The sequence below is a fragment of the Coffea eugenioides genome, chromosome 11, assembly GCF_003713205.1.
Source record: "Coffea eugenioides isolate CCC68of chromosome 11, Ceug_1.0, whole genome shotgun sequence".
NCBI lineage: Eukaryota > Viridiplantae > Streptophyta > Magnoliopsida > Gentianales > Rubiaceae > Coffea > Coffea eugenioides.
The window spans coordinates 51,226,920-51,364,157 of NC_040045.1; the positions used below are offsets into that span (position 1 = coordinate 51,226,920).

At 37.3% G+C, this 137,238-nt stretch overlaps 19 protein-coding genes and 1 pseudogene across 31 annotated transcripts in view; 8 read left to right on the forward strand and 12 right to left on the reverse strand.

The window, feature by feature from the left end:
- The first annotated feature begins 2,258 nt into the window (after positions 1–2,258).
- LOC113753630 (protein CREG1-like) lies at positions 2,259–5,889 on the forward strand. The gene is made up of 6 exons (XM_027297830.1): positions 2,259–2,815; positions 3,890–3,925; positions 4,570–4,771; positions 4,969–5,047; positions 5,196–5,313; positions 5,463–5,889. The coding sequence occupies exons 1-6, from the start codon at positions 2,622–2,624 to the stop codon at positions 5,485–5,487; spliced, it is 654 nt and encodes a 217-aa protein (XP_027153631.1). The 5' UTR covers positions 2,259–2,621; the 3' UTR covers positions 5,488–5,889.
- Positions 5,890–6,246: 357 nt separating this feature from the next.
- LOC113754238 (CRM-domain containing factor CFM2, chloroplastic) lies at positions 6,247–12,874 on the forward strand. Of its 2 annotated transcripts, XM_027298610.1 has the most exons (14): positions 6,247–7,070; positions 7,546–8,077; positions 8,157–8,287; positions 8,417–8,731; positions 8,815–8,971; positions 9,092–9,384; positions 9,591–9,650; positions 9,741–9,797; positions 9,890–9,997; positions 10,749–10,986; positions 11,701–11,831; positions 11,987–12,321; positions 12,449–12,506; positions 12,631–12,874. In XM_027298610.1, exons 1-12 carry the CDS (start codon positions 6,363–6,365, stop codon positions 12,218–12,220), a joined length of 2,964 nt encoding a protein of 987 aa, XP_027154411.1. In that variant the 5' UTR covers positions 6,247–6,362; the 3' UTR covers positions 12,221–12,321; positions 12,449–12,506; positions 12,631–12,874. The 2 variants fall into 2 exon arrangements, with proteins under 2 accessions (XP_027154411.1, XP_027154410.1); XM_027298609.1 differs by having other exon boundaries at positions 12,449–12,874.
- Positions 12,875–21,957: 9,083 nt separating this feature from the next.
- On the forward strand, positions 21,958–25,044 carry LOC113752890 (ferredoxin-thioredoxin reductase catalytic chain, chloroplastic). Its single transcript, XM_027296932.1, has 6 exons — positions 21,958–22,261; positions 22,572–22,684; positions 23,457–23,506; positions 23,641–23,712; positions 24,467–24,527; positions 24,691–25,044. The coding sequence occupies exons 1-6, from the start codon at positions 22,153–22,155 to the stop codon at positions 24,733–24,735; spliced, it is 450 nt and encodes a 149-aa protein (XP_027152733.1). The 5' UTR covers positions 21,958–22,152; the 3' UTR covers positions 24,736–25,044.
- A 515-nt stretch (positions 25,045–25,559) lies between these two features.
- On the forward strand, positions 25,560–30,227 carry LOC113753334 (Usher syndrome type-1G protein-like). 3 transcript variants are annotated; one of them, XM_027297460.1, is made up of 9 exons: positions 25,560–25,696; positions 26,071–26,101; positions 26,479–26,543; positions 26,817–26,941; positions 27,322–27,371; positions 27,465–27,964; positions 28,475–28,552; positions 29,257–29,319; positions 29,908–30,227. In XM_027297460.1, exons 3-9 carry the CDS (start codon positions 26,499–26,501, stop codon positions 29,983–29,985), a joined length of 939 nt encoding a protein of 312 aa, XP_027153261.1. In that variant the 5' UTR covers positions 25,560–25,696; positions 26,071–26,101; positions 26,479–26,498; the 3' UTR covers positions 29,986–30,227. The 3 variants fall into 3 exon arrangements, with proteins under 3 accessions (XP_027153261.1, XP_027153260.1, XP_027153259.1); XM_027297459.1 differs by lacking the exons at positions 25,560–25,696; positions 26,071–26,101 and having other exon boundaries at positions 26,123–26,543; XM_027297458.1 differs by lacking the exons at positions 25,560–25,696; positions 26,071–26,101; positions 26,479–26,543 and adding an exon at positions 26,614–26,693.
- A 178-nt stretch (positions 30,228–30,405) lies between these two features.
- On the reverse strand, positions 30,406–31,407 carry LOC113753335 (zinc finger AN1 domain-containing stress-associated protein 12). Its single transcript, XM_027297461.1, has 2 exons — positions 31,046–31,407; positions 30,406–30,899 (listed from the first exon to the last, which is right to left on the reverse strand). The coding sequence occupies exons 1-2, from the start codon at positions 31,151–31,153 to the stop codon at positions 30,432–30,434; spliced, it is 576 nt and encodes a 191-aa protein (XP_027153262.1). The 5' UTR covers positions 31,154–31,407; the 3' UTR covers positions 30,406–30,431.
- A 3,563-nt stretch (positions 31,408–34,970) lies between these two features.
- LOC113751229 lies at positions 34,971–38,219 on the forward strand (annotated as a pseudogene).
- Positions 38,220–38,382: 163 nt separating this feature from the next.
- On the reverse strand, positions 38,383–39,831 carry LOC113752972 (peroxidase 31-like). The gene has a single exon (XM_027297045.1). The coding sequence runs from the start codon at positions 39,601–39,603 to the stop codon at positions 38,584–38,586; it is 1,020 nt and encodes a 339-aa protein (XP_027152846.1). The 5' UTR covers positions 39,604–39,831; the 3' UTR covers positions 38,383–38,583.
- Positions 39,832–42,750: 2,919 nt separating this feature from the next.
- LOC113753557 (senescence-associated carboxylesterase 101) lies at positions 42,751–45,685 on the reverse strand. 3 transcript variants are annotated; one of them, XM_027297740.1, is made up of 5 exons: positions 45,492–45,685; positions 45,255–45,406; positions 45,037–45,182; positions 43,748–44,329; positions 42,751–43,673 (listed from the first exon to the last, which is right to left on the reverse strand). In XM_027297740.1, exons 1-5 carry the CDS (start codon positions 45,506–45,508, stop codon positions 42,843–42,845), a joined length of 1,728 nt encoding a protein of 575 aa, XP_027153541.1. In that variant the 5' UTR covers positions 45,509–45,685; the 3' UTR covers positions 42,751–42,842. The 3 variants fall into 3 exon arrangements, with proteins under 3 accessions (XP_027153541.1, XP_027153539.1, XP_027153540.1); XM_027297738.1 differs by having other exon boundaries at positions 43,748–44,028; positions 44,185–44,329; positions 45,037–45,406; XM_027297739.1 differs by having other exon boundaries at positions 45,037–45,406.
- Positions 45,686–46,794: 1,109 nt separating this feature from the next.
- On the reverse strand, positions 46,795–61,501 carry LOC113753401 (GPI ethanolamine phosphate transferase 1). 2 transcript variants are annotated; one of them, XM_027297541.1, is made up of 18 exons: positions 61,126–61,501; positions 60,788–60,979; positions 60,522–60,677; positions 59,639–59,932; positions 58,970–59,187; positions 58,794–58,868; positions 58,582–58,648; positions 57,978–58,303; positions 57,223–57,456; positions 56,943–57,130; positions 49,672–49,813; positions 49,469–49,577; positions 48,663–48,765; positions 48,397–48,583; positions 48,157–48,255; positions 48,010–48,068; positions 47,463–47,568; positions 46,795–47,141 (listed from the first exon to the last, which is right to left on the reverse strand). In XM_027297541.1, exons 1-18 carry the CDS (start codon positions 61,361–61,363, stop codon positions 46,977–46,979), a joined length of 2,958 nt encoding a protein of 985 aa, XP_027153342.1. In that variant the 5' UTR covers positions 61,364–61,501; the 3' UTR covers positions 46,795–46,976. The 2 variants fall into 2 exon arrangements, with proteins under 2 accessions (XP_027153342.1, XP_027153343.1); XM_027297542.1 differs by lacking the exon at positions 61,126–61,501 and having other exon boundaries at positions 60,522–60,633; positions 60,788–60,871.
- A 10,392-nt stretch (positions 61,502–71,893) lies between these two features.
- On the reverse strand, positions 71,894–74,236 carry LOC113753159 (gibberellin-regulated protein 14). The gene is made up of 4 exons (XM_027297258.1): positions 73,642–74,236; positions 73,463–73,495; positions 72,468–72,771; positions 71,894–72,358 (listed from the first exon to the last, which is right to left on the reverse strand). Exons 1-4 carry the CDS (start codon positions 73,699–73,701, stop codon positions 72,174–72,176), a joined length of 582 nt encoding a protein of 193 aa, XP_027153059.1. The 5' UTR covers positions 73,702–74,236; the 3' UTR covers positions 71,894–72,173.
- A 5,415-nt stretch (positions 74,237–79,651) lies between these two features.
- LOC113752884 lies at positions 79,652–83,524 on the reverse strand. Of its 3 annotated transcripts, none has more exons than XM_027296924.1 (5): positions 83,109–83,524; positions 82,837–82,890; positions 82,447–82,506; positions 82,012–82,143; positions 79,652–79,935 (listed from the first exon to the last, which is right to left on the reverse strand). In XM_027296924.1, exons 1-4 carry the CDS (start codon positions 83,484–83,486, stop codon positions 82,018–82,020), a joined length of 618 nt encoding a protein of 205 aa, XP_027152725.1. In that variant the 5' UTR covers positions 83,487–83,524; the 3' UTR covers positions 79,652–79,935; positions 82,012–82,017. The 3 variants fall into 3 exon arrangements, with proteins under 3 accessions (XP_027152725.1, XP_027152726.1, XP_027152724.1); XM_027296925.1 differs by lacking the exon at positions 79,652–79,935 and adding an exon at positions 81,272–81,525; XM_027296923.1 differs by lacking the exon at positions 79,652–79,935 and having other exon boundaries at positions 81,698–82,143.
- Positions 83,525–85,164: 1,640 nt separating this feature from the next.
- LOC113751768 lies at positions 85,165–89,943 on the reverse strand. Of its 2 annotated transcripts, none has more exons than XM_027295894.1 (10): positions 89,786–89,943; positions 89,470–89,600; positions 88,709–88,867; positions 88,241–88,300; positions 87,712–87,807; positions 87,122–87,214; positions 86,890–87,033; positions 85,999–86,106; positions 85,518–85,569; positions 85,165–85,431 (listed from the first exon to the last, which is right to left on the reverse strand). In XM_027295894.1, the coding sequence occupies exons 2-10, from the start codon at positions 89,566–89,568 to the stop codon at positions 85,397–85,399; spliced, it is 846 nt and encodes a 281-aa protein (XP_027151695.1). In that variant the 5' UTR covers positions 89,569–89,600; positions 89,786–89,943; the 3' UTR covers positions 85,165–85,396. The 2 variants fall into 2 exon arrangements, with proteins under 2 accessions (XP_027151695.1, XP_027151696.1); XM_027295895.1 differs by having other exon boundaries at positions 89,470–89,680.
- A 6,993-nt stretch (positions 89,944–96,936) lies between these two features.
- LOC113752851 (agamous-like MADS-box protein AGL62) lies at positions 96,937–97,482 on the reverse strand. The gene has a single exon (XM_027296898.1). The coding sequence runs from the start codon at positions 97,480–97,482 to the stop codon at positions 96,937–96,939; it is 546 nt and encodes a 181-aa protein (XP_027152699.1).
- Positions 97,483–100,157: 2,675 nt separating this feature from the next.
- Positions 100,158–102,346, forward strand: LOC113752852 (protein ALTERED XYLOGLUCAN 4-like). The gene is made up of 3 exons (XM_027296899.1): positions 100,158–100,350; positions 100,498–100,781; positions 101,564–102,346. Exons 1-3 carry the CDS (start codon positions 100,158–100,160, stop codon positions 102,344–102,346), a joined length of 1,260 nt encoding a protein of 419 aa, XP_027152700.1.
- Positions 102,347–103,014: 668 nt separating this feature from the next.
- Positions 103,015–107,946, forward strand: LOC113752854 (protein ALTERED XYLOGLUCAN 4-like). The gene is made up of 4 exons (XM_027296900.1): positions 103,015–103,115; positions 103,988–104,055; positions 104,208–104,491; positions 106,613–107,946. Exons 1-4 carry the CDS (start codon positions 103,015–103,017, stop codon positions 107,426–107,428), a joined length of 1,269 nt encoding a protein of 422 aa, XP_027152701.1. The 3' UTR covers positions 107,429–107,946.
- Positions 107,947–108,158: 212 nt separating this feature from the next.
- LOC113754020 lies at positions 108,159–109,700 on the reverse strand. The gene is made up of 2 exons (XM_027298334.1): positions 109,382–109,700; positions 108,159–109,017 (listed from the first exon to the last, which is right to left on the reverse strand). The coding sequence occupies exon 2, from the start codon at positions 108,996–108,998 to the stop codon at positions 108,444–108,446; it is 555 nt and encodes a 184-aa protein (XP_027154135.1). The 5' UTR covers positions 108,999–109,017; positions 109,382–109,700; the 3' UTR covers positions 108,159–108,443.
- A 1,760-nt stretch (positions 109,701–111,460) lies between these two features.
- LOC113753282 (alpha-dioxygenase 1) lies at positions 111,461–116,902 on the reverse strand. Its single transcript, XM_027297396.1, has 10 exons — positions 116,752–116,902; positions 116,243–116,506; positions 115,769–115,918; positions 115,396–115,529; positions 113,918–114,134; positions 113,571–113,716; positions 112,935–113,162; positions 112,518–112,720; positions 112,109–112,352; positions 111,461–111,947 (listed from the first exon to the last, which is right to left on the reverse strand). The coding sequence occupies exons 1-10, from the start codon at positions 116,872–116,874 to the stop codon at positions 111,722–111,724; spliced, it is 1,935 nt and encodes a 644-aa protein (XP_027153197.1). The 5' UTR covers positions 116,875–116,902; the 3' UTR covers positions 111,461–111,721.
- A 4,644-nt stretch (positions 116,903–121,546) lies between these two features.
- On the forward strand, positions 121,547–125,960 carry LOC113753047 (protease Do-like 9). Of its 2 annotated transcripts, none has more exons than XM_027297121.1 (10): positions 121,547–122,269; positions 122,589–122,788; positions 122,899–123,079; positions 123,194–123,385; positions 124,354–124,586; positions 124,713–124,814; positions 124,908–124,958; positions 125,035–125,139; positions 125,340–125,453; positions 125,549–125,960. In XM_027297121.1, exons 1-9 carry the CDS (start codon positions 121,669–121,671, stop codon positions 125,436–125,438), a joined length of 1,764 nt encoding a protein of 587 aa, XP_027152922.1. In that variant the 5' UTR covers positions 121,547–121,668; the 3' UTR covers positions 125,439–125,453; positions 125,549–125,960. The 2 variants fall into 2 exon arrangements, with proteins under 2 accessions (XP_027152922.1, XP_027152923.1); XM_027297122.1 differs by having other exon boundaries at positions 125,340–125,444.
- Positions 125,682–129,512, reverse strand: LOC113753048 (WAT1-related protein At3g28050-like). 3 transcript variants are annotated; one of them, XM_027297124.1, is made up of 8 exons: positions 129,400–129,512; positions 128,810–129,063; positions 128,505–128,579; positions 128,231–128,344; positions 126,735–126,963; positions 126,399–126,557; positions 126,127–126,278; positions 125,682–126,025 (listed from the first exon to the last, which is right to left on the reverse strand). In XM_027297124.1, the coding sequence occupies exons 2-8, from the start codon at positions 129,013–129,015 to the stop codon at positions 125,878–125,880; spliced, it is 1,083 nt and encodes a 360-aa protein (XP_027152925.1). In that variant the 5' UTR covers positions 129,016–129,063; positions 129,400–129,512; the 3' UTR covers positions 125,682–125,877. The 3 variants fall into 3 exon arrangements, with proteins under 3 accessions (XP_027152925.1, XP_027152924.1, XP_027152926.1); XM_027297123.1 differs by lacking the exon at positions 129,400–129,512 and having other exon boundaries at positions 128,810–129,256; XM_027297125.1 differs by lacking the exons at positions 128,231–128,344; positions 129,400–129,512 and having other exon boundaries at positions 128,810–129,252.
- A 7,283-nt stretch (positions 129,513–136,795) lies between these two features.
- The window catches only part of LOC113754377 (DNA repair protein UVH3-like), a 5,472-nt gene continuing 5,029 nt past the window's right edge, over positions 136,796–137,238 (reverse strand). The window contains exon 9 of the mRNA XM_027298777.1: positions 136,796–137,238. This exon is cut by the window's right edge and continues 384 nt beyond it. Coding sequence (XP_027154578.1) covers positions 136,942–137,238 — 297 coding nt within the window. The 3' untranslated portion in view covers positions 136,796–136,941.

Below are 137,238 nucleotides of genomic sequence, written 5' to 3' on the forward strand. Positions count from 1 at the left end.
ATATCATCCAGCAACAAAAATAAAAATAAAAAATACGTATACATCAACTATATCATATGAAAGATAGAATTGCTTTCATATTTTAAAAATACTCACACTGCTTTAAGAAGGAAAAAATCTAAATGGAAAATTTTAATTGGAGCATAGATATTGAGATTTACTTAATCTATATAGTATTCCATTTGAATTGAAGAAAATTATATGCAATATTTCTAAACGTCTTTTATGGATTTGCTTTTTTTTTCTCTTAACAATAATATTTCAAATGCGATACTACAATAAGACACACACAAAAACACTCTATATACATCTCAAATACACTTCCTACAAATACTAAGAAAACAATTGAAAAAACTCACTATCTATTTTTTTTTCCTTTAATGCCTCCTCGCCACCCTCCCACCACTATCATCCCTTCACTTCTTTAACCCTTTTTTTTTTCTCTTCTATCCTACTTCGTCCTTCTCTAACACTACTCTCACCCCCTATTTTCTTCCCCCTTTCTCCTTCTCTCTCCCGCCTTTTGCTCCTCCCATTCGTTTCCCTATGTTCTTGTCCACTCTTTCCTCATTTTCCTTCCTCATCATTTCTTTCTTTTATATCCCACATTTCTTTGCGACAAAAGGAGAAATGGTATGAGGGAAAAGAGAAGAAATAAGGGGAGAGGAGGAAGGAGGGGATATAGAAGATAGGAAAAGAGAGAGGAGAGGTGGAAAAGGAAAATGAAATAAGGAGAAGGGAAGGGGTTTTACTCGGGAGGGGTTTAGATAGAGGGTATGAGGCGTTATGGTAGGAAGGATGAAAGAAATTTTTTAAAACACCTAAATAAAAGTTTTAAAATTTAAAATTACTCTCAAAATATATCTAGAGTGAAAGTTTTTAATATACAAAATTATAGTAAAAAATTTCAAGAAACACCCTTAAATATATTTAATCTATACAAACCCTAATACATACTAGACTTGGGGTTTGTTCAATTAATAAATGGCTATAACTTGGTATTATGAGGAATTTATTATAAGTGAATCAAAGAATAGATTTATTAAATAAAACTTTTTTTTTATTTTCTATCCAGTCACAAGTACTCAAAACAAACAAAATCATTTAAGTGAGATAAGCTGTTGTAACTGCTAATCCTATTCTTATAAAAGGTGAACTTTTAACTGCCATTCCGGTAAATCTATATTTATATCAAATTTACCATTTTACTTCACATTATATTTACTACCCTTGTATTTAGATAATTTGTTGATTTAACTTAACTTTGTCATATTAACCAATGCTCATTAGCTGATAAAAATAAAATATTTTGTTGTAACAAAATCAATAAAAAGTAAAAAAAGTGTTTGGATAGAAGATTATTTGGGGAAAAATTTATTTAGAATAGCATTGTACCATTTTTGTGTGATGTGATGTGATTACATGAGACAAAAAAGTTATTGAAAACTATGTTTATGATACAAATACAATAATATGTGAATTTTTTTTCCAAATTACAGTATCATATCTGTTTGGATTAATTATTTTTGAGGATATTTTTGAAATATTTTACTGTAACAGTGTATATGAAAAACTTTTACTATAAATATTTTTTGAAATATTTAATATATTGTATGAATGAAATATTTTTTGAATTGTTTTTGTTTGTATATTATTGTAGTATTGTATTTGAAAAACTTGTTTTTGAAAAATAGATCAATCCAAGAGAAGAATTGTGTGTCAAATGAGTGGGTTTGTTTGGACAGCTGATTATTTTCTCAAATATATTTGCTTACATCATCATTACAATTTTCAATACATATTTTTATCTTCCCAATTATTTTTTTTATCTCACATACATCACATCACAAAAAGTGCTACAGTAAAAATATGTCAAATAACTTACAATCCAAAACAAAATGAGTACTAATTTACTGCAAGTAGCATAAGGAGATGGGTGCTGCACTACTTAGAAACAAAGAGCAAAAAGATTCTCGACAAATGAGCATCTTATCAATCAAGAGATTAAATCTCTTGACCTACATTTAATTTAGGATTTTTTGAAATTTCACTAGCGGGTAAGTAGTTACCCGTCTGGACCAGTGGCGATTCAGCCACCCCCTCCCTAGTGTAGAGTAAATTAGGAGTGAGTGTAGCATAAAATCTAATTCATCCCTTTTCTTAGTATAGAGTAAAGTAGGAGCGGGTGCAGCGTGAAAAAAAAGAAAAAGAAAAAGACAAAGGGAACATCTTATCCAAAAGTCTTCTTCTATCATTGCACCACCAGTTGGATAGGAATCAAAACAGCACCCACCCCCGAGTCCGCGCCCATTCCCTCTTTGATTGATCATTGATGGTGCCACCATCTCTTTTGATACTCGTGAAAAAAGATGTAGAATCCGAAAGATGAAAAAGAAATAAGTGTTTGTTTTCGTTTTAATGGGATAAATTAAATTAAATAGAGGAATTATTGGCATAGTAATTGATAATTGCTGTGCCTGTCTCCATACGGCAGCTATAATAACCACATATATACGGGGCCATGTACAAAATTCCATCGTCATTCAATCGTCTCCTTTGGTAATTACTGGCGTTGCTTTTCAGTTTATTTTTGCCCTTTTCCCCTTGAAAGTTAAATAGGAATGAAGGGAGTAAAAAGAGGGGTCAATGCCCATGGAGTGGTGCTGCTCTTGGTGGTGGTTGTATTGCTTCAGAAAGCCGTACTGGGACGGCCTCTGCAACTGCAACAACTCACAGCGGTAACCAGGCCCAGCCCGAAGGACACTGCTGCTTTCGCTCGTTGGTTGGTCTGCCAGAGCTCCTGGGGTGTTCTAAGGTCTAATATCTATTATATCTATCAATCTGTCTTAGTTAACGAATGCGTCCTTCAAATTTTGCTGCCTGGAACTTTTTTCGGATGTGGTTGCAATTCCCATCTCCCATTCCTCAGAAGTCGTTATGATGTTTTTTTTTTTTTTTTTTGGGGGGATTTGCACATCCCTATGGGGATTATGCTAGTTATTTTCAGTTTATTTTAATTTTGACCTTTTGAAGATGCTTTGTATTGTTTTGACTGATTCAACTCACATCAGACTTGAATAATTTGGGTGTCACTAATTTTACAATTATAGGGTAACATAAACGAAAGGCTCCTTTTAATTCCAAAATGCTTCGGGAATTGTATGTTAGTACTTGGGAAATTTTCATGTAATTGCCGACAATTTGTAAAAGCTTCAAATTGCCAGGGCTCACATCTTATGTGTTTTTGCTTCTATTGATTGTAAGAGGTGAAGATTTAAGACTGTTTTAACTTACTTCTCAACCGGCAGGAGTCACAGCAGGCCATTGTTTACTTCATCATATGCAATAAATGCTACCTTACCAAGAACTGGCTGGGTCAGGAAGGATCACTTTAAACAGCGTTTTAGCTGAAAATTCTTCACATATACGTAAACTGTAGAGGTAATGCAAGTATCTGAACATTACATTATCACCTTTTGAGGAGAGCAAAAGATTGAAAAGGAAAGCCTTGTGATCAAGACACGAACACCCCCTCATAGTATAGTAAAAATCGTGGAGAACATTTTTGATGGAGAAAAAAGTTGTATTTCCTGTTAAGCATCGATTGCTGTTACTTACGTGAGTTCCAATGCAAAGGTCAAATTGGTGGGACAACTATCTGGATGAAGCTTGCAAAGATGTCAAGAACATTGGTTTACTAGTATAAATTTGAAATGATGATAAAGAAACTGAACCAAATAGTTTTTCGTTGTTTAATATACGTGTTTACCCGTTTGAAGGTTTCATGTTAGGCAAGTCGTAACTCCTCTTTCATTACTGTTGATCTTAAATATTGTCTAAACAGACGTTGAAGATGATCTTATCTTACTCCCTCCTATTTTTTTTGCAGTACCATAGCCAGTGATTTGGGAGGAGCACCTTTTGGGTATGATCTGTCGTATAATATTGCTTTCTTCCTCCTTATTTGGGCGACTGTGTACAAGTAATTTGTTGCAAGAAATTGTGATATTTTGTACAGAAGAAATTTTGAGGCGAAAGAAATCTCTGATCTGATCTAGTGATGATTGTGGTAGGTTAAACCTGATGCTTCGTTATGTCATCTGAGGATTGTCATGAATAGACGAGAATCTGCTTTTACACGTGGAAACTTCTTCACTTTGATTGTCACTTTTATGAGATTATCTGGAGTTTAAAATACTATGCTCAAAATTGACTTGTACTTTCCCAACTTCTTGTTGAGATTAGACTTATTGTTTAAAGACTTTTCTAAGGGTTGCAACTCTTCTATTAGCCTGGAAGGAAGTGTGTGTTTGCTGTGTCCTGATTGAGTTGAGTTGGTCGCATCGTCTAACCTGAGTAAACTTCTGGTTGGCACAATGCACAACATTGTGCAATTTGCTCATGTACTGAAATGCGCTTTAACAGAGCTTTAAAAGCTTGGTTTCAACTTCTTGTTTTCTTTTCAGATACAAGTTATTATTGGTCTCCTGATACTCAAATTTATTTTATTTTAGTTCTTTTTCTGTTTTTCCTTGTGGTCATAAATTGACTTGTCTGTATTGTCCACAGAAATGTGGTCTCATTTAGTGATGGGCAACCAGACAAAGGAAGTGGCATCCCATATTTCTATTTGACGACACTTGATCCAACAGCACGTTATGCCTTGAAAGACCAAAGATCTTCCTTCACAATTAGTGAACATCCCATCGGGACTTGTGGTACCAAGGACCCTGAAAATCCTTCTTGTGCAAAAATTACACTTGTAGGGAAGGTAATAGCTCAATTAACTGAAAATTTTGAACTTATTAGACCTGGTGGCTTTACTAATTTCTAGGAGGCCTTTCTCACTTGAATTTACAATATGGCTGTGTTATCTGCTGTGCTGTTGTATTGTAATGCCTTTCTCACTTGTATGACATTACTCGTTCAGTTTCATCCTGACTTAACCTTTGCGTTTGTGGTGTGTAGTTGACATTACTTGACGGAAATTCCAAGGAAGCTGAGCTTGCTCAAACTGCGCTGTTCACTAAGCACCCTGAAATGAAAGGCAAGCTTGTTTTTTCTTTATAAATGTTTGAAACAACGTTGTCCTTGTACTTTACTTAGTTTGGCCTTGAAAATCTTTATCCTGCTGCTGTATTGCTTTTGTTCGTGAGAACTACCTGCAAATTGTGTTTTAATTGAATGGTATGCAGGCTGGCCTAAGGGTCATAATTTCCAGTTCTTCGAGCTGGAAATTTATGATATATTTATGATCAATTGGTTCGGCGGCCCTAAACCTCTCACTGTGGAGCAATATTTGCAAGCTGACATGTGAGTGTTTGATCATAAATATGATTGCCTTCAAGTGCTTCCATCTTGCAAAAGAAATCCTTTATATGAAATAGTTCCCATAGGATATGAGAGCGAGTGATTGTCTTCTTTATCAGTCGATTTTGAGCAGGGATTTCTTGCATTTGCAGGAATAAAGTCACGTTCAGTTTCTGATGAGTAGTTATCTGCTTAATAATGGCCTGATCCAATCAGTTTGGTTGTGCTGAAAGCGTTCTTCAGTTTCTGGGTGGATCTTCTGTACACCGTTCCCAATTCATTTGTAAATGTGTTTCGTACGATCATGTAAATTAACAATGTGCATCTGCCCATTGTCTTGGAAAAAAGAATGAATATCAGAGGATAGAAATGCAAGGAAGAATTGCATTTTTAGTGTTGATGGATGGCAATATTGCATGCACAAAAGCAAAAATAAGAGAACCCTGAGATTGTAATTATCCCATTAAATTGTACCCTGAGATTGTTGGTAACCTGGGACTGTGAAAAATACTAGAAAATGGGAATGTGGGAATTCAAAAGTTTGCCGCTATTAAAGCAACCTTATTTAGTTATTATTCAGTCGTATAAAACAACTTTTCATAATTGCTAGAAAATTTTGAGTCGTGACGTTTCCTGATTATTTTATCATATTTAAACTGATTTTTCGAGTTTTGGTGTTTGCTGTTGTCAAACAACTGCTCTTTCTAATTGTATCTCTTTTTAAATCTTAATCCATACCACCGCGTATGTGTATGTTTATTCGAGTGATAATGGGAAGAATTTTAATTATAGATATGAACATGATAAATAACACACATATTTTGTACAAAAAAAATTTGAAAATCTGGCGGAGACAGTCGGAGAGGAGATATAGAAAACGCCTGAAAATGAAATATTCAACCGGATAATATACAGAGACCTTAAAAAATTATTGCTGTAGAGCAAAGGTACGGATTTCTGTCCTGCAATGGCAATGGCCGGTGAGCCGATAAAAAGCTTATTGCATTCCAACCTCAAGAATTCGTTAACGGCTTAGTATCCTGCTACGCCAAATGGCCCTTTGTACAGGCAACCACCAGTTCTACTTACTTCCCCCCGCCAAATCCAGACCCCTCCTTAACCCCTTTCTACCTTCCTCCTTCACCTTCCCAAACCCACCTACCACGTACGGCGTCTCTCCTCCCAAACCGCTCTTCTGCCGAGCCGCCGCCACTGCCACCGGCGACACTGAAACTCTACCCCAATCCGCCATCCAAAGGATTGCCGAAAAGCTTCGCGGCCTCGGCTACGTCGAAGATGATAAGGATGAGAACAAAGATGAAGATAAGCTTCCAAAGAATGGGCCCTCCCCGGGCGAAATCTTTGTTCCGTTGCCTTCCCAGTTGCCGAAGTACCGGGTCGGGCACACTCTTGACCCGAGTTGGAGCACGCCCCAGAACCCAGTCCCCTTACCCGGCTCGGGGAATGCGATTCAGAAGTATCACGAGTTGAGGAGGGGCGTGATTAAGGAGAGGATTGAGGAGAGGAAGAAAAGGGAGACAGTGCCCACCTTGGCGGAGCTCAATTTGCCGGAGGAGGAGCTGAGGAGGCTGAGGACACTTGGTATTCGGTTGCAGAAGAAGTTGAAGGTTGGGAAGGCCGGGATCACGGAAGGGATTGTGAATGGGATTCACGAGAGGTGGAGGAGGTATGAGGTGGTCAAGATCAGGTGTGAGGATATCTGTAGGATGAATATGAAGAGGACTCATGAGTTGTTAGAGGTAAGATCTCATTGTTAATGTCCTTTTTTTTTCCCAATTCTACAATTGTGTGTTGATTGTAGTTACATTCGCATATCTTGCTTCCAATGTAAAAACTTTGTTTGAAGATCAAGTTTAAGTAGAGCTGCTAGTTACGCTTGAAGTTGTTTCTCAAACCACTTTGTGAAAAACAGCTGCTAGTTATATTTGAACCCTTCCAACGACATATTGTAAGGCAAATTTGTCCAGTAATATTTGGGTTTTAATGAGATTTACATGTCCTATTACGTGCCCATTATTAGTTTGCATTTACTATGGCTTGACTTCATGGTATGTGCTGAAGTATATTTAACTGCAAATGGTCTTTTTTAACAGTTATTGGTACTTACTATCAGAAGTCCATAATTCACTTCAATTTTGTTTCTTCCTCTGCAATGTTACGTAATCTGACCTGTTTTCCTTCTTTTGGGTGTGGTGTGGTGATTTGGATTACCAGATGAAGACTGGAGGCTTAGTAGTTTGGAGATCTGGAACTAACATAGTGCTATACAGAGGAGCTGATTACAAGTACCCTTATTTCTTTTCTGATGATAATACAGCAAATGGCTCTTTGCGTGAAGAAGCTTCAGTTGATTTTCGGATGGATTACAGAGAGGATAATGAAAAGAAGGCTTCTTCATCTGGTGGGAATGCCCTGAGATCTTCTGTACCTAAGTCACTCGGCAAAGTATCTCATCCACCTCTAATACAAGGTGTAGGAACTCCAAATAGAGTACGATTCCAACTGCCTGGTGAGGCACAACTTGCTGAAGAGGCTGATCGCCTGTTAGAAGGACTTGGTCCCCGGTTTACTGATTGGTGGGGGTATGAACCTTTACCTGTTGATGCTGATTTTTTACCAGCAGCAGTTCCTGGATATAGGAGACCATTTCGTCTGCTTCCTTATGGAGTGAAACCTATATTAACAAATGATGAAATGACAATTTTACGGAGACTTGGTCGGCCTTTACCATGCCATTTTGCCCTAGGTGAGTGATTTGTGAATTGGGAAGCATTGCATAGTTACTAGTCAAAGTTTATTACTTATACCAATTTCCTTTGTTTCAGGCAGAAATAGAAAACTTCAGGGCTTGGCTGCTGCAATTATTAAGCTATGGGAGAAATGTGAAATTGCCAAAATTGCTGTTAAAAGAGGAGTCCAGAACACCAACAGTGAATTGATGGCTGAGGAACTAAAGGTCTGCTAGATGGGTTTAAGAGATCTTCTGTCGTTCCTGTCTAGGCTCTGTTTTATCAGGGGACTAACATGTAACTGCCAGTAACTCTTCTGCACTGACATATATTTACTTGAAACTATACTCTTGCAGAACCTAACTGGGGGAACCTTGCTTTCAAGAGATAAGGAATTCATTGTCCTGTACAGAGGAAAGGATTTCTTGCCAGCTGCAGTCTCTTTAGCAATTGAAAAGCGGAGGAACTATGGGCTTGATGGTGAAGAAAAGGGAGCAGACAAAAGTTTTACTACAGTGAGCTCAAAAGACCAAAGGCTGGGGACCTCAGAAAATTGTAATGGAGATGAAAATAATGGTAAAGAGGACCAGAAACTTGAACTTGCCTCCAAGCGAAGGCATCGAAGCTCAACAGAAGCAGCAATTGAGAGAACTACTGCCAAATTATCCGAGGCATGTTATGTAATACTACCTCAAAATCTGTTCCAGTCACTTGTCTATTTTCCCAAACATGTTAATCATTTACAGCCTTACAGGCACTAGTGAAGAAAGACATGGCAGAGAAGCTTCTTGTAGAGCTGGAGAAGGAAGAGACCACCCAAGAGCCAGAAGTTGATAAAGAAGGTATTACAGAAGAAGAACGATATATGCTGAGAAAAATTGGCTTGAGAATGAGACCTTTCCTGCTTCTGGGTAAGTGCTAAAGGAAGTGCTTGCTTACTACCCCCTATGATGAAGAATGACATTGGCACGCCAAAAGTGTGTGTTTCTGGCCTCATGTCATCCTTGTAAATTTCTCTCTTTCATGCTCAGGAAGACGAGGAGTATTTGATGGAACAATCGAAAATATGCATCTTCACTGGAAATACAGAGAATTAGTGAAGATTATAACCGGGGGAAGAAGTATTGAGGAGGTCACTGCAAGAGCACGAACACTGGAGGCAGAAAGTGGCGGAATTTTAGTAGCAGTTGAACGGGTTAGCAAAGGTTTTGCTATCATTGTATATCGTGGAAAGAACTACAGTCGCCCTGCTTGTTTGAGGCCTCGCTCGCTTCTAAGCAAAAGAGAAGCAATGAAACGTTCTTTAGAGGCACAACGTCGTGAGGTCAAGTTTGTGTTTATCCCCTGGTTTTCATTTCATCCATTTGTATATGTAGTGAGACAAAGCACGAAACTATTCCAAATTATCCTTCCTTTAATTTTCTATGGTGGTACAGGACACTGTTAACTCACAGCTTTTTTGTTATCAAGTATTTTGATTATGAGTATTTGCTCGTTGTGCCTCACATATTCTCTTTGCATGAATTGCAGTCTCTCAAATTACATGTTTTGAAGCTTACACAGAATATAGATCGGTTGAAGCTTCAATTGGTGGGTTATCTTATTTCAGAGCCTTAATTTGTTTTCTGCAGCTAATAGACTGTATTCTGGTGGAAATTACATATCATTCATTTGATCCAGGCCAAAGAAAAGGGTACAAACAAGACGGACTTGGCTGAAGAATTAAAACTCAAATTGGTGAATTTCCTTTCAGATCTCATTATACTGTTCTTCCGTGGCAAGATTATTTCAAAATCTGGGCTAATATATGCAGTTTAATCATGATCCAGGACAAAGAGCAGGAGCCAGACAAGTTCCATTCATCAAAAAATAAAATGTCCCTTGCTAGTCCTGAACTCTCTTCCCAATCATTGTCAACGAGCCATTATAATGAACAGGTAAAAAGGATCCCTTTCTTTTTTGAGTTTTGGAATGAGCTATATATTTTTTGTCATCATCCAAGGCCATGCTAATCCAGTGTGTGTCAACCTCATGCTCATCTATCTAATGGATTGTTTCACTGGCTTTGGAATCTGAAATTGTTGTATGACAAATATAAAACACTTACTTTAGGTAAAGGACTTATATGAGAATTCATGCTGCATTAAACTAGAGAGGCTAAATTAAAAAAAAAAAAAAAAAAAAAAAACCTTTTCTCCAGAAGGTTCAGCATATTTAATGGTTACAGCAATTTCAGTGCAGCTTAATTTGTACTGCTGCCAAGTCAGTCAATTTCAGTGTCATGCACCCAGGATGTGTGAAGTGTAGGCCATATGGTTGTTAATTACGTTTCTTTTTAATATAAAATATTTCCTAGTGCACAATAATTTTTTTCCCTTCATCATTTTAGTTTCTTTTCATAACCAGAACTATAGGATTGAATCGCTGAACAAACTCTCTGCATACTGTTTCACATGGAATTTATGAGTGATGACTTTGAAAACATTGCTATGAGTTTGATAATGCAGATGCAGAACCTTTATCTAAATGAAATGGGGGAAAAGGTACAAGTAAAGAAGCTAAAGATCTTTTGAATTCGTGGAAATGTGCCACCCTCATCTTCTCCTGATTCCCTTTTCTGTCAATAAATCGAGTCGAGTTGTACAAGCCTAATTAATCTTCTATGAATGTTTTTTTCTTTTATCTTAGACACTTGGTGTGACACGCACTTCCGCCATTGGTACTATGGAGGCTAGACTTGGTGGCACCAAAGCTATGCAGTCCCCTGCTGATTCCATGAAAACTGAGCTGGATTCATCAGTTCATGTAGTTAAGGAAAGTGGCTGCAATGCAATACCTGTTAGAGCTAAAAGCCTCTCCAATAGAGACAGGCTACTTTTGCGGAAACAAGCGCTGATGATGAAAAAGCATCATGTGTTTGCCATAGGTAATACGAATATATTTTGTATCTTTCTTGATTTAATATTCTGCTATAAACCCCTATTTCAAGAGGAATGTTGTTTTACATGTTGGATGAGACAAATTTGGCCCTTTTCCAGCCACCAAACATGTGGATTTCTGATATAGTTCCTTTTGTTGAGAAACTTTGTTGTATGTTAGTTGCGGGATATTTGTTGTCTCTGTGGATCACATTCTGTCATTTTGTCATTGGCCGTGGTTCTGGGACTCCTATAGTTCGGTTCCTTATGTTGTGAAACTTTGTTGCACGTTGGTTGTTTGGACATTTTTTTGTCTCTGTGGATTACACTCTGCCATTTTTGTGATTGACTGTAGTTTCTGGACACTCAAGTTTGGTTTCTGGCTACTCTAGAACACACGTGTTCAGAATATGAATCTCGTAATGTAGCATTATGTGGATAACTAGTTTTTCATCAGTGTAAGAGTCCAGCATATGGTATTCTGAAAAGCTGTAGACCAATAAAGAATTGGAAAATAGTATATTGAAATTGTAAATGCTCATGAATACACTGCCAAACTGTTCTAAATAATTCTTGAGGCAATTTTCTTTCTAAACGACGCAATAGATACACAGAAGTGGCAGTCTTTTATATTTTTATTGAGATTGAAGGTTTCTTTTTAACTGTTTTCACCTGTTTGGCTGGGTAACATAAAGTATTTTACAAATGGTCTTATTTCTTAGGGAAGAGCAACAAGGTTAGTGGACTTGCTGAAGCAATCAAGGTCCGCTTCCAAAAGTACCCTCTTGCTATAGTGAATGTAAAGGGCAGAGCCAAAGGGACTTCTGTCCAGGAGGTGGTCTTCAAGCTGGAGGTTTGTGATTGAAATCCGTTTTAAGTATCTGCTGCAATGAACTTTGAGATAAATTTAACTTTAGAAATTTACAGAAATCATTTCTGATGTTTGCTAATATTTGCTTTGATTAAATCGTTGTTTTGAGACTGTTTTAACTCCTGTTAACCTCACAGCAAGCCACTGGGGCTGTGCTGGTGTCTCAAGAACCAAGTAAAGTCATACTGTATAGGGGTTGGGGAGCAGGAGAGCCAACAACTACCCATGGTAGCCGGGAAAGTACTACAGATTCGAGATACTTTTCAGGCAGAGAGGGTAGGACTCCGCATGCTATACCTCACGATCTTATGTCAGCGATCAGGCTTGAATGTGGTTTGCAGCCTTACAACGAGAAAGAATCCCCTTCTTAGGCTACATCTCTCGTTGATTTTTGTAGCTTAGTTGGAATGCATCGGTTTTGACACGCATTTGATCTGGCAACCGGGCTTTCTGCACTAATTGCAAAATCTCGGTATTACTCTTCAACTTGACACTTGCAGACCATAGAATTCGGTACTTAAAAAGAGTTCCTGAGTTATATATGACTATATATACGGTATTGGTGAGTCTTGTTTACTGTGATTGAAACATTACTGCAGGCTATGGAGGCGTCCTGTTAAACCTGAATATGAAGCAGACATGCAGAGCCCTCTTTCGGTGGGAATCTCAACTAATCTGAACTTTATTTGACCGTGGCTTTTCTTATTGTTATTCAGCAGTAGCCACGGAATTTGCTAAAACGATAAAATAATATAGGAAGCCCTCTCTGACTCTCGCTCAGGTTGGCAGTCGGAACAATGGGAAGGTAGCCATGCTCCTGCCACTTCCAACTTGAACACTGGAAGACTTTTTGTTCTTGGGGTCCCAACTCCATAGCGGAAGGGAAAACCTGATGGCATTCTATGATGTTGATTCAGGTTTAAGGTTCAGTTTCTGTAAAATTCAGGTTGTAATTAAATTTTATCTATTTGATTTTGCAATGGGTGTGAAGTCATTATTTTTAAAATAAAAAATAAAAAATATATTAGACGAAATATAGGGAGTGTTTGGATACCAAAATTATTCCAAATAATATTTCGCTTGCATCACAAATATATTTTCTAACCTACCTTTTTATATTTTCAATCACATTTTTATCTTACATACATTATATCACAAAAAGTGTTACAGTAATTATTCCAAATAATATTTCAAATAATACACTATTCAAACTATCTCATAATAAGTACGTTGATGGACCCTTGGTACGGCCCAACGTGAACTTTCCCCTCCACAGGTTGACGTGCGTGCAGCGTGCTGCACATGCTTGCATAATCTTCTGAAAATTTGTCCCCACGAGTCGACTTATCTAAAATAAACTGAACAAAAAAAAAAGAAAAAAGAAAAAAAGAAATACGGAGTGCCGCGTGCCTCACGGCACCAGTTTGCAAAGCTTCCCGTTTTAGCTGTCAGTTCAGTTGGTATCGAACGCAGCGCCCTTCGCTTCATCAAAATTTTCTATGCTCTCAGTCACTTTTCTTTTATTTTTCCCCTACTCCCTCATTTTTCTTTTGGGAAAATTAGGTTTGTCTTGGTCTGGGGATTCCATTTGTAGATTATGTGCTGTATGAAATAGCCATATTGATATAAATGACATAAGAGAAGTGATAATGAATGATTTACCATGATAGATAAAAAAAAAAAAAAAACTACTGTCATATGACGTATGTTGCATGTACTTCATGATCCATGAGTGAACACAGCGACCAAGAAGAAATTAGGTTTGGCCTGGGATTCCCTTATGCTAGGACCAAGACGGCGTCTCATTATTTTTATTTTCTCTCCACTTCTTCTACGAGGTCCCATAATGGCACAAAAAGAAATATAGGGTTATAACCTTGAAGAAAGTAAGAGACTGCTTGAATTGCATTTTTAGTAGTTTTTGTAATAATAAAAATAAAAAATCACCGTTATATTTTTTTAAATGTGATGAAGCAAAAAAAAAAATGTTGAGAGAATGCCTTTTAAAAAAAATTCAACATTTTTTCCTGAAAATTACAATCCAAACAAGGGAAGTTAATTCAAAAATGGTTGAAGATTCCTTTGCCTGATTGAGTAAAATATTAGTCCTAGAAAGAAAAAGGTCATCCTCTTTGCCGGAATTGTTGTGTTACACGGGGGACTAACTTTCCAATTAGGCGCAGAAAACAATTGCGACTCTTTCTAAAGTGGTCAAAGCGATGAGTATCGGCGCCCGGACGGCCTCGTCTTCACTCGTCATCCGGGGCCCTGAATTCAAAGAATTAAATTAACTTAGGAGAAGAAAAAGGGTATGGAATTTGCAGCAGCTTCTCGTCGTGTTGACAAAAAAGGGCACTTTCCAATTGCGCTGTACTCCGTACGAATAGTAGCTTACCATCCATTTCCAGCGTATCTGACTTTCTGGTTTCGATGAAAACAGGAGCTTCAAGCAGGGAATTCCTTTCTTGCTTAATTCATCTATATTGATGTATACGGCCAAATTTTTGTGTGCGATAAGCACGGGTTGCAATGGTGGACTTTGGTGCCTGGTTGAATAAATTCAGAGGGAGCTTAATTAACTTGGGCCCTCCCACCACAAGTCCACTCTCTAATTGCGCCAGTTACGTTGCACGCTTCTCATGACTGGCAAGGACGAGAGCAAGTTGAAAATTGAAACATATCCATGTTGAACCTCGTGTATCTATTTTGCAAGGGCAAATTTTGCAGTAGATAAAGCAATGGCGCTCTATTTTGACCCGTGTCTATTATCAATTCTTTTCTTATACTTTTCCTTTTTACTGTTTAAATACTTTGAAAAGTTTTGACAGATAGAAATGGAAATCATATAGTGTTTGGATATAACTTATTTTGTCAAAAATTTACTTGCTTACAATACAAATACATTTTTAAATGAATAATTTTATCTTTCAAATTACCTATTTTATCTCGCACGACTCACATTAAAAAAAAGTTACAATAATTATTTCAAATGATTTCTTGAATGAAAATTGAAAAACCATCGTTAGGCATAAATAACTTGAATGAAAATCCAACCACTAGGGTTAGCTTAGTGGCCAGAGATCGATTCTTAGAGTCCTTCTCGTTATCCTCTTCACGATTTGAATCTTGTGCCTGACAGTTAGGAATGAAAAAAGGTGAGAGGATAAAAAAATATTAATAATAGACATGAATGAATGAAAATCCTCTAATAGAAGAAAAAGACATTCTCAATTATAAAACTAGAAATCCAAGATTGACACATTTATTTTAGAATCTTGTAATAGGATTGTAACTTTTTGAAATTGTTATTTTTTTTAAAAAAGTAATAAGATTGTAACATTTTGAAGTATGCGTGTATAAAAAATTCAATTAGGTTTCATTCTAATCATCACCATGAGTCAAGACCTTGTTCCTAGGATTATAAGTTGATCTTTTATAAAATAAAAACCATGAATGAATGAAAATCCTCTAATAGAAGAAAAAGACATTCTCAATTATAAAACTAGAAATCCAAGATTGACACATTTGTTTTAGAATCTTGTAATAGGATTGCAACTTTTTTGAAGTTTTTATTTAAAAAATAATAATAAGATTATAACATTTTGAAGTATGCGTGTATAAAAAAATTTAATTAGGTTTCATTCTAATCATCACCATGAGTCAGGACCTTGTTCCTAGGATTATAAGTTGATCTTTTCTAAAATAAAAAAAAAGTCTTATTTTACCGATTGAACCAGCTGCTGTTGACTAACATTACGGGGTTGGAGGGATAATGGAAGGAAAGGACCCCAAGCAGACGGCGGTCACGGGAGTCAGGGATTGTTATTAGTACTAATTAAATGGTTTGTACAAGACTCCAAGAGGTTCGGATGAATGGAAGTAAATATTTGTTTTTTTTGTCGATCGTGAATCCTACTTCTATTTCTACTCCTATTCTATCTAAGAAAAGATTCAATTGGACCTATGAGAGATCGACGAGGACAGAATCACCACTGAATCAGATGAATGTATCATGCACTCGTCTAAATTTTTTAAAAAATCATAATTATAGTAAATTAGTGGGAGGCAAGGTTCGGTGGTGGCCATCAGCCTAAGTCTGATGGTTAATGGAAGTAAATATTTCTTTCCACAAATTCTCTCTCCTTATCAGTGGACACAGGTGCAAATCTCTGAGGGCAAGAAAGAGACTGCACAAAAAAAATACTGGAGGGTTTGCTCTCTCTTTTCTCTTAGCTGAGGTAGTATACTTCTCTTCTTTCAACGCCAGAAACCAAAAGTAATCATCATGTTCTCTGTGGCACCAGTACCACCTTACCGTCTCCAGAGCCATCATCATTGCTCCCACAACTACGCTGAAAAACTCAAACCATCATCATTATCCACACCAACAAAGACGAATATCATGAAAGAGAGAAATAAAAATCACAAACAACGTGGACATCACAGGCTCTTGTTGGCTGAGGATGAAGTTGAAGACCAAAACCTCCTCCTGCTCCATCTGGGAGAAGAAGAAACTCAAGCCCTCGAGGGTCTTCTTCTTTCTTTCACTTTCGACTAATAAAGACTTTGATCAAAGTCAGCTTGCTTCGGGGAATCAAGCATCATGGTCCGATCTCTACTTTGCTAGATCAAGCAAAACTAACTCGCGCCTATATAGCTAGCAAGTTAGCTGGCTATCTTTTCTTTCTTACTACAATTACAACTCCTCCTGCTCCTCCTCCTCCTCCGGGTTGCCTTTGGCTTTGTGGTTTGAACTTAAAAGGTAATGTTAGATCTTGTTAGATAAAAGCGCATACTAGTGGTGCTACTATATTTTATTTGCTTGTGAGTTTGCTTATTAGCCTTTTTTGGAAGTTCAAGAAGACAAGATTGAGCTACGCGGTTTTTTTTTTTTTTTTTTTGGTTTTTGGTGGTTTGGATTTATGAATCTCTCTCGATCACTTGTATTATGTCACTTGGATTTGATTTCTTAAGCTTGCGGACGATTCGTATTGTAGAAAGTGATTCTATGTTATCTTTGATTGTATCTATTTAAATGGTGTCTCATCAAACCAGTTAGTCCTAGCTATTCAAAACCCTCCTCAACAAACATTAAGCCTGGTTCTCACAAGCATTCTTCAAGTTGCGCGCTATAGTTATTTATATAAGTAATTATATATGATCGACAAGATCTGTGATGGACAAGGCACTTATAGGAGAGTACTTTTCTCTTTTTATCTCCTGTTAAGGTTTCGCTTCAACAATTCATTAGGGTTACCAACTTTTGTTTCATCTTTAAGCTTTGTCTTGTGGTTGATCTTTCGCTGATTAATGTTTATTGATTCCACTTGTGCAAATGGACAAGCTGAAATTGGATTAAGATATGACACCACGTAATCAGGCGCTAAAAATGATGATGGCTCTCGCTTTTCTTTTAGTTATTTTTTCTCCCCGCTTGATTTATCACTTCCGAAAGGAAAGTAGGAGATTTGATTTTGATTACATCAACAACCATGCAAGTCGATCTTCATAGTGTTACATGCGGTTTGGAAGCAGTAAACGAATTTTACCTTGGGTATTATGTTTTGGCTGTTTTGTGTCTGGATCATGAATGATGAGTAGGTTATCATGATTCACATTCCCCGTGCTTTTAAGCATGGAATTTTCTGTCGTGCGCTCTTGCTTTCTTTAAGTTAGCTAGTCAGGAAGTTGGTTGATTACCAGGTTCTCAGAACTGAATGATCTCTGTCTTTTCTTCTTCTTAATGTATGCGTTCGGAAAGGCGGTGGACATTAATGATCAATCTATAGATGAATCTCCTTGTGTTAGGATATGATTAGTGCAGTTTTCTTCTCGCTTTCTTTTCTGAGTTCTAACTACTACAGTAGTATTAAGTTGTATTTTTCGTGATATTTGTAGCGTGGGGATCGAGAGAGTGGTGTCTTGCTAGTACTCAAAAAATGTTTGCGTAGGTTTTAATTACTTGCAGTTGCACGATGATTTGTTTGCTTTGATGGCCTATCTACGAGGATAGTAGCCTGTTGAAACTTTTTTTTCCGTGGCCTATTTTAGAATTTTTCATGCGTTTGGATTGCATTTTTCTAAATTTTTTTTTTTACAGAAAAATTAATTTGATATATGTGAAGTAAAAAGGTGATTGAGAAATGTGTTCACGGAAAACGTAGCAACTTTTTTTTTGAAAAATGGCTATCCAAACAAGGCAAAGAAGCTTTCTCCTACAGTACCGACACATCCATATATATATATATATATATATGTATGTGACTAAGCCTCTATTCCAGGCTGATTCCTGATATAACTAGCAACAATGGTTATGTTCTGCTACATTCTAAAGTACAACTGGCAATATATGAGCCGTAACAAGAATAAAACCGCGTCCGTTTAAGCAAATGGCACTGCTCTTTGCGCGCTTAGATGCATGTTTTGATTAGCAATCTATCATCGTTGGGGCGATGGATGAGTCTTAGTAGTGTGCTGGCATGGCCTTCGTCGATCTGCAGCTTATTCAAGGAATGATGGATAGATAGGTTCGGAACTATCAGTTGCACTACTGGCGACTGACGTGAACAACTCTTTTGTCCTTTTCCTGTTCCTGGTGAATGAAAAAAAATTGCCTCCTTCTGTCTTTTGTCCAATGGACCATCATTGTATTAATTAGAACTTAGCCCACGCTTCGTGAGACTCTCTGATTGCACAAATCTTTCAGATATTGACTTCGGCTGTGTTTGTTTGAGATGAGTAGTGAGCACAACAGCATAACTAATGAAGCCAAGTTCAGTAGACTTTTGAGCACAAATGACATTTTATTAACTATGAAGTTTTATTCGGTGGGAGTGCTTGTCAACCCCTGACCCTGCCGCTTGAAAAGTTAAATCGAAGTAAGGTGAATTGAAAGTTGAAACACTTGGGATTCCCATGCGCATTAGCGACGTGTTGATGTTTTACAGTTTTGCTATCATTTCACCCTCTGAAAATTCTCGGGGCATTTTCTGGTTAAAAAAAAAAAAAAGGCAAAAAGGAGGGGAATTGAATGAAGAGAGGACACCTATCATTGATTTAGGCTCGGATGCACTAGACAATAGTACAAAGTACCAACCCACGGAGTCAACGCGTCCCCGATAACCACTTTATTACCCCTTCTGATCAACGGACGTAGAGCTTCACCAAATCAATATCGGTGTGCATTGTTCTGGAAACACAAAAGAAAAAGTAGTTATGAACATATATGTTTTTTAAAAAAAAGATGAATCTTTTTTACATTAGCAATTTATAGGCTGACGAGTCTAAATATATTTCATATCATCGTAATTTAAATTTAAATATTAAATTTTACACGCGTGACATGTAAACACACCGAAAGATTTTTAGATACGTATCACATAATTTATATTTAAATTTAAACGTTAAATTTTTCACATATGGCATTCACCTAGAGTTCTAGACTCATAATTGTATGTACTGACAGTGCATAAAGGATTTACGATTCAAAAAAAAATTCAAAATCATGAACGAATCATCAAATATTTAATTAAGGTCATGGAAAAACCAACCTGATTGTATGTGAAGATGATGATAACATATGCTTACATCATCTGGTCGAGCTCAAGAAAAACCTCGGGACATGTAATTTTTGTGTTCTATGTGTGGGGGAGAGGGAGGGCGCTGTGGAAGAGGTAATTGTTCTACTGCTAGCTACTAATTTCTGCAGAATTTGTAATTTCTTGGTCGTGACCCGAAGGCTCGAGGAGTGGTAGAGGTCCATCATCATCCATGTGGGGAGGAATCGCATGATGCATCGGGAAGAAGAATGAACTGCATGATTAAAAGTTTTTTTTAATTGACACAAGTTAGTATAATTAAATTATTTAATTTACTGTATGAACGTATAAACTCACATTCGTTTTCACTTGAGATCCCTCTTGACTAGAGGTGTCAAATAAAACCATTTAACTAATTTTACCCATACCCGCCCATTAATAATTGAATATGGGTATATTAAATTTTTATATATGGATATAAATGGGTTACCCAATTATACCCATTTATTAAATGGGTATAATTGGGTAACCCATCTAACCCATTTAACCCATTTAACTTACATTCCCAAACCTTTTGTATTTCTCGGGGTGAAAAAGAGCTGGCACCACCTCACCCAACCCCAACTTCCAGACTTTTTATTTGACCGACAATTAACCCCGTCAAATCACCCATTTCCTTCCCTTCATTTCGTCTTTTCTACTTAACCAAATGCTTCTTAACTTTGACAAAAAAAAAAAAAAAAAAGCTTCTTAACCATGGGAAAAAAAAAAGGCTGTCAAAAATTATTTAATTTTTTTCTTTTTTTTATAAAGAAAAGGTATTGAATTTAAAACTTCCTACTCATAATCTCTTCCTATGTTCCAATCAAATCCTCCCTGCCCTGTTCAAAATTATTTGCATTTGGAGTTGGATTGCATGTTTGTTGCTAGTCTAGCATAGATCATTGCGGACTGTTTTTCCTTTGAATTTCAGGGATCAGGTTAGAAACTTGCACCACTTACATTATATGTCCACTTCAACTTTCATCGAAAACAAGTAAGTAATATTATTGAAAGTGTGTCCAAAAAATAAAAATCACAAATACTAGGGGTTCAAAGTTTTGGATTAAATTTTTTTGTTAACTTTCATATTATTTAGTCCAAAATTTTAGATTCTCATTGTTCAATTATTAAATAATATGTAATTTTGCGACATGGCATGCGGATGGAAAAAAAATTGATAATTAGACTTATTTGGCATAATAAGTAAATATTTAAAATTAATGATGGGTGTAAAATGGTATAAATTGATAATTTAGTTTAAAAATGAATTTATATGAGCTTGTAAAAATTTAGAATAAATGGGTTATAAATGGATAATTGGGTTACTCAACTCATTTTTTGACTTACCCATTTATACCCATCTAGTTAAATGGATATAAATGGGTTGACTCACTTATACCCATTACCCATTTTACCCAACCCAAACCCGCCCAAATCACCCATCTTGCCACCTCTACTCTTGACAAACCTTTCATCAAGAGAAAGTGTGTGAGAGAGAGAGAGAGAGAGAGAGATCCACTGACAAGACGCCGACTGCCCATTTTGCTTTGGGGGAAAAAAAACTACTATTCAAGGAAGAGGCAGTTCAGTGGGAAGTCTGCATGGAACTTATTATAATGGAAGGGTCCAACATATGGTCATTTTGGAAGTGGATGGAACACTTTTACCTTTTGTTGGACTGTACAAACACTGTCAACTACTACTACTTCTTCTTCTTATAATCTTCTTAGGTTAGAAGATTTCAAATCCTATAGCGGCAGTGCAGCCTAACCAGAAAATTGAGGCCTTGTTTGTATTGTCACTTTTTGGATAAATTTTTTTTTTTTAAAAACTTTTTGTAAATATTTTTTTTTACAAATTTTTTAAATTATATTTTTTTTATCTCACATACATTACATTATTATTAAAAAGTGATGTACTAGTAATTATTCTCAAAAAACTCTCAAGAAAATGCAACCAAATGGGTCCTAATATATTTATTTGTAAATTTTTTGGAAGACGACCGTCGTAGAAGTAGCAAGTGTGTGGCAAGGGCAGAAACATATGAATTTGTTTTCAATGTTTGATACTTTAATCTTTTTTCCCTCCCCTTTTGGTTGGAGTTAGAGGTTTTTTTAAATATATATATTTTTTAATCTGGGCTCTTTTTAGGCGCTACAAACTTTTCTCACATGCTAAACTAATGTCCGGAGTCCTGACTAGTGGGCTGGGTTTCAAGGACTTTATGAAAGTAGAGACCGGGGACAGCCGCCTGTTCAAATTGTGGGCCTCCGTAAACCCAGATTAAAAGCCACAAACGGCATCATTTGGCCCAAATGTAAAATAGATTCATTTTTAGATATGGTTTCAGGATAGGGAACTTCTTCAATATGGGGGTAGAGAGGGAAAATTAATAACACAGTAGTGGCTCCGTAAGATTGGTGGCCGATATTGCCAACGAGTGGCCCTCACCAAACCACCTTCACCCGCAAATAACCATAAAAAATCTTCTTTGTATTATATAATTAATTATTCTCAGGCGCATCAAATCCACCATACAATACAAAATACTGTCTTCCCTCACAATAACAGCACAATCCTGCTAGTTTTTTCTTCTCCTTCTTCAGATTTATTACTACAACTTCTGTTAACTCATCAAGTGCGATAAACAAAACTAGTGAGAAGGATTTTTTTTTTTTTTTTTTTAAACTAATAGTTGTAACGAATTGGTAGTAGCTTCCACCATGACAACAGCTCTTCAGGCTTCAACCTCCTATGGAGTCGGTTTTGCCGTTTCATCATTCCCTCCGCCTTCAAGGCCGTCTCGTCACCGCACTCTCGTCCTAGCTCAAGGTACTAGTTTAATTAGTATGTCATGTTTCTTTTCTTTTTGTTTTGTGTTTAATTTTTATCCCTAATACTGAAATTCGGAAGGATTAGAGTCAAAATTAATTGCCAAATGCGTTGTCTCTGATTGTAACCTAGTCTTGTAGGTTCCTCAGCCAATGCTCAATCTTCCTTTACCTCCTTTTTTACAAGAATTAAAACATTATTAATTAAATTATCAGGCTAGTCTTGGTAATGGTACTCTTTTTTTTTCTTTTCTTTAATTACTACGTATTACTTATGTAGAGATATTGTTTGTGAAAAATATGTTTGGTAGCGGAACCGACGGAGAAATCTGTGGAAATCATGAGAAAGTTCTCGGAGCAGTATGCTCGTAGGTCCGGAACCTATTTCTGTATGGACAAAGGTGTTACTTCTGTTGTTATCAAGGTATTTTTCCCCCTTCTTTTCTTCCGCTTTTACTATTTCAGCAATTCATGTGCTTCTAAAACGTTATTCTGCCTTCTGCGCGAGTCAATATTCTGCTGAAGAAACTATTATTCTTAACTATACATGTTTAGATGGCTTAATACTTGGGCTGGTTTTGTGGATTCTTTCCATATGTTTTCTAATACTAGATGATAGAAAGGACTATTTGTGTCCTAAGGAGAATCTGCTGCTTTTATCTTGGTAGGTCCTATGTGGAAAAGAGTAAGGAAGGGACACCAATTTGAAATGCCCCTACTGGAAAATTCTGAGCACTGCATGTAGAGAATAGAAATGCATTAAAACACACGCAATATGAGCATATCTATGCATTAAAGCACTGCATGTTATGGATGGATAATTTTTTGTGATTTGAGTTTAAAAAAAAAAAACTAAGAAAAATATGGATTTGTGTTCTGATCACTAGCCTTATCGATGCAATTTTCTTGATGCAGCAAAAGATGTGATCTGTGATTTCATAAGATTAAGGAATTTCATGCATCAGTATGAATGGAATCAAAAGTTAATTTGAAATATTGAGGTGGTGCTAAATTGCTCAAAATGAAATTAAGAGTCTTCCTGTACGTGCACATAAATATACTGACCAGAAAAATCTAACTCCTGGAAGTGGCCTGAAGTAAACCATTTCTCATTTGAATGATCTACTTTAAAGTTATGGCAAATGGCATTTCTCCAGTAACTTTGGTTTGCAAAATTCTTTCTGGACTGTTGCCAGGGATTGGCAGAGCACAGGGATACTTTGGGTGCACCGCTCTGCCCCTGTAGGTAAATAGCCATTCATGAGCTCCTTTTCCTGATGCTTGTTTTGATCTTACTTTCTTATGATCGAAAATGTTAAAAAAGGCATTTGCACCTATGCTTTGTTCCTCTATTCAATCAGTTATGGATTTCAATTCCAGGCATTATGATGATAAAGTTGCAGAGGTGCAACAAGGGTTTTGGAACTGCCCGTGTGTTCCCATGAGAGAGAGGTAAGATATCAGATGTAGGTTGATTCCATTTTTGTGTAACCTGTACTAAATGGTTCTGTTCTTCTGGTAATGTAGTTGCAGATGCATTTTCTTCTTTTGTTGATTAATGGATTTATTTATTTCTCCAATCAGGACTCTGTCAATTTATTGCATTATCTGGTCAAGAATTTTTTGTAACATGACCATAGTTCAAATCGTAAACAAATACAGGAGTGGATGAAGAAAACTGGATAGCAGAATTCGTATATTTTGAACAATGAGATACTGTTTATAATGATTATTGATGGTTCCATGTAAGGTAGTTCAATAGCTGTTTAATTTGAATGAAGATGATGTAGAGCATATGACTTGAAGATTGCAACCATTTAAACAAAGGAAGTTTTTGCAAGTGTTCAAAGTCAATGGAGATGTCACATGTATGTTTTGATAGCTCATGCATGTGTTTTGCAACTGGAAGAGTAGTAGAGCTGTTTTGTTCTGAAGACTGAGTATTTCGTCAATTAGAATTACTATGGTCATGGGTCATTTACGTTCCATTCTTTTTTCTCGAGTATAATATTGGTGTAGCAAAGTGTCCCAAGGATTCAAAAATTTTAAAAGGGGAGGCTAGAGGGGAAGGCTACTCTTTACTGGCCCAACACAATTATTTCCTCAATCTCTTTGCAGTTCCCTGCTGTGTTGTTTCTCCTGTTCTGACTATTCACATTTGTAGTGGTTTTGAGACTCTGCTAAAATTACAAGTTCATGTGGGCAGGAAGGAGTGCCACTGCATGCTTTTCCTCACAGCTGAGAACGATTTTGCTGGGAACGAACAGGTGACTTGAGTTTTTCCTTTTAGACCCTTTTTTTGTGATGGGAATGCTTGGTACTCATGATATTCCATAATGAAGTTTTCTTTCGACTGAAGTTAGTTTGGTAGCTTGGAATTTCATTGTATCCATCTCCTGTATGACATTGTTGAATGTCTTCTCCTTGCAGGCCATATCTCTTGAGGAGATCAGGGAAACAACAGCAAATATGTGATGCTTTAACTCGTCCTGATAACCTGTCTAATGAAAGTTATCCTCTGTATACTTGTTCAAATCAAGAAAGTAGCGTTGTAAAATATTTTTGATGTACCAAAGTTATCACACTTCTCGAAGGTAATGACATATTTGGTTCAGATACGTGGTGGGCCGTAGAGCATATTACTCAGTAATGATGACAGTCCAGACTTGAAAGATTGTAGTGGAGGAATCGAAGTTCTGCAATTTTGGTTAATAAAAATGCAGATTAGGCAACAAGTTTCTCGACGCGTTGCCGGAAGAATGCAAATTCTCAATTAGATTGCAACTGCCATTGAGTTTCCCGTTTCCCTTTTCCCTTCTTTCCTTGTGATTTTTCTAATGGTAGTTTTTCAGTTAAACAAGGCAATTTAGTGCGCTCGTGCGCGCGTATATATATATATATATATATAAAAGATTTCAAACGATTGTTTTAAACATAATCCTGTATGATAGAAAGATGTTGAAACAAATCGTATACAAGTTTATAAATTTCTCTCTTTTATGCAAGTGAGAGATTTTAAATTCGAAACTTTTCACTTATATTTTCTTTTTCAATGTCACTCAATTCATTCTTGCCGTCTACATTCTTAAGAATCTTTTTTAAACGTTATTAATTTCTATTGACAATACAAAACTTTGCTTATTTAGAAAGAAAAATAAAGTTGATATTTAATATTTTCTTTTAAGCTTTACCATAAACATTTTATGAGAATTTCTTGATCCATTTTAATCTAATTTAAATGTTGAAAAATTTGTCAAGCAATTTTTTTCTTTTTACCTTTTCAAATAGATTGTCCAATTTAGCTTTTCAAAGTAAAGAATTGTCCAAATTTTGATAGATACCTGTCTCCGTTTCGGGCCAAGGCTGTTCGTCATTTCCCCTTCCCACCCGCAGAAAAGAAAAATTTGTTGAATATTGCTGCACCTGGAATGGATCGGTGTTTCGTGAATCGAGCCGATCGCGAGCGGCTCGAATACGAGCTCGACTCGAGTTCGTCAATATCGAGCTCGAGCTAATTAAGTCGATTTCGAGCTTGAGCTCGAGCTCAAAAATATTAAGTTCGTTGGCTCGCGAGCTCAATTTTTTTTTTTAATTTTAATAGTAAAATTACATATATATCCTTAATATTTTATTTTTTTTAAAAAAATTATTTTTTATTTTTTAAAAATAAAATAATAATAATTATTTTTTTTTATTTTTTAAGGTCGACTCGAATTTGACTCGAGCTCGAGATCGAGCTTCACAAAATTAACTCGAACTCGGCTCGATTAGCCAAAGCTCGACTCGTGCTCGGCTCGTTTGCACCCCTAGGCCCGACCCATTCATGGACTACGTCTACGTGGTAGGGAGTAGTAAATACTACTAAACAGTACACTTGTAACTGAGTCCACTCCAACCCCACCCCACGCTTTTGGTCTTTACGGTACCTTTCCTGCTGCGGGCGGTACTACACTCAAGACTCTCCGGCAAACATTCCTTAGCCATTTTGTCATTTGCCTTCCCCACCGTTTACAATCTTTTTTACATTTTGCATTCTTCGATGAAACTTTCCGATAGGATGCTGACCTCCACTTTTACTGCTCTTGCCCTCCAGATTGATTACTCCTACTTATTTGTGATCGATTTTATTCATTGACGTAATTCACCCATCTTTTTTTTTTATTATTTAATAATTACTGGGTTAAACTTCCGGCTACTTGAGCTTTGGGTATTGTGAAGGAGGGGAGCAAGATCAAGTTATGGCAAGACCTCAGGTGACCATCACTCTTGGACGCTCTGGTCAAGTAAGCCTTCCTTTATCTTTCTTCCCTTTCCATTTCTTCTTTTTCTGTTCTTTTTTCCCACCATTTCTTTTCGAGGGGTTGGGAAACGTCATGATTCATCCCCATGGTCTTCGATCTCTTTTCCCCTTCCCGCGGCCCCCACGCTATGAGGTCTAATTTCTTGGTACTTGTGTTTGGACCTACAGGTCAACTTCGGAGTCATTATGAATTTCTGAATTAAATGTTTCAACTGTATGTTGTGCTGTGTTTGTGATATTTATGTTTGATTTGCAGAAGGTAGTAAGGAGGACGTCGGATAACTCTGAGGGTTTCCTTAGCGATGCTCCCGCATTATCAGGAACCAAAAGATCTAGGGCCGATGGCAGTGCTCAAGATTCTTTGTTTTACACCAACAAGAGGTTGGTGCTTCCTATCCCAATTTTTTCCTCACCATTTTTCTTCAAAAACTATGCTCAATCTCTGCTGACTGCTCTTTAATTTACAGATCACATAAATACTTTAATTTTTCCTGTTTTTCACATAACACATGAGGGAATCTAACACCTTTCTCTAGCCAGTAAGATATTCTTGCTTAGTATTTTTGGCCCTTCAGAACTCATAATTGAGTTCCTTTAGAAGTGATAAAATGTCACATTCTGTTCGTTGTCCCTTAAATATCAATTTCTTTCTTCTGCTGTATATTTTTCAATCTGTTAGGTTGAAGATTTCTGTGGTCTTTTAGTGGTCGGAACTACTGGTGTCAATTTGATTTTAGTGGGTTTTGATGTCATGCTTTCAGACTCCAGGAGGATATAATTTCAAGAAATTCCGGATACACTGGCTCTGCTGGTAAACTTCATATGTCTTAACTTTTATCAGATTAATATCGCATAGTTTTGGTCTGTATCTTAACTTCTCTTCAACTGAAATTGGTATATGAAGATGTAAGCTTGAGCGGAAATGACTTACGTCTGAAACTATTGCACAAAAGAATGTCCAGGCGAATTGAGGAACAGAAGAAGAAGGAACTACTGGAAAAGATGTCGTGGAATACTCAATCTTCAGAAGGGCCTGAAAGATCTCTTTCGAGAAATATTGCACCATTAAGAAGGGCTGGTGAATCATTGCGGATGGAATCATTGCAAAGTTCTTACAGTTCTTATACTGTGGATGGATTAAGAATTAAAGCCCCGACTAGGAATCCCCAAATGTCTGGAGGCATATCATCCTCAAGGGCTATTGGTGAGGTGCTGCAATCACCAATGCCAGTCTTGGCTTCCAGAGCTGGACGTATGGTGTCTTCTGATCTCTTGGATCCTTTGCAAAAGGGCCCTACATCTATGAGGGTTATGGCTGCAACCACAAGGACCAGTCTGGATCCTAGCAAGCCTTTCAAGGATCTTCCACCAGCAAGTAGCAGTATGCTGAGAAACACTTATGCTGTATGAATTTACCTTCTGCTTTTACTTTATCTTATTCTAGCATATTATTATGGCGGCCAAGAGATTGGTGGCTAACTTAGAAGTGCCTTGATTGACAGTTATCAAATTTGTAGAGGAAAAATTGGTTACGCTTGTGAACTTGGAGATGCTGAAATTAGACCAGTGGACAATAAGACTCATACGCTACCTTCTTGTTAGATAATGCTTAATAAATAGCTTCATTAGTTCATCTTATGATAGACTTTCTTACCATGTTCAGATTACTTTGAGCAACACAGTTACATTTTTTGTTCTTAAATCTGTTTGGAGTACTACATTTTTTCTAAAAAAACTTTTAAGTAGATTTAACATCTGTCGCTGCATTTTCACCATTTAACGTTGCACTTATTATGTATCCAAATACAAGTGTACTATATAGTTTTTTAGCTAATTTTGCCTTTTCCCTGCATTAGTTTCCTTAGTCACTGTTGTCAATGCCCTCTTGATGGTTTTTACCTGTTGTTTGCATAGGATGAACATCTTACTGTCACTAGCTTGTTGCATTCACTTGGTTTGGGCAAGTACGCCATCCTTTTTCAGGCAGAGGAGGTAACTTGATTTATTTAATATACTTCTGTACCATCCACATTTTGGTGATATGTGGGAATTTGAGGGTCTGTTCTTCATGTTTCTTTTCTTTTGCTGAAGATTGAGGATAAAGTGCCATGCTGAGGCAAGGAGTTCTAATAGATCACTTTGTCCTCAATGTTGTCTTTTGAAGATGTCTATCTTGCAAAGATTTGAAAAGTGGCAAGGAAAAATAAATCAAACAATAAATCTTCCAACCATTTGCAAGCATCTGATGGTAAAGTCAATTGATTTTAGTGATCATGTGTGTGTTTTCTTCACCAAGTATTGAGTTTTCCAGGGCACTCAAGTACTTATTGCTAATTTTGAATGATTATTAGTTTGGGCATATGAACCTTAGACATTAGCCCCTGTTATGGGGACATCCATCCACTCTCTCTCTTCACCTCCCCCAACCTAAATGATCACCCAGAAACAAGCAGAATTAGGGGATGAGCTTCATGTATAAGATGTTGATTGTTGCACGAGTTACTTGTGTAAAGAGAGACCAAGATTGTAACCCATGGCATTTGCAAGCTTGTTCATAGAAATCTCTCTTGATTCAACCACCACTTGCTTTACAGTTACTATCACCAATGTGGGTATACTATCACCAATATATTGCTACACATTAAGTCTTGTGCATTGATTCTATCGCTTTAGCGCATGTTTAATTTTCATTGCAGGTGGACATGGCTGCATTGAAGCAGATGGGAGACCGTGACTTGAAGGAATTGGGTATACCAATGGTATTTATACTTTTTTACGCTGGAAACCCTTACTTCCTTGCAACATTAGCTTGATGATGATTGCTAATGTCAATTAAGAAGTGCACCTTAGAGAGGATTACCATTCTTGCTTCAAATTGAAGAGTAAATGAAAAATAATTAAATGAAGAGCAAGATAAGCAGCCCTATAGTTTTGGTAAGGTAAAAATTTTCATGACTGAATGGAGATATCAGATCTCTGCGATTCATTTCGCAAACCAAAGGTTTTGTTTCTAAAGCTGATTGAGATGGATACTGAGTTATTGTGAATTTTGCAGTTGTTACTTCAAGCAACCTTTGAAAATAGAAAACTAGATTCTCATAGACAAAGGTGGCCTTATTGAAGCAGATTATTGTTATGTATATTCACTTTTTTTTTTTAAGGTTTCGCTTTTCTTTTGTCCCATTCGATCTTGATTCTTGAGCAGGTGTACCCTTGGCTTGCTCAACAACAAAATCGGTTATTTTTGTATAGTTGGAACTTGTGTTTAGCATGAACGTGTATTCCATTTTGTGCCTTGCCATCGTCGTCTATAATTAGCTTCCTGACAAGTCTCATTTGCCTTTCAGGGACCAAGGAAGAAAATCCTAATAGCTATGTTGCCCCGAGCTAAACGACCTTCAGCAGGACTACCCTCTGCTGCATGAATGCCACCAGCGATGTAATTCAGGAAATTAAATTCAAAAAATGTGCTACTTTTTATTTCCCCAGTCTACAAATGGAAGTTTCAAAAGCTACAAGGCTACAAAATACGAATGTGCAGTTGTTTGCCCTGTGTATAGCGTTTAACAGTTGGTAAATCTGTATCAAAGCATGAGCAAGGCTCTTGTTCATGCAACCAAATGGAATTTGACCAATGTCTTGTTTATATGTAGGATGCTTCAAAAGATATCAAGCAACAAAGCGTGTTTTTATCTTGATGCATCCTAAAAATCAAGGAGTCAAAAGTAAATCCATTCATTAATGCACCCTAATCTTGGGAGGGGCGGAACTAAAATGGCAAGATGCTTTACTATTTACATGTATAGGAGCTGAATCCTGCAAAATTTTTGACTTTTGTTTTCTTCATCCACTGTTTTTTTTTTTTTTTGGATCAATGAGCTTTGACAGAAGGTGCAGGAGGTGAAGTAGAACCACGAGTTTTATTCCCACAATCCTTTCCGTTTCTTGAAGCCAAAGCAAGCAAGAATTTGCTATTGGCTTCCTTCCCATCCTTGGCCAAAGTTGAAAACGAAGAGATCATGTGCTTGGAGCACGCATGGTCTGCTGGAAATCGATGTTTCAAGCAAACTTTAATCTGGCAGTGCTTGCAGGTGCTGGAGTTGGAGAAGGTCAAAACCTCCTTGCACCGCCTAACTGGGCAGGTGGGCTTCTTCTTCTTTTTGGGGTCACAATCCCGTGATGTCTCGTGTTTCTTCAGTGCAGATTTCTCATCTACACCGTCATACCCGGTGGTCTCAATCGACGTCGAACATATTTCGCAGACCACAACTTTCCGGCTGTTGTGCTCCGATTTGGGGCAGTCGTGGGCCTTGTAGGATCGGTGCTCCGAGCAAAAGACCTGCAAAATCCGAGTTTGAAGTTGAATGTTGATAGGATCATCATTGTATTAATTAGACAGTCAATCAAGTCGCTTGACGCGGTAGAATAAAATTTTAGGAGGATTTTGAACGAAAAGATGATTAAAGAAATTAGTAGTAGAACTACCTTATGGCAGGCACCACATTTAAAGGGGAGAAAATCGAGTTGATGGCAATCAGAGTGTTGGCAGTGCCTCCCTAAATCCGGGAAAGCTTCCGTCCCTCCTCCTTCCATTGAAAATTTTGTTCTTTTTTCTCGCCTGAACTATGGTTTCCTAATCTGTCCAACAGCAGAGCAGGAGGGAAAGAAAAGATGGTGATGATGAAGAGTGATTTTCTTTCTTCCTTGGACTACTAATCGACAATTATACGAAGTATCGATTCTGATCGGAATTCTGGTCGAAGAGATTTGATTGTTGTTCTGATTTCTCTGAAACGGGGAGGAGGGAGCGTTTCTAGTTTATTTTATAGGCTTACGCTTATGGCTTTCTTTCTGTCTGCTAGATGATGGCTTGGGGCATAAGTCTAGTAGATGCATATTTATTTATATATCCGACGTAGCCTCCTAGTCTGCCTTGTGCGTACGCCCTTTTGTCATTCACGCGCTTCTTTGCGCGCTATTTGCCACCGCAGTGGAATTGGGTCGGTGTTTGATTCTTCTTCTAGGATGTTCCATGGGCTTGGCGGCTGTAAAGCCCATTAACAATTCATCGTTATGGCCACCGCAGTGAAATTTGGACTTAGTAGAAGGGAGCACGCGCAGTGGCCTCCAAGTCATCTCTCCGTCAAAGAAAACCATTCGTTAGTTTATCGCTGGAATACCTTCTGGATACCATAGTGATGAGTATCTACCCTACTCGCTCTTAGACGTGTGAATAGAAATATTACCCTTTAGATGATTTTAAGAGTTTAAATGATATGGTAAGAGTTTATTGGGTAATGATGAGTATGGCACTAAAAAAAATGATAGAATTTATCAGTCATGACTGATAAATCTTTTAGATTAGAATGTCGTTTGCTTGATGCTAACGCTCACAACTCACAAGTAACTTAAGGTTCGTTTGGATGGATTTTTTTTTTTTTTTTGAAGTGCTTGTCTAAAATTTATTATAACTCATTATTATTGTTTTAGAAAAATTATTATTGTTATTTGTCTAAAAACACTCATAACACCTGCTCCTTCCCTATATCTCTCTCTACCTTCCCCGCACCGCTACACCCCTTTTTCTTCTCTTCTCTTCTCTTCTACCCCTTATTTCCCGCCACTTCTTCCCCTTGCTAACCCTCTCCTATTTCCTCCAAATTTAGGGAGGGAAAAGGGAGGGACAACGGTAGTAAGTTTAGGGTTGGATGGAGAAGTCTTTCCCTCCTTAGGAAGGTGGTGGGGAAGAGGAAAGGAAGGAGAAAGTTTTGGGACTAATGGTGGGGTGTCTTTTAAGATATACTTTTTTAAGTGTCCTTATACAGCTTTAGAGTGTTTTAGGGCATTTTTACTTAGTTAACGTCTTTTACCTTAAAAAAAAATTGTTTTCTGTAACACCTAAAAATAAGGAGTGCCAAATATATAAACTAAGAAAAACAAAGTGCATAAGCATTTTGTAAATGTGCATTTACCTTCCCACCCCTCTAACGTAAACACATGTGATTTGAGGCACATGGAACCCTTAGTGCCATTTTTATATTTATGTTGAATGTCCTATTTATTTAACTTGTTATATGCTATTTGTTTAAGTTTCTTCTACACTCACTCACGTGATAAGTGAGATTGGCATTGAGTAGTGGCACTACTGATGATCCCAATTCCCAACTGGATCAAGCCTCACAAGTTTTATTTCACTCCATTTCAAGGTAAATATCTATTTGAAAATTTTTTGCACTATATTTTAACTTATTTACATTCTAATCCAACTCATTTATACTCCAAAGCAAACTTGTTTGAAATCAAACTTGTGATGCCACAATGTTGTATGGGAGAGTTCCACCCCCCCCCCCCCCCCCCCCCGCCCAAAAAAAAGAAAAGAAAAGAAAAAACTCCCCTGATTTCCAGACTTCTCATACCAAAACCAATCCAAAAAGAAAATGAGGGAATTTTAGCAGGAACCTATTTTTCCCAAGGTACTATTGAGTAAAGTACTTTCAGGTAAAATCATTCACTTTAGCCTTTGCATTTAAGTTTTTTTTTTTCTCCCTCTTCGAAACAGTATTTAGTCTCTAACTAATGCACGGGCCATCATGCTGGATAGAGTATGTAACCAAGAGAGATCATCACCAATTAAAAGGCATGGAGAGGGCACCAACCCAAAACAGGGCATGTGTTGCATAAAAATGGACAGCAATAACCCAATTGAATCATTTCCTCTCATATGGCTACAACAAACAAAAAGGTAGATGGTGTTGGTGCCAATTTGTTCCTTTCATAAAGTTCAAAGCACTGGTTCTCTCAAATACATATCTGCTACGTCTTTTTCTCGAACCAAAGCTAGAGTAGTGTTGCTGCTTTTAGAACAATTGAATGAATAACTTTCTAGCGATAGCAAAGCACTAGTATTGCGGTACAGAACCATTAGAATAACTGAGGGCCCTTAAATTAATGGAGTACTACATAGTTGTACGTAGCTTAGTAGTATTTGTACGCCATTACTGCTGATGCTACTCTCTATCAAGGAAATATGGGCCCCCTCCCCGGCACCAAACCCACGGGGTCTTTTTGGCAAGCCTGTCAACATTATTGGAGGAGAAGAGAAAGGAAAGACCTTTTTCCCCCCTTTAAAAAACAGTAGTGTAATAGTACAGTTGTTTGATACTACTACTAAGTATTACGTAAATGATTATAGACAGGGGAAGGTGGAAGAGCGAGCTTTACTGAGCAGAGGGACAAAGGGGATAGCTTTGAGAAAAGGGGGCCAGCCTAGAACAAGGCGACGACAGAGGGCGAACCTTAGTTATTAAGGTTTTTGGGGACAAAAAAGAAAGAATACTTAAAAATAATTAAAGAGAGTTGTGCAGTGCTCTTCCATGCTTATATGTTTATTATTCCATTGATGTCACAGCGCTCTCTGTATCGCTTTTTATGTTGGAAGAGTTTTAACCTCAAATTCTTTCTGAGCTTTTCAAGACTAGACTAGAAAGGGGTCGGTTTGATTGGGTAAAAGGTCCCTCGCTAGCCTACACTTCAATTCCACGAAGTCAGTCACAAACTCCCGTGAAAATGACACAGAGTCGTCGATGGAATAAGCAAAAACTCGGGGCGGGGGTGCCACAAAAAACAAAATCCCACTAAGGTTTTGGCTCGTGTCAAAAAAAGCCATCTGTCGGATCCTGCTGTCTGTATTTGTCATGTAATTTTCTTCTTAGAGGCCCCCTGCTAGAGAGTTTTGAGTATTAAAGCCAAACGGGTAAAAGAGTGAATTTAAACCCAAAAAAAAGAAAGAGAAAAGAAAAAAGGACAGGAGGTCAGCAACAAAGATCCTTCCTTGTGACGCAAAGCTTTTAAGGGAAGGGAATGATTAGCACCATCTCACGGTTGAGTGCTGACAATTTGACATTTCCTCGTACTAGTAGTAGTATACTAGTATTTCATAGTAGCCAATTTGATCATAAACATTCGAACCTGGCCAGTCGCCATTCGCTAATGCCCACTCTGGCTTCCTATCCTATCAAGTAGGGGTGTATCAACCAACGCAAGATAGAGAGAGAGAGAGAGAGAGATCCTCCGGAGATCGCTCGTTCATTCTAGCTAGCTCCCTGACCGGAAGAAGAATAGTTATCCCTTCCCTTCACTTCCGCTCCTCACTTTACTCAACTGGCTAGTCTGTTACACTCTGTAGCAATCTGTGCAACGAGAGAGAGAGATTCATCAGCTAGCGGCAGAATATTACCATCATCATGTCCCCAATTGTAGTCAGCACTACAATCCCTCTTTCAAAGTTGATAAGATTACTGCTATCATCATCATCCGCAACACCTACCCGATTTGAAATCTGCCTATCCATCCGTAATATCCCTCACATATGAAAACCTTTTCAGGATCAAAACAACAAAGAAAAAGGGAGATGGGCAGTGGCGCCAAGCAGAAGCAGCTGCCCAAGTGGAAAATCCACTTCGAGAAATCCCCAAAGCAAAAAATCCAACCTCCTCCGGAATTCGTCTGCCCCATCTCCGGCTCCCTCATGGTCGACCCAGTTATTGTCTCCTCCGGCCACTCCTTCGAGCGCAACTGCATCGATGCCTGCAAGTCCCTCAACTTCAGGCCACCCTCCCCGACGGCTCCGTTCCCGATTTCTCCACCTCATCCCTAACCTCGCCCTCAAGTCCGCTATCCTCAGCTGGTGCCATTCTACCCTCTTTACCCTTCCTCCAAACCCTCGATTTCTGCTCCGCTCATAACCTCGTTCGCACCTTATTGCTCGCTTCCCGTTCCCAGCAGAAGCCTAATCATCAATTATCAGTGTTCTCCTCCCAAGAAACCGAGCTGACTCGGACGCCTAGTCAAGTTTCCACCAGCTCCGAGGAATCCGTGACGGCCGCCGCTGTCATCAGCGGGCCCACCACTCCCTCTGCTTTAACCACCCGCCCCTCTTGTTGCTGCTCCTCTTCGTCCTCCTCAGATATCGAGTCCTCGAATCACCCTAGCTCCCTCGAAGAAGACGAGTTCGCGACCAAGCTCAGGAGCTCTCAAGTGTTCGAGCAAGAGGAGGCTCTGCTTTCCCTCCGGAAACTAACCCGGACCCAGGAGGAATCCCGGGTGAATCTCTGCACGGCTCGTCTACTCTCGGCTCTCCGGCCTCTGATCACCTCCAAATACGCTTCTGTTCAGGTGAACTCAGTCGCCGTTGTGGTGAACCTGTCCCTAGAGAATCGAAACAAGGTCAAGATCGTGAGGTCAGGGATTGTCCCCCCCGTGATTGATGTTCTGAGGGGTGGATTCCCGAGTCGCAGGACCACGCTGCCGGTGCCCTCTTCAGTTTGGCGCTTGATGATCAGAACAAGACCGCAATTGGGGTGTTAGGCGGGCTGCCTCCGCTTCTACACGTGCTTCCGGTCCGACTCCGAGCGGACTCGCCATGACTCGGCTTTGGCACTTTTTCATCTTTTTTGGTCCAGAGCAGCATCAGGGAAAAAATAAAGTGGTGGCAAGATCGGCCACATGACGGGGTCGGATCCTCTTGGGTGTGGGCAATTTAGCTGCCAGCGCGAAGGGCGGGGGGCGATGCTGGACGGTGGGGCAGTGGGATATTTTATGGAGATGCTCGAGAGGGAGAATTTTGACTGGGATTCGACTCGAGAGAGCTGCGTGGGGGCACTGTATGGGTTGAGTCACGGGGGGTTAAGGTTTAAGGGATTGGCGAAGGAGGCCAACGCAGAGGAAGTGTTGAAGAAGTTGGAGGAGATGGGAAGCGAGCGGTCAAAGGAGAAGGTGAGGAGGATTTTGGAGGTTCTGAAACAAAAGGATGAGGAGGAAGAGGCAGTGGATTGGGAGGAGTTGCTGAAATCTGACGAGGAGGATGCGAGTTCGGGCAGGGGCAGAGCATCAATCCGGTGACGGGTCCGGTTCTTCTGCGGCGGTTGCAGTGCTGTGAACAGTCCGATTCTCCATGCCATGCCATGCCACTCCATGCCATGCCATGCCATGGTGGTGGATGACTTTCTTGGTAAAGTGTTTTTTTTTTTTTTTTTTTTCTTAAAGAACTAAACCAAACCATGGGAAGGGGGGGAGGGAATGAAAGTGTAATTACGCGTGCGAGCGTTCTCCGGTTCTATTTTTCCTTAAATCTAATTTCTGGTAGTGGAAGAGTGGTGCTAATAAATTAGTAATTATTTGTTTGTGAATAATAAATCAGTTGTTGGAGTTTTCTTTTCGGAAGAGTGGTTAAAGGATTTGGTCATCAATGGCGCTAGGGGTGGCAATTCCTGACACGACCCGAAAACACGACACGAACCTAACACGAAATTAATGGGTTTGGGTTGAGGTTTCGGGAGTTCGGGTCAGAATCGGGTCGAACCCGATGAACCCGAAAAGAAAACAGGTCAATTTCGGGTCAACCCGTGATGACCTGATATGACCCGATGTGACCCGTTTACGAATTAAAACTAATTTAATAAACATAAAAATTATTTTATCTAACTAAACTAAATCATTCTTTTTTTCCAAAGGTATTAATTACTTAATCCTAAATAAATTTATTTAACTTGTGTGAAGTTAAAATTATTATATTTGGACAAATAATATATTATGTTATTTTTTACTTTTATGCTGTTTTAATTTATTTTATATTTGGTTTGGGATAAAACACTTTTATGGTGTTTAATTTATTTTAGATTTGGTTTGAAATTATTTATTTAAATTTTTATTATTTGATGATGTAATTAATTTTGTGAAAATTTGATTTTATTAGAAATTACAGTGATAAATTAATAAATTAAAATAAAGTTTCGGGTCATTTCGGGTCGACCCGCCAACCCGAAAAATTTTCGAGTTCGTGTCAGGTACCCTGACCCGTTTCGGGTTGGCGGGTCGGGTTCGGGTCAGCAGGTTCTTTGTTATACTTAGGCCTCAACCCGACCCGATTGCCACCCCTAAATGGCGCCTCCCAGAGATGGTTGATGATACTAGTACTGTTAAAATTAAGTAAAGTTTGGTTTCATAGTTCATTATTGGCTTCTTCAAAGATTTACTGCGAACCTCACCTCACCTCACCGCCGCCCAATTGTTGGATCTCTTTTGCGTGCAGCATATGATGATGATTGCTAATGCAAACTTTTTACGATTTTTTGTTTTCCGAACCATGGATGTCATTCCAGACTAACAAGGCAATTGGGCTCTTTGATAGGCAGGGTTCATGTCAAAATCGGTAGCTGCAGTTGCAAATTTCTTGGATGGAGCAGTCGAAGAAGTCTTGGTACCACACCCTGGACAAAGTCTCTTCACCACTGGCTTTCCGGTAGGAAACCAGCTTCAATTAAAGGGAAGCATTTTTAAGATGGAGCAGATCTTTTGTAATTGCTCCCATTCCTATAACCAAGAATTCCAGCTTCAATACACGCTCCCTAGTTGACAGAGAACTGAAGTTGCCCCCCCCTTCCCAACATAGGATTCTTTAAATAATAATAATAATCATCAGGTCCAAATTTTATTTTCAACACAGCAACACATACAGATCAATCAATCAATCATTTACCTACCTATCTGTCTGCTCTGCTGCGAATCCCATAAACAGAATAGTACACTACTAATTTGGGTTCTTAACATTTTACTGATATTCAAAAAGCGTACTGTACTTGGTTTGGAGGCTAAAGGGAGGGACGGAGCAGATTTATATATGTCCATAGCAAAGTAAGGAAGTATGGAGCTAAAAGCAAGGAATTATTATTATTATTATATGCATCTGTATTATAGTACTAACACTAATCTTAATGGTGATTTATTTGCACTTGGCTTATGAATGACTAGGACGACTAGTGCTATTACAGGAATTTTTTTTTTTTAATTTCATTTTAAATACTAGTAGTAAATATTTTGTGTATGCATAAATAAATTCTCTCAATTGAAAAATACAAAAAAATGGTAAGGTAAGCAAACAAAGAAAGAAAGAAAGAAGAGCTGAGATCAACCAAAATATTTAAACGTACAGTCCCTCCCTGAATTTTTCACAGTATTGCACTCGATCAGTTGTTGAAAGCATCGCACCTTCGTCTAATCTCACCTTCCCCTCCAGTCTTCACACCATACTCGCTCAGCTTCTGCATTGCCAGACCAAATGCCTTGAAGAATGCATCCTGATCCTTAGCGTACAGCTCCACGTACGGCCTCGTCCTCCCATCCGAGTGCAAGCTTCGGTCCGACGACAAAACCCCCAGCCCCTCCGGCAAGTTCTGGAAGTACTTATTGTCGAACTTGTTCGGGCTCATTACGTCGTTGAACACCGACAACGTCGGATTCTTCTTGTAATCCGCACAAGCATTTCTCAATGCCGCCGCGAACCTCGGGTTGTAGGAGGGATCCGACTCTAAGGCCCTGCTGTAGTTGTAGATGTTTGAGCTGAATTCCTTGCAATGCGAGAATCCTATGGTGTGAGCGCCGGAGAGCGCCACCATTTCTTGGACCGAAAAGCCCCTGGACCCGAATATTTTGATGATTTCAGTCAGGGACATTGTGGGGAGGGGAAGATTTCCTTGGACGGCTGATGCTTTGGAGACTAAACCGTCCCGGCGACCGAGTCTAACCGGGTAGTAAGGGCCGCCGGCCATGGTGACCAGGTTGCGGGTGGCGACGGCCAAGATGTCGGCGCAGGAGACGACGCCGGGGCAGGCGAGCTCGAGGGCGGTCTTGGCGCGGACGACGACGTCGAAGCCGTCGCCAGGGAGGGAGAGGTTAATGTCGGCGTCGCGTTCTGCCTTGTTGAAGGGAGTGGAGGAGATGAGGACGGAGGCGTCGCAGCCTTGGAGGAGGGCGTCGTGGAAGAAGAGGCGGAGGGTGGCGGCGGCGGTGGTGGGGGAGCTGATCTGCTTGTTAGTGGTGGTGTCTTGCATGATCTGCTCAAATCTGGGGCAGCTTTTCTGATAATAGTTGGTGGTGAGCTGCGGGGGCCGAATTTGCCGGTAATGGGATTGGGAGGCTGAGGAAACATCAATGCATATTGAAGACACCAAAACAAAGAATGGTAAAGCAGCAGCTGTTAAAGCCATTGCTATGCGCTACCGCTGCAACCAATTTGGGGGTTTTGTTTGGGGATGCGCCGGGGTGGGGGTGGAGGAGGAGGAAATCTTCTTCTGTCAGAAAGACTCAGAGTGAGTGAGAGAGAGAGAGAGAGAGAATGAAGTTGCTGGCTGTATCTTTCTGTTCTCCCTCCTCTGGACTACGCGACTAGTATCACTTAGTGGGGATTAGATGGTGGAGAGGGAAACCAATAATGCCGCCTCTGAATTTAGAGATGAGATTAAAAGAAAGGAACCAAAAAAAAAAAAAAAAAAAAAGCTGAGAACTTCTTTACTCTTGTAGTACTTATGAGGACTTTGTCACCTTAATTAGTAACGGAGAAGGGTAAATCTAATTAGATTAGGTTAAAAAAAAGGGGAAAAAAAGTTTGTTTACTGCTTTACTCTTGCAAGAGATGCAGGGCAGTGACGATTGTCAATAATGCTAGAATAGCGTAACATTTTCTAAAATAAGTTATAACTGCTTTTTAACTATTTATACATGCTTATAACAAGAGTGTAATATTTTATTAATATTATTTATATGAATTTCATGCATAATAATTATACGTCCGATATAAAGTTTTACAAATATTTCATATAAAGGTATTATTACAAAAATTTAAAAAGTGCCACATCATTAAGTCTTGATTGCGTCATTAAATAACCAATTGGTTCGTTAGTCATTACCAAAACTTCTTGATTGTGGGTGAAAGGTCAAGAATTTAAACCTTTTCTACTATCGGTCACTATTTATGACTTGCCACTTCAGTGACTTCCTTCCATAGGTTAGGTCCCCCTCCCCCTCTATAATGATGGGATAAAGTAGATTATATATATCGTTGTTAAAAAAAAAATTAATTCCTTGTGCGTGCCGCCCCCGGATCCGGTTGGGAGAGGGAGAGGGAGACGCAGGGGAAGAAGTATTAGGTTTTGGGTTGTGGGTTGTGGGGGCTAATGAAGGGAGACTTGGGAACACGCGGCAAATGGTTTAAGCATTAATCACGGGGGCCAGCAATGGGGTGGAGGGGTCCACCAGTGCAGAGTTTGCACTTTGCAGTTTGCACGGTCGTCCCGTCGGTGGTGTTGCATCTGGAATCCTGGATCACGCATCGCATGCTCTTGTTTTCTTCTTTTCTTCCCAATTTTTTTGTTTGTGGATTTCTACGTTAATATTCCAAGCTCTTGTTTAGATTATAATGTTCTAAAGTTTTTGGAGAAAATATATTATAATAATTTGATATATATATATATAAATATATATGAAATAAAAAAATAATTAAAAAATATATTCATAGAAACGTAAAAATTTTTTTGATAGAAAATAACTTTAAGACCTGACGGCGGTCGTGGACGACCTTCATCACTGTTTGCCAGTAAAAGTTCGCGGAAGGCTACTAATAAGGGGCCTCACCAAGTTTCAATTCGAATCGTTTGCCTCAAGTGAAAATAAATAGAATTATAAAATAAATAGATTTAAGGAAGATGCATATTCTTACCCAGGGAAAAAAAACAAAAAGAGGAAGATGCAAATGGGTAAGACTTTGGTGTGGGAAAAAAAAAGAAGAAAAAAATTAAAGAGAAGCCTTCATTTTATCCTCGACTGAGGAGGCCCGTCGTGATCCGAATTAATATCTACGTATTTTTTCCATAGATGAGATATTCTTCCATCTTTCTGGTTTCATGGCTTTAAGCGGACAACTCATACGATGGGATGTGCCAGCATCTGCATAGCATTGGTTGGTCTAATTAAAGATGGAGCTACCGTCAGCTGCTTTGCATAATTGAACAATCACGCAATTGCGCCGTGATTCGTTTGGGCTGTAATTCATGATTGGTGGCTTTTTTGTTTGTTTTTTGGGGTAGGGTGTGGGGTTTAAATTACAGCTGTGAAGTCAAAGCTAGAGGATTGGGATGGAGATGGAGAATGTTAAATGTTTCAAAATTTGTTACAGCAGGACATGGCGAAAGTGCAGCACCATGACCGGATAATACATTAAATGATGATTATGTAAGTCTAATCTGGTGAAAAACAAGTTTTTATGCATTTAGTCAAATCTTCAGTACCGGGTTTGGGCCAATAGAATCTCCGGAACAGGGTGTTTTCGTTTGGATTAGCTGTTTTTGGGGATATTTTTGAAAAACTTTGCTGTAGCAGAGTTTTTAGAGTATATTTTGAAATATTTTTAGAAAATATTTTGAAATTTTTTTTGTTGACACTTTATTATGAGATATTTGGTAAAATTTTAAAAAAATTTAAACTAACTTTTAGATTATCTTTTAGAGTACTTTGTTGTAACTTTTATTGTATTTGAAAAACTAATTTTTGAAAAACACTCCAAAAACAGCCTTGTGGGTCCGCAAGTATTCTTTCCAAATAGTATGTCTTTTATATGGATCGGCCTTAAGTAACTCGCCTTGTGTAGTTTGTATGTGGTATTGCGGCGCGTCGTTCACCAATTATAGCAGGCCAGCTATGGACCTTGATTACCGGGAGACAACCAGTGGGTGCCAGCTATTTATCAGTTCATGGGACAATACTACTGTAACAGTAAAAAAAAGTTAACAAATTCTCTGAGCACTTACTTGTTAATTACGTTAAGAGTTACTGTAGTGTGTAATTATTATTATTCTTTACGTTATAGTGTGTAATTATTTTTTTTAAAAAAATATTAGTAATAGGTATTGATGCATTATGAACATACAAAAAGACAATTCCGAATTCAAACAGAAATCACACATCATGCATTTGAATTTGCTTGTGCTAAAATTTATCACACCTATTAATGCATGAAAGATTTTAATCCGTCACCAAAGTGCATAATTTCGATTTGCAAGATTTTAGTCTAATTTGCGGTCTCCAATATAATTGAACTTGCCAATTACCATTCAAGGAACAACTACTTCTCCAACCGTTCTTATTTTTTTTTTTTTTTAAAAAAAAGGAAAAAAAAGTGCTTAGGTCATTAGTTAATTCTTTTTTTTTTTTTGGGGGTTTTATGTTATTAGTTAATTTTTTTTTTTTTTTTGGGGGTTTCTGCATTGAAAGGGGTGATGGATGGGGTTCAAATCCATGCAGGCATTGGATGCTACAACTAAAAACTGGTCCACATTTCCATTTTGGAATCTCGTGTCTCCTTTCCTGAGATGGTGGCTGCTGTTACCTTTCTATTATTGTATTGAAAAATGACCCAAGCAATTTTTACACATCATTATTATTTTCCGACTCCCTAAGCATAATTTCTATAGCGCTTGTTCTTCATGAAATCCCTCAAGGGAGACTGACATAAAAATCCTCCTATGAGGTCGATGAGTTCAGAATACCCATTCCACCATTGCATGAAGCTGCTCTGCTCCAGGAAAACCTCAACAGACACCGAATAGTTATTTATCAAATCCATGGCATATTGCTCAAATTCAACGAGCCTTTTCCTTGATGTTTCTCTGTCTTTTAGGCTGCTTTGGCCATCCTTCAATGCATTGCAACATAGAGTAGCCTCCTCCACATGAGCCCAAAAGCAAGAATCCTCTGTGAGACTACAAGCCTTGCTCCTTGAGTTTCTATTCCCAGTCCCAGGCTGCTTGTCCTCGTTCAACCATTGTTCCAACAACCTGTAATGTTTGGGTCTTCCTTGAGTTAGATAATCTTTCTTTCCCTCACCGTAGTACTCAGCTATGTCAAGTGGTTCAACCATTCTTCGGTAATTGGTTCCTGCATAAAGCCCACGAGTCCGAAAAGCCCAACCTTCTTTTTGAGGCATTTGCTCTGCTTCATCGACTATGCCTCTCCAGTATCGAGTGAGAATTCTCTTGCGCTTCATGATTTCATGTCTGCTTTTGATTTCATCCCTACTTTTCCAGCGCCAAAGTTTGTAACTATCATAGTATCCTCCCTGCTCAATCGACACCTTCTTGTACCATTCCAGATAAGTCATATCTATTTTTATGTCATTCAGTTTCTTTGTAGGATCAAAGATATTCCTCCTCTGTGTTAGATAATCTTCCGTCCAGCTTGCTACATTTGCTATCAGAGAGGTAGTCATATGGTTGCCCTGGTTTCCCTGCTGTCTTGTTGAGATCAATATCCTTTAAAGAAAAAATGACTTTCATCACGTATTATGGTAAAGTAACTTACCTGTAATCTCTCGACTCCAATAGCTTCCAACTGTATCATAGTTTCTGCTTCAAGAGGGTTTATATTTGATTGATGAAGAGGTGAATATTCCTTGCGTACTGGATTATAGTGTTTTAGACGCTCCAAAATGAGCCCGTAATCTACATTTTGAAGATTCCTTTTCTGGCGTTGCTCTTCTTCGAGTTCTGAGCTCATTGCCAACATCAGTTGCACAACAGATCGAGGTTCCTCGAAACAAGCACTATCTCCATCTCTTTCTGAGCAAAACAAAAACGTACCAACTGGCATGTAGCCAGTTTGGGAAATTGAACTGTTACTAAGATAACCATAGGATGACACAAAGGTGTTGGGAATAGGATCTTGAGGTGAGACTACGTGCAAAAAGCATGAATTCCATGTTGGACGTTCTGATATAGCATTCTGGAAGTTGCGGTCACCTAGAAGTGGCGAGCCAAAGGTGACACAAAGTGGACGTTTGGTGGCCTTGGTGGGAATGTCGCCAAGAAGCCATAAAGTAAAAAGAGATGCAATTGATCCTCCCATGGACTGGCCTGTAATGATTAGTGGACTGGAATTGCCATGCTGCATTCAGAAAGCGCAAAATTAGTTGCTTTCCACAAGAAAGTTTGAGTGATCAGCACTCAAAAAGGTTAAGCACTACCATAGGTAATCCATATGACATTCTCACCATCTTTCACTTTCAGATACAAGAAAAGCAAATGCTGGATTGATCAATGACCATTGTGTGATCTGTCTTGAGATTGAGCAGTAGGGATCAAGTAATAACACTCTTGGATTTAGCCTAATTATACATCACGCCAATTTCTTAACCTCTTACAGGCCGACATGCTCAAGCTCGTGAATGTAAAACACAACATATATGTTGTACGCGCAGAAAGGCCAATGCTCCTAAAAGACCCACCATGGTTGAAGTAAAGTGAAGCCTCGAGTGCAGTTAGAGGTACATTTTGTGTTCTTGATTTTTGAATCCATTTGGGTGGTTTTATTAAGTACAGCATCCCCGGGACTGTGATTCTAGCAGCCATATAATACTTCCAACGACACAATAGAAAATCTTCTTCTAAAGGGTTTCTTGAATCCACCGCGCGATATGGCGGAGTCGATTATTATCCATTTGAAATACTATATGTTAGCTGATAGTAGAAAACAACACTGAAATCGAAGGGTAAATTCCAACTTCATTTAACTGGCAATACAAAATCCTACCCAATTTAGCCGCGATTTTTAAGACATGAATGTGGCGGCTTACATAAAAAGAAGAAATTTACCTTCTCTTTCAGGAGGGAGAGCAAGTGTATATGAGAGCTAAAAAGCGATGCAGCAGCTTTGTGGACGGAGAAGGATGGGTTGACTTTGGTCCGCACGAAGTCAAACATAGAAAAGAAGCCGGCAATTTCATCTGCTGAAACCAAGTCTGTACCTACTCTTTCAAGCTGCTGCACATTTACAGAGGATGGGCAAGCGAAAGCGACGATGGTACCCATACCTGGATGTTCACATTCTTTGTATTCAACAGATAAGGGAAGGTCTGGAACATGGGTGCAGGAACGTTTTTCAAGGTCAGAAATTGCATCCCAGGAACGATGGAGCAGTTCTGAGTTTACCACCAAATTTGCCAATTCCAGTCCACTGCTAAACCTGCAACCGTTAAGATGACAAATTGGAATTGGGATTCCGGCGGGTAATCATACGTTAAGTTGATAGGGAGAGGATCATTGCTTACTTGCATGATTGGCTCATTTTCTAGTTTTGGGGTGGGTGACCGTGACGTGCTTTGTCCGCAACAACTGAGCTTCCAAGTTTGATAATACTACTGTATCATAATAACTAAGAGAGATGGACGATGATAAGAATTAAGAAACAAACTTTCGGTAGGTCGATAAATTAATTACGTACCCCGTAAGATTCTTAAGCAAGAGGTGCCTCCTGGTCTTTCCACTGAAATTTTCCTGCCACGGTTCGGCCGTTTCCTCTCTCGTTTCTGGTGGTGTCGCTGTCTGCTCTGTTTAAACCGCGAAGGATGGGCATTTTCCAACAAGAAATAGGGAAACAACAATAAGAGAATAGAATAAAATAAAAATGCACAGATCAATTCATAGTTGGGAAGGTACTCACTCCCCGAGCAAGTCAAATGATTTTCCCATCGAACGAAAAACTAAAAAGGAAAAAAAAAAAAAAAAAAGAAGAAGAAGAAGGTCAATTGATGGTGTAAACTGCCTACTACACCATCATCTTCCACCGTTCTCCCTGGAAAAGTTTATTCCTCCAAGGTAAGCACACCTGCTCCGGGACCACGAGTCATTTGCAGACATTTATTTTTATAAATCATTCATCAACACAATTCAACCCTTACATCAACAGCCAAAATCATTTATAGAGGTTTTTACAGATTATCCATCAATATAATCCTCGCATCATCAACGACCAAATTCAAACTCGCGGCCTTTACTGTATCCGACAGTTAGTATCCAAATTTATTTCCTGGTTTCAACAGTGCTTAGGTTTAAACAATGGTAGTATACAAGTAAATCCCAAATGCTATCTGATACAAGGACCAAATTCGACCGATACTTTAAAGGTGGACTTTACTCAGACCTCTACTTTCTACGGGTCTTTGGAAAAAAAAAAAGTTAACGCAAAAATAACTAGACAACCAGTCTAACACCAGTTTAAAAGAAAAGAACAGGCCAACGTGATAAGAGCAGCATTAGGAAGGTCCAACTCCCTACTTAATTTTAATAATGAGACATTTGTGCGGAAGCACAAGAACCCGTCAGTCACCCAACCGAAAGGAAAGAAAAAAAAAAAAAAAAAAAGAGACTGAAGTTCAGCAGGAACGTTGCGCTCTCACCCACTTGATAATGTGCAATTAACAATAAGTACTAAAATAAACGTTATATAGTCAAGGAGACAACGTGCTCATATAATTTCGTGTCACAAATAACTGTCTCTAAACTGGGAAAGCTCAAGGGAGAGATCATATGCTCCTGTTACAATACAAAATTTTCTTAATCCCTTTCTGTAAAGGGACGCTCCAGCGAAGGGTAAAAAGAGAGTAAATCGAATGAGAGTGGCCTCAACCACAAGTAGTACTACCATCCTATGTAAGCCTCGTGTTACAATGAATTGAACGATTAATCAGAAAGCTGAGAAATGAAATGAGTACATTACTCTGGAACAAACCCAAAAAACTCAAGATCAAAATGAATCACATGGCTTTCCGAGACAAGCGCTGAGCTGAGCTAGTTTGGATGTCTTTCGTGTATACGTTTGTGAGAGCAAAAAGCACGAGGACAAACACAACTTGTGCGCTCATTATTCCAAAATGGCTAATGCTGTTACCAATTTCCATCCAACTCCCAGTATTTCGGACCTGTCAAACATCATACCAAATTCAGAAAACATATTATTTAGACATGAATGCAAACCTTCAATCAACCCGTACCAAACTCAAAGATTGCTTCTCTCTCTGTCTTTTTCTGATTCATGTACAAAAAGGAAATCCCAGATATATTCCGCCTATTGCATGTCTGTTAAGTTGGGAAGGAACGCCACCCGATCGTGAGGGGTGAGGGCAGAAGTAGGGGCATACCTCAAATAAAATCAGTTTTGCCACCTATTTTTCTGCTACTTCAGGTAAAGAATATAAATTTTGTGGAAGAATGACGCTATTGGATGCAAGTGGAAACCATACCAGGAAAAAGAAATGGATTGTCATCACGTCTGAACACAATATAACAAGAAAATAGCACCCCAAAAGTGGAACTCTGATTACTTTGGTTAATGAACTGAATGCGCATCTGCATTAGAGATTGAAATCATATCAATTACACAAGCCATAGCAGTGAAAAAACCAGGAGGATACAGTGAAATTTCCTTGTGAAAGCAAGTCATTAAATCTTCGAATTGAATACACCGTCAAACAAGTAAAAAGGACGGTGATACGTACGAGGACAAAACATTTTAATTCACAAAATATTGGTAAATCACAGGAAATAAATACCGAGCAAATGCTCGAAAGTTTGTAGTTATAACGTAAGTGTTGCCACGTAACTCCCTAGCATAATCAATGGGCTACTCCAGCATAATTATCACCATGTCACTTTAGAGTTATGAGTCACAAAAACTTGACAAGGGATCGACTTTGGGCCATGTTAAGTATCATAACGAAATTTCATCAGAAGAAAACTATCAGAAAACTCAACAAATGGCAATGAAAGAGATGCCACAGATATACTTACATGACAAGCATGAATGGAATCAATAGTTTGAAAATAAGGAGAGCTGCCATCAGAAATGGCTGCAAAATAAGAGCAGATATATCAAGCATGCAGTATTGCACCAAAACGAATAATAGAGCAGAGAAAAGGAATATTAGGTTCCCTTACGCTGAAAATTGTGATAAAACGATAGACAGAAGAAATCTCGAAGCTTGCAATACTTGCAAAATTGCCAGTTCCAAAGAATGCGATATTGAAGAAAACCATCTGGACAGAGGAGAAAAAATTGCTTTTACTTCCTTTGGTGCAATTTCTTCTTTTTCTCGCCATGTGCGCCAAGGATAGGGAGAAGATTCAAACTTTCAGATATTATTGCAGAATGCAAAGACAGAATAGGCTATTACTTACAAACGTCAAAGCAATTCTCATATCTGAAAGCTGTAGGCATCTCTCATCGTGTTTTAGAATGCTGTTCTGCATAGCTTTAACAGATGCCGAAAATAAGCTTGCCTTACTTAAATAGCGATGCGCATTCTCAAAAAGCATCCACGCCATTAGCGCAAGTGCCAAAGCACAATAGAAGAGAGCTTCATATCTGCAGGATTTTAACAGAAAATTATACCAGTATATCTCTATCAGACATTCAAACTTCAAACAAATTCTGAGAGACATACCCAATAGAAAGAAGTAAAAATGCTGGGGCAAACCCAAGAAATATGGAAGTTAAACGTGACAAGACACCAGTAGCTGAAAATAGTGGAAGGACCATCGAACACACTGCAGTAAATAAGAGAGTCAGCATCCATAACTAGAAAAAGGAAAGAATCAAATGTAACTAGCCAGATACCTGCAAAATTTAATCAGTGAATTAACACAGAGAGTTTTGGAAACCCCAGAAAAGAACTCAAGATTACCTGGGAATACTCTTAAGCAAATTGATTATTCAAGTTAAAATCACAAGACATGTTGACCAGTAAATATTAGAAATAATACAAAGCAAGCAGAGTGGTTAGGGGAGCAACTTCCAGCTCCAGCCGCTGAAGCTGCAAGAGATACCCTAGTTGTTGCGGCCATGGAAGTAATTCAATATCTGTTACTTAAGTAATGGTGACAACCTTAAAACATACTTTAGAAGTCAATCCAGTGTCTGACTTAGCTGACCCATCAAGATACTATCAGCAAAAGAAACATATTGTCATGATGAATTAGTCTATGATTTAAACATATCTGAGACAAGATCAACTACTGCTAATGAAAATTATCTGTGACGATTAGAAAGAAAATTGCACCATCCATCAACCAGTAAACCAAATTTCACTGTACAAACCCAAAAAACTTCAGCAAAAATATGAAGAATAACAGAGCAAGTATTGATATTTGAAAGAATCAGTAAATATTACATGAAAAACTTATGTTGATCCATAATAAGTGAAAAAAAGGGCAACATAAATTGCAAGCATAAGTAAAAAAGAATCAATACCAGCAATTGACCAGTTTATTAGTTGATGAACAGCAAGCAATTCATGCTTTTTGGTTCTGCGAGAAGTTGACAAGACCACCATCACGGACGATAAGCCGACCAAAGTAATCTATTTTCAATGTAGTAAATATGTTAATTTTATCTCTCTCGAAATGATATTTTTTAAGGCATGCTCAACAGAAGTTAAAAAGGTTTACTCATACCTGCAAGTGAAAGAGCATAGGGAACTTAGGTCTGCTTGTGTCATTAGTACGAAGACTAAGCCAATATTTATCATCTTCGGAATGAAGATCCAGATGCCTAGCAACTCCTCCAATCATCATGGTGACAACTCCACTAGTGACGCTATAGAAGCAGAAGATTCAATTATAAAGAGAGCACATTTGTTTCTATCTGGGAATCACTCCAATACACTTTCAAATTATACAGAGATATATACAAGACTTCCTACAAACATCTAAATATCTGCTTCCTCTTCCAAGGTTTCTGATAATTATTTAAGAGTACGTCGTGATAGTCATATTAAGCCAAAGTTGCACATTGGACTGCTCCAGCTCTAGATCTAGTGATCAAGTTTTACAAATACAAACTGGCTAATGCTGCATAATCTTGTATAACTGCTATAAGCCAAAACTCACAAAGTAGCAATTTGTCAAACAAATGAATTTGAAAGAACCTTGTCAATGAATAATGTCAATATTCGCAGTGATTCCCCATAACAGTGCTACAAGTTGTTTGTATTAAAAAAAAAAAAAAAAAAAGAAAATCTCAGCATTTTCATAAAAAAATCCAAGCAAACAGTTTTCATAAAATTATACGGTAATTAGCTATTCATTAATCTCGCCTATTATTTTTTTTTTTTTCTTTTTTTTGTCGACGGAGTGGGGTGTCCGGGTCAAGTCCGTAAAGGCGGCCCGACTAATCCCCACTCCAGCCCGGCCCAGCGCCCCAACCAGACCTAGCACGTTAAATGCACGGCGAACTGATGTTTGCTTGCGGAGGTTCGACCAACCAGGACTAACGGTCCCGAGGAAAGAGCGCCAACCACCAGCCCATTCACGGGCTATTAATCTCGCCTATCAGAAAGATCCAAGATAAGGTAGCATTTCCTACATATCCAAGCCCATTAAGGTCAGTAAGATCTGGAGTATTAGCACAAAAAGCCAAAGCAACATAAGGTTCATTCTTTGAATGAATAAGGTTGCTTTGGTAAAATTATACGGTCATCAGCTATACATTAATCTCATCTATCAGAAAGATCCAAGATAAGGTTGCATTTCCTACATATCCAAGCCCATTAAGGTCAGTAAGATCAGAAGTATTAGCATGAAAAGCCAAAGCAAAATAACATTCATTCTTTGAATGAATACACCAAGGATTTGACAAAGGCCAAAGTGGCTTCAGCAGTTACTGAAGGGAATTCGTTTTGTCAATTTAACACCTGATCATGAAAACAACTGGTTTAATTTCTTATTGTTACAGATTGTTAGCTGATTTGTAGGGATTAGATAGCTGATTTGTAGGGATTAGATAAGTTACAGATGTAGGCTGATTTGTAGGGATTAGATAGCTGATTTGTAGGGATTAGATAAGTTACAGATTGTAGGCTGATCTGTAGGCTAAATAATAGGAACTAGATATGTCTATACTTGTATATATACCGTTATGATTGATGAATAAAAGGTAAGGAAAATTCATTCCCTTTTTCTGAGTTTAACATGGTATCAGAGCAGTTCTGTGTAGAGCAGTTCTGTTCATAAGTTTTTTTAAGAAAAAAAAAAAAAAATTTTCTGGGCTGTTGGGCGTGAGGGAGGCTGCTGCCATATTCAAGGTGCAGGCGTTAAAGGTTCCTCTAAAGACACCGCCAACTCAGGGAGGTACGTTTTTGGGTCAACATCGATCTAGGTGTGGGACCTGGCTACGACAGGTTCTCTTGTGGGTAATCTGTTATCTTGTTGAATTTTCTTAGCAATTATGTCTGACAAAAAGACTGGAGTTTCTGATATAGTTCCGTTGGTTTCAAAAATCACGGAACACAAATTAAATGGAATTAATTTTCTTGATTGGAACCATACTATTGAATTATATCTACTCAGTATTTCTATGGATGGTCATCTGACTGATGATCCACCTACGGATGACTCTAGACTGTCTTGGGTGAGAGAAGATGCTCGCTTGTATATACAAATTCGTAATTCTATTGATAGTGAGGTGGTGGGCCTGGTTACCCATTGTAAGACAGTGAAACAGTTAATGAACTATTTGCAGTTCTTATATTCGGGAAAAGGAAACTTCTCTCGTATCTATGATGTTTGCAAGGATTTTTACAGGGCAGATAAAGGAGATAAGTCTCTCACCAGTTATTTTATGGACTTCAAGAAAACATATGAAGAGCTCAATATGCTGCTTCCCTTCAGTATCAATGTGGAGGAACAACGGAATCAGCGAGAGAAGATGGCTGTTATGAGTTTTCTCGCCGGTCTTCCGTCTGAATTTGAGACTGCCAAATCTCAAATTCTTTCCGGATCAGAAAGTTACAGATTGTAGGCTGATCTGTAGGCTAAATAATAGGAACTAGATATGTCTATACTTGTATATATACCGTTATGATTGATGAATAAAACGGTAAGGAAAATTCATTCCCTTTTTCTGAGTTTAACATGGTATCAGAGCAGTTCTGTGTAGAGCAGTTCTGTTCATAAGTTTTTTTAAGAAAAAAAAAAAAAAAATTTCTGGGCTGTTGGGCGTGAGGGAGGCTGCTGCCATATTCAAGGTGCAGGCGTTAAAGGTTCCTCTAAAGACACCGCCAACTCAGGGAGGTACGTTTTTGGGTCAACATCGATCTAGGTGTGGGACCTGGCTACGACAGGTTCTCTTGTGGGTAATCTGTTATCTTGTTGAATTTTCTTAGCAATTATGTCTGACAAAAAGACTGGAGTTTCTGATATAGTTCCGTTGGTTTCAAAAATCACGGAACACAAATTAAATGGAATTAATTTTCTTGATTGGAACCATACTATTGAATTATATCTACTCAGTATTTCTATGGATGGTCATCTGACCGATGATCCACCTACGGATGACTCTAGACTGTCTTGGGTGAGAGAAGATGCTCGCTTGTATATACAAATTCGTAATTCTATTGATAGTGAGGTGGTGGGCCTGGTTACCCATTGTAAGACAGTGAAACAGTTAATGAACTATTTGCAGTTCTTATATTCGGGAAAAGGAAACTTCTCTCGTATCTATGATGTTTGCAAGGATTTTTACAGGGCAGATAAAGGAGATAAGTCTCTCACCAGTTATTTTATGGACTTCAAGAAAACATATGAAGAGCTCAATATGCTGCTTCCCTTCAGTATCAATGTGGAGGAACAACGGAATCAGCGAGAGAAGATGGCTGTTATGAGTTTTCTCGCCGGTCTTCCGTCTGAATTTGAGACTGCCAAATCTCAAATTCTTTCCGGATCAGAAATTTCCTGTCTAGAAGATGCTTTTCGAAGGATTCTTCGTACAGAGAATACGTTACCTGTTCTATCCACTCAGCCTAACAGTGTTCTTATTAGCCGTACTACCACATTTGATTCAGGAAGACAACACTACAAGAGTAGTGGCAACAGTAAGAGCATGGGGTCGGGGTCCAACAACTCTGATAAAATTACTGAAAATCGTGGAAAGGAGCAAGGAGAAATTGTATGTCACTACTGTCATAAACCAGGACATATCAAGCGGGACTGTCGAAAGCTACAGTATAAGAAAGCTCAATTTGCACATGTTGCATCTAGTTCTGAGACCTCTGAAAAGTCTGTTACAATCTCTGCAGATGAGTATGCCAGATTGACTCAGTTTCACGAAACAGTGAAACAGCCATCCGGTCGTGTTACTGCACTTGTTGAGACAGGTAAACCCAATACATGCCTTGTTTCCTCTTCTCCAAAATGGGTCATTGATTCTGGTGCTACAGATCACATGACAGGTAATCCCAATTTACTTTCTAACTTTCAGCCACATAAATCTATCACTCCTGTTACTTTAGCCGATGGTTCAACATCCAGTGTTATTGGGTCTGGAACCACTAAACCTACATCATCTCTCCATTTGTCATCTGTTCTGAGTCTACCACGACTATCGTTTAATCTGATTTCTGTCAGCAAACTTACTCGTGCCCTTAATTGTTGTGTCTCATTTTTTCCTGGTTCTTGTGTATTTCAGGATCTCATGACGAAGAAGATTATTGGTAAGGGACATGAGTCTGACGGTCTCTACATTCTTGATACACAGAAACCAGGGTCTATAGCCTGTGCTGGAACAGTCTCTCCTCTTGAAGAACACTGTCGATTGGGTCATCCTTCGCTTTCTATGTTAAAGCAACTTTGTCCTCAGCTTTCGAACATTACTTCATTAGATTGTGAGTCGTGTCAGTTTGCTAAACACCATCGTCTTAGTTCTAGTCCTAGAATCAATAAACGAGCTACTGCTCCCTTTGAGTTAGTCCATTCCGATGTTTGGGGTCCTTGTCCGGTGACTTCTAAAACTGGTTTCAGATATTTTGTTACCTTTGTTGATGATTATTCTAGAATGACATGGCTTTATTTGATGAAAAATCGCTCAGAATTATTCTTTCACTTTTCTTCCTTTTGTGCTGAAATACGAACCCAATTTGGTAAACCAGTACAAATTTTAAGAAGTGATAATGCAAAAGAATATGTTTCAGGAAATTTTCAGAAATACATGCTTGAGCAGGGTATTCTCCATCAAACTTCTTGCGTTGACACCCCTTCTCAAAATGGGGTTGCTGAGAGAAAGAATAGACATCTTCTTGAAACTTCTCGAGCCTTGTTATTTCAAATGAAGGTTTCTAAATGCTTCTGGGCTGATGCTGTATCTACTGCTTGTTTTCTAATCAATCGTATGCCTTCCTCTGTTTTATCTGGTAATACTCCTTTACACACTCTATTCCCGAATAGACAATTGTTTCCTATAGAACCAAAGATATTCGGGTGTACTTGTTTTGTTCGGGATGTTCGTCCTCAAGTTACAAAACTTGATCCTAAGTCCTTAAAGTGTATATTCCTGGGTTATTCCCGTGTACAAAAAGGGTATCGTTGTTATTGTCCTAGTCTTGGTAAGTATCTTGTGTCTGCCGATGTCACTTTTTTGGAACAAACACCTTTCTCCTCATCTTCAGGTTCTGTGAGTCCGGGGGAGGATGATGATTTGTTAATCTATAGTGTCATACCAAATTTGGATTCGCCTCCCTCTACACCAGTTAAGCCTCCCATCAAATACACCTACTCGCGTCGCCCACATCTGCCCAGTTCTGACTTGGTCCTGGAGTCTCCAACATCATGTCCTGATGAACCAGTATCTTCGTCATCAGATCCGACTACCAATGATGATCTTGATCTCCCTATTGCTCAAAGAAAAGGTAAACGTGCATGTACTTATCCAATCTCTTCAGTTGTTTCCTACAATCATTTGTCTTCCTCTTCTCGTGCTTTTCTTACATCCCTAGACACTATTTCTGTACCCAAAACTGTTCAAGAGGCATTAGCTCATTCCGGATGGCGGAATGCTATGATTGAGGAAATGAATGCTCTAGATGTCAATGGTACGTGGACTTTAGTTACCCTACCTGCAGGTAAACGAGCTATTGGATGTAAATGGGTGTTTACGGTCAAAATGAATCCTGATGGTTCCATTTCTCGATTGAAAGCTAGACTTGTTGCTAAAGGATATGCTCAGACTTATGGCGTGGACTATCATGATACTTTTTCTCCTGTAGCTAAACTTGCTTCTATCAGGTTATTTATCTCCCTTGCAGCAGCTTATGACTGGCCTCTGCATCAATTAGACATCAAGAATGCCTTTCTTCATGGTGATCTTCAGGAGGAGGTCTATATGGAGCAACCACCAGGTTTTGTTGCTCCAGGGGAGTATGGGAAAGTCTGTCGTCTGAACAAATCTCTATATGGTTTGAAACAGAGTCCTCGGGCTTGGTTTGGAAAATTTAGCCAAGCTCTTGAAAAGTTTGGGATGCAAAAGAGCAAGTCCGATCATTCTGTTTTCTATAAACAATCTCATGGGGGTATTATTCTGTTAGTTGTATATGTGGATGATATTGTCATCACAGGTAGTGACCCTAGAGGAATTTCGTCTCTGAAGTCCTTTCTTACTACTCAGTTCCATACCCAAGACTTGGGGATGTTAAAGTATTTCTTGGGAGTTGAAGTTAGCAGGAGTAAGAAAGGAATCTTCCTATCTCAGAGGAAGTATGTGCTTGATTTACTGATGGAGTCGGGAAAATTGGGTGCTAAACCATGTAGTACCCCAATGGTTCCTAATTTACAGTTAACCAAAGAAGGTGAGTTGTTTGCAGATCCTGAGAGGTATAGAAGACTTATTGGAAAGTTGAATTATCTTACTGTGACACGTCCTGATATTGCTTATTCAGTGAGTGTGCTGAGCCAGTACATGTCATCACCAACTATTGACCATTGGAAAGCAGCAGAACAAGTTTTACACTATTTAAAAGGTGCTCCTGGACGTGGTATCCTATATGGCAATTATGGTCATACTAGGATCGAATGTTTCTCAGATTCTGATTGGGCAGGGTGTAAGGAAGATAGGAGATCTACTTCAGGATATTGTGTTTTTGTTGGGGGAAATTTGGTTTCATGGAAGAGTAAGAAACAGAATGTAGTCTCACGATCAAGTGCAGAAGCTGAATACAGAGCTATGGCAAAGTCTGTGTGTGAAATCATATGGGTATATCAGCTCCTGAGTGAAGTAGGAATTAAGGTCTCGGTACCTGCAAAGCTACGATGTGATAATCAAGCTGCACTTCACATTGCTTCTAATCCAGTCTTTCATGAACGAACGAAACATATTGAGATTGATTGTCACTTCATTCGTGAAAAGATCCAACAGGGTTTGATCACTACAGGTTATGTGAAGACTGGGGAACAATTAGGTGATATATTCACAAAATCTCTTAACAGGGTCCGTACTGATTATCTATGTAACAAGTTGGGCATGATTGATATCTATGCTCCAACTTGAGGGGGAGTGTTACAGATTGTAGGCTGATTTGTAGGGATTAGATAGCTGATTTGTAGGGATTAGATAAGTTACAGATGTAGGCTGATTTGTAGGGATTAGATAGCTGATTTGTAGGGATTAGATAAGTTACAGATTGTAGGCTGATCTGTAGGCTAAATAATAGGAACTAGATATGTCTATACTTGTATATATACCGTTATGATTTCATGAATAAAAGGTAAGGAAAATTCATTCCCTTTTTCTGAGTTTAACACTTATCAACAAGGCAAGGACAAACATCATGCAACTAACTTCGTGGACAAGTTCAAACAGGTCCCTAAGTTCTTGTTCATACCACTTGATCCAATACCAAATCTATACATGACTGACTAATTGAAAGCAAGATAAAAGTAAAAAAGGAAGCAGCACATACACTAGCCAAGTGTTCTCTGGAATTTCAGCAGGCATCAAAGTGAAAATGGACAAGAACCAGCATGTCAGCAGAACTATAATTGGCACCCTAGATTTCCATGGTATTGAGCGGACAAGATAAATAGGAGCAGCAACCCCAACAGTCCAGAAACACCAGGTGTACAATTTCCTATCTGTGAAACTTTTGACCTACATGATACATAAACAGAAATTAAATCCTGGCTACGCAATAAACGAAATTACTAATCAGAATATAACTAAAATATGCTAACGAGCCTTACCAGCATCTCAAGGATGAGTATTGAGACAATACAGGTTGCTATGAGTTTAATGAAGTAGCGAGATTCTCTCCTCTGTAGATCCCTCCATAAAAATAGTAGAAACTCATATTCACTAAATATTTGTGTCCAAAGAAATATTGTCATCGCAGCATACGCATGATACAGAGGAGGAGAATGCTCCAGCAACAGTAGAGAGCACACTAGGCATGAAAACAGACATGCTATAAAGTATACCTGGCACAATTGAGATAAGTTGAGAAATGAGAAACTATAAATAGCTTAAGAATAAATAATATTTTCATAGTGTTGTCCAAATAAAATACCAGAAAGTTTAACCACACAAAAGCATTGGGTAACATCTACACAAAAATCTTTAACTCACAAGAACACCTCACAATCCAATTCAGTTCACATAAAAGGTTGAACTGCCACCACTGGTTTACAAAAATATGTACGCTTAGTTTTCCAAAATTACAGTCAAGATAAAATCTGAATTTTATTCAATACTTCATAAGAGGGAAATTCAAATTATCTGTATATATACGGGTTCAAACTTCAATGTCTACATCCCACTCACCAGCCACGAACACTAAGGGTTCATTTATTACTTTTTTGATATTCAAAGCTAGATGGTAGGAAGAGTTGTACTCTGTATTTAATTATTTACAAGATGCTCACTCAAATGCCCCATATTCCCCAAAAAATCATGTTCTTTCATGACTACCTATGGATGAATCATAACACAATCAAATTACCTTCCCAGTATTCTTTCTCAGATGAACCATTTGCTTCTTTTCCACCAATTTTTCAGGCAATGATGTATAAGATTGCAAGACATGAAGCAGAACATAGATCATCCAGCCAATGTAACCAAAAGTAATAATTGTCATCAGCCTAAACCAATCATAAGTCTGAAAATAATGCAGTCCTTCAAGCGCCAATCTTCGTAAATGCTCAGATAGCTTCCTTGCAGCTTCATAATCTCTGATGGATATTAAATGTTCAATACGTTCCAATACCAAGTTGTAGTTTTTCAATGGTTCAAAAGGCTTGAAATTTAGAGAATTTGACTGCTTCAATTCTATTCTTGTCAAGAAAAATGTAAAAGATAGAGAACATATTCCAAGCTCAGTCTATTACAATTCAAAAGTATAATTAAATGATGATAACAATCCAGCGATGATAACAATCTAACAGCAAAGAAGAATAGGTGACGAGAAGTTGGAATGCATAAAATAGTGACATGAACGGGGAAACCATGAAAAAGCTTCAAGATGCTTATCCTCCCATCCCCAACTACCCAAAAGTTTTCCTGCTTTCCACATCAAAGGTATTTTCCTTTGTAGTCAGGAAGGATACGTGATTTGCGAAGAAACTGATTGAGAATCTGCTTTGTATTGGCTAATACAGCTTCAACCTTGTCCACCTGAACATAAGAACCCACAAAAACCTTAGGTACCCCTTTAGCAGTCAGTGTCAATTAAATGATGATGCATAACCAGAGAAGGGACCTTCATTCTGCAGTCAGAAGGCACAAAAATTTTCTAAGACATTTATTCATTGCAATTTACCTTATTAAAATCGATATAACCAAGAGGCAAGTTTCCAACTGAGTTAACAGGACATGGCAAACCAAGAAGAGTTGACTGCAGATAAATTGATGAGCATATAAGAAATTGATTTGTGGGGTGAAACAAAAAACATAATCATGAAACGAAAAGATACCAGTCAAGAACTACTGTACAACCATCAGTGGAGCAATATCAGCTTGATTAACATCCACCCTCTCAATGCCTTCAAGACCCCACTCTCTAGGTGTTGGCATGTTGTGTTTGTGTTCATCAACAAATTGAACAGCACCCTCCAACTGATCACTAGATAAATTATGCGCGGGATGTCTAACACCAGCCCCCCAAGCAACAAGAGGCGTATCAGTATTTGAAGGATGCCCATCTCCATGACTTCCTAAAACAAATATAGAAGTAAGTCACCAGACTATGGGCAAGAAATACAAAACTTGAAAAATAACCTGAATCAAATATCTCAACAACAAAATGACAATTAAATCTCAAGAAGGCAAAAGGAAAATGAAAGCCATGCCTATGCCAGTAGGCTATAACAAATAAAAAGCCCAAACGAAAGACAAGTAATATATAAATAAAATCGTAAATCCTTCTGCTTTGCTTTAAATAAACAACATATATTACTGGGCTAGAAAATTGCTTAAGAAGAAAATTAAGACATATGCTTGATATTAACCAAATGAGCACATTCTTCTCTCTGTCTGCATAAATCCATGCATCTGCATATATGCCTAAATGTTTATCTGAGTAGAATACGTATATGCAACATGCCCCTGCAAGAATAGGACTTCGCATGTAAGAGAAAGGAAGACGAGTTCAAAAAGTTTTTTAACCTTTGTCACTCATTCCATGATCAGCTGTGAATATGTAGGCTGTCAAGTCATCCTTGAAGTAACTCTGAATGAGATTGTAAACTCTTTCAGCAATATGATCAACAACCTTAACATTATTGAGATAAATTGATGAATAGGGCCGATGAGCATGACCGTTGGAATCACAACCAAGAAGGTGAAGAAATATGACAAGATGGTCCTGTAGAAGTAGCTGCTTCAACTTTGGATCTTCATTTGACCTATTCAAAAGGCTCGCCAATTGATCAAATGACCACTCATCCAGAAAAGATGCATCTGCATGAACACTAATGTATTGATAAAGCATAGAAGAAATTAAATTTGGATGTTTCTAGTGACTACAACAATAATTACTCTTTCGTTCACAAATCCTCTTGCCATCAAGATCTCAATATATGTTTGATCTCACGATTTGCTTGACCCTTAAAATATTAGAACATATGAGCGTTTTACTTCAACATAATTTTGCCTATAAAATTTTCTCCATTTGCTTAAGCCACTCAATGGATAGAATCTTAAAAAAAAAGGGGGGGGGGGGGGGGACGACATGTACAGTCCAATAGAACATTGAAGTATAGAGATAAATCTTGAAAAAAGGCAAATTTTTAACATTCATCGACCTTTTCTGAAGCATGTGAGCCTCTTTCTAATGGGAAGAATTTGACATGCTCAAAGGATGTATGGATAGCATTCACCATATCTACAACTCAAAAAGCCAAGTTTTATAAGTAATAGGCTACATGTTATAGGTACTTTCTCCATAACAACTTTTGTTCAGTCTAAGCCCAAGAAGTAAAAAACTCAAACAGGCGAATCTACCTCAGATAACAACAAACCCAACGGAGTAAGTAATCTTGCTACATACCAGTGGCAAAATCTTCATATTCATGAGGATATGTATTCCACGTGCTATGCGGCAGAGCACCACAGAATATGGGAACAATATCAGGGCTGCCATATGAAATTGTGTGACGGCTGCGATTAAATACTGAATCAAATTCAACTGGATTTGCTTTCCACCCTGCCAATCAGTGACATGCTATCATCAGTCTTTAGCAAACAGTCGCCTAAGCTGGTGCAAGAATGAACTACTAACATAGTATACAGTAACACTAACATAACGAATCCCACCTTTGGTGACAGCGCTTGGATCCTCATAAAAGCCAGCAATAATAGCCACATGCCCAGGCCTAGATTCTGTAGGAGGACGAGCATGGGAAACTCCCCACCGACCTCGTTCTTTAATCACACTCCTCAAAAACGGCGCCCGATAATTGCCATCTGAACCAGGCTCGAAAAACTTGTCTGCCCTCAGGCCATCCGCTGCAACAATAATTTACCGTGAATACCGATATAAACATCCGAAGTCGAAAATCGAAAAAATCACCAATAATGCACAAAAAGACAAGGAAGCACAAGCAATGAAGTCTTAGGGATAAATTGTCGAGCAGGTGGCATGCAACTATTACCAACTAAAAGAACAAGGCGCTTCGCCGGAGAAGTGAAGCGAGGAGTGACGGGTTCCATGCCGTGAACAATTGGGGTCTTGAAATAAATGTCGAAGATGCTAAGCATGTACACTGCGTGCAAGACCACCCCGAGAACCACCAGCCACTTTTCTTTCCTCTTGAGCCATTTTTGTCTAACTTTGAGGCTGCTTTCTGATCTCTTTCCTCCGCCCAAGATCCCATCACCGTCGCCTCTCATCTTTGTTTCAATTCTCTCTTTCAGTCGGAAAGTTTACTGCTCGCCAGACAGATCCCGACCGTCAATACAAACAGTCTTAGAAGTTACGACGGCGGGATTTCGCCGAGGCGTGAAACGCGACCAGTAGTGTGTACGTAACGGTAAATTTAACGGTACTTCATAACGGCAATCTTGGTCACCAACATCGTGGAAATTAAGAATAAAACCAAAATTACCTTTTAGTCTTTCTTTCTTGGGCAAAAAACCGTTGTGGTCCCGATTCAACTTTGCGTACTTTTAGTCCTCCAACTAATAAATGCGTAAATATAATTTTTCAATTAATAAAAGTGTGTAGTCATATAGTCTTTCCGTCTAATTTGGCTGTTAAAAAGGGACAGGATGATACAAAAAATAAAGGGATAATTTTAGAAACCTCCCTTGAGGTTTTTAACAATTTCATTTAGCTCCTTTAAGGTTTTAAAAATTATACATACCTCCTTTATTATTTAAAATGATAATACTACCCTTAAATATTTTAATAAAATTTCCTTGTTTGATATGACTTTTAAAATTATTTTTTCATTTTTTTCCTTCTTATTCCTTTTTTTTAAAGTTTTTTTGCCAATAAAATTGGAGAACTACCACTATCACCTCTAGTTTGTATTATAACCGAATGTCCAACTAGTGATTTTTTTGACGAGTTAACTTTATATGCAATCCAATGTATTTCCTGATCTTTGTTTTCTATTTTTGGTATTAAAATTAACAATAAATGAAAAGAAAATGGCCCAAAATTACTATTAAATTATGATAATCCAACTACTCGAAAAATTCATAAACTCTAAATGAATTATTTCAATATTTTTTTCTATCTTATAAATTTAAATCCATAATAAAATACCATCAAAAGTATCCTATCATAGTGATAAAATTATTATTATAGTTGTTTATCAAATAGTAGGTATGGACTTGAAAATTTTTGGACATTTTTCTTATAATTATACTAGATAATCTTATAATTATATAGAAAAATAAATTAAAACTCATTACACAAGGGTATTTTTGGATATTCATTTAAAAATTTGAACAAGTCAATATTATTTTAAGATTTTGTTACTAAAACAATCAAATCAAGGGAAGTAAGTGTAATTTTTCAAATCTTAGGGAAGCTCAGTGAAATTGTTAGAAACCTCTAAGGAGGTTTTTGTAATTATCCCAAAAAAAATGCCATGTGAGCAATCCATGATGCATTTCCCATCCATCTCAACGGTCAAATTGGACGGAAGGACTACAACTACACATTTTTATTAATTGGAAGGCTACATTTACGCACTTATTAGTTGGAGGACTAAAAATGCATAAAATTGAAAGTTTGAGCACCATCACGGTTTTTGCCATTCTTTCTTTCTTTCTTTTGTTTTTCGTTTTGGAGCATATCTATATCTATATAAATCTATATCTATATAAATTTGAGAAGGAATTTTTAGCAACAAGCCTCCACGCATCTTCCCACTACCAATTTCATTTTTCTAGCATTTCACATTTAATTTAATTTATAAAATATGTTCCTCTCAACTTCCACATCTACTCTTCACATTTGAAATTGTTAGTTATCTTTTAAAATCATTTCATTTCAAATTGTTGGTTAATATGCATGATATCCTATTTGAACTTCAACCCATCACATTTCCGATTGTCTTGCGGTATTTATGATTCTACAACAATTAAAATTTCTATAAGACCATAAGAAAAGATAACAAATATAACATCTTTTCATGCTTTCTTATTAATTTAAATAAGTAAGATTATTTACACTCCATTTTTGTTATTCACACTTCAATAATCATTTTGGTTATATAATTTTCATTAATTATACTATATGATAAAACAAATAGTGGAATTGCAAATAATAAAAAATGGAGTGCAAATAATATTTTCTTAAGTAAGAAGTGGCTTCCATGCCTTTCTAATTTAAAAAAATAGTGACTCCACTTATATAGAAATTTGGTTTGAAGTTTATTAGTGGGAGGGTAAATAAAAAGAAAGCATTGCCAAACTTAGTAAAAGTAAAAAAGTAAATGACAATATTTTATCTGTTAACTTAGTAATCCTAAGTAAAAGTAAAATTAAATAAAAAATATTCATGAAATAATGTCGTGGATTTAAAAAATCAAGAATGGTACCATTCATGAAATCCAAATTATGAAATCACTAAATAAAAAACAAAGTACTACTAGCCTTTTAACGTGACAATTTTTTTTTTTAAATATTCATTTTTGATAAAAAAAAATAATGATAATAACAACACCAATTCTACCAAAATTTTTTAAAAAAGTAACATTATAGTTTAAGAGAAAGATATGAACATTCAACCCTAAAATACTACTTAATTTGTATATATCTGGCCTAAATTTGACATTAGATTTGAATAAGAGTGCAAAACCCAAACACTAAGGATAACTTTTGATATCATTAATTATTTATGTATTCTTATTGCTGTCTTCATATGTAAATATGTATTTGCTATGTTAAATATATATATATATTGATTGTAGTACTTGAGGATATTATAGATATTATCAGTTTTTCATTCCCATTATTAGATACTAATAATTGCAACAATTGTAATCAATTTTCAAATTTATATTTTCATTATGATAGGTAAAGTTAAATATATTAGGTTGCAGGGATATGAATTTAGAGGTTAGGTATAAGGGGAGAGAGGGAAGAAAATGGTGAGAAGTTGAAAGTGGCAGGAAAGGTTGAAAAAGAAATATGAGTTACAAGAATGGGCAGAGAAGGGAGAGAAAAATAAAGGGGATTGCAGGAATATGACCGAGATGATAAAAAAAATAATAATAGAGAGAGTGGTACCATGATAGAAGATATGAAAGTCGTAAGAGGCATCTAATGACTAGGTGTCGGATAAGGGAAGAGAGAAATGATGGTGATTTTTAATAATTTTGAGAATTCTAAAAACACATATTACGGAGATTTTTTTTTAAATATCCGTTAAAGTTTATGAAAAATGCTAATCTAAATGCATTCAACAATTATAGGGTTACAAGATAGGAGAAAGATTTTTTTTCTAAAAATGGAAGAAAATAAATTGGTTATAATTTATTTTTTTATATTATAAGTATTGATATATGAGTATAACATAATATATTTTGTCAGATATTGATAAATTGACTTTTTTTAAGAAAACTCTTCTCACCTTACTACCCAACCTAACATTCTCCTTAAATGCATTAACAATTCTTTTATCATATAAATCATTATAGATTTTTTTTTCAAAATATTAAGCATCACTTCTTTAAAATTTTTAGTATATATATATTTATTATTCTGTACCATAATATATAAATATATACAATATTATTTTGATTTGAAATATAATCCCGTGCACAGCACGGGTCAAAACACTAGTATAAAAAATTTTAAAATAAATAAAAAAAAACATCTAACAAGCTCCCGCATGTCAAGTCCTCCTGGGAAGAAGTCCTCTTTTTCATATCAAAACGGAAAGGGTGACTATGACGTACGAAAATTTTGTTTAAGAAGTATCCTTCCCATTTCCTCAATTTTCGTACTTCTACAAATAGTAAATTTTAGTAGAAGTTTAATCTAAATTTCTTACTATAAGTATATCTTCCCATTTAGAAGCACAAAGAAAAGCAAAGGAAAAATATGTATTTTTTCCTAACCTACTATAAGAGAAGTGGTTCAATTAGATCGAAATTATTGACGGAGCTGAACCACTATCAAATTAAAACGAATATAGATTTAGAAGAAGTCGCATAAGAGGTAAGATTTGAACCTTTAACTCCCACCCCACAATCCATGTGACAAGAGGTAAGGTTTGAACCCTTACCTCCCACCCCATATGTTGGCCAATTCCTCTAGCGAAAGTTGGTTGGGAAAAACATGTATTTGGTTGGTGATTTTTCCATTCCCATAAAAAATCAAGAATGGTACCATTCATGAAATCCAAATTATGAAATCACTAAATAAAAAACAAAGTACTACTAGCCTTTTAACGTGGAAATTTTTTTTTAAATATTCAATTTTGATAAAAAAAAATAATGATAATAACAACACCAATTCTACCAAAATTTTTTTAAAAAGTAACATTATAGTTTAAGAGAAAGATATTGAACATTCAACCCTAAAATACTACTTAATTTGTGTGACGACCCCACTTCTCCCAAGGGCGAACCCAAGGGTATCGGCGGGCCGCCTGCCTAGCTCGCGTCAGGACTCAAAACTTAAAGCTAATAAAACGCTTTTAAGCCACAAGAACACGATTCATAATATATACAACCACCAAAAGTCTATTTACATCTTCACATGCATCCAGCCAAACCTCTCTAATATACTATAACAACAACCAGCAAAAGGTAGACCCTAAGGAGGGTCCTTATACAAACCACCAAAACAAAAACAAACATCCTAACTGTCCAACTATTACACACGAGACCTAACTATACTAACGGCAGAGACCCAAAGTTCCCCGCGTCGTCCCCTGCTAAGGAAAACAAAGAGAACGGGGTAAGTTAGAAACTTAGTAAGTAAACAGGGTAAACGTAAATTTCACGTAACCACATTTACACAGTAGGAGTAAAGCAAAAGCAGAAAAGTAACATCACATAATAAGGATACAGGTGGCTCCAAAGCCAATTCATGCGCCATGTATGATCTCCTGCCGACGCTCCGTCGACTACACATAATGGTCCGTAGAACTTCACTTGTACACCCACCGACACCTTATCACCCTCACTGGCCAGTCACCTCACAAACTTGCCCGGACGAACGAAATCACAAACTTGAGCTTGAGTCACAAGCTCGGGTCACAAACTTGGTCCACACTCTCGGTGAACCGGATTCACGAACTTGGGGACCTCAGACTAAGTTGGACTGACTTCGACCAAGCCCTAACCGGCTCGAATAGTCCGTCTAGGTCACGAGATCGGGCCCCAAACTCACAAACTTCACAAAGTTATTCAAAAGTTACCCCGAGCCACTAGCTCAAGGGGTTGGGTTCCAAAATGAGTCACATACACATGTCATGTACAAATATGTGCACAAATTCGGGTTTAGGTCGAGTGCGATAAAGTACACCCTCGCCTAGATACCCTTTTCATGTATATCGAAACACATAAGCAACTAACACGTAAGAGCGGCCTGAATACTTACTCAAAACGGAAATAGCAAAAGTACGAAGTCGGATCGAAACGAACAGCTAGTAGTGGACCCCACCAGATCCGCCCAGCTCACCACCGTCTGAAATAGGAGATTGTGTCACATAATATCGTAAACGGCTACTATCGTGCCTCAAACAAACAAAACGGCAAAAACGGCACGCGCGCACGTACATATGACGGACGGAAACGGAAACGGCCGTTAGCGGAAACGGCAGATTTGACACTCGTTTCTATTTTAATCATAAGTTGAGCTACGAATATCGGATTAAGGCATATGAGACGCCATATCGAAGCTTAAAGGATGAACAACAACTGTTATGAAGACATCCAGAACTAAAACTGGAGGCTTCAGTCCCAAATGAACCAAACACAATCACTTACGAAATCTGGCCAATGCACAAATGGTCAGTTTTGAGTGCAAACTGTTTTCTATGCTACACATGGACAAAAGAGCTGAAAATTGGCAGTTAGATAGTTCATTCCAGATGGAACAACTTTCATGAAGGTCGGCAATCCAAATTCGGAACGGAAGTTGGTCATCAGGACCAAAACAGATCTGACCAGAAAATGGTCATTTTCACGGGCAGGCCTTATTTGCTCGGCTATATCTCAGGTTTTATAAATCCGATTCATGAAATTCCAAGGGCGTTAGAAAGCTCTGATATAGGGCTATAAGTTTGGTGTTTTGGTCGCAAGCCCAAACAGCTTGTAACCTAGTCAAACGTGAAGCCAAAGCTCCAGTCATAAACTGTCCGGATATAAAACAGTTCTGACATGCATTCTTATTTCGATCATAACTCGAGCTACGGGACTCGGATTTTGACGCACTTTATAGCGTTTCGAAGCTGTGACCAAGAACTACATTTCTTATGAAGGAATCAAAATCTAGATCGTACAGGATCAAAATGAAAACCCCCACGGTCAGAAGCTGAAATGCAAAACGTACCCAAACTAATGTCTAAAAACAGGCCTGAGTGTTCTGTCTATAACTCATAATACACTACTCCGTTTGACTTGAAACTTTACAGAAATATTCAGAACTTAAGGGGCTACAATGTTGAAGAAGGCAACTTTGTCCAGTTTTGAAGATAACAAGGTCAAAAATGCAAGACACTATACCAGAATCGCAAAACAGGTTCACAAACCGTATCCTAGTACAAACATCATAACTCAGCCTACACAAGTCCAAATCCAGAAATTCCAAAGCCATTCGAAAGCTTAGAAACAGGGCTACATTTCATCAGAAGACCTCAACATCCAAATCGAAAGCAATGCCAGTCAAAACAGATGAGTTCAAACGCAGTTCGCACATTCTGATCAACCCAGAACAGCAACAGTAAAATCGACATATCTCACTCTACACTACTCCAAATGACCTGAAATTTTACAGACACCTCAAACACATCAATACCTACAACTTTAATGTTTTAAGAAAAGTCCAATTCGGCCTCTAACCCTATGATCCAAAACCGGACAGAATAAGGGGTGATAAAACCCTAACTTTCCACAATTCAATCCAAACCCAAAATTGGTTACAATTATCACTAATTCACACCTACTAGAGTCTTTTCCCCTCATTATCAACCATCATAGATGACCACAACAACACATTCATATTAAACCAGAAAATTCCTCAAAAATATAAAAACTTCACCAAATCACTTCAAATCAAGAAATAAATCACAAATATCATCACTTTAGCCACTACTAAGCATAACTTAAGCATCATTAGGTGTAAGAGGAAATTCACATACCACTCACCTAGTAACAAGAGAGGTAGAGATGTTGGCCACCTTAGCTCTTCAAACAAGTTTCACTAAACCACTCACTAGCACCAAAGGGATAGAGTTTATGGAGTAGAAACTTGATCAAGCACTTGGTTGGATGATTTGAGCTAGGTAGTTACCAAGATTTTGAAGAGTTTTCTCTTCCTTTTTAGCTCAAGAGGGCCGGCCACCAAGAAGGTAAGAAATGAATGAATTTTGGTTAATTTAGGATATTTAACCAATTGGTCAAAATGTCAACAAAAATGAATAGTAAATCTTAAGTTACTTCCAATACAATGGTGACACTTGTCACCTCCATTAATGCACTCCTATCTTTTCTTTTTCCTCTCACATCAATCAAATCACCTCCTCTACTTATCTCCTAACACCCGATAAATTTCACCCAGTATCCGGAACTTAACCTAATTGGCCGAATTTTTTCCGAACTTTTCGCACTAGTGGGTCCCACGTCCGATATACGTTCTTAATTTCTCAAAACCTACCCGATACTTGAAAACTCATCTAAAACCTATATTTACTCAGGAAAATTATCTGGGAAAAATTTCCAATAAAGAAAAATGTAGAAAAGACGGGCGATAAAAACCCGAATCCACCTCACCGATGAACGAATAACCCTCATCAGCTTAAGAGCGGACTGGGGCCTCACAATTTGTATATATCTTGCCTAAATTTGACATTAGATTTGAATAAGAGTGCAAAACCCAAACACTAAGGATAACTTTTGATATCATTAATTATTTATGTATTCTTATTGCTGTCTTCATATGTAAATATGTATTTGCTATGTTAAATATATATATATATTGATTGTAGTACTTGAGGATATTATAGATATTATCAGTTTTTCATTCCCATTATTAGATACTAATAATTGCAACAATTGTAATCAATTTTCAAATTTATATTTTCATTATGATAGGTAAAGTTAAATATATTAGGTTGCAGGGATATGAATTTAGAGGTTAGGTATAAGGGGAGAGAGGGAAGAAAATGGTGAGAAGTTGAAAGTGGCAGGAAAGGTTGAAAAAGAAATATGAGTTACAAGAATGGGCAGAGAAGGGAGAGAAAAATAAAGGGGATTGCAGGAATATGACCGAGATGATAAAAAAAATAATAATAGAGAGAGTGGTACCATGATAGAAGATATGAAAGTCGTAAGAGGCATCTAATGACTAGGTGTCGGATAAGGGAAGAGAGAAATGATGGTGATTTTTAATAATTTTGAGAATTCTAAAAACACATATTACGGAGATTTTTTTTTAAATATCCGTTAAAGTTTATGAAAAATGCTAATCTAAATGCATTCAACAATTATAGGGTTACAAGATAGGAGAAAGATTTTTTTTCTAAAAATGGAAGAAAATAAATTGGTTATAATTTATTTTTTTATATTATAAGTATTGATATATGAGTATAACATAATATATTTTGTCAGATATTGATAAATTGACTTTTTTTAAGAAAACTCTTCTCACCTTACTACCCAACCTAACATTCTCCTTAAATGCATTAACAATTCTTTTATCATATAAATCATTATAGATTTTTTTTTCAAAATATTAAGCATCACTTCTTTAAAATTTTTAGTATATATATATTTATTATTCTGTACCATAATATATAAATATATACAATATTATTTTGATTTGAAATATAATCCCGTGCACAGCACGGGTCAAAACACTAGTATAAAAAATTTTAAAATAAATAAAAAAAAACATCTAACAAGCTCCCGCATGTCAAGTCCTCCTGGGAAGAAGTCCTCTTTTTCATATCAAAACGGAAGGGGTGACTATGACGTACGAAAATTTTGTTTAAGAAGTATCCTTCCCATTTCCTCAATTTTCGTACTTCTACAAATAGTAAATTTTAGTAGAAGTTTAATCTAAATTTCTTACTATAAGTATATATTCCCATTTAGAAGCACAAAGAAAAGCAAAGGAAAAATATGTATTTTTTCCTAACTTACTCTAAGAGAAGTGGTTCAATTAGGTCGAAAGTATCGACGGAGCTGAACCACTATCAAATTAAAACAAATATAGATTTAGAAGAAGTCGCATAAGAGGTAAGATTTGAACCTTTAACTCCTACCCCACAATCCATGTGACAAGAGGTAAGGTTTGAACCCTTACCTCCCACCCCATATGTTGGCCAATTCCTCTAGCGAAAGTTGGTTGGGAAAAACATGTATTTGGTTGGTGATTTTTCCATTCCCATAAAATGAACTGTCATCCTCCTGACACTTTCATTAACTATACAAGAGAAATGCTACTGTGACATTTGTCTCGGTCCCGTTTGACAAGTGAATTTTTTGAGTGTTTGTCTAAAATTTTATTGTAACTTTCTATATAAGTTTTTTTAAAATTTTTTAAAATATATTTTTCCAATATTTTAAATTTTAAATTTTAAAATTTTAATTTTTTTTTGAAATTACTATAACTAAAATTTTTAAAAAACTTGTCTGCCAAACAAGATCAAAGCCGAGTACAACTAAGGATAGCAATGGGACGGGTGCCCGCGGCAATGGCCCCACGGGGGCTCTCGGGGCGGAGGGCGGGGGAGTATACCCCTGCCCCGCCACCCGCAAAAAAAAAAAAAAATAAATATATATATATATATAATATGTAATTTAATTAGTTATAAACTTATGATAATGATATTATTAGTTAGATGTATTATATAATATATATTAATGTATGTAATATAATTGATATTATCAATTATACGAATAATTAGACATGTCTACTAATATAATTTATTAATTAATTATACTAAATTTACTAATACATTTATACTAAATTTCTAATTACACTTAATAGAATAACACTTTTTTCTCAAAAAAAAGCACAAACACAATAATGAATTAGTGATTGTATTTGTACCAAAAGTGAAAACTTAACTATTTTAGTTGTATTTATTTCATCATGTTGGATTGTATTCAAATAACTTTTGTTTGATTGTTTTTATGAGTTTCAATTATAAAATTAAAATAAATAATAACTTGATAATGTGTTGATATTTTAGTATTTGATTATTTATTAAAATTTAACTATAATAAAATTTTATTAACTCAGCGGGAAAAATTTTATTAACTTTGCGGGGGCACCCGCGGGGGAAGCGGGACGGGGCGAGTGGGAGGCGGGGACGGGGCGGGGGGAGTTTGTAGGCAGCGGGCGGGGATGCCCCGTTGCCATCCCTAAGTACAACAGTGGATTTTTCACGCGGTTACTGATCAGCTAATAAGTAATACAACAGTAGTGTATTTAGAAGGACATGGGCGAAAAGAAGGTCGATCAATAAAGGCGTAAATTAAATTTAATTTAGAAAAAATTTGCACCAATGATCATCTCTCATTGTAGTACAAAATGGTTTGGATTGGATTTGGGTTTGCCTTACCCACGATCTCATTCAAATATTATTGTCAAACACTCGAGAGAGCAGAGTAGGCTCCCCTTTTACTCGGAAAATTTTTAGAGTTATTTCGTAGCAGTACAAAGATAAATCCGTTGAAAGTCTTTTGTCAAGAAGTCAGTTGAAAGTCAAGGTACTAAACATAAACATAAGCAGCGCAGAAACGCAATTCATCTTCTTCATCGATGATGAGACTTGAGAGACACTTTTTACTAGTACAACTTATTATTATGATAAACCTCTTAATTAATCAAATTACTACAAGAAACAAATCAAACCCCGCACCGCTTGATCTATGATATCTAAGAAATCATCAGCTCGTCAACCCAAAGAAGATCAGATAGCTTTTAGACCATCTCCTTGAGGATGAACAAGGAAAACTGAAAGAAAGTGGCGTAGTAGTAATTTGTAAAGGGGGAATTAAGCTAATTAGGGGCATTTGAGCCTGCCGCCACGGGTGGTCATTGTAGCATAACATTTGCCACATTTTTCTCGGTTGCCGTATTGCCCTGGAGGAACGCACTTGCATCTGTCGCAACAGGTCACGCATGCCCTTAAGCATACATTCTTTCTCGAATGCAACTTGCACCTAACCGCGCATAGGGGAAAGCATTCTGCACAAGCGTACATAATTTATAGGTACATGATTCAAGAAAACCGTGTGATATCCCTTGAAACTAAATTCTGTAAAGCAGTCTAATAGTGGGGCCGCAGGTTGCTCACCTTTTGTGTTTCTTGGCGGGGGCTTCATTGGGGAGGGAGGAGCTGGTGCTCTGACTGGCGGAGGAGGGGGCAACGGCACTGGTGGTTTCTTGACAGGTAGAGGTGGAACTGGCTTATAAACTGGCGGAGGAGGGGGCAAGGCCTTAAGAGGTGGAGAAGGAGGAGGCAGTTTCTTGGCTGGTGGCGGAACAGGGACTGGTTTGTAAATTGGCGGCGGCGGTGGTGGTGAAGCCTCAGTTGCGGGGGCTGGCGGGGAACCTTCAGATGCCTTGATTGGTGGCGGAGGCGCTTTTTGGGTGATGTCCTGTAAAGCAACTTGTGGTTCTATCATGCTGTGTATGTAGAGCATTGCTCGTAAAATCAAAGATTACAATCAAAGCTCGCACGTACTGTGAAAAGATATTAGGCAGCGGTCTTTAGTCTAAAGTAAACAAATATCACAATTACTGCAGAGTATCAAATCGATACAGCCCATTTTAGCTACCAAAATCAGTTTTTTTTCAAGGCATAACTTGCATAATTTTATCAGTATAAGCTTCCAATTCATGATTATTATGCCAAAAAAAGTCTGAGAAAAATGAAATAAAAGGAAACAAAAAGAAAAACAAAGATAAAGACGAGAAGGTTGCATGTCATGAAAGACAATACGGTGGACTTTCTACGTTCTCTGCAAGTCATGGGAACACTTACACTCGATGTTAAACAATACAAAGTAAAGGTCTCTTTTAACTTCTGCGGATACAAAAACAAAAGGAGGGCCGAGAAGGCGTGTTAGCATATAACAGATCTTTTATTTGTCATGCCCTACCGAAGAATGGGAGTACTTCACAGCCACTCTTGTACCGTACAAGTAATAATGCTAAGTGATAAGCTGTGAGCCGATTTTACAGAAAAAATGGGCATCAATCAACCCCGTCGAAGTGTTTTCCTTTAGCTATTTTTCGCAGTTTATTTGCAGAAGAGGAGTAAGGAGCTGAAAATTGTCTGAGCGTTACCTTGACAAAGAGTTCCTCGCCCCACGATGAAACCTTTGAATCAATGAAGGCAGGAAAAAGACATTTAATTAGAGACGGAAGTTAAAATTCAGGGAACCATGAAGAACAAAAGCTTAGCAGTTAGAAATAACAAATGCATGAAATATATACACTACAGTAGAAGTGTAAATGAGGTATACCCTTGTTGTGATTAGGAAAAAAGAGGATAATGCCAGAAGCATAACTACTTTTAAGGCCATTTGCTTGCTTAGGAACTAAAGAACTTGGAGAAGTTTGCCAGTGAGTGAGCGACTAGCAGTATCCAACTACGGTTGTTTATATAGAGACACCAGACGAGAGTTAAAGTGGCGACTAATGTGGTGGCAGCTACCTCGCCTGAGGAGGGCCTGCCTGCTAACCAAAATTAATTGCATTACAGACGACTCGGTCCTGATTCACCACATCAAATTGATTACTACCAAAAAAGAAGAAATGATCAGATATGGATTTTTGTGCTGAATCCAACCTAAGCGAGGGAGGAAGGCTCAGGGCCAACAGGCATGCTGTTGGTCAAACCTGCAGCAGCAGCAGATAATACTAGTATATATCTTTTCTTATTTGCCATTAGATGGACTGGTACGATACTTTTTACTGCCGACAGACACATGCCATACCAACTCTGCCTTGGAAACTGGTAATATCAATTTTTTTTTAAGACATATTCTGAGCACTTGCTTTGCGATTGATCAATGAACCATCCAAACGTCAGGTATGATAATCTGCGGCAACTGGCTTCTGGATGGTGATCATTTTACGAGAAACTGTGGTTTGGAGTCTTTTAAGTAATGGATTCATCCTGTCTCCTTCCTTCCTTCCTGCTAAGGTTCCATTAGTACGAGTTTGACTTGCCAGTTGGCTCCCATCTCCGAAGAGCTGGCAAGCCATAGTGAATGGGCTATGGTGGTACCCGTACAAAAGCTTTTAATGGCAACCCAATGTTCCAGAGCCTTCAATTTTTTGGGGCCCCTCCGCGGGATTGGGGAGAGGAGAGGGGGTGGGAGGATCTGGCGATCATAAAACATAAATGTAATTTGATTTCTGCAGCTGGACTGTGCGAGTCAGATATTCTCTACCTCTTTACTGATTTTTGGTCGTGTGCTATCTCATGTGCTTTTAACCACCGGTTTAGTGACAACTGCCAAAGCATTAAAGTTTGATGAGATGGAAGTTAAGAATTCAAATCTTATCTCTTATCAATTGCTATGTTAAAAGTGATTTTGTTTAAAAAATTCAAACGGATACATAGTGTACTTATTTGATCTGATGATAGTTCAGTCCTATCCATATTACCCCTGAACCTTCTTAGGTCTGACTCCTCTCTCCATGTAGGATAGATTAGGTTATACAACAGTTATCGTCTTTAGAAAAAAAAAAAAAAAACTTTGATTTTGGCCATGTCCGCCTGTCCAAATTGATCATACTAGGGAAACTTAATTAGGACTACGTTCCAATCCTCCCGGTGGATAAAGATGCAGAGAAAAACGATGGTCTTGTCAAGACACGGTACCGTTGTGTATGATTAGTGTACTTGTTTTAGGTTAAGGTGTACTTCCCATTACACTTCTTGTATTCCTTGAGCATGGTATGCTTTCTATATATATATATTCTATGGCTAAAAACACTGTTGGAGAAAGTATGGATTGATGAAACGGGAAAAAGAAATATGGATCGATGAATGATCTCCATCCCAACAAAACGCACCAAGTAAAGAGATGAAACGGGAGAATTACTTTGTCATGATAGACTACAAAAAGAGTCCTTATGGAGTGATAATTTAGAAGTTGGAAAGATGAAGATTTTAGAAGTTATGCGATGTTTAATTTGATATATAATAATTGTGTAAGGAGGAGTTTATAATTGTGTAAGGATAAGTAGTTTTGTATTTACGTAGTTTAAAGGGTTATAATATATTGACAATTAAGCAATTAAGTTTTACTAGTATATGTGTTTATTGGTTAATAGCTAATTTGAAAGTTAAAATTGAAATCACAAAAGATCACACTAAATTGTTTTTACCAAACCAAACTCCCACTTTCACTTTACTATTGTTGAGAGAGAGGGAGAGAGTTTGTAATGAAAATGGACAGTCGAACTGTCTTTGATGTAGATTCATAATGGGCTTTAAAAGGCTTTTAAGACGGTTGTGGACCAGGGTCTGGCTTCTGTCACATGATTGACCCTAGGCCCAATAGATTCATCTATTTTGGCCTAACAAAAATTTCTCGTTTCTTCTCTTTTCGTGGGAGGGTGGAATTGGTGGCGGGCTACTGACAATGATTTAAATCTACTGGCGTTTAAGTGCAAATCTACAGCGACGACGGCGTTTTAGTGTTATAACTTTCTCCGGCGGTGTTTATGCAAATGCATTACTTTTTTTTTTTTGGGATAATTTCATAAACCTCCCTTAAGGTTAAGGTTTTGATGACAAAGTTAGTCCAATTGGAAAAAGTTACATCAAAAAATTACTTTAAGAAGAAAGATGAAAATTTTATTCCATAAATACTCTTTATGCATGTATTTTAAAGTTCATATTTAATAAATTAGACAACATAAATAAGTACTAAAACTACACTAATGATTACAAAATTCAACAAAACAGACTAGTCATCTCTTTTAACATGATGTTTACTATGATCTTTGTAATTTTGAATAAAAAAAATTTCGAATTTTGCCTTCCTTTTCCCTCCTTTCTTCCTTATTTCCATAAAATTACTTTACAATTGTTATAATTTTAAGAGTTTCAAAAAAATTTGAAATGAAGGAAAAGAAAACCAAATTTTGAAAATTTTTCTGTTCAAAATCATGATAATCATAGCAAACATCATGTTAAAAGAGATGATTAGTCTATTTTGCTGAATCTTGTAATTATTAGTATAGTTTTGTTATTTATTTGTGTTGTCTAATTTATTAAATATGAACTTTTTGAGTGGTTAAATGTGTGTATTAATTGTTTCTAACTTTTAATTATTTTTATTCTTTTATTAATACGACATAAAAACACGCATAAGGGGTATTTATGGATTAAAAGTTTCATCTCCCTCCTTGAAATACTTTTTAATGTTATTTTTTTAATTGGATTAACTTTGTTATCAAAACCTTAATTTCAGAAGAGATTTGTGTAATTTTACAAATTTCAAAGGAGACTAGTAAAATTGTCAAAAACTTCAGGGGATACTAGTGAAATAGTTAGAAATCTTAGGGGAGGTTTCTGAAATTATCACTTTTTTTTGTGCGAAAGTATGTGCATGCATTTCGTTGCCCAATTTTAAAATTAAATAGCCGTCACACCACACGAAAACTTCAACATTTCAGAAAAAGCACTACTAATATTTTCACCAAATCATATAGTAGTATATATATTTCGAGTAAAGCAAAAATAACACAAGCTTTTGGATGGCACTTATTTGTTCAAAAATTATTTACTTGCATCATAAATACATATTTCAATAGACAATTTTATCTTTTTCAATCAAAATGTTACAACAATTAACTTATTATCCAAACATGTTGACCCTTCTTTGACAATAAAATACACGTAGTCGTGCTTGTTCAGCACAGACTTCAGAACTCACAAGAGTGCACTTAAGCACAGTTCTAGGTCAAGCACAAGCCGTGGTTTTGATCCCCCTGCCTACCGTCCAACAAGGAACTTCGAGTTCTTGTGTGCCCAACTCACTGATTTGTTTAGCACTAGATACGGGTAGTTTCGATCAGGGAACGGTTGAAATTGTATGAACTGGTACAGTTGATAGGAGACTGATCTCTCGAATGACAGAGAAATTATCGAGGAGAAGAGAGAAGTTCAAGCAATCACAAAATAGGCCATCTTTCATAATGAAAAAAAAAAAAAAAAACAGAGCAGATTCTGACTTTTTTGCAAACAACCACTAGGAAAACATAAATTACCCAGTGAAGCCTGGGATGATTATTCGTTACATGATCAAGCCGATACAATAGCAAATGAAAGAACAGAAATCACTATGGAGTATAACAAGAAATAGAAGGGGCATCTGTGGACGATTTAATATTTCTTGGGGGTGGGGCAGGGGACGTAGTCGTTATGGTACCACACTTTGTCCCAGGTGACGCACTTCTTCTCCGGACGTCCGGGGACGCACTGGTACTGGTCGCAGCAGGGTACGCAAATCCTCAGGCATCCCCTTTTCGACTCCGCCTTCTGGCAGTATTCCATGCACAATTTGACACAGTCACCTGGATAGATACATGGATACAAAGTCACATTGATTGCAAGGAGGAAGTTCAGTTTGCTGTACTAGTAGTTTTAGATACTAGATAGATAACGAGAAGATGGCTTTCTTTCAATTCCATTCAAGGCCATGTTTATCGCTGAAGACATGAATAACATCTGATCATACGCAGTAGGATGAAGAATTCAGATTTAGAAATTTAGTACCATGGTTATGCTTAGACGGGGAATGAACTGGAGAAATTTTGGGAGGGTATGCAGGAGCCTTCTTGGGCGGATAAATTGGAGCCACCTTTGGGGGATAGGTGGGAGCTTTCTTAGGGGGATAGGCGGGAGCCTTCTCTGGTGGGTACACTGGAGCCTTCTTTGGTGAGGGGACCGGCGGCTTTACTGGTGCATGAGCAGGGGATTTGGCACCATGACGATGCTGCAAATAGATAGAAAAGACATCAGTTTAAGGACTAGAGACTAAAAACTGCCATACCATACCATGTTTCGTCAACTTTGATAGAATGAGGATGGATTGGCGGTCTTGTACGACGAAGACCAAGAAAAACTCTTGGATTGCCATTGCATAAACTAATTTAAGATTTGGTCTCGTGACATGATTAAATTTAGGAAGTCCGAGGTTCACACGTGGAGAACAGGAAATTACAAGTAAATATGGTAGGAGGTGCAAAATTTGATCAGAATTACCTCTGTGAGGATATCCTCTTCCATTGATGTGACCTACAAGTACAAAGTAGCAGGTTAAACAAACAATGAACACTAGTACTCACTAAATTGAAGCACAAAGGAAAACCTATTCCTATTCTTGTTAAGAACGCGATTAGAGAAGGCAACAAAGAGGAAAATGCGCTGCTGAATGGTGTTTGAGCGTGTACGCATTGCAATGACTTAATTCCACATTGAGAAAGGCTAGATCTTAACCCCTTTATCTTATGTCCACACCTTTCACAAGTTAATGTCTTGAAGGTGCAGAATACATGGTTTGGATTTAGTCTTTCCCTTCCACACATTATGAATGATACATTCGTGCATGAAAGTGAAGGGAGTAATAGTTGAGAGCCCTAGTAAATGTGATAAATAAGTTACATACATACCTTGGTGCTAACTAGGACCAGGAAGGCCAGAAGAAAGAGCTCAGACTTCAGGGCCATAATGGTCAGTGGAATCTGGCAAGAAGAACTAGATACTGTTGTGGAAATGTTGTTAGTTGATGAATTGAGCAATGAAAAACACTCGGTTTATATAGAATGAAGTAGAGAAACAACAACATGCTATTGCTTGTTAAAGCAGAAACATGAAAAGCTGGAATTAATGCCGATTCACTGTCGATACCAGCTTCCCCGGATGAAGGCAGCCAAGGAGATTATGAAATTTCTGAGATGCGGACTCTCTGGGCTCAATGCATTTGTCTGCTAAACTAATATTTTCTCTCTCCACCGCAGTTCGATGACAGCAATAGTTTAAGGCTTTGCGGCACCAATCTAGGCAAGATTTCTTAGTTTTTTCTACCCAAAAACTTTTGACCTTCTTGATCGAACTGCTCCACTTGTCGGTTTATAGGAACAGCTAGGTTACGACCTTCGGAAGCATGTGGATCGAAGCTCAAAAATTTGACCAAATTAGGGCAACATTATATGGGTTCTCATTAGTTTCATGTACTGTAATGTAATTGCCTTGTATCACTTTGCCAGATGAAAGCTATCAGATATTTGTGTCCCCAGGAGTATTAGGTCCTACAAATTCTGGAGTGGAGTTGAGTTTCATTTAGAACCGATGTATTTAACTGATTTTTCATGGATAAGACAAATGACCAGAGCATGCAAGATCAAGCAATAGCCTTGGGTTATGCAGATCTGCCCGTTTAGTATTGAGAATAGAAGCAGAAGACGAGTTTTAATTTTTAGTTTAAGTATCGTATTGAAGAGATTGCAGTTGGCGCTGTAATTGCAAGAAAGTTTTTGTTTATATTTCAACCCAACCATGATATCACCTGCCTGCATAGTGCATGCCCTGATCTTTGGATATAAAGAAACGTCTCCCGCAGACATCAAAGTTTGCTGGGGTCGACTCCAGATTTTATATTTCATCTAGACAGTTACATCCAGCTCCAAAATACTTGCAATGACGAAGAATTTATTACTAGGCGACATCTTGCAGCGGCTTCAGTTCAAACGCACCCCACTGGCACTGAATATAGGCCGTCTTCCAACTTTATCGCCTATTTACATGTAATCAACAATTTAGTACCTTCGGGGATGAACCTGTCAAATCTAAGAGGCTCTTTCTGTAACACAGCGAAAGATCCCAAGCAAGAAGCTGCCGGGCAAACCGGTAAATCAGCAATGAAAATACATGTGCAGGAACATAGAGGTAATTATTACCCCCCTGGTTAATCACTTCTCCGAATGTTACTGAGACTGAATAATATAAAGGCATCTCAGATAAATAAATCCTTGGCAGATTGCCAGAAGCAATCATAAGAAGGAAACTCTTCCAATCCATCTAGCTGAATAAGATGTTGCCGACGATGACAAATATGTTATTCTCCAGTTACTAACTTACTAATGAACTTCCCCCTTTTTGTACATTTGTAATTAATCACTTCCTTCTCTAACCCAGAAAAAGAAAAAGGGAAAAAAATACCCCACACACACAATGAACCTCCACTTTTCCTTTGCATCCCTGTAACTGTTTAAATACCAAAGCCTTCCGCTATCTTTCACCCGACTATTCCTTTTCCACTTTCTCAGTCAGTCATTTGTCCAGATAAGATGATTATCAAATCACATGCATGAAATTCTCAAATCAATCTAAATTTAGGAGCTCCAAACAGTACACAAGCTCAAGGTAATCTAACAATTTATAGACATTCAAGCACAACACTACACAGGAAGGGCAAAGGGATTGTACTTCCCTCATTTTCAGTATATCTATTGCAACTTTAAAGCATACGGCGAATGCTAGACTACCAGAACACCCTTTCCATGCCAATTGTTTCATCACTTGCATGAACACAAACTACTATGTGCTACCAGGAAAAAAAAAAGTTAGCGCCTAAATTTCCAGGAAGTGGAAATAATGGCTTCAATAACTAGGAAGATGATTATTAATGGAGCTTAATGCTAAAAGTGTTTTAATATAAAATTGCAGCTATACTAACTTTAGAAATATTAAACGCAAATAGCTATATGTGTATATCACCCTGATTTCACAGCAGATTTCGAGGCAACAAAAAGTGTATGAAAAGGTAGCAAGCATAACACACATTACCAAGATTGGCACACTCTTAATACGGTAATATGTTTACAAGCATAAAATACGTACATAAACAAAATGCCTTGACATGACTATCCTGACAAAAGTGAAGAAAATAAGGCATGTCATTTTCAAAGATGGAGGGCAAAGCCCATTAAACATTTACAGTAGACTACATGAAGAAGCTTTTGCAACATCCGCTGCCAAGGTCTCCCTTGCTAGCCTCCGGAGGATCCCCCCCCCCCCCTCCCACAGCCCAGTGGTCCAGATGTATGAGTCCTGATTGCAAACTAAAACTCAATTTAGCTAGTCCTAACTCAAACTCCAATTAGCTGATGCGTCCACACAGCTATTGCTCACCAAAAATGACCAATCTCACAAATTATTAGGACAAAATTGAGTGCCCTGAACCCAACATGATGCTTGGAGGGAGGATGCTGAAAAAGCAATAGGAACAGTAGTGCATGGAGCAATGGAATTTTAGAATGTGCTAAGAAGCATGCTCATTTGCTCCCCCTCGTGAGATTTTACATGGACACCTGCATGCTACGTTCTGCGTAAAGCCTCAAAATGCTTAACAATGTGGAAAGATTAGGCAAGTTCATGGGTCAAACTAAAGGATAAAATCCACAATCAATCTTGGAAAAAACAAACAAGATAGATTGGTAAAAAAAAATGAAGAATCTATACTGCAAAGGTCACTGGATGATTGAGCAGCCCAGCTCTAAATTTAACTTAATAGTCCTAACAAATGAAGGAATAAAGTAACAACTCGGCAGCAGTAAAACTGTAATCAACAATGAAAATTATCCAATCTGAATGTTAACTTAATAGTCCTAATAAATGAAGGAAAAAAGCAACAACTCAGTGGCATTAAATTGTAAACAATGAAATGCATCCTATCTGAACGTGAATTACATTAACAACCCCAAAATTCTACTAGCACTCATACAGATACACTTAATGGAGCATTCCAAAATTTAGGCCGAGCACATAGAGAACTTGATACATTAAAGTGCAAATGAGAAAATCATCGTACATTTGTCTAGCTGAAGTCTTCTTCATCCTGGAAGCTCAAATTTAATGTCTGTAACTTGAAGCCTTTACTTTGTATCACCTCAACCAAATTTGAAGCCACACCTGTAGCTTGCACAGTTGTTTGCTTTGTCAACTGCAAAGAACAGAGCGGAATGAACTTAAAAACTGTTTGAACAGATACTGAGACGATATTATAATTAAAACTAGCAGAACCTGCATGCTCTATGACTTGCCCCCAAGATTGGGTTGGGAAAAAGGGGAAGGGAGTGCTAGTTGACTTCAATAATCAAACTAGATTGGGATTTGGACCAACTTATTTATATCACTTTGCTTCCTAACATTGTAAACAGTTGTAAATTTATATAAGTAGTTAATTGATACTTGTGCTTTCCACCCTGAGATCTAAAGTTACTAAAAAAAGATCAGGTTAGCTTACCTCTACACTTGCAATACCTTCAAGAACTTGCACTTTTAGGTCTGCAACGCCCTCTGTTTCCTACATAACGTACATAGGAAAAGCAAAATGCAGGTGAAGATGCAGATCTTCGAAGACAATTACTGAATGTCAAAGATAGATAACCATCCCCCATTATGCAAATCTTTAAAACAAGTTTATCAGTTTATGGAGAGCAAAAGTAAAGCCGAGAGTAAAAAGGCTAAAAGAAAGCGCCAATACAGTAAAATCTCCTTGCACAACTTGATCCAAAATTTACAAATGAAGCTAGTTCGATGACGGAAACGTAAAACTGGCAGTAGCAGATACGCTAAGGCAGATGAAGATTCCAAACCACACGAACTGAACAAGGAAGGCAGTAAGATTGTATACCTCTAATGCTTTTGTAACTGTTGGAATCGCTGTCTCGTTCATTGTTCCTTCAGCCTGTACAATTGCGATTTGAAAAAGAAAATGATGACAAGGTTGGATAATTCTGCCATTATTCTACAAATTACGGAGATTGCAACTAGTAATGGTAATAGTAGTCGCCTCGTTCAACCCCCCCCCCCCTTTCCCACTCCAAAAAAAAGAACAACAGCAACAACAACAATGGTAATAGCAAATAACTAGTAACTGAAAATTAATAAAGCCAAAGGGGGTACCTGAAAGAACATGGTAAGGATATCAGAAGGCGAGACGGTAACAGAGACAGTCTGATCGGTGGTGGCTGCTGGCGGCGGAGGAGTAGAGGACGCTGCTTCATCTGCTTGCTGTTCAGCCTCTGGAACCAGGGTTTCGTCTTCGGCTGCTGCAACAAAAGAGCGTAGCTTTCTCGTTGTCGGAAGCTTTGTCAAAATAGGGGAATAAATGGCAGCAAAAAGTAAAGGATAAGCAATGGAGGTAGTATGGTTTGGGAACCGAAAGAACCGAGGTCGAACGCCAGTAGGTGAAGTGGTGGGAGAGGAAGAAGACGGAGAAATGCTTCTGCAAATTGAAAATGCAGCAGATGAGGTCATCATTGTGTTTGCAGTTGGAACCATTTGTTCGTTTGATGCGCTCACTATCTACTGTGTTAAAATCCACACCCGATCCTGTATGTTATCCGCCAACCGCGGTCAAGCTAAGTCCCGTGGGACCAGTTTGGTTTCTCTATGCCACTAGTCGGTACCAAATTCAATGTCACTATTCGGTACCAAATTCAATGTTAATCCCACTTATCACGCGATGATAGAAGAAATTTAAATAAACAGTACATGACAAATTAAATAAACAGAACACTTGACATAAATATAAAAGTGACACTGAATTGATACTGAAAAAGTGGCACTGAAGATCCCGTGTGTGTGGGATTGGTTTTATTCTAGTTTCTATTACTTGCTTCTTCTTCTTCTTCTTTTTTCTTTCTTTTTAAAGTCCGGGTAGATAAACCAAGTCCCGTGGGACTAGTTTTATTCTAGTTTCTATTATTTGCTTCTTTTTTCCCTTTCTTTTTAAAGATCGGGTGGAGTGATTATTATCACTAGACGTGGGTAAAATTATCCGCTAATTCAAAAATTCGTCATATTCGATTTAATCTGATCCGAAAATTAGAATATCCAATCTATATTAATTGATAGGGTCAAAAGAGGATCGAGTACCTGCTAAGATACGAGACGGATTAGACTTATATAATTAAAAATTCGCGTATATCCTACCCGTCCCGCATATATATATTTTTATTTTTCTATACATATTACAAAATAATATTTTTGAAGCTAAATAAGCAATTATATTGAACAAATTGTATTACAAATACGAGATATTATAACTTATTCACAAAATTCATTTATAGAGGTCATGATCTTATGTTTTATAAAAAAAAATTTAATTAATGTGAAACATATATTTAAAAAAATGTGCTACTTATTTCAAATTTTTATTAATTTTGAATTCTTTTTTTGTATTTTCTTCTCATGCTTGTTTCTTGGTGGGACACTTTTTTTGCGAAAAAAAATATGTATTCAATTTTGGATGAATATATAAAATATAAAATTAAATTAATATAAATTATTTTTTAAAAAAAATTAATAAATGGAGCGGGACAAGTACCCACCTCATATGCAGATACCTTATAACCGAATACCCACTGATATATCAAAGGTAAAGATCAGAAAATGACTGACCCATAAGAAACGGATCGGATCAGCCAAATAATGAACGGAACGACACTCGACTTGCACCCACCTTAATTATCACTGCAAATCAAAACACAGCTCGAAAACTATAAATGTTTAATAAAAATTCTTACATGTCGCCCACCGTTACAACCATCCAAACCTTACCCGGATGTGTTGTACTGGGCCGCGTCCTACTAGTGCTCCTATGCCACGTATTGTTTTTTTTTTTTCTGAGCTTTTTTCTCCCTAGACATACATCACATCTTTTTGCCAACGAGTTCATCATCCTTGGAACTGCACAACCCAAAAAACTGGAGTAGAACATTGAAAAAGATAAACCATTCGCGTATTATACATGTAATTGGATTAATTTCTGTTTAGCCCCTAGCCCCCCAAACTAAGACAACTGTCAGTTGAAACCTTCAATTTCAATTTTTATTTTTTATCGTCTTTCCCTCTTCCCAAAGCATCCAAACCCATATAAATGGAAGGAGCCTATAAGCTGTAGATACCTCCGCCTCAAAATCCAAAAAGGGAAAGAAAAAAAATGAATACCCTGAGCTGAGCAAAACCGGAGTCCCCGACTGATAAGATCAGTTATTTTAGCATAAATATTCCATAAACTAAATAGAATTATAATAAGAACTCATTCACAACTAACATTTTAAACATGTACAGACACAAAACCAAGTAGCTCTTTGTTCTGAACCAGACAACAGCAACAACAAAAGATGTCTGGCACGATTGATTCCCTCCTTCAAAGCTTAATGGTTGGATTGCTAGAGGCGTTTCAGCTATTTTACGTCACAATCCACTTCAACTTCTCCACCTGCAAAGGAATCCATGTCTTAGCCATGCTCTAAAATGCAAAAGGAAAATAAGAAGCAGAGCATGAAATGGCCTGCAGAGTCTTACTCTTCAAATATATAGCTAGATTTGCCTGGGCATCAGCTTCGGTGTTGAACTCCTAGCAAATAGACAAGAAAATAACTCGGAATGCAGTTGATGCACAGAGAAAGATAGCGATGACGTGAAACAGATATCATGCAATGCTATCTTAGGGTAAAGCTACTCTTTCATCTAAAATCTAACACCACCAATGAACACCATATAAAGAGTCCAATTCAAGCAACAGGTTCAAAAGGAAAAACCTGTTGATCCTACATTGAGGTACAAACTAAAGAAATTTCAGAGGAAGAATATTATAGATTTTCTGAAATTGATTTTCATCCAGGAGCGGTAAAACCAGTAGGTGAGACTATTATTATCATGTCTACAAAAATATGCTAGCCTCTCAACAAAAAAATAAAATAAAATCTTAGCAAAATTGACTGATATGAATTTCTTTATCCATTTCTGAGAGCTCCAATAATCTACAAGAGATGCTCATTCTTACTCTGTCAATATGATTGATATCAAAAGTCTGAAACTGATCCTTCAGCTCCTTGGCCACCTTGCACAACTCAGCCATGTTCTGGTTTTTGCATTTCCAAAGACCCTGAACCTGTTCCATAAGAATCTTTCAAGTAAGTTTACAGAATAATTACAAGGTCCTCACACCGGAAACATAAACGAAATGAAACCAAATCTGATACGTGACAACATGCTTAAAATCTTTAACAATATTGAATCACAAAACTAAAATCAGATAAAAGCAAGTACACCAAAAGCAATCCAGGACAGCACCAGTTCCTTTAAGCTTAACAGGTACTAAGTAATGGCAAGAAAAAAATAGCTTACCAAGACACCTATAGATTTGGCTCCTCAAGGTTTATGTGCAAACTAAATTCAAGGTATAGAAAAGCCACAAGGGATATTTGGAAAGAAGACCTAACTTTTCATTGAATCAACATTTGTCAAGACCAAGTAGCACTAACTCAAGACAAACGTTGTAAGAATGCAGTTTTTCTATGCATGAACAACAGAAGAAGAACACACAAGCAAGGTATTCTTCAAAACTGACAAGCACATGAGCTAGTGCATTTAAGAGTTGACAAGCAAGGCATTCTTAATAATTGGAAAACCACAAGGTAACTCTTTTCCAACATTTTTTAGCTCAAGTAATCAGGTAAAACACTCTAGGAGTTAACAGTACAGAGGTTCCTTGTATTTCAGAAAACACTAATTGATGAGAAAGTACAGTCCATTTACACTTTAAAATGCAAAGGAGAACCAGAAAGACATAAACAAGAATCAAAAACCCATAAAAGAAAAAGAACAAATGCGTAGAGCAACAGGATGATCCTAAGTTCAAAATAGCTTTCAAGGTATCATGAATGGAACTAACCTGCATGCAGACAAGTTTGGAATCTCCTTGAACACGTATGTGCTTAAACCCTTTTTCAAGAGCAAACTTCAAACCTAAAATTGCGCCTTGATATTCTGCAGCATTGTTAGTTGCAACACCCAACCTTTCACGCAATCGATAAACCTTCCAAAATGTCATTCAGATTTGTGAGCTACAAGTTACTCAAAAAATAGCCATGTACAAAATATGAATATCAACATTTTAGGCATACCATACTTCCGTCTGCAGCTCGTACAACAGCACCTGCGCCAGCAAGTCCAGGATTTCCCTTTGAAGCACCGTCAAACTCAACAATACAGGAACACTGTATTTGTAATCAGAGTTTAACCTATTCAATATGCATGAAATTTGTATAGACTAGATTCACATTATATGCATTTATCAACTAATATAGAAGCACATTCTGCAGAAAACAAAGTCCTCCTGCATCAGCATTGAAGATGATTTTAGATGGATGGTTACTTCTTTATCCATAGAAAGGCCAGATATCTAAGTTCCAATTAAGTTGCTCATGCATAATGTAAACTTAGGGCACCCGTCTTCATATCTAGCTAGATGCGTATAAGCACAAAGTAAAAACCATAACCAACATCAGAGAAAAAGCCAGAGAAGGATCTTAAGTTTCTTGCTGTTTTCTAAAGGAAAATGAATAGCTGCAAAGTTTATTTGAAGCCATAATGCAGCTTACAAGTGCTTCAGGTTTCAAATCTAATCTAGGAGCCCTTTGAAAGCATGTGAAATGCAATTAACAGTCCATACAAGTGACTCTAGAAACTGGTTTTTAATATAATGAAAACTTACGCAATAAGAAGAAACTGGAGGAACTTTAAGGAAATTATCAACTTTGGGATGCTTTTGTTGAGGATTGGCTGAGAAAGAAGCTGATCCAGCTACCTCCTGTGCATGAAAAAGGAAAAGATAAAAAAAACCTCATTACAGTGATGATATCCCCAACAAATAACTACTAGCACTTTTCCCTACCAAGGTCAACAATCAATAGGTCATAAGGAAAAAAAAATGTGCAGGAAAGAAATTAAACAAGATAACCTACCAGACTAAGAAGAAACACTTCACAAACAGCAAACCAAAAGATAAAGACTCCGGCATCTACTTTTAGTTGGGAATACTGCATGCTTGGGCTATTGTAACTTATGTTGATGACCCTGCTATCTTAAATACACTATTACACCACCTCAACACTAAAGGAAAGTCTAGTGTCAACATATTCTTGACAGCTTAGGCGCCTAATAAAACTTCTCCAAATTTTTTCTATACCAAAGTCTAGCATCAAAACAAAGGCATGCAGTATTACATTCATTTTGATGTTCACCTGCAAACCCTTTTGAGGAAAGTTCTTGACAGCCGCTTTCTCTTTTGTGGGAGCCGGTTGCTGAAACAATCAGACAGAGCACAATCAGATAGAATTTTAAGATGTTTGCATTGCTTTATGCAGTAAATAACTACTTTATGCTTGCATTTCTAGCAAATGGCATAACTCAATTGTGCTAAAATGAACTTGAGAATGCTAAAAAAATATTAAAAAAGGATCTTGAGAATGCAATTACATCTTGGAAACAGGATCAGAACATGCATCCACAGAATATTAATTAAAGAGACATGGCAAGGGATTGATCTCGGTAGAAATCCCCTATTCAGGATTCCAAATTAAGGACTTACTCATCAACACAGACCTCAGCAACACACACTATCAGACTAGAACAAGTCAGGAAACTCTAATCTTTTAACAAGATATAGGGAATAGAAGAGTTCAATGCACCGAAAAATAAGAATATCTAACCCGAAAAGGGCAAGAAACAGTATGTCCAAAAAGATCTTCTTGAACATCAGCAGCATCAACAGAATATATTGCGTTCTTAAGTCCACGAGAAGCAAGATACTCCTCAGCTTCTTTAGACAAGCAATACCCCTTACATAGACTAATGGAAGGATCATTCACCTGAAAACATTGAAAAATTATAGCAATGGGTTAGATCAGTTACATTTTCCTAAAAATTTAACTTCATCTAAGAAAAGTGCAGAAACAGTTCAGTGGCCAGAAATAAAGTACAGCAAAAGTTGACGTCAACACAAGTTACACAACCAGTTTGTTAGCACACATTTCAAAAAGGGCAGGAAACAGCATGTCCGAAAAGATCTATAGAATATATTGCGTTCTTAAGTCCACGAGTGGCAGGATACTCCTCAGCTTACGTTCTCTCTATATCTAAATGGAATTGGAATAAGTAACTCAGCCGAAGAAGATTCTTTAACAAGAATAACCACTCCTCTTGCATCTCAAGGCAGCCTAATTTTCTAAAACAAAAACCAATTTCCGGACAGCGCACGAAAAACTGCAATTTCTAGTCCTTCACAGCTTAGAGTGAACACTCAGCTAAAAGATTTTACAAACTAACAGCAATATATTAGCCGTTAGAAAACTCCATTAGGGAAAAAAAACACAATTAACTAAACTCCATAAATAGTAACTGAACTACTAAGAATAGCTCAAATTAGAAGGGGGGAAAAAGGAAAAGAATAATCGCCGGAGAATAACATTACCGAGGCGCGAAGCAGAGATTGGAGATCACTCATGCTCTTGTAAACCCCAATCATATCCCCCTTTCGTACCACCCAAAAGACGTCCCTTTCGTCCCCCATTTGACGCCTTATTTTATTTCTACTCGAAAACGCTGTACAAATCACCAGCAAGCCACAAAATTACTCTTTGTTGCACCCAATTTGACCTAAAAATAAAGGAACCCAATTTGACCTAAAAATAAAAGTTCCGGAAACGATCAGCATGCATTCTACCAACGAGGTCTTGAATTTCTTTCTTTCTTTTTCATTTTCGAAAGAAATAAAGGAAGAAACAAACCCTAATTATGAGAGTGGAAATCGAGGTGAATGAGCTGGCAAGCGAGGAGTTTACACTTCTCAAACCAGCAGCCTCCCCTTTCGAAGCTGAAGACCGAAGGTCTGTTCGGTCACACAGTCTCCAGTATAGTCAGGAGGACCAACAACAGTAAAGCATCAAAATTATAAACTGATACGGGAGATGAAGAGAACGTCTGGGCCTTTTGGCGGGAAAGTGAAAATGTGGCATGAGCTTCTTGTTCCTCGTAACTGCCTCAAGCCCATGTGCTTCAGGCACCAGAGTCCAATGCGTACTAGTCTAGGCCTTAGCAACCCTTGCTCTTCCCCGCTGTCTGATCTAGGGGTCTGGACAGAGAGGCGTTGAAGGCTTGACGCTTCTGGTGGCAAAAACATTTTCCTTTCGCTGTGATGTCCTTTTGTATCTATTTCTAGACTTATCAATTGGATTGGGCTAGCACAAACTCAGCTCACTCGGCCCTAAATTTAATGGGCTGAGCTTTATGCTATGTGAACATTACTGAGTTTGGTTAAAAATATTTTGCTGGATTTGCATTTGAGTGGAGTTTGGATTGCACTGAATTCAACCCACTTAATACTCGACCTACACAACACATATGTATGGCCACTATTTGGGTAGATCCATATTTGTAAACCTAATGGCTCAATTTTGCAAAATTTTAGCTGCCACTAGATCTACAACATCTTTGTAAACCTAATGGCTCAATTTTACCCAAGTTTTTGCCTATATATATATATATATTAAGGGACTCAGTTACTATTTTATGTAATATACACACATGCACATATATTGAAGCAACATCTAATTATTGAAATTTAGATGGCTAATTTTATGAAAAGTTATTCTTTTGCAATCTCTAGTTGATAAGTTCATAGATGTTATGATAAACTATATTATTTTTTCTCATGAAATTGGATATTGCAACTTAAATTTAGATATTTTATGGATTGAATGGTTGTTTAGTTTAACTAGATTTTTCGAACATGAAAAATGCATGACATGAATTTAAGTCTGCTCGAATTAGGCCCAATACTCAACATTTTCTTTTTGTCAAACGAGCATGAGCTATAAAAATGTGAGCATAGCTGAGCTAATTTTAGACTTAAATGAATGATATTTTTATATAGAGTTGAAAGATGAACCAAATTATTTGATATTCGAATCAACCTCGACTCTATAAGAGCTTATTCGATTTTAGCTCACTAGCTAATCAAATCAAGTTTAAAACGCATTTTGTATTTGATAAACTTTTAAATTTAGTTTGAGCTTGGCTTAATTAGCATATAAATGAAACTTATATAAAAACTTAAGGCTACTCAAGTTCAACTCGAAAAAAATTCGCTCGAGCTCGACTCGAGAAGTAAACAAATCAAGTTTGAACAAAATTTTAAACTCGCAAAAATAATCAAATAAGTTTGAATATTAAATGTTCAACTTGTTTAAACTCGTTTACGCTCCTAATTTTATGTGAGTTAAGATTGAACACGTCAACACTCTGCTCACATAGCGTAATTGAAAAGGTTATCTATTTCGACCCATACATGAATAGTCAATCATATAAAGAGTAAACTTTTATTAGGAGCACAATGTAACATTGGCCGCCAATGAGACATTTAAAAGTCTATTTAGCTTTAGGTCGAGTTTTCGAATTTTTGCACATAATCCAGTTGGGTTTTTCCTCTCTAGCGTCTCATACACTTTTAAGCTCCCCCTCCCTTTTAGAGTAAGATAAAATTAAGGGAGAACTGCACAAATAGTCCCTCATATATTGCAAATGTGAAAATTTAGTCCCTCAGATCGAAAATGATCAATTTTAGTCCTTATCAAATAAAAAAAGATCAATTTGAGTCCCTTTTCACTTTTCCGACTGATTTTTGCCCGGAATATCTTACGTGCATACCACGTGGCCAACTTTTCAAGGGTAAAAATGCCAAACCACTTATATGTTGACCAAAACCAAAATGTAAAGGGCCAAAACCACTTTTCCGGTTCTGATTGAACTAGTTGAAATCAGAAGGAATTTCCACTACAGGAGTAGAAAACTATCACTTTATTACAACTCCAGATAGAGATCATCATATTGCATTAAGAACATACAAAGATTTCCCCATCAGAACACGATATACTATGCTGCACCAAGTTTGGAATATTCAAGAATGTATAATAGTGCTATGTCATTTACTAGTCACTGCTTCTTCACTGGCAGAGGCCCAACATTGTCTCCAGTAGCCTTATTGTGCTTCACATGGCTTCCATCGCATAAAGGGAAAGTCCCAGACCGCCAACACCTGCTCCAACAAGTCAACCAATCCGTCACCGCTCAAAAGAATGTTTACTTTTACTGTGTCATCAAAAACCCCTGGCTATGGCCTGAATTCGCACTTAACATAATTAAATATTAGGCATTCACGATAAAATTGACTTCTATCAGTGTTTTAGGCTTAATGCCTAGAGGGTAGTGTCTGAATACAAAGGCCTATTAAGTTCATATTTTACTTTGAGCAAAGAATGAATCTACAAGGCTTCCAGACAGATTAATTCCCAAAACAAGGGAAAAAGAAAACACGTTTCCCTTCCATGATCCAACAAGGTAATCAGAAAAGTTGGAAGTGATCAAGTACGCAAGAGATGGTAAATGAAATTCAGTTCGGCGATAACAACAGAGTCCACCACTTTGTCTTCGGTCTTCCTGATACCTGGGTTTATGGCTTCAGCCCTCACCACCACCGTTCTCCTCGGCTTCTCTGAAGCAGAAAATGGAGGCCTGCCGTATGAGAATCGAGCAGGAGCTACGCTTGCACTAGCCATGGAAACCATAGCTACGCAGAGCTTTTCTTCTTCTTCCTTATCTCAATTTTAGTCCTTACCAAAATGCCAAACCACTTATCTGGGGTCCTTGGATGGTTGCCTTTGCTTGTTTCCTAAAGAATTTCCTCTTCCTTCTTCTCTTGCTTCTTTTAGTGCGGGGATTTGGGTAATGAAGGACTACGGAATAGAGGATTCTTGGACTCAGTCAAGTCTTTGAGCATCAAGAATTTTGGGAAGTATTCGCCCTTTACATTTTGGTTTTGGTCAACATATAAGTGGTTTGGCATTTTTACCCTTAAAAAGTTGGTCACGTGGTGTGCGCGTGAGATATTCCGGGCAAAAATCAGTCAGAAAAGTGAAAAGGGACTCAAATTGATCCTTTTTTATTTGATAAGGACTAAAATTGATCATTTTCGATCTGAGGGACTAAATTTTCACATTTGCAATATGTGAGGGATTATTTGTGCAGTTCTCCCTAAAATTAATTATGCTTGAGAAATTTACAATAAAAAAGGTACAAATAGTCTTGGGTTGCCTCCCAAGTAGCGCTTTTCTTTAATGTCTTTGGCTAGACATGTTATGCTTGTTCACGGAGGATAAAATCTTGTGGCTCGCTTCAATGTTTCATCTTCAATATGATCCTGGTAACCCTCATAGATGGAGTAATCTTTGAGCACACGAGTTACGATTTTCCATGGACTAGTTGATGGCGCCAAACAATCAAGTGATGACCTTGAATCTGCACTCACTCCTCCATCACGAGCACTTACTGGTTTGAGATATTTTGCCATCGTGACTCTTAACTTGTTCCTGTCATGAAACTCAAAATTTTCTGGTATAATTAAATCAATCTCACTAACAGGAATTAAAGAATAAGAGTCAGGAAAATATTGATCAAGGAATGGAGGAGATGTCACCGCATTTGGAGATTGTTCACTGGATTCATTCACTTGAACCATTTGATGTTGGGGTCTCAATTCTTGTGCTTCAACTTTCTTTTCATCTGCATCTTTAGATTCTTCTTCTTGAGACCCTTGCAGTACCATGTCATTTGTCAGAATAATTGCACTCTCATCTTCCTCATGGTCGATAATAGTCGGTGAGGGCAATTCTTCATAAACTGGAGAAATCAATTTGCTCATTTTAGATGCCCATTCACGCCTTCCTTCTTTCATCTCTTCACTCATCTTCTGTGTCTCCTGTTGAAGTTGATGTACCTCCTGTTGAATTTGATATGTCTCCTGTTGAATTAGATATGTGTTAGTAGCTAGTGATTCAACTATTTCTTCAAGAGACATACCTGACATGGATGACGGTTCTTGAAACTCTAGCTGTTGAAAATCTTTTGGCCTTTGTTCATAATTAAAATTGGAATCATCCCACCATCCTTGATCATACCCGTTTGAAATAGGGTCATACCATGTTTGATATTGAGGCGAAAAATTTCCAAAAGTATCTATTGGAGCACTTAGACCATCTTGAAATGCATGGCATATGTCGATTGAATGATCTGAGGCAAAATAAGTTCCACAATTTGCAGCAGCCCATTGATCATTAGAAAAAGCACAAGCTTCATAACCCTTTCTAGAAATAAAATCCAGTCTATCACCAAAATACGGAATATTAGCAGCCATAAACTATATATATAATAAAAAAATAAGAGGAAAATAATAAAAAAAAATGAACTCAAAAAGAAACAAATTAATCAGGCACCAGTCCCCGGCAACGGCGCCAAAAATTGACAGGTGCCGAACCTGTACAATAATAAATACCTACTCGAGAAAAATACAGATTTTGTATATAGCGGTGAGTAGGGTCGAATTCACAGGGACTGGGGATAATTCGTTTCTTCTAGAGTCCAAAGTATGGGGGGTTTTGGATTAAATGCTAACTAAATAAATTAACTGCAGAAAATAATTGATTAAGAGGAATAATTAAGGGAAAACTCTAGCCAAGGGTACACTTCAGAAATGGTTCATGCACTGATCATTGATTCACAGATAATTCCACATTTATTAATAGATTGGTTATAGTTGTCATCGCACGCGATAAACAACCAACCTTTCCTTAATTTCTCGATAGCTAAGGTACGACCGTTAACTATTTCTCTAACCCAAAAACAACCCTAGGTACGACCGTAGGATTTAATTTCTAGATTGCATTAATAATTAGAAAGGCCCAATCCTAACTAACAAACACGCTAAGAGGGTTTGTTTAAATTAGATCGTATGCTCCCCTGACATAAACCCAATTACGCCAGTCGCTACTAAGATAGAGATAACGAACAATTACGGATTCAATTACCTCTATTTACCAAAATAGCCTATATGAATAATTAACTATTGCGCACTAACCAATCATACACAAGAGCTATAACAGTTAAAAGCAGGAAACATATGAATACCAATAAATGGAGGAAACAATTAAAATAAATTTGATCTCACAGTAATTGTTGAACCAAGTCTTCAGTTGTCCCCTTGACTAGAATTGAGAGGTTAGTCCTCCATTAATGGAGAACAACCATGCGAAGAAGCTAAGAAAAGCAAACTAAAATTATCCTAAAACCTAAGCTAAAACTATTGATTGATAACAGTTCTCTGTACGTTTGTCTCCCTTTTTAAAGCCAAAAGGAAGTCTAATGCTATCTCTAGTGGTCCCCACACCAAATTCAAAGTCTTGTACGTTTCTTTTCCTAGAGTCCAAATGACTCATGCTTCTTATCCGTGGTCCCCGCACATGTGGACAAAGCCTCCAAAGTACTTGTTGTTCCAAATCTCTCTACGTTGCTTTCTTTGAAAAGCCCAAATGACTAAATGCCTTGCACTAGCTTGTGGTCCCCACCAATTCAAGGACCCAAAGGTTGAAGCCCTTAGAAGTCTGCATTTTTCCATACAAGTCCCTCCTTTTTGGTAATTTTCTGTTTCACTTCCTGAAATTGAGTCCAATACCAAATATAAGTAAATATTAATAATTAAAACAATATTTGGCAAGGATAAAGGGGAAAATTAACAATAAAATAACCAATAATTAACACCCTATCAGTCACGTGGTCGTGCGCGTGAGATATTCCGGGCAAAAATCAGTCAGAAAAGTGAAAAGGGACTCAAATTGATCCTTTTTTATTTGATAAGGACTAAAATTGATCATTTTCGATCTGAGGGACTAAATTTTCACATTTGCAATATGTGAGGATTATTTGTGCAGTTCTCCCTAAAATTAATTATGCTGAGAAATTTAAAATAAAAAAGGTACAATATACTACGGGGCGTGCATAGATTTGTACGTGAATCCAATCAATGCGGGGGAAGAAATCAACTTATCATGAATGTTCATTTACAATAATACAATTGTAAACAATGTTAAATAAGATTAAAAAGCTGTCAAGATGGAAATAAAGCATAATAAGTCAAGTTACATTCAGTGCGGAGGAAGGGAACCGATCGAAATAAAAAAGGTTAGAAGCAAAAACTGGTTGGAATTGGATAACTTAGTCTTGGGGGGGGGCGTTAGAAACAAATCAACAATAGTTTAAGAAATTTCTTCAGTTGTTGCGGCGGCCGTTGACACTGACTAGTGTTGTACTTGTAAGTAATGGTGCAACTTTGAGAAATTTAGGATTGTATTATATATATATATTTATTTATTTATTTTATTGTATGCGAGGATCGGGGCGGGTGTATGTTTCCCTACCCCTGCCACGTTTTAAGGCGGGGGGAAATATTTTGCCCCTATCCCTGCCCCTGCCCCGCCCCATTTATATCCCCGCGGGCACCCGCTCCATTGCCATTCTTAGCTAGGATGCATGTAATGAACAAATGGCATATGCTTTCTTTTTGTTGATTTCCCTTGATGTCTTCATCTTGTCAATAGAGTTAGCTCTCCCCTTACTTCCAAAGAAACCCATGCAGTATATAATTCTTGCTACTACTCATGTCAGGAAATTAAGAACAAAAATATAGTAGCCCAAATTGTGATGTGCATCGGATGATGCGAGTAAAGATTAAACCCATTGTCAATCTTCATGAACCACCACTGCAAACAGAGAAAGCCTTCAATAGAGAGATAAATAAAACAATTAGGAAAGGATAGTAATTCTTTTTTTTTTCCACTACGTTTCTCGAATTTCTCAACAAGAAGTCAGTTGATAATTCTAGATAAATATTTATTCACTTCCAAAACACAAAGTAAAATTAAATTTAAAAAATTATAAATTCTTCTAATCTAGTAATATAGTAGTATCTAATTGACCCGCTGCAATCAGGAATATCAAAGTTCACAGAGAAAATTAATTGGACTTGCAGTCATGGACTGGAAGCCCAGTGCCACTAGGAAGCAGCAATATTATTAGCCTTGGCCTTCTCTTCTGCCTTAGCCGATACATTCTTCCTCAAAGTTTCCATGGCAGCGATATGTTCTTCAAGTTCATTCACGTCAAGATCATCAAAGCCCCTTTCCCACCAAAATCCTTCGCCGCCCTGACTTTCCATTAAACTTTTCTCTTTTATCTTTTCAGCCTCAATCTCTTTGAGAATCTGCGCATACTGTTCCTCATCCTGATCACGTTCTTGACCACCACCGTCAGCTTGCGGAAACTGATCAGCGTTGTTAGGGGTTGATGAGGTTGCCGCAAGATAACGATCAACGATGGTGGTGACGGAGGACCGGCCGCCAGCGGCGAAGACGTTTCCTCCTGGAGATTGAACAATCACGGCAACGTCAACTCCACAGGTAGCACTGAGTTCCGCAGCCTTCCTGAACAAACTCGTACGACGTTTTGAAAACGTGGCTTGCAGGTAGCACTTGTTCTCGATTTTCTTGATTTCAATCTTCTTTCGACCAGAGCCGCCTTTTCTCTTCACTGTGGCTTCCATTGCTGAACAAGGATAATAGTAGTATAAGCTTTCGGGACAGAGAAAACAGTTTGCTCAAGATTTGAAGGAAAACTACGTACCTTGCCAGCCATGTACGTAGGTATATATAATAATTCTGTAAGTTCACCGACTATGGTCGATAATTTCTCTGCAGAATCTTTAACATATTCTGAGCTTTCAGTTTTTCTTTTTTCGTTTTGGTTAAATTTGCAACTTTTTAAGGAAAAATTAAGAAACTATCACTAATAAGCTTCCAAAATCGTGGATTCCTCTGGGTAAAAAGAGGAGGCATATTAATAAGTTTCTTAAATCGTAGATTCCTCTAACTAGGTTAAAAAAAAAAAAAAAAAAAAAAAAAAAAAGAGCAACTTTAATTTCCAAAACTTAAAAGAATTCTCGTACTTCCTTTTTCTCGTACTAACTTTAATTTCCAAAACTTAAGAATTTTCCCTCGGACTCGGAGCATGATCGATCTGACATGGCACAGACACTGCAGTGTATATTTGCTTTACTAGCCGCACAAATTTTTTTTTTCTAGCAACATCCTCCTAAGACTTTCCCTGCAGAATTTTTAGAGTAATTTGGGCTTTCCATTTTTTCGTCAAATTTCTAACTAAGAAACTCTCACTGATGGGTTCCTAAATTGTGGGTTCCGGTAGGCCAGAAAAAGAGCAACTTATTTTTCCTTTTCATTCGCATTTTGTACTTCCTGTTCCTTGTTCAACTTACCAAAATTTTTTTTTAAAAAAAATGTCTAGAATCCGGCAGCAATATCTGACGTGGCATAAACGCCGCACTATTGAATATTGACTTTTTTTTTTTTTTTTTTGTGGAAGTTGGGAGTTGGGACAAGTACGACTTGCTATATGTTTTAACTTACACTTATATTATTTTGTTGTATAAATGATTTTTTATTTTTTTAATTTACTAAAAGTGTGAATTTTATTTTCTACACCGTATGTCGTACGAAGTACAACACTTTTTTGTAGGCGTACACAAAATATTGTGGAAAGTATAACAACCGATTAAAACTATACTAAACCACAATTTTACTTGTCTCGTTACGATAGATTTTAAAAGTAGAATAGATGGACATCACCAACCTTTTTTTTATTAATATTCTATGCAACAAAAGCATGTTTAATCTCGAAAAGTTTTGAGTGCAACAAAGATGGTGCGATGAAAGGGTAAATGCTTTTATTTGGTTTGCCATTTTTTAAAAAAAAATTACAATTTTCGTAGATATATTTTTCTCAATCACCTTTTTATTTTACATATATTAAATCACTACAATACATTTATCTACAAACCAAGAAAAGAAAATAGCAATTGTTTTCGTATGTGTTGAAATGCAATTATAAAGAATTTGACTATTTGAGGAAGGAATAATTTCAGAAACCTCCTTTGAGGTTTCACGAAGTATCACTTAATTCCCTTGAAATTTTTAAAATCTCACTTAGCACCCCTTGAATTGACATTTTGGTAACATTGTCAACTCTTCTAACCAAAATTAATATTAGAAAATTCATGTTGGAGGAGAGAGACAATTTTAGTGCCCTTAATACCATTGGACTATTAAAAAAAATGAACATTTTACAAACCAATAAAAAAAGTACTAAATTGGAACCATTTTGAGGGAGTGCAAGTCAATAAAGATTTATGTTGTAGCTAATATATAGTCACTTCTATTTTCCATGAGAGACAGTAAAAACAAATATATTATTCTTTAAACCATTTCTACAAATAAAATCCTCCATAGTGTTGAAGGCAATTAGCATTTAAAATCCATACATTTGAGTAAAAAAGTTTAGCAATAGATGAATTTAAACTTCAATATCATACAGAGAATTTACTTGAAATAGACCGACTTTTTCATGGGTGTGAAAGATGAAAACATTATTGTAAAAAGAAAAAAGTCAGAATTTGAAAAATCACGGCATTCGTAGCTTCAGTTACTTTATTTCTCATTTCTCTCGTACTTTACATGAACAGGAACAAATAAATAACTATAGTTGTTATACACAAAAATAGGGCCATAAATATAGTATTGCAAATTTGGTTTCTAAATCTCTAAAAATTGTTCTATTGTTGACAAATCTTTAAGTTTTGAATAGGTCAAACAACCTTTTTTAGTAGGGTGGAAAGTGTTTTTAGCTTCACCTGAGGCGATTGCAGGGATGAATGTAATAGTTTCAAAGATTATGGGATGCAAAATGCTGAGCAATTTGCAAAACAACATCTTTCCACAGGACAGTTTGTAATTATAGTAGTATCCATCACTTTCCTTTTTTACATTTACATCTATCTGAAGTTGCAAATATGCAAATGTTAATACAACTACATGAATCGATTGAGCAAGGGTTGAGGAGAATATGAGCAAGGGCTTTTGAGATCTTAACAACCCGTGAGTGTCTATTTTATAGAGGGTGAAACTACCTGATATATTATATATACGGATAAAGATAAGATTAAGTTGGGAGGTCAATCAAATACTTTTAAGTGTATTGGGATACTATCAAATAGTTACGGATGGTCTCTAATATAGTCTTGTTATTTTCCAATCCTTTTAATACCTATTTAACGCTCAAAGTCTCTCAAGATATCTCCTCCACCCGAATTAAAGAGTCTAGGCATCAGATGAAGCCATCCTCAAATTTTAGAGCAAATATTCAGCAATGCTATTGTTTCGTCAACAAGAGAAAATTTTCATATTGCTTAGCCGACCACTGCTGTTGATCTGCTCTGTGTGCTTTACGATATTGCTCATATTCTACGCACTGCGTGCCCCCGATTCCATCAACTTCACCGCCAAAAATGTAGGCTATGTCCCAAGCAACTCATCATCCTCGCTACATCCTCCTGCCAAAGGTAATTAATTAAGCAGCTCCTTGTATACAGTATAATCCATCGTCTCATCACGAAAGAATCTGATCGCACTATTTAATTCAGAATTTTAGACACATCCAAACTCACTTCTGCTGTCGTATTATTATTATTATTATTATTTTTTGGCAGAAGATGAAAAATGTAACTTGTTTAAGGGTCGTTGGATTTGGGACGAGAAAGGTCCTTTGTACACGAATTTCAGCTGTAAAACGATCCCGGACAAGAAGAATTGTTTCTTGCATGAGAGGATGGATAAGGATTTCCTTCATTGGAGATGGAAGCCCGACGAATGTGAACTTCCCGTCTTCGATCCCAGGAGCTTCCTAAGCATCGCACGGGGAAAAACAATGGCTTTCATAGGTGACTCAGTTTCCCGGAATCAGATGGAATCGCTGCTCTGTTTACTGTCTACGGTTTGTTGTTGTACACATTCTTCTCGCCTTCACTCACACATGTCTATCCTGTAACCACAACTTTATCACTTGATAGTTTTTTCAACATTAAAAACAGAGAAAATTATGCCACAATCTCGGATTGTTTTGGATGGACCAATATTTTTCATCCCACCTGACTTCACACATTCTTTTCTCGAGTTAAATACCTGCGTCGTCCATTTTTCTTAGCATGTCCACATATCATATCTGTAAGTTTTTTTTTTTTTTTTTTTTTTTTAACAGCTGAACACTAATATCGAACTAGTAAAGTTAAGATGCTCGACTTTGGAAGCCAGCACGTACATCAATTTTCCATTTCCTCCTATTTACACACTATTTGCTACCTAGGAAATACTTCATCTTTTTAACTAATTTATTGTTTGGTATTTTGTCAGTGATATCTTTTGGGAAGATGAATTGTGCCTGAACATAAAAAAAAAAAAAACTAGAAAAATGTTAATTTGCATGTCAAAAATTTCGTATAGTATGAAAAGTTTTACACCCATTTAAACCACTTAATCTGTAAGAAAAATTTTACGTCTATTGAACCAGTTAATCTCTTATTTCTACGAGCTTTGCATGGTTTCCTATGACAAAGTCGTCCCCCTCAAAGTTTGGAAATGGTTTACAAACAATGATGAGAAGATGATTTTTTTTTTTAAAGTTTTTTAGAAGATGAATTGTTTGATGTTGGATTGGGACATCTCTTATTTCTACTAGTTTAACTTAATTATCTATTTAAGTAACTCCATGAATTGCAGGAGGAAACCCCAAAAGACGTATACAAGGACGCCAAAGACCGATTCAGGACATGGCATTTTCCTCATTACAACTTCACAATGATGTCCCTCTGGTCCCGATTCCTTGTCACTTCCTCGCAGACAATAGTCAATGGGTCAGTAACCGGCGGTTTTGATGTGCACCTGGACAAGGTTGATGATAATTGGGCGCCCAAACTACCAGTCGTAGATTATGCCATTTTTTCGGATGCCCAATGGTTCCTCAGGCAGAATTACCTATACGAGGGTGGCAATCTTATTGGATGTATTTACTGCCAGGAGCCTAATGTGACTGACCTCGGTCCGGGCCTTGCCATCCAAAGAGCATTTAGAACCGCTTTTAAGTACATAAACGATTGCAAGAATTGCTTTGGGATTTTAACTTTGTTGAGAACAATTTCGCCATCCCAGTTTGAGAATGGGACATGGAAGACTGGGGGGAGCTGTGTCAGAACGAGCCCATTAGCCCCGGAGGAGATTCAGGACGCTGGTGGCGCAGACATGGAGTACAGGAACATCCAAATGGCAGAAATTGAGAGTGCCCGCAAACGGGGAGAGAAAATTGGGAATAGATTTGATGTTCTAGATGTCACTGGGGCAATGCTGATGAGGCCTGATGGCCACCCTGGATTACACTGGCGAAACAAAAAGAAGGGATACAGTGATTGTGTCCATTGGTGCTTGCCTGGGCCTATTGATGTTTGGAATGAATTTTTGCTTGAGGTGCTCAGGAGACAATCCCATTTTCCTCTTCGATCCAGATGACATGGTTCAAGATCATTTTGATGGAGGGATATGAATAAAAGAGATCATAACTAATTCGAAGTTATTTTTCAGTACTCATCAATCAGATACGAAAGGCCACGGCATCACATGTTAGGTTGTTTATCATGTTATAGATTCATTTGATATTAATAGAACTAGGTAGCGAAGACTTTGATTGACCAGCTAAGAGCTGTAATCCATCCATACATAGAGCTTCTGTGGCAGTCAGGTCATGCGGGGGTGCTTTCAGCATTATAAACATGCACTGTTACTTTGTTACTAGCAAAGTTGGGGGAAAAAAAATGTCTGACGGTTTCATCAGAATGACCACGGTATGAGGTTCTGCAATGAAATTTCAGAAATTGTATACTGTAGGATAAAATCGGGTGGCCGATCAAAGGATTAATGACGAGTGCCTTCAGTCCTTTTCAGCGCCAGTTTTATCAGAAGACAGTTTTTACATTCAGTGGAGAGAACGAATGAGATTCTGACATGCGTATAAACGTGTTCCCCGGGTAGATTAATTAATTACGATTACTTCCTTATCTCTCTTTCAACATAGGATACTTAACCGTAGGATGTCATTAGGGCGCCTTTTGAGGTGCCTTTCTTGGGAGCACGCAAAAATATTAACCACCCATCTTCATCTTTAAGCACGCTTTGGACAGATGTCCAAGAACATGTCCACTGCTCGCAAATTCTCTAAGCAAAGACCTAAACAAATGCCCAATATTCAATATGAATCAATGAGTGGAGAAGCGGCGCTTGAGTAATCATTTGTTGGGCAATTATGATTCAAATTAGTGATTCAGGTACACTGTGGAGGCTTAAGTAACAGAACTAAGCCCATAAGAAGCCATTATGCGCATTTTCCCATTATAGAAAAGAATCGGGTCGCCTAGAGAGTTTGTTGCTTGTGGAAGATGGATTCATTAAGGATGAGTGTTCAGACTCTTTTCTTTTCTTGCCTTTGCATGATTCACGATGGAAGAAAAGAAGAAAACAAAAGAAAAGAAAGTCATTAGCTAAGCTGGCTAGTTCACCTACAACTACGAGTTACGGATCCACAGCAGCTCCAATCACGCTAAAAAGAAGAAAACATGGACATCAAGGTGGACGGGAGAGACGGGAAAGTGACAGCAAGACAAAAAGGCCAACGGTCAAACACCAGAAGTCAGGGCATTGAACGCGAGAATTCAAGGCCAAACACAACATCTATCATGAATTCATGATCTTCTACCTTCATGACCTCTGTCACTAATTCACTTCTCCATTCATCTAAACATTAAAAGGTGCTCAAAGACCAATGAACTGCAGGGAGTCTTGTGAAAGCCCCTATCTTTGGAACAGACAAAAACCGGGGGCAGCACTTAGGATTTGTCGAATTGCGCATCATACATTTGTATGAGCTTTGATCGAATTAGATTCTCGTATGCACACAGAAATCACATCAGAGAGAGACCAGAGTCGACTCAAGATGAAGCCAACTTCAAAAGTATGCCGACGTATTCATGAGCATTACCTCATCGACAAAGAGAAACTTCTCACCTTGGTTAACCGACGACCATCTTTTCTAATCTACTCATTATGTTTTACCATCTTGCTCAGTTTCTATGTCTTGTGTGCTTCCAATTCCCTCAGGTTCGTCTTCAACTCCACACATGGACACCATTTTGACCAAAGAAACTCCTTAGTTCAGCCCGGAAATGGTAAGCTAGGTACCCATCGGTCATTTCATCGTTTATAATCTTGACAAGAACTTCCTTCCTCCTCTTTCATTTCTTCTGCTGCTTGTGAAAATTAATGTAGTATCACTAGCACTAATTATAAATATAAGATGCTCTGTCATTTGGTTTTGTAGATGATGAAAGATGTGACTTGTTTACGGGCCGTTGGATTCGGGATGTGAGAGGGCCTTTATATACAAATTTTAGCTGTAAAACGTTGCCCTATCAGAGGAACTGCTTATTGCACGGACGGACGGACAAGGACTTCCTTCACTGGAGATGGAAGCCAGACCAATGCGAACTTCCAGTCTTCAACCCCAGGAGCTTCCTGAACATTGTTCAAGGAAAGACGATGGCTTTCATCGGTGACTCCCTTGCCAGGAATCAGATGGAATCGCTTCTCTGTTTACTGTCTGCGGTTAGTTGTTGAAATCCTTGGCTCATTCAGACGTGTCAACTTTTTATTTTTTATTTTTTATTTTTGTCTTTGATCTTTTTATGAAAAAAAATAATTTTATTTTAATATCTGCACAAAAGACAGCAACTACATCATCAAACATTCAAACACGTACTAAGATCTAGAGCTCCATCCCACTTCCGCTGGATTTGGAAAGTTAATACCTCCTCAAAAGTCAAGCATTTCATTTGGCTAGCATCCCAGGATAGACTCCCTTCAAAAAGTCTTCTCACACATCGCACAATTCTGTCCGAAGCCTCTTGCCCTTTTTGTCAAGCTCCTTCTGAAGATTCGAATCACGTACTAAGATCTTGTCCCCAAGCAACCTCCTTCTGGCTTAAACTCACCCATCCCTCCCAAAACTCCCTCCAAATCAGCTCGGATTTCTATTCCTGGATCAAGGATGGATGCTCGTCCAACATTCCTTCCCCTTTCAACCTTATTCCTTGGGGAACCATCTTTAGCTTTGGTTGTTGGAGCCTCTGGCAAGCTCGCAATGCCATGATCTTTCAAAAAAACAAAATTGATGATCCTATCAAGTTTTGTCTACACCATGCTCATGAATTTTACCTACTAGGGCCTGGTTCTCACATCTCCAGATCCCCTAGACAAGAAAAATTCATCAGATGGATCCCCCCTGCTATAGGTTTCGCCAAGCTCAACACTGATGGTTCAGTCTCTGGACCAACAAACCAGGCAGGAGCTGGCGGCATAATTCGTGATTCAAATGGGATATGGATTGCGGGCTTTGCAAGAAATTTAGGCTTCTGTTCAGTTCCTTCTGCTGAATGTTGGGCTCTTAGAGAAGGCTTACAACTTGCAAAAAAACTCAACATCCACTCTCTCGAAGTGGAGATGGACTCTGCCTTTATATTCTCCTTGTGTAAGTCAAATAATCTTATTTCTCATGAACTTGCACCTATTATTCTTGATTGCAGGGAGCTATTGACTACATTCCAGAAAGTATGTTTTCATCATAATTATAGAGAAGCAAACAAATGTGCAGACATCCTTGCCAACTGGGGAAGAAGCAACACTCAAGACTTCACTTTTTTTGAATTATGTCCTAATTTTGTACTTCCCTTACTTTTGCAAGACTTAAAGGGGGTTTCCACCCCACGGATGACTGTACCTTAATTTGCACTCTGTTGACTTGATTTATTTTTAATGCATCTTTATTTACCAAAAAAAAAAAATCAAACATTCAAACATGCCAACCATTGAACCCATTGTACTAGCAGTGGTGGCATGTTAGTCACGATCCAGTTGGATATACTATCCAACTTACTAATTTAGAGAGATTTTATAAGCAATTTTAATATCCCAAAACTAAAAAAGTAATAAAATATTACTGGCCATACTCTGTAATAAAAAGTGACCAAGTATTCATACGCTGGTCACGTGAGTAATTAGTTTTTAACCTAAATTTTTTTTTTTTTGTCAACCAAATTTGATCGTATTTCAAGTAATTACATGATTGGCATGCAAGTAATTAGCCATCTTTTACTATAAACTATGGCCAACAATATTTATTTCAGATTTTTAGTTCTTTTTTTAAAAATAAATTGTCGATACGAAACAACGTGTAACCTAATTCCAGTAGCTATTGGTAAAAATCTGTCAATAGCCTTAGTCGCCCTTAATAGGCTACATTTAATTAGAAGAAAGTTACGTGAAAAAGTCAATTAAGAGTTATAGGAAGGAAAAAGAAAGTTGAAGTTACTGTTTTTTCTTTGATTCAAAAAAAAAAACGAAATATATTAGGAAGCTATTGATAATTAATGGAACTTTTAGTTTTTGATGAATCAAAAGTTCAACCAACCGAAAAAAAAAGAAGGCATATTTACCAATTCCTCATTTTCCTATGATTCTTCTACTGGCCAAAAACAATATCAGGTTCTTGCAGCATTCCTCACCATGAAATCTTCCCCTAATGTCGGCAAACTTGTATGTCTATCTATAGACCTTGATGACGAAGATCAATCTTTTACAGAGGATTTCCCGACTTTCTAATATGCGATAACGAGCTGCGCCGCTATAAATCTAAGAATAATTTTAGCTTCAAGGAACTCCATTTTGCAGGAAGAAACGCCAAACCAAGTATACAGGGATGCGGAAGACCGAACCGCAACATGCCACTTTCCTCGTCACAACTTCACCATCATTGTCCTCTGGACCCAATTCCTCGTCTCAGCCTCGGAGATAATAGTAAATGGGTCAGCAACCGGCGGATTCCATTTGCACCTTGACAAGATCGACGAGAGTTGGGTGCAAAAACTATCTGCCATCGACTACGCCATTATCTCGGATGGCCAGTGGTTCTTCAGACCCAACTACCTGTATGAGGGCGGTCGTTTTGTTGGATGTATTTACTGCCAGGAGACTAATGTGACGGACCTCGGTCCCGGCTTTGCCATCCAAAAAGCTTTTAGACTTGCTCTTAAGCACATAAACGACTGCAACAACTGCCCGAGGATTGTGACTATATTAAGAACATTCTCACCATCCCAGTTTGAGAATGGCGGATGGAACACTGGAGGGACCTGCACTAGAACGAGCCCATTGGCCCCAGAGGAGATTAAGGATGGTGGTGGCCTGGATTGGTATTATAGGAGGATTCAATTGGCAGAGATTGACAGTGCACGCAAATTGGGAGAGAAAAAAGGGAATGCATTTGATATTCTTGATGTTACAAGAGCTATGCTTATGAGGCCTGATGGCCACCCTGGGTTACACTGGGGAAACCAATGGATGAAGGGATACAGTGACTGCATCCACTGGTGTTTGCCAGGACCCATTGACACTTGGAACGACTTTTTACTTCAAGTGCTCCGAAGACAATCCCGCAATCCTCTCGGCTCTAGAACGCATGGCTCAAGATTCATAGGAAGAAGGTGAAACGCAAATAGAATCAAAGATGTGCTAAATCAAATGTATTTCACAGTATACTCATCAACCACCAGCAGTCCGCCAAGCAGTTGAGACTTGAGAGATCCCACCGCCCTCATCCATTTCATCTTTTTAGGCCTAAAAGAAACTGATAACAGATAAAAGATGTCGAAGCAGGGATTTGGTGGTGCTGTTAAAATATACAGCCAGTTATTATTCAAGAACCTGAATTTCTTCAGAACCGTGTCATGCTCAGGGGCCAATCACTTCTTAAGACAAAAATACTCAGTACTTTCTAAAATGTAAAATATTAGAAGATTATATGAAACCACAGACTAAAGAAGGGGAATTGCTCGCTGACATAATTTCCAATAGAATATACCATTTGGCTGAGAAAGTAAAGGAAATAATATGTAGTTGTCAGCAAGGCAATTCAAATAAATTTTCAAGCTAAGCAAGGCTAAAGTCCTATTCTTTACCAAGAAGGGAAAAAAAAAAAAGAAAAGAGAAAGGTCAAGTCCTATTAGTGTCTTGTACTTCAACAGGAGACCCAGACAGCCGCTTTAAGGATTTTATATATATATATCCTTGGAAGATTTTGTCTATATTGCTACTGTTTGCACAACTACTGCATTGAAATGTGAAAGAGTAAATACACCATCAGTAACCTCTGAACTTGGAACATTTCCTTAAAAAACAAAACCAAGTAAAGCGCAAAAGCATATATAAATCCTAGGAATGATACGCCTAAGTCCAATAGCCAGTGTAATAATCACCAACAAAAATATAGACATAGTTCATAGGCGCATCCACATGAATAACTTAATTTTTAACGAAAAATACCACGGACAAGAACAAAATTCAACTCGCCTTTCAGTTCATAGAGCTATAAAGAGTCATCTCACTACTATAGCACCGTTGCTGCAATCTACAACCAGTTTGTACAACAAGAAAATGCAAGGAACAAAAATTTAGTACCTAATTTCACATTACCATTGACTATCAGGGCAAGATATCTGAAGTCTCAAGGTTCAACAGTGCCGCCACCAAGCACAAAGGAGCATAGTTCGCGGACTGGTGGATACTCAACCAATGCAATATCCATTGCATATCCAGTGACTGGCATCTTCAAATCCCGTAAAACAGTAAATGCCTCAGCCATTCGAGCCTTTGGCACTTCTTCGGCAACAGGACAATGTGGAATCCATGAATCAGGGCGATAATCCTCCCCAATTTCAATGCCATCTTTTCTCATTGCATCACACAATTGAAGGTGGAATTGAATGAGAGATAAGGATGGTGTTGGCGCAAGAAAGAGAACGTTGTTGTCATTAGCAAGGCTTCCAATTGAAGAAAATGACAACGGCAAAGGTTCTTGCTTTGAAGCAAAGTTTTTCACAGTGTTTTCAAGTTTTGAGACATCGACAAGCGGGCTAGAAAATAAGGTAATGTGGGGTCTGGATTCAATTTCAATAAGCTGAGTACTAATCTGTCGGCGAGCCAACACATTCCAGGCCTTCAAGACCTGGTTTTCAAGTGCAGGATCAAAGTAAAGCTCCAATGCATAACCTTGTGACATTGGCTCTAAATTCAACCTCCTGCCAACAAATTAGTAACCATATCCTTAGGGGTTAAAGAGAAAACACATAACTGGCAATCATTTTACAATTGACCAGCTAAACAGAACGTAAAGCAACAAGCTAAAACAGCAATTAAAAATAAAACAATGGAATTGAACTAGATCTCAGTGTCACACATAACCAGAGTGAATTTAAAGAACCACGAAAATCAAGATAAATAGATAATTAGAGTGAGCCCATCAAAGTAAATATGCTTACGAAACCCCCACCTCCACCTCCATCCCCACCCCCACCCCCCTAGCCCTCAACCCCAAAATACGTGAATATGCAAGGTGCAAAAACAGCACGGACAGCAGGAAAGGCAAAAAAAGTTAGAACTTACCCAATTGAGATTAGAGGCAGATGAACAGCAGGGAGGCAATTTGGGGACTGTAAGAACAGAATGGCCACAATTCGAGCTGCAGGCCGGGCTCGGGTGTGGAGAAAAGGAAAAAAAATGGAAAAACAAAAACTAGAGTTGAAGTGCGGAGGAGGGGGAATATGTATTAAAAAGTTTCTGTGTTGAAGTTTTGATGCTTTAACAAGGAAAAGGACACAAGGAATAGGGGGTACCCATGGAAATAAAAAAGGGTTAGGAGCAAAGCAGGCTGGATAGCTTAGTCTTGGGGGGAGTTGGAAATAAAATAGTCCCAAGAAATTTCTTTCGATCGCTGCGGCCGGGGACGGGGAGAAAAAGTAAGAGGGTAGGAAAATGCTCAACTATCATACTACTCTTAAGTAGTACATCTCCTTAATTTTTTTTAAATTAAAGATTAATTTTTACTATATTGACAGATATCATGGATTCAACAAGTGTAATATATACACTGTCAATAAATATAAGATTTATATTTTAATTAATTAAAGTATTGTGTAGATTTTTATCCAATAATTATAATATATACACTGTCAATGTATATAAAATTTATTCTTTAATTAATTAAAGCACGGTGTAGATTTTTTTTTAAGTAAGAAAATTTGAATTTAAAATCTGTTACTTATAACTTCTCCCAACTTATCACCCAACCCTCCCCCAATTACAGCGTAGAATCCTTGGACTAGAGCTGCAAATGAGTCGAATCGAGTCGAACTTTGATCTAATCGAGTTGAACCTTGACTTAGTTTTATCACGCTCCAATTCGAGCTTGAGGTCGACGAGCTACCAATTTAAAGTTCGAGTTCAAAAAAATAAAAAATAAAAAAAAATTATATTTTTTTTCTTAATAAATAATAAAATATAAATGATATATGTGTAATTTTACTATTAAAATAAAAAATAAAAAATATATATCGCGCGCTAACAATCTTAATATTTTTGAACTTAAGTTCGATTTGGCCAACTTGATCTCGATATTGATCGAATTTGAATTGAACTTTGACTCAGGCGACTCGCGAACAGTTCGATTCGTTTGCAACTCTACCTTGGACTATGGTAAAAAAAAGCGCTTCGAGTTTTAGAAACACCAAGGGAGGGAATTTTGTAGGTAAGGGGCTCCAAATCCCTTGGCTATTCAAGAATTTTTCAAACACTTCTAGAGAAGGTGAGTTTTTTGGGAGTTTGTCTAAAACTTTATTTTAGCCTACTGTAAAAGTTTTTTAAAAAATTTTTGAAATGTGTAGATTTTTGAATATTTTGAAGTGTATAGTTTAAAAACTTTAAGAAATTTTTGAGATTACTATAGCTAAAGTTTTTAAAAAACTTGTAGCAGACAAACTTGGCAAAAAACTTAGGTTCCAAACAAGGCCTTAGTTTGATCCATCTCCATCCCCCTTCCCTCACCCCTTAGTATAGGACCATTTCGTATAATGTTGTACTCCAAACAAAAAAAAGGAAACAATATTAATAGCAAGTGGTATAATCAGACCTCAAGAAACTGTCTTGAAGGTGCTAGTCTTTTCAAAATGGACGCACAAATCACTCTTGATTCCGCGGGTATATAACTGAAAAACTTTTGAACTAATTTGGTCATAAACACTTATCATGCATATTGGCTTGAAGCCAATATTTGATGTATGATGATTAATCATATGTTTAGTCTACGGTGATAGTACAGTGTAACTTTGGGTTTTACCCAACACGAAAAGTAGGTAATAACGCGTATGAAGACACAAGCAGCAACAATCAAGAAGTAGGTTCTTTGGTTTGTTTCAATCGAAAGTATCAATTAGTAGTTAATAGTATTTCCAACCTTTTTAACACCAAATTAATATAGGTATAGGTGGAATTGGGATCTCCTTGGCAAATCGCTTAAAAAGTGAAAAGCTAATAAAACTCCTAAACTAAGCATAATGCTTGGGAGTTTTCAATTTTCGTGCCCACAACACTGCAAGAATAAAACGTTTTATGTGACACAAACTCCCCTTTTGCCTTTTCTTCTTTACTTGAGAATAAGAGAGATAAGAAGACAAGAAGATGTGGATGTCAGCAATTCACTCGAAAATAAATAAATAAATAACAAAGGATATTGATCTGAACGGGCTAGGACAGCGCCTAAAGGTAACGCAATCCAAACAAGGCCTGGAACTACGTATATGGCCGACTTAACAGTAATGAGAACAGCAGAGGCCCAAGAAAGAGTTTACAGTTTCCTTCAAACCGAAGAACACGGTACAACGTTTGTGCGCGAATGACACCTGCAAAACTTCTTAAAGCAGTACAACTGATGCTATAATTAATTCGCTTTCACTGAGGAACGCGCAGGTAAAGTGGGATAGGATTTCGAGCATTGGGAGCTGAATCCCAAACTGAAAATGCACTGCTGGAGTTCATCCATTTCTTTGTCATCTCAGGGTAGTGGCGGTCCAATACATCTTTCAGGCTCTCAGTTGTGTTCACCCGTTCCAGACCTTTCTTGGTGTACGTCTCCTCGTTGAAATTGGTTGTGAAGAACCTGTCTGCCTCTAGTCTCCTGGAGATATACACCAATGGCAAACGTTCAGCTTGTGAGAGGATTATTAAGCCTTTATTTATACTGAGAAAGACTAAATTAAGTGAGAGAGGATTCTTTCTATATTGAACTGATTTGAGTGACATTATAATAAACTGCTGCTGCTGCTAGCCTAAGCATACCTCGATGCCATGACGACGAATATGATGAATGCTGTCTCGCTAATGGCGAAACCCTTGATCTTTTTCTCTGCCATGAGCCCCACTAACAAATCCAACTCCTCAACATCGTTACCATAGACCTCACGAAGAGTTTTGATGGATTCAGCATCATCTGTGAGGTCTTCCCATTTGGAGATGGGGATTAACAGGAGGGCCCTCCTGAAAGCATTGTATCTAGCTACGCTTCTTTCCCTGTCCCTAAAAACTGCGTCGCATAACACCCGAGTGTCAAATACGCATCACATCACATCACTGTTTGATTAATACTCTTTTAGGCAAAACTAGAACTCAAAACTCTTTATCATTCTCTAGAATCCAAAGCAAATTAAAACCCCAAAAAATCCTAGAGAGGAAGCAATTGATAACTTACTCTCAAGAGCTGGAAGGTCGACGTGATCAGGCCTTTCGGTTCCATCCGGATTCTGTGGAATAACATCCCTGAGCCACAGAGGATAATTCCAGAGCTCAAGTGCTCCACATGCTTGGTGACCCATTGATACCATTTGCCTGGTGAATCCAATTCCTGACAACACCTTTTCCCCATTTATACCGATCAGATTGGGCATGGCAATCCTGCAATATGAGGATGATCACCGAGAACTTATTATTAGACAAAAAAAAAGAATGTACTGCACTACTTACTTACTACACAGTCTTTTCCTGTTTTCTTTTTGAAATAGGGCAGCATTAATTAGTTATGTATAATGGGCTGCTGAAGATATTCTTTTGTATAAATGCCTAATTAATTAAAAGCAGAGCAATAAGTACTGTTAAAGAGTAATCATACTGTTTGGACAGAGGAGGAGATTTATTGGGTCCTGTTGCGGCATTGGTGTCTCTGACGAGAAGGTCATCCGGCAGGAGGGAGTGCATCCTGTAAACGCTCACAAATTCCTCAGTCAAGGAGTAAGGTACCCCATGATTCTCAGGCTTCTTCAGCCCCACCAGACCGCTCAAGATGGCTCCTCCAACGTGCCCAAATGTATCCTTAAACTTCTTTCCCAGCAAGCCATACCTATTTTTCAATTATCATTGGGTTCATTTAAATTGCGGAAGAAACCAGAGTCGATCTCAGACGCTAATAATTCAATAATGACGGATAAGAAGCTTAGTAGTAGTATAACATATAGTGGGAGAATGTTTAACATAGACCGGCGATGCGAGCCCCATTTTTGGGACCTGCGTATTTGTCTCACGGTGCCATATATATATATTGAATGCTTAGTTCTCTTAGTCATCGTTTATGCTATTAATTTCCCTGTTTCAGAATTGACATAGGTGTATGCTGGACTGCTGAATCTGGAAACCACGTTCGGAAAAAATAATTTATCATTGTCATTGGCACGCACTTGTAGGAGGGGAAGGACTGGAGTAGTGTGTGTATATGTGTGTGTATATATATATGTGTGTGTGTAGTTGTTACCAATTAGCCCGCATTGCTGCATGCAGAGTGTCGGTTTTGAGGAGCTCAACAGTCCAATCAATGGTGTGGATCTTTGCGATGATAGCAGAAGTCACCAGTCTTGCATGCCGATACAATTCCTCGTCTCCCAGCTCCGGATATTCCTTCTGCTCCGGTAATTTAATTCCATTCAACACCACAAAAAGTCAGAATAGATATTTAAAGACCATATTTATTCAAAAGCCAATTCGTGTATTCCTAAATATTCGAGTACTGAGCCGTGACATGATTAGAGATTATCAGTAGTACTGGTTGGTTAATAAGTTAATTTAAGTGCATGCATCAATATATATATAATTAATGACAACCTTCAGGGCATCGCAGACCGAATTATGCTCCATGACAAAGAGGGCCTGGAGCAGAGATACGCCGGCCCAGCTGTTACGGACGTCGCCGGAGATGGCACGTCCATCATCATCCTCGTGGAGAAGAAGTCCATCCCTGGATATCTTGAGCTTTCCATCTTTAAAAGTCCTCACTTGTTTCAGGCTCTTCTCGTCACTCCCGTAAATAGCACTCGCATCCCTAACAGTTTACACGCGCAGTACATGCATGCACCAGCACCACTCAATTAATTCATACTCAGCTTATGGTAGCATTAAGGGATATTTTCAGAAGGTTTCTAACAATTTCACTAAACTCTCCTGAGGTTTGAAAAATTACACTTAACTCTCTTGTTTACATAGTTTTAGTAACAAAATCTTAAAATAATATTGACTTGGTCAAATTTTTAAATAAATATCCAAAAATACCCTTGTATAATGAGTTTTAATTTATTTTTCTATACAATTATAAGATGATCTAGTATAATTATAAGGAAAAGGTGCCAAATTTTATCACTATGATAAACAACTATGCCAAATTTTCATGTCCACACCTACTATTTGATAAACAACTACAATAATAAATTTATCACTATGATAAGGTACTTTTGATGGTATTTATTATGAATTTAGATTTATAAGATAGAAAAGAAAATGTTGAAATAATTCATTTAAAATTTATGAATTTTTCGAGTAGTGGGATTATCATTATTTAGTAATGGTTTGGAGCCATTTCCTTTTTGATTTATTGTTAACTTTAATACTGAAAAATAGAAAATAAAGATCAGCAAAAACATTAGATTATATATAAGTTAACTTATCAAAAAAATTACTAGTTCGACATTTGATTACAATAGAAACTAGAGGAAACAGTGGTATAGTTTTATTGGCAAAAAAAAAAAAGGAATAAGAAGGAAAAAGAATGAAAAAATAATTTTAAAAGTCATTCTAAGTATAAGCATACCAAATAAAGGAATTTCATGACTCCTTCTGTCCCATTAAAAATGTCATACTTTCCGTTTTGGAATATCCCAAAACAATTATCATGTTAAAAAAAGTCAAAACACCTTTTAGTCTCTCTTTTCAATATAGCTTTTCTTTCTAACCATATGCATGTTACCATTCAAATTTAAATTTTGAATTTATGGAAGTAAAATTGGAAAGAGAATGACAAATATCACAATCAAACCACTATTTTTAAAAAGTTGGATTCCCCAAACATGACTAAATAAATGGGACGGAGGGAGTAAAATATTTAAGAACAGTATTGTCATTTTAAATGATAAGAAGGTAGGTGTAATTTTTAAAAGTTTGAGGTAGCTAAACAAAATCGTTAATAACCTCAAGGGAAGTTTCTGAAATTATCCCTAGTATTAAACTATATATTAACACATGCATCCTAATTCAAAAAGATAATTAAGAAGAAGCTTGGCTTTGCTGTTGACTATACTGAAATTTCTTACCACCAAGGTGTTCTGCGGTTCAAGTGACCGGTCTTAATCTCGTAGAAGCCTGTAGGAACCTCCTTCGTCTTATAAAACTTGAAAGACTTGAGAGGGCACTGGCTTGCGATTTCAGCCGGTGCAGTAAGTTCAATCTGAACCCGACATTTCAACTTTGATATTAGCGATATGGCCCACCGCCAACGTTATCAAATTATATAGGAGTAATATATACTTAAACAGATAAACACAAACAGACGTCGTGCGCCATCAAATTAATGCCGTCCAACAAAGAAGTTTACTAGTACCAGCTAGTATAAGTATATAATATATATATGCCCATTTTTTATTTATATACAAGTATGTGTGTGTGTGTGTGTGTGTTGAGCAGGACCTGTTGGGTATCTTCTAAGTGGTCGATCCAGTCGTGTATCATGAATTGTATCCAGGAAGCTGCGATCATGTTGAATTGCTTCCCCGTATCTTTGAGATTTCTACGTGCTAGAAGCTTTGTTGCGACCACCATAGGATTCGGCTTCAATAACTGCATCATGCATATATTTAACATTTATTGACGTAAACAAAATGTTTCTGCAATTAGAGCTAATCAATGCTCAAGGAAACTTGCTTTTGCAGAAAATGGAAAAAGACACGATTAAATGGTTATGGCTCCCAATAGAAATCATAAGAATCGTAACTAGGAAGCTAAATCATTTCCACTTGCCAATGCATGAAATTGCAGAGGCAAGAATACGGATTTCGAGATTTGGTGCGAAGACTACATGGATCTGCCTCTTGTTAGTTCCAAAACATTTGCCAGCAAACAAGTAATTGAAGAAGCAAGCAATATATACTTGAATATATATACCTTGTTACGCTGGTCAACGGGAAGAACGTTCCTCCCAAAGAAGGAATCTTCGCTACCAGCACCTTCGTTGAAGGGATCATTAAACTCTCCGTCGGCCGTCCTAAAAGGAAAATCAGCCGGGTTGAATCGAACACCTGTTGGCGTTTTGCCAACGTTGAACAAATTGTATTCCTGATGCAGGTGGCGACGAATGCCCAGATATATTAGCCCCAGGAACACCGGCAAACGATGCCAAATTCCCAGCTTGTCCACGAAGTGAATGATCTGCATCATGTCAAGGACCAAACATTAAAGTGAATGAAGTAGCAGCTAGTTCATCATCTAATGTGTGTTAAAACAGTTTAACATTAATGATAAATGAATGAACCTCATCACATCGCTTATGATTTCATCACACAAATAGAAATAGTAGTTCAAGTGAATTGATAAAGTTTAACAATAATAATAATGGCTCATAAACTGATGAAGGATTGTGTGGAGGAGGAATAAGCAAGAGAACTAATTATTACGAGAAAGAGAAGCCTGTCAACGAGAGTCATCCGCTTTACAACTTCATGGAAATCTTTGTGGATGAAGTTATGAAAAGGGGCCACCAAGACGGCCTTAACAGAATTAGCTACTAGTGTAGCCATACTTGTTCGATCGATTTTGAGCTTAACTACGGATCGATCTCCCTGTTATGTTAATGTTATATCATATATGAGAAGAAGAAAATGCGCATCGATTTATAACATCCACGGACCCTGGCCTGCTGATTGGCTGCTTGGAATGCAGGTCACGGACTCACGGGCCTCACGGCATTGGTAATCTATCTTGACTTTTACAGTTTAATTAACTCCCTCTGTGACTAGTCAAAAACTATATGTATGTTATAGCCAATCTAGGGGCTCCAGGATAGGACTACAAATCTATCTTTTCTTTTACTCCCTCAAAATCACTAGTCAAAAAGTACATGTACGTTATAGCCAACCAAGAAAAAATTTTTTTTTTTTTTTTTTTCAGAAAAAGCTAGATTTTAAAATGTAGATAAAGAGATTTGATTTTTTAATCTACGTTCAAGTATAATTTTAAAATTCTCATGGTGGTGGTCAACTACTTTAGGAATAGATAGTTCTGCTGTCTGAATTTGATTGTTCAATTTTCAAACGTTAATGACACAGAAACTGAATAGTCACAAACGCAAATTTGGCAGATTTAAATAAAAGATTTCTTTCAAAACTGAATAATGCGACTTCGCAGACGCTTGTCTTATCTTATTTGTGTTACTTACCAATCGCCAATTACTGCAGAGATAGAGAGTGGTTTAATTTTAGACCCCACCTCATACTTGGGTGGAATGGACGGCTGCTGTGCTGTTGTATGTCTAGCACACTTCGAGGATCTTCGCCGCCCCGGTTTTTGTCAAATTTTTATGCTTTTTTCGCGGCAACGGATTTTCTGTCCCACATCCTATGTTACTCCCTGTCTCATTTTTTATTATATTACTATTTGTCTTATATAAATATCATATTTTAGTTCTTTTTTGTTTTCTTAAGATCCAATAACCATTAACTAAGTAATACAAAAAATTTAACAAACTCAAAAAATTAAAATACATAAAAAATGAGATTTTTTATGAATTTTCTGCTTTATTTTCTAATTTTCTATTATATATTACTTTTTTGAAACTGTTATATTTAATTTTTATTCAATGAATAGTTATTGGATTTTAAGGAAACAAAAAAGAATTAAAACATGATATTTATGTAGAAAAAATAGCAATATAATAAAAAAATGGAACGAGAGTGGTACAGAATGTAGGACAGAAGATCCGTTGCGATTTTTCGCTTGCCATGCCATCAACCAAATTGAACGTCCTTTGGTTGAGCATATCCAAACATACGGATATAGTCCAGAGAGATATAATATTATTGTTTTCAATTCAATCCCATTACGGCATTACGCTATCGTTTTCTTATTTCAAATGTAATAATGATCGGCTGTGGACTGCGATATTGCGGAATTTCTTGGGTGAATCCAAATGTTAATTTAAGAATAGGATGCAGTCTAGAGAGAGAATTTTTAATTCAATCTTTAACGTTCCCGTTACGCTATTGATTTCTTATTTCAAATATTAATAAAGATCGCCGTGGACTGCGATGCTTTCTTCTCGCAAGCGGACGAAATGTCCAAGTATGAAATTTCTCGTGAGAATCCAATTACGGTAGGTACAGCACATGCCAAGTGTTAAATATATTTCCCACATGTAGACTGTGTTAATATCACGACGCTACGTTTTACTTTTCAAATTCGTGTATCAGAGTATTTGTAGATCTGAAAATTTATTAATACTTTCATAGTTTTTTAGGATAATTTAGAAACCTCCCTTGAGGTCTTTGACTATTTCACTTAACACCCCTTAACTTTTAAAAAATTGTCTTCCATACTTTTAACTTTTTATAACAAATGGTTAACCCATTTTAAAATATACTACTATTTAAAAACTCATTTTTGGATAGAGAAGACGTTTTTATTTCAAAAGTGTCCATTGTTGTCCTAGTTCTTTTCTAAAATTGAAAGCACGCAATAAAATGTTGAAAATAGAGGCAAACTATACAAATGTATAATTTTGACCGACACAATATAACATTATTTATTTTAACGTACAAAATAAAAAAAAGTCGTAAGACTCTATTCAAAGTGTTTTCAAGCCAAAAAAATATTATTCCTTTGTTGCTATTGTGAAGTACTTTCGATTAGTTTGACGACATTTTCACGTTTTTAGAAATTTTAAAATTTCTTGTTTAGATCGATGGCTTGAAAACCAAAAAAAAAAAGAGAGGTAAAGCGTTTACACTTACCAACCCATTTGAGGTTTTTCTTTCCAAAGACAACAATTATTTTTTAAATTCAAAAGTGCTTTGTAGATGAATTTAAGGATTTTATGAATTGTGTAAACAGTTTTTAAATTTTCTATTTCTTGTCTAGATTAATGGCTTGAAAACTTGAAAAAGATAAATTCTTAACTATATATTAAGTAACTTAATTGAGGTATCTTTAAGATACAAAATGTTATTTTCTTCATTGTAATACTCGCAGATAAATTTCGTCGGTTTTCTAATTTATTTAGAATGCCTATTATATTTATTGTGTAGACGAATGACATGAAAATTATTAATAGGTCTTTCAACCTTATTAACACTCTGTAATTCCTAATTAAAAAATTATATCATCCAAGCTTTTAAAAGTTAAGGGATTAACTTGATTTGTTATGAAACTAAAATAATTCACAAAAAGGGTAATATTGGAATGAAAATATATTTTCTATCCACTAATGAGTTTTTAAATACTATATTTGAAACGGGTTGATATTGTTACAAATAGTTAAAAATAGGGAGGCAAGTAATTTTTTAAAATTTAGAGGTATTAAGTGATATTATTACAAAACGTCAATAGAGGTTTCTAAAATTATCCATAATGTTTGCTCCAAATTAAGCGTTCACTTCCCGTTTGGCTGCTCTTCGGCATAAGCTTCCGGTATTTTATCGGCTGCCCAATGTGTCAAAGAAATTTTATTGGCTGCCGCTTCTTCTTCATAAAAACAAATCAACCTGTCTGCTTGAAAGATACAAATTGAAGCCTTTATATTATTCTGACATCTAGAAAACGTTGACACTGTCATAACGTTGAAACTTGAAAAATGCTGGCTGTCGGGCTTATTCAGTCCCCGACAGCAAAGAAAAAAAAATTTTAAATGCTGACAAGTCCGTCAGCCAATCTGTCTTCTCTCTCCAATAGCCCACGTTCGATCCTAGTCATCTTCTTTTTGTTGGGCAAAACACTCAGCTCGGATCATATTTTAGTTATTAAATTATTTTTTTAATAATTATCACTAAATAACTTAATCAGTAAATTTGTGACCATTTAGTCGATAATTGTTCTAAATCTGTGAAATAGGATCGTGTAGTTGTTGGACAAAATTATTCCCACACTTTATTACAACCATAAAAAATAAAAAGATAAATAAAATTTAATTTATTATAATTTACAAATAAAATATTGCGTAGTTATCCAAACAATGAGTAAGAGAGAATGATAGAGAAAAAGAAAAGAGAAGAAAGTAGCTTTCGTTTCTTTTTAAAAAAAATATTTTGAACTCAATTTATTTGATATGTGAATTAAGTGTCAAGTTAGAGTTAATGTAATCTTTTTATAATTATTAGGGGAGATAAGTGATATTTTAAAACTTTAAACGTGTCAAGTGATTTTTAAAAAAAATCTCAAGGGAGGTTTTTGAGATTATCTCAATCGGTAAAGAAACAATTTTGGGCAACACTAAGTATTCAAACTTGTCGAGGATGTAGACACAAACAAATAATAATATATGAAAGATGCATTAAATGGACCACCAGATGATAAGCACCAATGGCCACAATATCTGCGGAATCTTGTCAAAAATCATGATAACAATAATATATTGAATTACCTTGGACTTGAACCCGTGGCTGTCCAAGGTCGCTAGTGGGAACGCGGAGCACTCTTTTAGTTTGATGTGCCGACTCGGTTCTAAGGGTTTGAGTCGGAACATGTTCCGAGTTATATATATATATATTAAAAGATAAAATATACCATAATATCTGCAGAACTTGGAAATTTCGGAAATGGAAAAGTGAATTTCCTCGAAGCTGCCCACAAAGGCCATCATATGATTCATATTTAAAAGATGCGCTCAAAGGAATCAAGCGGCAAACAAGGAATCAAAGATGCGCACAATGGCCATCATATTTTTTAAAAAATTTTGCTGTCACGCTTACTGCATTTGAAAAAATATATATTTCTTTGTTGCTGTGCTTCGTCAGTCAGCAGCCCAACACTTAAAAAAATTTTTTTTTTCTCTTTCCTGTCGGACTGACTAATCTCGACAGGTATGGTTTCATACCATACGCATCTTAGAATAACATTATTGTTTCGATTTTTTATTTTCTCAGCAATAATCCAAGAAATTAGCCCTCTTCCTCTTCCCCGCCCCTACCCCCAACCCCTCCCCATTCCCTGAAGATCGAGGCCAGATAGTGACAAGAAGGACATATATAAATAAATAACGAATTTAGGCCCATACAGAAAACGTCAAAAGGTCCAGTCCACGGTCGACGCGGTGGAGTCACACGTCAAATCATAACATCAGGCCTAAGGTCTGGGTAAAGTGAAGGAACTCATTTGTGAGCCCAATTAACCTACGGCTTAGCGGGCCCAAATCCTATTACGTACTTTCGCCTCTTTCAGCTTTTTCTGCTTCTCATCGCCAAAACAAAGGCCCTTCTTCACCATCAGTCATCAACCTTCTCGTTACAGTACTGCTACTACTAAATTAGGATTGGTACTATTAAGCTTTTCGGTTTAAATCGACTTGGGTTATACTGCACTTGTGCTAGTAGTTTTCCGTTGCAATGGCAGGCTTAAAGAGGAAAAGAGGCCGAAAACCCAAAAATTCCATTGCTCAGAACGCCAACACCACTACTTCCACCGCCGCCGTGTACGACGGCGGAATACCTCCAAACCCTACTTCCGAAGCAACCAGCCAAGAACCTCCTACCCTACGCCGGGGCCGCGGCCGCGGCCGTCCCAAGAAACAAGTTGAGGACCCCAAGAACGATGGTGGAGCATCACCGGAGAGACGGGGCTCGAGGTTGCCTGATCATGCTCACATCAATGGCGGCGGAGGGGAAGGGGAGTTTCTGGCTTTCGCGGCTGCTCCCACCGGCGACCCCAGGCATGCGGCGGAGGTGGCCCACTCGGCGGCTAAGGCCGTGCCGTCGATGGACGCTGTGGTGAAGGTCTTCTGCGTGCACACTGAGCCGAATTTCTCGCTGCCATGGCAGAGGAAGCGGCAGTACAGCTCCAGCAGCAGTGGGTTCATCATTGGAGGCCGGAGAGTCCTCACCAATGCTCACTCTGTGGAGCATCACACTCAAGTCAAGCTTAAGAAACGCGGTTCTGATACTAAATACTTGGCTACCGTCCTTGCTATTGGCAACGAATGCGACATCGGTATTTCTTGTTTATTTATTCTGTGTTTGGGGGGAGAATTTTGTGTTACCAAATTCGCAATTGCATATGTGCACTAACTAGCTACTGTGAAGGTGATTCATCATTGGTTGGCATTCTTTATTGGAGCATCAGCTTTTAATTACAATTATTCAGTTTCTTGATTTAGAAGAGTAATCTCGACGACAAATTTAACTTAGCTTGCATGATTGTTGATTGAAAAAAAGAGGCAAGGAAAAGCCCATTCGGGGGGAGGGACTAATGTAGTTGGATTTCCAATTCCTTTTGGGACTTACCTGTGCTTTGAATTGTGATGAGGTAGCTATGCTGACTGTGAGCGATGATGAATTCTGGGAAGGAGTTACACCAGTTGAATTTGGAGATTTACCTGCATTGCAAGATGCTGTGACTGTTGTCGGTTACCCTATAGGGGGCGATACAATCTCAGTGACAAGTGGAGTTGTTTCGCGCTTGGAAATTCTTTCTTACGTTCATGGGTCTACTGAGCTTCTTGGACTGCAGGTCATGATTCAACCTCTTCGTTCCTCCTCACTGCAGGATTCTGAAACTTCTGTTGGTTATGTTGTTTTATGGTTTTTCTTGTTGTAATTTCTGATAGGGTGATTTTACAGATTGATGCTGCCATAAACTCTGGTAATTCAGGTGGCCCTGCCTTTAGTGATAAGGGCAAATGCGTGGGTATTGCATTTCAGTCTCTCAAATATGAGGATGTCGAGAATATTGGTTACGTGATACCAACACCAGTAATCATGCATTTCATTCAAGATTACCAAAAGAATGGGGCATATACAGGTAGCAGGTCCAAAAATGTTATTCTATGTTTCATATATTATATTGCTGTCTTTTCCAGAGCCTGTGAGGTAATTGCTTCTCTTTGCCTCATTATGGACATTGACAACATTCCAGGATTTCCTGTGCTTGGGGTTGAGTGGCAGAAGATGGAAAATCCTGATCTGCGCATGGCAATGGGCATGACATCTAACCAAAAGGGTGTACGCATACGAAGAATTGAGCCCACTGCTCCAGAATCTCATGTTTTGAAGCCTTCTGATGTCATTATCAGCTTTGATGGGGTGAATATTGCAAATGATGGAACAGGCAAGCCTTAATTACCACCTATTGTCATGACTAATAGATGCCAAAACTTTAGTTTCATTAGCTATGATCTTTCAGTGGCCTATTGTTTGCAGAAGATTGAGTTGGAAATTTGCCAGTCATTTTTATTTGCATCATCTAAACTTGAATAGTAGAGTGTGTTTGGATAGAAGATTATTTCGAAAAATTTTTGGAATAATTAGTTTAGCACTTTTTGTGATGTGATGTATATGAGATAAAAGGATAGTTGGGAAAATAAAATAGGTGGTTGGAAAATGTGTTTGTGACGCAAGAATTTTTTTTTTTTTTGCAAATAATGACCAATCCAACTCATGAGACGGTCTTTTTTGTAGTAGTATATAATGTACTGCATAAAGTTTGCTGTGTTATTTTTCTTCTCATCTCCTTTTCTTGAAGTGTTTGGATAAGCATTTGAGTGTTTATTTTAGTCAAGCATAGCTTCACATATGTGAGCAGTTAATATGTATGTATATCCAGATGAACTATGCTGGAATTCTGCAGTTCTCAGTATTGTTGCAGAATCATGGTTTCAAGAGGTGACAGCTTTTACACATGCTAAATACAACATTTTTGAGAACTACTAGTGTTGTTTAGAGACTTCTAGTCTTTTCTGAGGGTAGCTTGACTGGTTTCCTGTTCTTTTCTTTTTAATAACTCAGAGCATTCATTCTTATGTGGTGTCAAGTCCTTTACATGCTATTCTCTTTTGTGTCTCTCCAGATATTTATTAGCATTGCGCTTTATCTGGAACTCATTTCCTTGTTTTGTGGCATTTTACTAACCTGCTTGGAGGAATAATTCAAAAGTGAATTGGTTCCATCAACCATTGCCTTCTTCGTCTTTTCCACAAAATTCTAGATTGCAATCCTATTTTTGTTGTACATGTTGGCTACTCCACAACTTGTAGTTGATCCTTCCTAACTCTAGGTGTGCATTCTCTTCCTTTTCAGTTCCTTTTAGGCATGGAGAGCGCATTGGTTTTAGTTATCTTGTCTCGCAAAAATACACCGGAGATAGTGCTGCAGTCAAAGTGCTCAGGAACTCTGTGATGTTCGAGTTCAGTATAAAGCTGGCAACTCATAAAAGGCTTATTCCAGCCCACATAAGGGAGAAACCACCTTCTTATTACATTGTTGGTGGATTTGTCTTTACAGCTGTTTCTGTCCCATATTTACGTTCAGAGGTGTGTGGCTAATTTAATATCGGACATCCTCGCTATGTTATTTGTCTCCCTTGTTTCTGAAACTATCCAAATTTAGAATTTTCCTTTATCTACCTTGATAAATTTGTTTTGTTGCTTTCTTTTCAGTATGGTAAAGAATACGAATTTGAAGCTCCTGTTAAATTGTTGGACAAACATCTGCATGGTATGGCACAGTCAGTTGACGAACAAGTTGTTCTTGTTTCTCAGGTAAAATTATCTTTACTTTCTTGCATACAAACTACATTTGCAAATTGTTTTTGATCGGACTCAAAGATTGGTGCCTTGTGAAATGTGTATCAGGTGCTTGTCGCTGATATCAACATTGGTTATGAGGAAATAGTCAACACACAGGTTGGTTATAGCTAGGGGCTCAAAACTATAATGAAGCAAACTTCTGAACTTAATTAGTTGACAATGACTGGTATAGGTTATGGCTTTCAACGGAAAACCCGTCAAAAACCTGAAAATCTTGGCTGCGATGGTGGAAGCCTGTGATGAAGAATTTTTGAAGTTCGATCTTGAATATGACCAGGTTCTCTCTCTTTCTGACACACACATACTCTCTCTGTCTGTGCTTCCGTCCCTTCTTTATGCAGCAGGGGTTAGAACTTGAAAATTTGTGTAAATTATTTCGATTTCAAGTTTCACGCTACTATCGGGAGCATGAGGCCTTTGTGCTTACCTATTATTATTTAATGTGGATGGACCTCATTGGCTTTTTATTGTATGCAGATTGTGGTTCTCCAGACTAAATCTGCAAAAGCAGCAACAGCTGACATTCTAGCGATGCATTGTATACCTTCGCCGATGTCTGATGATCTCAAGACATGAAAGCAGGTTGCAGATGTAGGGCCTCCCTAAAAATTCTCTTCCCGTTTGTGCTCTCCTTTTCCCCTTCACTTACATATACGACTTTGCTTCTTACTGTCAACTTTTTGCAGATCGATTGTTTCTTTTGGTTACTTGTATCACAAGAAGATGCTTCCCTACTCCGCGCATCTGATGATCGTGTGACAACATGATGTTTGATTGAGGTTTTCCGTATTACAGCTTAATTCATCTTGCATCAGAATGTAGGGAAGTACAGTTTTGTAGATCATTTAGTTCTATTCAGGGGTTCATGTAAAACACGGAAGCCAATGTTTGATGCGTCTGCACACCACCTTACTGGTTATACAAGTGCAATAGGTAGTTATATACAAATAGAGATGACTAGCTTTAGTTAATGTATAGTTAAAGGGGGATATCAATCTCTGGTCTTTTACTTGTTTTAAGCGTTGTAATTTTGTAACAACGGAAGCTTGTGGTTTGCAGAGGTCTCCAGAAAACTAATATCATCACATTCTTCCATCTCTTCTTTTGTTTTTCCCCACATTACAGTATAGAATCCAAGAGCTATTACTGTTGCTCCGAGAATGCTGCTCAAGAGCCAAAAGAAAGCATGTCATGATACTTGAGCCATGACGTACAGGAGGAGTTCTTCATGGGTTTGAAAGAGGGAGTGAGTTGTTTTGCATACCTTCCTAAATACAGAGCATCACCGAGGATGATGACTCCCATTGCAACGGCAATTACGATGGATAATGGTTTGAACATTGCAACATAGACGGGGCCCTTCAACCGCAAGGCCCAAGTGTGAATTGTGTTGTTCAAGAAAGAACCAAAGATTCCCTGTCCATATCCCGGGAAAGTACTTGTGTCTATAAGTTAAGTCTCTCGTAATTTTACGATATGCACTAACATCCACAAAGGATAAAAAGAGCAAAGCAATAAATTTCTCTTATTACTCACCGAGCAGACTATGGAGGCCAATGCCATGTTAGGCCTAATTTTCCATCTGCTCAGGTCCGGTTCCATGAAGATGCCCGCAAATGCAGCCAAAATGCTGACAAACAAGTTGTAGAAGAAGACTACTGTTATCTCTGCCGGGTATTCCTTCATAATTTGAGCCTGAGATGGTGTAAATTTGGACAATACAATACTGCACTTGAAAACCTTGTAGTAGTAATTTGGTGTTAACCCAAAAAGAAGAAAATAATACAATATAATTTCGTTGTTCTTGGGTGAAGCAATTCAGGGTACATAGACAATTGTACGAGAGAGTCATCAAGAATCAGAATCTCGGACCTGAACGATGTACCACATGGGGACCAAAATATATTCAGCTGTGAGAAACAAGCCACCGAGCTTCCAGTTGGATTGAGCTGTATGGAGATGCTGGGGAATGGGTATTGTATTTCTTAGTTTGATCCTTGGACCATTGTATAGGGTCACCACAAATGCACCTGAAATGGATAATACGGTGCCCAAGACCTTTGCCCGACTGCTTGAACTTCTAAATGCTAACTTTTCCATCCTGCACAGACACAGCCTCAAGTCAGATTGCAACATTCTGTAGATTACGACTCTTATCATAATGTTATGTCTCGGACTAGGAACACTTCGGCAGCATAAAATGAATCACGCCCATGGATAGCACCAAGAAAAGATTTACAGCCATGGAGTTTCTGATCAGTTGGGGCGGGATCAACAATGGGATGATGGTCTAGAGAAATTGGCAGATGCTGCAGTGCTGACAAATTTTACCCTAACGCCAGATAAAGCAGGCTAAGAATTTCCAGGGTGCTTATATTTGGAACTAAGATATCGAGTTACAGGAATTTCTCAAACGTACCGAATGGAAGATACATTACTACTGGTATATCGTAGTAGTATTTCTAATTCCAGTCTGTTCAAGATATTCTAAAAGCGAACCAAGAGAGTGTGATTCTGTGACTCTGTAAGCTATGAAAAGTTCATAGCGAAAATGAGAATATACATATGGGGGAGGTCAAGACAACAAAGATTTGTACGGGGGTCTGGGTCCTTCTTGCGAAAAACGCAGAACCATTGAGGAGATGGCAAAGAAAGAAAGATGAATTTTTTATTTTTATTTTTTTTATCGTAACGATAACATTTGCATAACCTACTTTAGTCTAGTTTAAGAGGAGGAAAAGCCGACGGAATTTTTCTGTCGGAGGAAGCCACAATTAAGCGACAAGATGGAAGAACAAGGTGACCTCTCACTCCCACCAAAATTTAAATGTCCTGGTGATACCAACAGTCTCTTGGGCTATTCGCAAGGCTCCGTTTGGATTGTTTGACCTCCCACCTCCACCAAGATTTAAATGTCTTGGTGATACCAACAGCCTCTTGGGCTATTCGCAAGGCTCCGTTTGGATTGACAAATTTTTTCAAAAACAAATTTTTTAAATACAATGCTACATTAATATACAAGAATTCAAAAAACATCTTATTCATACAATATATTAAATACTTCAAAAAAAATTATAGTAAAATTTTTCATATACACTGTTACAGTAAAAATTTTTTAAAACACCCTAAAAAATAGCTAATCCAAACTGAGCCAATTATTCAGTTGTTGCTGTTTTTTTTTTCCTTAACTTTTTGGGTGTGCGTTTTCTTGGTTTTTTTATTCCCATTTTACAGGTTATAAATTTACACCCATCATGTACTTATTTATTGTTTTAGTTGGCACTCTAATAAAAATGCAACTACTACTACGAGTCTAAAATACATTAAAGTGGAGAAGGTTTTTTTAAATGAAAGGGACCGGACCGGACCTGAAAAGGATGGCAAGTATGAAAGTGAAAGCTGGAACGAGGTTGCTGATGGCGGAAGCAAGCGTGGGAGAACTATAATTTATGCCTGTGTATCCCATTATCTGCGATGTGCACCTAACTTCCATAACGACAAATACAAGCACAAGATTTTAGAGTCTGATAATGCAACGAATTAGGAAATGCATTCAGATAAACCTTCAATCAGTCTCTTTAATGTGAATAGGAAATTGAAATGTGAAATTCAAATTTAAAAAGAAAAAAAAGAAAGATGTACCCAATCAGTCCGAGCAGGAAAATCTTAGAGAGGATGGAGAATTTCAGTGGAGGAAGATCCAGTCTTGAATTTGATCTGACCAAATTGAAAAAAAACAATTAGAGAAACAAAAAGCTGTGCATCGAGATCAATCAAATAAAGAGAGACGGGAAAAAGTAGATGCTACGACTAGAAGCAATTCAATTGATCATCGATCAATTACGAAGCATGTTAGAAACTTGGTACCAAGCAGTAGTATTAAATTATTAACTAAAAACTGATAAGAGTGAGGACGAGGTGGGGAGATGGAGATGGAGATGAGAGACCGGTTGATGAAGAAGAAAGTCGAAGGAAGGAGAAGCAAGGCAGCAGCAAGAGCGTAAGAGTAAACGATAAAGACATGATGGCTCATCCCTTTGACGGTGGCCGCCTTGAACAGCGTGTTCAGTCCGACGTTGGTGCACTCCATGCTCACCATGGCTACCAACGGTACCACTTGTTTGTGACAGTAGTATTCCCTCTCTGCTGCCATCTTCAATTCTTCCTTCCCAGTTTTTTTTTTTTTTGGCTTCTCCTTTCTCTGCATCAATCACGGGACAACACCAGTTGTAAAAACACTCCACCTAAAAGAATAGCAGATTTATACTGCTAGGCTAGGAAATTAGAATTCAGTGGTGCTGCTCAATGCTCATCGAAGAAGAAGAAGAAGAAGAAAGAGAGAGAGCCAAAGATCAGCAAATTGTAGTAGTAATTCGCAAATTTCATCTACCATTACCAACGAGACAGCAAAGTCCTTGTTTCAAAAAAAAAAAACTCTAATAAAAATTATTAAGCCCCCCCCCCCCCCCCCCCTTCTAATCTCCAAATTTTATGAATGGTTTCGTCAACAGGAATCTAATTTCAGATGATTACTTGCCTGCTAAATTTACGAATGCAGAGAGGCTACTATAGTACTAACAACCCATGGAGTGGGGGAGTTCTTGCCTTGTTGGTAGAGTTGAGCAGTTACTTTCTTCTTACCCCCAAAGATTTCCGGGGCCTTTGTGATTGTGATTCTGATTGTGTGGTGCGGCGCGTCATACAGTCACTCGGGTCAAAGAAGGGACTGGTCCCACCATCTTTCTTTCTCGTGTTGTCTTCTGCTAAAAAAGTCTGATTGAGAATATAATGAAAAAAAAAAAAAGAATATAATGCTAGTGACTAGTGAGTAGTGAGTGAGTGAGTGGTACTAGAATCGCACGAGACAAGGAAGGGATCAATGATCAATCAAAAGCTCAAAGGTGGTTGAGGAAATATGACATGTAAACCAGTAGCTGGATTGGATGATCCTCTCCATTACTGTAAAATTAAGTTTTTTTTTTTTTTAAAAAAAAAAAAAGCAAAAAAGGAAAGAAAATTTTAAGACTTTTCATGCAGTAGCATTACCGGTGCTTCTCTTCCATCAACTCTCTTATTTTATCTTCTGAATCTCTTGCATATATACAAAATTTGGCAAAGGCATTGAGCTGAGTTTATAGCAAAAATCCCTTCGGCTATACAGCATGAAAGACCAAAACAGTACTATTATCCCTTTCGTCAGGCTAAAATATCTTTCTAGACCCTGTGGCTCTCTTCTTGTTCATGCAAACAATTCTTTTCTTTTAAATTATGCATTACGAATATTTGAGCTCTCGATTGGGTTTGGTCTGTATGATGTACTTCTTGTTAGGTTCTTGAGAGCGCTGGCTTACCGACGGAAGTGAAGGAATGTGGCAGAAGATATTCACGTTCGTCTAATTTCGTTGGATCTGTATATATATACATACACACATTTTTCCCCTTTGGATTATAGAAAGGAGGCCTAAGGCCTACCAGTTGTTGGTTGGTTGGATCCGTCTAAAATCTCGTGCGTAATGGGTCTCCTTCATATTTCCAAGCTTGATAATGAGTAAAAAGGAGCAATGTTGGCTGCGTTTCAATGATGTGATGGCCTAACCCACAAGAAGGGCATTTGGGGCAGCAACGGGAAACTACCATCTGGAAGGTTAATAAGCAAGATTTGGCTAAAAAAAAAAATTGTAAGATTCAGATTTTATTTTATACATCATTTTTTTACATTATATGTGAGGTCCATTAAATTTTGTTTTATAGTTATACGTTGTGTAAAATAAGTTACATCATGTGTAAACTGAATTACATCTTGTGCAAAATACACAAAATCAGTCCAAACGATTTCTCTATTAACCGTTCTTATCCCAAATCCCAAGAAAGGGGGAATAAAAGTTCCCCTCCTCATTAGGTCTAGAACACACAGGTTGAGACTAGAAAATGCCAAAATTTTAGTTAAGATTGATTTTAGTGCCTAAGGACATTTGCAGTTGCACAACATTTGATTTCGTTCAAAACGTCCCTCATACTTTGTAAAATGATTTTTTTCGTCTCTTACTTTTAAAGTGTAAATTTATGTCTCTTACAAACTCATATTGGTCAAGTTTGATCCCTACCTAGATTTTCGACTAATTTTTATCAGAATTCATCACGCGTCTTGCATGTGATCATTTTTTAGAGATAAAATTATCAAATTAAAATTTACATAATTCGATTTATAGTCCCTTATATTTCATAAAATAAATTATTTCGTCTCTCACATTTTACAAAATGAATTTTTTCATTTCTCACTTTTCATAAAATGAACTTTTAATTCTTTATTCACCAAGTGTAAGAATAGTTTTATTTTTAAATTCATGTATATGTCTATTTGATTTCACCTGAATAGTTCGAATAACATATAATATATCTCCACTTAATTTTATTTAAACAGATTAATTGTAGTTGTACACATGTTATTCAATAGATATATACATGAATTTAACTCTAACAATTTTGTTTTAAACCCAGATATATCTATTTGATTTTACCATGTGAATCTGTTCAATATTATGGCCTTTCTCTTTTGGTAATAATTCATTTATTGAGTTATGTAATAAAGCCATATAATTAATCAGTCCTAATTCGAATTTTATAGTCATGCTAACAAATTATAATTTAAATCTGAAATTTCTACTCGCCATCTTTAAGACCAACAGTTAAATTTCTTACCTTGTGATTGTTTTAAAATTTGAAAGTACTAATCACTTATTTCTTTTTATCATACTTTTTTTGTTTATTTTTTCTGTCCAAATTTAATTCAATATAAGCACTTGATAATGTTTAGGATTAAGTGTCTTCTTTATTTTCAATTTTCGAATGAAAGAAAATGAACATGAGGGAAAAACTAACAAATTTTTAAATCCCTGTATATATTTATTTAAATTCACCTGAATAATACGAATATCATGTAATATATCTCTATTTGATTTCGTTTGAAATAGAGATATATTACGTGCTATTTGTACTATTCAGGAGAAATTAAATAGATATATACATGAGTTTAAAAAAAGTTATTCGTACACATGATTAATGAAGGATGAAAAATTATTTTATAAAATATGAAGAATAAAAAAAATTCATTTTATGAAATGTGAGGAATTATGGACCGGATTATGTAAATTTTAATTTAATAATTTTGCTCTTAAAAAATGATCACGTGCAAGGTACGTAGTAGATTCCGACCAAAATTTAATCGGAAACCTAAGTAGGGAAGGTAGGGACCAAATTTGATTAATGTGAATCTGTAAGGGATGCAAAAGTACACTTTTAAAAGTGAGAGACGAAAAAAGTCATTTTAAAAAATATGAGAAATGTTTTGAATGATTTTTCCTATTATTATTTATTTATTTATTTTGCGTTTAGATTGTTAGTTGTGATAGAAAGTTTGTGACCGGACGGATCCCGGCCTGCATGTAGTAATTGGTAAATTCTTTCGCAGCCGGCGGATCCCGTGAATAATCCATTTCTTGATACCTTTATCGAGAGACATGACAAAGAAAAAGGAAAATAATAGTAATAATAATAAAAAGACAAGACAAAAGCATTTTCTCAAAATTTTTGAGCGTGCGTTTGGTTCCATAGAATTGGAATTGAATGTCCCAATTCTATTCCTGCTGTTTGAATGTTGACTTTTTGCAGAGAATTTGAATTCAATTCTAATTCTATAGGCACTAAATTTCATGCTTTGAATTTTTCAGCGGCATCAAATAATTCTAATTATAATTTGAGAATCGAGAATCGAGACTGGATAAATACGGCACACAACTTACAACTGGTAAATGCTGTGCCTGCCTTTCCTGTGCCTTTCCCCACATCACAGCGTAAAACCCCAATGATATAATACTCCCTCCCTTTTTTTATAACTGACGTTTAAGAAATTTGCTCTAATGTACTTTTATCTGTAATTTTATTATCCCCATATAGTATTAATTATTTTTTCACAATTTTACCCTTTTATCTCTCTTTTTCAATACAGGGTTCTTAATTACTACTCCTAGTAATTATTGCATTGCTTTTGGCCTAGTAAAACAGCACCATTTAGTACTCTAGTGAGAGAAAACATGGGTGAATTGGACAATTAATGAGGGTACAAAAGGAAAGTAGTGTACAGATTTAAGCAATGAAAAACTTTTCTTAATTGGTGTGCAAAACCTTAAACGTCAGTTATAAAAAAAGGGAGGGAATATTATAAACGATCCAATCACAAGGCACTCAGATTAATTCCAAGCATTTATCCGAGAAATTAATCATATATTGGGGAGGACTAATGAAAAATCATTAATATGTGTGTCTGAATGAGAAGATTGTTTGAAAATATTATTTAGTGTGTTTGGATAGTAAATTATTTGAGATAATTTTGTGTGTATTATTATTATTAAAATAAATGAGCAATGTGATGGTTAAGAACAGGGAATAATTATACTATTTTAAAAAAAGGCCCCGAAATGTAGCAACAAAAGACTGGGCTTGCAACTAGGCCTGTCAACGGGTTGGGTCTAGACCCGGATCCGGACCGGATCCGTGAAATTATTGCGGGTATGAGTAGGGATTTAATTCCGTTTCCCGGATCCGGATCCGGATCCGTTTTGTCAAACAAAAAAACGGGTCGGATACGGAATATAGTATTCCGACCCGTATTAGACCCGGATCCGGATATAAATGAATTAATAATTTTAAATATATATATTTATCAATATAATTTGATTAGGATGATGTATTTTAATAAAGTTAATTTGATTTCTTTTCTTATTTGGTTTTTTCTTTGCATTAGTTAGAAATTAGTTTACAAATATATTTTTTTCTCATTTTTATTAGAAATTATAAATTCTGGTAAATTTGTTCGGGTAGACCCGGATCCGGATCCGGGACCTGCCGGATCCGGATCCGGAACATAGAATAAAAGACCCGTCGGGTAAACGGGTCGGATCCGGATCCGGCATAGTAATTCGGGTCCGGGTCCGGAATAATGAATTCCGGCCCGGACCCGACCCGTTGACAGCCCTACTTGCAACCGCACAATTTTCGCGCACACCACACTTCAGGTGCTTTGTGTGGTTTTGGTGTGTGTGTTGGGGAGAAGATAAAATGGTAGTGGGAATCGTTTTGAAATTGCACTTCATCGGTCAGCTTTAGCGTACTTATAAACTTTTTGTAGCTTTAATTCTCTCTGTTTTTCCTAACCGTTGTCAAATTGTTACTCGTTAACATCACTAAAATTCACCTAATCTATTTTATACCCTTTCCTACATTTATATTGGTTTTTTTTTATTTAATTCTACCAATTTTTCTTTGTATTTATTTACTTTACCTAATTAATCTTACATTTCTCAAAGTATGATACCTGAAATATATATATAATGAATCTCCAATGGGCAATCGTTAGACAGATCCCATTTATATGGTGGACAATAATGTAAATAAAATATGACCTACTCAAACAAAATACCTAAAAAATTTACAAACTTCCATTCTAATTTAGTAGCGGTTGAAGTCTCTTGTATATATTAAACTAATTTGGATATTTACATTTTATTTTTTTTTCCAAACGTTGAAAGAATATAATGATAAAAAAAGTTCCGTGTTGGATTAGTTTAAGTGACTTATGAAGTTGTAATTTGATAGCTCGAGCTATATAAATGTGCATTGGATTAAAAGCTAGATAATTTTGGTACATCAAAATATCAAGCAATATGCAAGGCTGCCAAACTATTTTTTAACCAAAATAAAAAGAGTGACGCGACAGTGATCAAGAGGAGCAGATGGATGATCTTTAATTCGCCTGTATAAATTAGTATAAGAATTTTAGATGTGTTTGGATTGTAATTTTTCAAAGAAAAATTGTTACGTTTTCTGTTGACACATTTTCCAATCACCTGTTTACCTCTCAAATATCAAATCGCTACAGTAATTTTTCTACATAAAGTCTAGAAAAATGGAATCCAAACAAAATCAATTGATAGATACAAGCCAACAAAAAAAAAAAAGTGATTATGAATGCATAAAACATGAAAACAGAAGGAAAAAAAATCGTTACTAGCTATCTTTTATTTTAATAAGAATAAGAGTGGAGTGGATTTAGGGAGAAAAGATGACAACTATACTTTAAAGACACAATACTTGAAAGAAAATTATGAGGAGAAGGTAAGAGCTTTTGTTTAGAATGATGGAGGAAATTTGCAATACATTTCCAATGGTGTGCTAATACTTAGAATACGACGATTCCCTGTGATTTTGGTAGTCAGCAAATCGAGAAAACGATAGACCATAAAAAGCCGCCACTGAGTGCATCTCCGGACACAATGAACATGCATGAATGCTATGGGTCGTCGTAGTCCGCCCAAGATCTACACGAGATTTGCAAAAAGAAAAAAAAAAAAAAAAGGGCAGGAGAAAATCATTGTTGAGCGTTCCTATTAGAAAATAATTGCAATAGGTTAATTAAGCAACTCGCTGGGACACGTTATTCGTTTGTGGCATCATCTTATTCGTCTCAAGTGGAGCATTTTGGCTGTAAGATGCCATAAACTTTGCTGTTTGTACCCGCCCTTTTGTGATATTCGCCATTGCCCTCCTGCTGTGCTTTTCCCCTTATCGGAAGGTAAAACCACAAGGATCAGATCATGTTAATCGAATATTATCATGGATTTTGGTTCCCGTCAAGATTTGTTTTTTGTTCTTTTATTACTATTATTTCATAAAAAGAAATTGAATAAGTTACCAGTTAAATAATCATGTAGTAACTCGAAAGAGGAAAACCAAGAAAGCTTTTGACTTAGGGTCTGTTTAATAACATAAAAAAGTGCTGAAACTGAATCTTTTCAGACATTCAAATGTTTTGAATGTTTAATAAATGAAAGCTCATCTGCTGAACTTATGTGTATTTTTTTCAATATAAGAATCCTAATTGAATGCTTAATTCTGATAAGAATCAATAGAATTACATCAACTAATTGAACATGCTTATCTACCATTGTTTATTAATTATGTTCAAAATTTTTATCTAATTGAACATTCTCATATTTTCTATCTAACGGTTTTTTTGTTTCTCTTTTTTTTTTTCATTTTTAATGATTTTCACATATTTTTCATACTTTTCATATAATATATTTCATCTTTTATATTAATTTGAATTTAAAAATAAATATTGTCATTTTCATACCTAACAATTTTAAATTAATTAAATCATAGATTCTATTTCTTTTTTGAATAAAAACATATAAGAGCAAAATTATAAAATTAAACTTATTAAGCATTCAGTTATAAATATTTATCGAATAGTATAAATAGATTTAGCATTAAAATCCAAACATCATATATTTCTTTTCAATGCTTAAAATTTAACAAATTAATTGTTTTAGTATTCAGATTTCAAACGGAACCTTAGAATAAGCAACGGTAGTAGCGCAAAGGAAGGAAAAGAAAAGCTGAAAAGTATCATACAAGAATGTAGTAACATGAAAACGGTTAATATATCCAGAACCCTTCAATGTGTGTGGCTGCTTCGGAGGTGGTGCTCAAACCAACGTTGCTTCACACCACTGTAACCATGGCTGTGAATGGCAACACCGCTCCCATAACGACGGCTCCCCATCCATCTTCCTTTCTTTCCAGCTTCTCTACAAAGTACACATGCCACTAGTACCGTATGCGTTTCTCATACTACTTAAATTGTTTTAATGACTCGCTCGCTATCTTGGATCGTTCCTTGTTCAACTAGTTTATTTTGTTTCCTTTGTTTTGTTTTGTTTTTTTTTTGTTAGAAATGCTGAACGGGTAATTTTGTTCTACCTTAAAATGTTCAAATTCTAATTTTACCATTTTCCTTTTTATATAGTACTTGAAAATAAAAAATTCCATTTAGAAAACGGAAAAATTGGGAAAAAAAAAGGGAGGGGGAGTTTCCATTTAGGATAATGAAACGGACACGTACCCCATAAAACGCAAATCATCTAAATTGCACAGAACAATACGCTAGAAATTCGACTTCCATTAAAAACGAAGGAAATACCTTCTTTCCTTCTTTTTTCACTCGATGCTTCAAGGTGCAACATCAAGTTTTCCTTCTTTTTCTCCTTAAATTTGGCATTGCACGGAAATATCTGGAAGAATCCTTACCATAATCATCGTCGCTGATAATTTCCTGAAAGCTTGCTACCTCCGACCTATCCCTATTTGCACTCTCATCTGGATTCTTGGTGGTGGTGGTATACGAAGTATCCAGGTTCCCCAGTCTCTCCGCCTGAACAGGGTTCACTGCTCTGGTGGGGCTCTTACTGATGTCATCTTCCCCCAATCCCGAGCACTTTGATGGATCAGATTCAAATGTCGTCACTTTCCCCGGGCACTT

Excerpts from the sequence above, each read along its gene's own strand:
- LOC113752851 (XM_027296898.1), bottom strand. The coding sequence starts at position 97,482 with ATGGAAGCCACAGTGAAGAGAAAAGGCGGCTCTGGTCGAAAGAAGATT.
- LOC113752972 (XM_027297045.1), bottom strand. The coding sequence starts at position 39,603 with ATGGCTTTAACAGCTGCTGCTTTACCATTCTTTGTTTTGGTGTCTTCA.
- LOC113754238 (XM_027298609.1), top strand. The coding sequence starts at position 6,363 with ATGGCCCTTTGTACAGGCAACCACCAGTTCTACTTACTTCCCCCCGCC. Across the intron at positions 8,078-8,156 it reads ACCATGCCATTTTGCCCTAG|GCAGAAATAGAAAACTTCAG; the intron begins GTGAGTGATTTG and ends CCTTTGTTTCAG. Across the intron at positions 8,732-8,814 it reads CTACTGCCAAATTATCCGAG|GCACTAGTGAAGAAAGACAT; the intron begins GCATGTTATGTA and ends ACAGCCTTACAG.
- LOC113753557 (XM_027297739.1), bottom strand. Across the intron at positions 44,330-45,036 it reads TCTCCCTCCTGAAAGAGAAG|CATGGCAATTCCAGTCCACT; the intron begins GTAAATTTCTTC and ends TTCTGAATGCAG. Across the intron at positions 43,674-43,747 it reads TTGGAGTCGAGAGATTACAG|GGAAACCAGGGCAACCATAT; the intron begins GTAAGTTACTTT and ends ACAAGACAGCAG.
- LOC113752890 (XM_027296932.1), top strand. The coding sequence starts at position 22,153 with ATGACAACAGCTCTTCAGGCTTCAACCTCCTATGGAGTCGGTTTTGCC. Across the intron at positions 23,713-24,466 it reads TGTGTTCCCATGAGAGAGAG|GAAGGAGTGCCACTGCATGC; the intron begins GTAAGATATCAG and ends TCATGTGGGCAG. Across the intron at positions 24,528-24,690 it reads ATTTTGCTGGGAACGAACAG|GCCATATCTCTTGAGGAGAT; the intron begins GTGACTTGAGTT and ends TTCTCCTTGCAG.
- LOC113753401 (XM_027297541.1), bottom strand. The coding sequence starts at position 61,363 with ATGAGAGGCGACGGTGATGGGATCTTGGGCGGAGGAAAGAGATCAGAA. Across the intron at positions 57,131-57,222 it reads TACTCATCCTTGAGATGCTG|GTCAAAAGTTTCACAGATAG; the intron begins GTAAGGCTCGTT and ends TGTATCATGTAG. Across the intron at positions 48,256-48,396 it reads TGAGAATTGCTTTGACGTTT|ATGGTTTTCTTCAATATCGC; the intron begins GTAAGTAATAGC and ends TCCTCTGTCCAG.
- LOC113751768 (XM_027295894.1), bottom strand. The coding sequence starts at position 89,568 with ATGGGGGACGAAAGGGACGTCTTTTGGGTGGTACGAAAGGGGGATATG. Across the intron at positions 87,215-87,711 it reads CTCCAGTTTCTTCTTATTGC|TGTTCCTGTATTGTTGAGTT; the intron begins GTAAGTTTTCAT and ends TTACAAATACAG. Across the intron at positions 87,034-87,121 it reads GAGCTGCAGACGGAAGTATG|GTTTATCGATTGCGTGAAAG; the intron begins GTATGCCTAAAA and ends ACATTTTGGAAG.
- LOC113753047 (XM_027297121.1), top strand. The coding sequence starts at position 121,669 with ATGGCAGGCTTAAAGAGGAAAAGAGGCCGAAAACCCAAAAATTCCATT. Across the intron at positions 122,270-122,588 it reads TGGCAACGAATGCGACATCG|CTATGCTGACTGTGAGCGAT; the intron begins GTATTTCTTGTT and ends GTGATGAGGTAG. Across the intron at positions 123,386-124,353 it reads TATTGCAAATGATGGAACAG|TTCCTTTTAGGCATGGAGAG; the intron begins GCAAGCCTTAAT and ends CTTCCTTTTCAG.
- LOC113753048 (XM_027297123.1), bottom strand. The coding sequence starts at position 129,069 with ATGCAGAGAAAGGAGAAGCCAAAAAAAAAAAAAACTGGGAAGGAAGAA. Across the intron at positions 128,345-128,504 it reads TTCCTGCTCGGACTGATTGG|GTGCACATCGCAGATAATGG; the intron begins GTACATCTTTCT and ends TATGGAAGTTAG. Across the intron at positions 126,964-128,230 it reads ATACTTGCCATCCTTTTCAG|GATGGAAAAGTTAGCATTTA; the intron begins GTCCGGTCCGGT and ends GTGTCTGTGCAG.
- LOC113752852 (XM_027296899.1), top strand. The coding sequence starts at position 100,158 with ATGCTATTGTTTCGTCAACAAGAGAAAATTTTCATATTGCTTAGCCGA. Across the intron at positions 100,351-100,497 it reads GCTACATCCTCCTGCCAAAG|AAGATGAAAAATGTAACTTG; the intron begins GTAATTAATTAA and ends ATTTTTTGGCAG. Across the intron at positions 100,782-101,563 it reads TGCTCTGTTTACTGTCTACG|GAGGAAACCCCAAAAGACGT; the intron begins GTTTGTTGTTGT and ends CATGAATTGCAG.
- LOC113754020 (XM_027298334.1), bottom strand. The coding sequence starts at position 108,998 with ATGTCACAAGGTTATGCATTGGAGCTTTACTTTGATCCTGCACTTGAA.
- LOC113753159 (XM_027297258.1), bottom strand. The coding sequence starts at position 73,701 with ATGGCCTTAAAAGTAGTTATGCTTCTGGCATTATCCTCTTTTTTCCTA. Across the intron at positions 73,496-73,641 it reads TTTTCCTAATCACAACAAGG|GTTTCATCGTGGGGCGAGGA; the intron begins GTATACCTCATT and ends ATTGATTCAAAG. Across the intron at positions 72,772-73,462 it reads GCGAGGAACTCTTTGTCAAG|GACATCACCCAAAAAGCGCC; the intron begins GTAACGCTCAGA and ends GTTGCTTTACAG.
- LOC113753334 (XM_027297458.1), top strand. The coding sequence starts at position 26,634 with ATGATTCATCCCCATGGTCTTCGATCTCTTTTCCCCTTCCCGCGGCCC. Across the intron at positions 26,694-26,816 it reads CGCGGCCCCCACGCTATGAG|AAGGTAGTAAGGAGGACGTC; the intron begins GTCTAATTTCTT and ends TTTGATTTGCAG. Across the intron at positions 27,965-28,474 it reads TGCTGAGAAACACTTATGCT|GATGAACATCTTACTGTCAC; the intron begins GTATGAATTTAC and ends TTGTTTGCATAG.
- LOC113752884 (XM_027296924.1), bottom strand. The coding sequence starts at position 83,486 with ATGGTTCCAACTGCAAACACAATGATGACCTCATCTGCTGCATTTTCA. Across the intron at positions 82,507-82,836 it reads CAGTTACAAAAGCATTAGAG|GAAACAGAGGGCGTTGCAGA; the intron begins GTATACAATCTT and ends TACGTTATGTAG. Across the intron at positions 82,144-82,446 it reads AAGGTATTGCAAGTGTAGAG|TTGACAAAGCAAACAACTGT; the intron begins GTAAGCTAACCT and ends TGTTCTTTGCAG.
- LOC113752854 (XM_027296900.1), top strand. The coding sequence starts at position 103,015 with ATGTCCAAGAACATGTCCACTGCTCGCAAATTCTCTAAGCAAAGACCT. Across the intron at positions 103,116-103,987 it reads AGTGGAGAAGCGGCGCTTGA|GTTCGTCTTCAACTCCACAC; the intron begins GTAATCATTTGT and ends CAATTCCCTCAG. Across the intron at positions 104,056-104,207 it reads CTTAGTTCAGCCCGGAAATG|ATGATGAAAGATGTGACTTG; the intron begins GTAAGCTAGGTA and ends TTGGTTTTGTAG.
- LOC113753630 (XM_027297830.1), top strand. The coding sequence starts at position 2,622 with ATGAAGGGAGTAAAAAGAGGGGTCAATGCCCATGGAGTGGTGCTGCTC. Across the intron at positions 2,816-3,889 it reads AGCTCCTGGGGTGTTCTAAG|TACCATAGCCAGTGATTTGG; the intron begins GTCTAATATCTA and ends TTTTTTTTGCAG. Across the intron at positions 5,048-5,195 it reads TAAGCACCCTGAAATGAAAG|GCTGGCCTAAGGGTCATAAT; the intron begins GCAAGCTTGTTT and ends AATGGTATGCAG.
- LOC113753335 (XM_027297461.1), bottom strand. The coding sequence starts at position 31,153 with ATGGAAGGAGGAGGGACGGAAGCTTTCCCGGATTTAGGGAGGCACTGC. Across the intron at positions 30,900-31,045 it reads AATGTGGTGCCTGCCATAAG|GTCTTTTGCTCGGAGCACCG; the intron begins GTAGTTCTACTA and ends CGGATTTTGCAG.
- LOC113753282 (XM_027297396.1), bottom strand. The coding sequence starts at position 116,874 with ATGGCTACACTAGTAGCTAATTCTGTTAAGGCCGTCTTGGTGGCCCCT. Across the intron at positions 112,353-112,517 it reads CGACCTTCCAGCTCTTGAGA|TTTTTAGGGACAGGGAAAGA; the intron begins GTAAGTTATCAA and ends TATGCGACGCAG. Across the intron at positions 111,948-112,108 it reads TTCGTCGTCATGGCATCGAG|GAGACTAGAGGCAGACAGGT; the intron begins GTATGCTTAGGC and ends GTATATCTCCAG.